Raw genomic sequence first — 125,711 nt, 5'->3', positions numbered from 1 at the left:
CCCGTGATCGCGGCTTCGTATTCAGAATTTGTACTTTTTTTATTTCTCGTTTATACATTTATTTATATTTATTCTCAGTTTTGTTCCTTTCTGTTGGGATTCCGTACGAGACAACACCGCGGTTTATCGAAAAAAAGGTTATACTATAGCAGATTCATCGCGAATTGATTTGAGAATAAATAAAATAAAATATGTATCAATAACTGCATTCAACCCATATATTTTCTTCAAATCTCGTAGTTTTTCTTCAATTCGTTGTTCTGATAATACCTTCAAAATTGTCGAATACGCTTCCAAAGTTGCACGGTACGGTGCAGATGTTTTATAAATTTTTGTGAAAATCTCTTACGTTTAAAAAATAATACAACCGTATAAGTTACAAGGTATATTTTATAATTCAGACGTCTAAACGAGAATCGTCGAGATCTGCCGATCGTCAAAGGTATAATTTTTATCACTTTTTATGTCGACGATGCTCAGGTACATATTCACGTAAATGATATATTGTACAATCTACAGCAAAGAAATCACACCGCCTGCCCAAATCTTCGATTGAAATTACGAGAACAAGTCAAGCGATCCACCGTGATTCGCGCCGCACCCCTCAGCTACACGCTCCCGAATTATTACACGTCGTGCCCATCTTTAGATTTTTCTTTCATCCTTCTCCAAAATGAGCGCCGGCTTGGGTACCCATCGCGAAAGTACACCCCACACTACACGGCGAGGCGAGATTTTCCCTATTTTATTTCAACAATTAATTTTTTTCCTTTTGCGATAGAAATGATTTGGGGGCGACTGCGAGTGAGCCCCGTGTTCCACGGCTGATGTTACAAGGTTTCAAATTCACACGGTGCACAACATCAGCGTCAGCATCCCCCGTTTTTCTCTCCTTTGGTTCGAAACTATAACCTTATGTAACAAGGTTACTACGGAGGGTTATTTCGTTGAATAAATGTCAGTCACGTGTGACATGGCGGTTCTGTGCTACGATCGGTAGGTATACAGCTATACACGTATATGTATAATAAGGTGAGAATTTAAGGGCGGTCCGGTAACGTCCGTGCGCATGGGGTGGATACCGAACGAATTATGTACAATGTTAGAAATTCAACTCGCAAAATACCCCATGCACTAACGTACACGCGACGAACCAACGCCCATGTTATGCGGACCCCCGTTCTTCCAGTGACGCAAAAACTGGGCCAATATTTGGCGCAAATCAAAATGGCGCTTGCACAACTCGAGCCGAAGATAATATTTCTAATATCCCCGAGCCGTTTATACGCTGAAATTTTGTCACAAGATTACAACGCCCGTTAAGATTACAGCCAAATAGATTTCAACACGTAAAAATCAGCTCCCATAATTACGATATATATCAAATCTAGCCGTGCGGGGCGGTGGTACGGATATCATAAGGAAAATTTCATTTCGCATCGATAGACGTACGCGATCATCTTTCGCATATTATACCGCGGTATTATATACGCTGCGCGGATTAATTATAAAAATATTTATAGGTATACGTATGTAATACATAGGGGCGAACGAGAAAATAAATAATCTAGAGCTATGACGATTGAAGAATATCACGCCCCTCATACATAAGAAAATCAAGCGAAGATGAAAGAATGCGTGGTATGAATGAGAAAAAATTTGGAGCAAAATTGTAATTTTCGTTTGAGAAGTGCAGCGTCGCGGCGGAAGAAATTTTCGTGTATATTTTACGATAGCGTCTATAAATATGAAGTAAAATATACGGGTAGGTGTATCTGTATATCGAGTCGCGTATAACAATCATTCTTCGCGTTACAATCTATAGGGAAGATTATAAGTTGACGGGCGTGAACAAGGAAAGTTATATATATATGTAATAATAATAGGGGTGTAAATATATGCATATATATATATCCGCATGCCTTTGGTGGTTGTCCGCCATTTTTAATAAAGTCTCGCCCACAATAACTACCCCGCTACCAGTAGCGTGCAGTAGCACCCCTCTTGTTATATAGAACTCATTTTTAGCCGAGTCATTATTGAGAAACAGGGAATTTTGGTTCAAACCGCGACGGCGTCGCGGAAAAGCATCTGCAGTGTCCTCAAATACATATATATATACATAATATACGTATATACACCCACCTATGTACATTACGCAACAAAATGGCATGAAATATACTCGAAGAGCATTGGTAAAAGTGAGGAGTAAGAAAAAAGGAAGTTTTTTTTTTTTTATTTTTTTACTTTTCATGAAATAAAATAAAATGTAATCTCAAGTGTCACCGAGTGCGCGCGGACACCAGGCCTAAAACCGCGCAGATCAAGGGGAGGAATGAGAATAAAAAAAAAAAAAAAAAAAAAAGGTGAGAAAAAAAAATAAAACGAGAAAAGTTGTAAAATAATAAGAAAAAGGAAAAATGAAAAAATAATACCTAAAATGAAGTAAAGAAATTTTCCAAGAGCGCCATTGCGACGGCAAGACGTCCCGACGTCCAACAACGACGACGACGACGATTTGTACTCCCCTCCTCGTTCGGTTGTACTATTATACACGCGCATAAAGTTAACTACATATTTTTTAACTTTGGATTATAATTTCGAGTATCGCAAGAGGTCAGACTTCCATGTGTGTTCAAACGGACCCGACATACTCCATAAAATTCTATATCCGCAGAGTCCAATACGCCTGTGAGAATTGCAGCTAAGAAAAATCATAGGGTTGAACGCGACAGAAGCTACTTTTCTGATAATATTCTTCGACGTTCCATTCCTCGTGTAATTTCAGTGCCTAATTATTGTATTATCCGCGAATCATGCAGGCGAATCGTATGGCGAGAAAGAAAAATACGAAATCCGTTTCAGCGGTGAACGATTGAAAAATTTTGATTAGATGCAAAAAGCTTACAAAAAATTAATTCTACCTACATAAAAAGTGGGGAAGAAGATGTCGTATCGGTCGAACCCTTTCACGACCTTTCGCGTTTTCCGATCTACCGTATATCACACCTTATCAAAGTCACGATAATTAAACGAAAAAATAATTGAATGAACGACAGAAAATTTTTGCAACCAATGGATACATTTTTGGATAACGCCGTACGAATTTTCAAAGAATGTTCATCGGATCTAGGCTTCTTGAGTCGTCTGATCCGTTTCGCAATTTTCGATGCTGACTTATTTCCTCGTTTATTCTTCTCATCCGAAACTAATTTTCGGATTTCTTGAAACGATCTTGTTCAGAACAAGATGGAGTAAAATAATCCGAACAACTAGACACGACAAAGTTTGTTTTTTCCAAATTTTTGCACGATCATTTTTCAGGCCCAGCCACGGCTGTAATAAAACGGCGGCAAAGAACACATACTAGGAATTTTTTTATCATAAAATTCACAATGAAAAAGAATTAAATATTCGAGAAATGAATGGGTACGCGTTTTTACAACGCGAGTTCTTTTCGAAAACAAAATGATCGTCGTATACTCGAAAAAGTGTGCAAGAAAAACGATTTTCCTTTTTTCGATTAGATCTACATCAAAGATCGAAAATGACACTTGATATACACCGACATCCTCTCTATGAATTATGTACAAAACGTTTTTTTTTTTTTTCGGTTTCCACCGCGGCCATCACGCGTCGTATAGGACGTTAGAAAGATCGGAATCTAAAACGAGGTATAACAGTTCCATTCACATGTAATAATCACACTTCCATCGTATAGTTATAACAGCTTTTAGCAGATGTTTGTTCCCACAAGCCGCCAACAACTTCAACGATTTAGATTTTTATCTAAATCCCTTGTTAGGCGGTTTTTACAGCATCCTCTACAGCGTTATTCCCGCAGCTCCGAGTGGTGAAAACGTAAGGGTTGTTCGAAATTCAAGTGTGCGATATATTTTCTTTTCGTTAGACTTCCTCAACTTTTCATTATTCCAGGGGTGGGGAGTCGTTATGCGCCTGCTATAATTTTAATTCCTCAAAAGAAGAGAATTTTTCTCAAATATCAAGATTGAGCTTTCACGCGGATCGTCGAGTTCAACGTCGCAAGTCGATTTCCGCATCTGCGCTCGATCCATCCGCTTGTATCCGGGATAACTTTTCGAAAATTTTCGCCATCGAAACTTCATAACTATTTAGGAGCTTCGCCAGGGTGGTTGGAATTTCGTTCACCGATATTACTTAGAAATTTGTAGACAAAAATTTTTTTTTTACAGCTACTTTAGCAACGGTTTTCTGTCGTACTCGTGAGCATAAAGAACGGAATCTCCGACTTCTCGCACAGAATTGTATAAAATTATGAAAATTTCTAACCCACAAACGGTGTCGTCGACTCGAGGTTTTCGTTTGCTTTTACAAGTGTGTACGCGCCAACGTGCAATTTTATCATCACATATCGCAACACGTGGTGTATAATGCACATTCCAGTTGAGAAAAAAAATGTAGTAACACGCCCGGTGAAATTACGTGAAACTATACATAAGGAGAAGAAAAAAGAAAAAGTTATAAAAAATGTATATTTTCCGAGCAACAATCTACAAGGCATATACCTGCATAGGTACCGGTGTACGTATATACGCATATATATATGTATATATAATATGTGCACGAGGAAAATAATTGCAAGTTCTGTTGGCGAATGCTTGAACAGTTGTTTTTTATTCTTTTTTATTTTTCATTTCTCTTATTTTATCATTATTATTATTATGATTTTTTTCGCTGTTTTGCCGCGCGAGACAAGGAGGGCCCATACCGCGAGGCGTTTTATATATATACCTTACACGCTATATAGGTACACACGCGTGTATACGTTTACGTATGTATATATATATATATATATGTGTGTGTACATATAAGTTCGTTTCTCGAATGCGACTGAGTTCCGCCATATAAGCGAGAGTGAGACAAACGCATCCAATTAAAAAATATTACACATTACCTACCTACCGACGTTAAAATGTATTTACTGTTTAAAAGCAGAGAGCGAGGGGCTCCAGGGGTGGGTTTGGTTTCCCGTTCTCGCGAGCGCGTATAGTATACCGAGTATTGTGAGGGGTCCTGGGCGAACCCATTCAGACGCTATGGAACGAACATTAATTATTAAATTCGTAATTAATCGCGAAAAAAAAATTATAGATACGCGCAGTCCACGCATTCTTACGACGTGGCTATACGTCGTACTTTGATTGTCATCGCGATATTTCCATACCTCTTTACAATTGTTTGATTCGTTTCGATAATTTTTAGAGAGGAGTAAATAAATTTCATTTTCCGATGAGCGGAGGAGAAAAATAAAATAGAATGATACAATTTTCGGTGCGTAACGCGCTTTATATAAATCACAATTCGACGCGTATTGAGATTTTTTTTTCTTTTCAATACCTCTTATTTTATTTCGTTTCGTTTTTGTTCCCCGTATTTTTTATTTTCGATACATCTTTAGCTTTTTATTTTCACGTAGGTACGTATATAGAATAATGTACGGTATCTCTGAAATTTCTGTTAATAAAATTTTAAAAGCTTTTTCTATATAGAGTATAGATAAAAGTGATGCTTTGTTGCCGGCGCAGTGCAGAGTTGAGTAAAACAGCATTTTATACAGTTGAACGATTCTCAGTCAGTGAGCTCGTGTATATTATAGAAGCTGTAATATGTAAGAGTACGGTGTACGTGCAGCGATATGAATCTACTTTTTCAAGCGTGAGGAGAAAAAAATCAAATCAAATAAAATAATTGCGAAAGATACGGTATTATACGTATATTAAAATTTATATCATAATTAAAAGTCACATATTTCCACATTCGTCACGTTCTTACATCGCTCCACATATATACGGAATCACCCGCGCCATAATTTATATACTATCAACGTATTACGCGATACGTACAATAAATTTTTGAAATCATCTCCTACATCTTACCGAAAATATTTCAGTCTGGTGAAAATTTTTTTTCGCAGTTTCCTTTCTTTCTTCCCTACGTACCTACCCTTTTATGCGATAAACGTGTAGGATTCTTTGGAAAAATCGCACCGCGAGAAATGGGATATTTTTTGGCGAGACATCGGGCGGAGAGAGAGAGAAGAAAAAAATCGGAAGACCCGCTGCAGATTCGGTAGGTATAAAAAATCACCAAACACGCGACGCGTCCGTTTCCCCGGATGAGATGAAAAGAAGAAGTTTCTTCCTCGCATAATCGTACGCGCGCTGCACCGGAAGTGGAGATTTTTCGGTCTCGTACTCCGAAAGGGTGGGAGAGAGGGACGACGAAAAAAAGCGAAATAGCGGAGGTGAAAAACTTGTAAGTTATACGCGCACGTGAAATGGTTCGCGAAGTGTATTATGGTTGTAATTTTAAACGGCGCGGGAGATCGATTGCTGAAGAGACCGATATTGGAAGTGACATGTTTTGAGCGACGAATCCATTTGAGCTTCTTTTTGGGCTACCCCTTTTATATTCCCACTTTTTGATTTCTATGCGTTTATTTACCGCCGTGGTTTATTCCCACGTGCTGTTTAGGGTCCATCTCGTATTACCACCCCCGCTTCGTGCGTACCTATACATCGCCCGTAAAACATCAACATCGCCTATACATATATGTACAATATACATAACCTTTTTTAACATGGGTAGGTTTTAGGTACCACACATATTATCGCCATTCTGTTCTCTACACTCTGCATCTCGACGTTCATCCACCGGAAGATATTTTGACCGCTAACTCGACAAATAAAATATGTACGTACGTACATATATGTATATACACTCATACAGGTGAGTACCTATGTACCTGATCATGTACCTAAAAGTAATCCACATACGTACAGATTTTTCGATTTTTTTTCCCTCTCTACGGAAAAATTTAATTTCAGATCCACACCGCGACGCGCAGGTATTTCGATATCCGATCATAGGTACCTGCAAAATATTTTCTCCTTCTATCCGTCCCTAATTTTCTTTTCTCTCCATTTTTTTTATCGTCTTCTTTCACTCCACTTTATCTATCTCGCAGCGAAAGCATCCCAATTTTTTATTTCGATTTTCTAACGGTGGAAGGAAAAAAAAACAAAAAAAAAAGTAACACGCACGAGAGGATGAGCTCGTTCTTTACAATGGGGTAGAGAAAATTGTTCGGTCACTTTCTACGGTTTCGATCGAATACAAATGGGTATTATTTACCGCAAATTCGTATAATACTCGAATCCGAATATCATCGTCGCAAATATCGTGTTAAATTTCTCCTGCCTGCTGCAGCTGATTTAATTATATTCTCACGATCTTTCGTTTTTGGTTTTTCTCGTCTCTTCAGCTGCATCTGCAGGATCGAGAGTGCGTTCGTGGAAAATTCAGAACGGAAATCGACGACCGGAAGATGAGAGAGAAGCGTAAGAAGAAGAAGAGAGCGTTCTCACCCCGAATCGCAGGGAGAAGATCGCGACGATAAGAGGAGTGAAAACCGCGATTAATTTTCGGGATTACCTGAAGTTGGTTGAAACGAAAATTTCCCTGTCGAAGGATTGAGCGCACATTTCTGTGTATATATGCGAGAGACGACATTAGATCCCCAGCCTTTCCTTGAGGGTATGAATGAGTTAATTAGAACAGGTAGAGAGGGTTTGCTTTCTGTTTGTCCAAAACAAAGACTGACTACCTTGTCAAAACGGAACCAAAATAAAAACCATTCAAACATATCGCGCTCTCTTACACTGCATATATATATATATACACCATATACTGTATAAACGTACGTATGTACCAGATATAATATAAAATACGTATACCGTGCGATGAAACCAATATTTTATTTGTCCTCATCCTCATTTTTTTTTTTCGAAGAAAATAACAAGAAAAAAACGAATAGAAGAAAAAACAGAACAGAAAATGAAAAGAACCCGAATGAGAAGATGAAAAATCAACGGAAAAAAATCCGTACATACCTAGACGAGGTATAACTTTCGACGGCCATGAGATAAAATTGACATCTGCACTCCGTGTTTTCCGAAAACTGGAAACCGATACCCGTTTACACCGAAGGTGAAATGGTGCATGGGAATAGGTGTGCAAGAAAAACGATTCTCTAGGTATACCTAGATAATAGAGAAGACGAGAAACCAGAAATAAAAAATGGCTCCGATTGATCATCCCTGCACGCTGTATAGATCCTTGGAAATGTTCGCGAAGGATATTCGATACACCGGAGATTTTTTTTAGCGGCTCGTCGGCCATTTTGACTGTGCAAGGTACGAGGTGAACGTAATCTAGTAATTTTCGAATTTGTTAATCTTTTTATTGGTACATTTATAAGACTGGCATATTGTAATATGGCCGGTAACGCGTGCCACTAGAGTTTCTGTAGTCTAGATTGTGCTCTTTCATTTGCAGAATACAGCTCCTAGTGACGTTTCCGTTTTTCTTTTTCGTTGTTTTTCTGATTCTTTTTATTTTTATTTTTATTTTTTGTTACCTCCCTTCTCTACGTACTCCTTCTAGGTTCTGTGAAGTTTTCCCGCTCGTTTTCCTCTTTCTCTTTCGTTTTTTCTTTTTTTTTTTTTATTCTTATTTCTTTCGTTTTTCCCTTTCTCTCCGTACCGCAATGAAGTATTCTTTTCCTCTTTCTCCTTTAGCTCCCCGTCTTCTTCTACGTTAATTGAAAAAGACGATATGACGACAACGACGACGACGACGACGACGACGACGAGAACGACGACGAAGTCGTACAATAGTCAGACATCAAAGGGAGCTATACTTGTATATATTTCACACGCAAATAGTCCTATCGTCGCGAAAACTAGATAATAACGTACATAGGTACGTACGTACACGGAAAACCAGATGGCAGAAAAAAAGAATATCCGAAACTCGCCTTAATTTATGCACGGAATAATTTCTTAATTGCAAACTAGAGCAGGTACCTCCGATGGAAATATCCTAAAAAAATCTCCGATCAAAATTTCAATCCATCTGCGCCGTGACGATTTTTAAAATTCAATAAAACTAATCCTTGAAAATTAACTAAATTACTCAACAACGAATAATCCCAAACTTGGCGTGATCGATGACAAAAAAAACGTGTTTGATTTTCGGAGAAAATATTTCAGATATTGGCCTGGAACTTCACCTGTACACGGACCACATCGCGTACGCGTTAAAATTGTAAAATTTCTGCTATGAATATGTTTAAATAAAAGTGAATAAATGCTGTCACATATACAATTCCCTCGGTGTATGTGCATGCCCGTATGTATATGGATGCGGTAAATATGTATACGTATAAAGGTAGGTGGTGGATGTATATTTGGACGTGTCGTTGCATACATTATCTCCCTGCGGGCACCCATGCACAGTTAAACCCAGGCGGCGAGAACCGGCGGTATATACAGAGAGGAAAACGAAGAAATGATAAAAACAAAAAAAAAAACGAAAAGAAAAAATCGGCGTAACAGAAACGAAAAAATGCAAAAAAAAAAAAAGGGGAGGGGGGGAGGGAAAAGTAAAAATAAAAAATGGAAAAAACGGAGGAAAAAAAAAAGGCGCGAAATAAAAGGAAAAATTTTTTCTTTGCCCTCTGATTGGCGGTTGCCTTGGCAACACCCAGCCTCGTCTTTAATTATTTCCAGACACTGAGAATCGAACGAGGTGCTGCTGGAATAGCCACAGCTTGCACACACACACACGCACACATATATTTCCATTTTCACGCCGAAGGGGGATTTTATATATTGTGATAGCTGCTGCCGCGCTGCGCTGATACAGCTGATGTGCAGGTAGACGACGGAAAAAGCAAACAAAAGAAAAAGAGAAAAAGGAGAAAACGGAGAAGAGAAACAACGGGAGAAAATTAAAAACCAAAATTCAAATCAACGTGAATCAAACGATTAGAATTTACGGCGCACCACTCTCAACGTTGATTTTCGCAAATGAAAAGCTCAAAAGCACAGCGATAAGTATTTTACGTTGATCCTAATGATCGACGGAACACCGATAGCACCAGAAATAATGAGAAAAAAGATTTTGATCCGAAGACGATTGGTTCAAATGCGCCCCGTCCGGATTGCCCCGAATAAAGAAATGGCAGTTACGAACAGAGTGACATTTTTACTTTTGTTCTCAATGTACCGTTGACATAAGTCAGAGTCACGCTCGCATCGCGGGTAGATAAATGGCGTGTGTGTACGCACGCGAGAATCTTTGTGTGGAAGACGAACTGAAAAAAAAAAGAATCTAAAGACAATCGAGAAGACATTTTGTTCGCTCTCATCGTGAGAAAATGAGAAAATTTTCATCCACTGAACGAACACGCGACAACGAAACAACCTCGATCCTTGGATATAATGACCATTTTCAATGGCCATACAAAATAGTTGAAAGTGCCATAAGTTGCGCGTATCCTTCGCTTGGCGAACGGTAAAGCGAGGCGAATTGCTTGAAAATTTTTTCTACACACGTATCACATCGCAGGTTCATTGTCATTTTTGTCAGTCTTTCTTCCTATTATTTTTTTTCTCTTTTCAAATACCTACCGCGAGTTTTCATTACGATGATACACGTCACGCTTGTACTTGTTTCGTTATCCCTTTCACGAAAACCATCCCGCGGTGCAACATTTTACAAACTTGCTTTTTTTTTCTATTCTCTTTTTTTCTTTTTCTTTTTTTGTTTTTTTTTTTTGTTTGTAACGAGAGACAGTACGGCGATTCTCGAAGAAATCAAAAACTGCACTTCAAGGGACTTAGCGCGAAAAAAGGTTTCGATGCAGAATGGTTCGTCGAAAAAAATAAAAACGAGAAAAAAGAGCGGTCAGATTTCTAAATATCTGGTAAACATTTGATTCGGATGAATATAAGGGAGACGGAGGGAAAAAGAATAAAGAAATTTTCCATCGCGCGACCCGATGTTAGATGCAATTGACGTGAAAAGGTAGACAAGTACATAATGCGCGTGACCGTACGTGCGGTTTGACCCTTGTGTTCCGATCTTTTTGCCGCAAGAATTTTTTTCTCCTCTAACTACTCTTCTTACAGGATTTTCGCTCAAATTTCAATACCCGATTCACGGAAAATAATTAACCAACAAACAGACGTGTGAAAAGGTGGGAAAATAGAATTACAAAACGTTATTCTTATATGTGTCTATAGTAGAAATTTTTGGAATTTTTTTTTCCTCTCTTCTCCATCGTTCGATTTTGCTAAAAATAATTTTTTCTTTTTTCAACAATCGTGACGAAAAAATGTCGACGAGATGAATCCGCGCACGTCGGATAATTTGGACGGAAAAATTGAAAAAAAATTCATGTAGTGAGATATGAAATTGACGAAATGAAATTTGCGTTACTTAATTCTAGTATATATTTTGATATTGAATTTCAGAGAAGCTGAAGAAAAGCTCGAGTTATATTCTGGCACGCGGGTGATGAAAATCTAAACCGGCGCTTGACGTCGCCTGACGTCGTCGTCTGGCGTGTTGAGACGAGAAAATTGAAAAATTGGTTTTCAACGACTGACACCGTTAGAAGGATACTGCCAATTTGACTTTTATATAAGAAAATCTTATTTCTCAAGCCAGAAAAACTTCGTGCCTTCGATTCAATTTCCCACCTTCAAATCTCATACATTTCTACGTACGTCTGTTACAAAATAAAATAAAAATATATTCGAATAATCGACAATTTCAGCACAATAAATCACCTCGTGTCATGCAGACTGAGGAGATCGATTCACACAATTAACCGTATAGCGTGAACAAATTTTTTTTTTTTTTTTTCCCGTGTAATCGAAGCGTATTTTAATTCAACTTTGGAAGAGCCCCTATGCTCGGATTATATGTCTATGGTAAAACAACACCGTGATCTATTATACAATAATTGATGCTATCGAAATATGATTCCAAACACTTGCCTAAATCACATATGATGAGAGAGACGCGTCGATAATTAGACGGTATTAAATATCATCGCTCTGTTAGTCAAAAAACCAATTTTCGCGTCACGTATCCTTCTTAAACCCTGAAGTAAAGACGATCCTACGTACGATGATCGCGATCACATATTTACTCTTATAATCTTCTTGTATAAAATTTGGAATCTCGGCTCTCGAAAACTACGTTAATAAATTTTTCATCCCAATCAAAATTATTGGAAAGATTTTGTCTCGTTCACGGGGCGGTTTTTGAACTCTGATTTATACAAGAACGGTTAGGCCTACGATCCGGCGGCCGGCGAGTTTGTCGCCCGCGCGTTACCGTCGCCTGGAAATCTTTACCTGAACGAAATCTCTGCATTACAAACCCTTGGGTAGATTTTTACAACCACGAACCTTTGGGACGTCTATTATGAGCAAAAAACTACGAAATCCCGATCATCTCGAACGTACGTCGTTACGAAATTTATGCGTAAATTATTTATATACTCGAATCCAGACGATTTTTCGAACAGGACGAGATCTGACTGCACCAAGGATATGACATTCGTGTGAACGAATATAAAATTCTCCTTTTTTTTTTCTTTTCGAACTTTCGAGGGGTATTTAGAGATCTGTATTGAATTTTTTGTTCCGTTGTAATACGAGTACTGCAGAATACACGTACGTGAAAAACCCAGAAAACAAAATACTTTATATTTTCGAAGGACCTTAAATTTACACGTGGCGCGTTGCAGTTTGCTGTGGAAAAAAAAAAAATATGTCACCTATTCAGTTTCATGTTATTTCAAGTTTTATACGGTGTAAGATTTTTCAATATTTTCACATTCATCCCCCATACACGTGTTCACGTTCCTGTAACACGTCCATTATTATGTCCGGAGTAAGGTCCTGCCAGGGGTTGGTATACGTGCGTTGTACATTTGGCATTTAAATTTTACCGGACAAAAGTTATGTCGCTCTTCGTGTCCAAACATTGTCAAGCGCAGATGCCTCTCTTGTGGTATAGGGTCTTCTCGCGACGAGTCGAGAAAAAGTTCTCCTTTCAAAATCATATTTGAAAAAAGGAAAAAAAAGAGAGGAGGGACAAAAAAAAAGTTGTTGAGAGAAAAATAAGAAACATCTCCCGCAGGTAAATCAGAATATTTTCTAGCATCGAAAATCCATATGTACGTAAATATTTAGGTGTACGTGGAATATGAATAAATATATACATGTATATCGACGCGAGCAATATATTTACAAAATAAAAGAAACGAATAAATGAACGAAGAAAATAAAATACTTGTAGTGTGTGTAAAAATAGATTTATTAGATTTTGACGGTACCGAGGCGAGGAGAAAAAAGACAATTTCGAAGGAAAGGAAAAAATAAAGGAGGAGAAAAAAAAAGCTCTATGATTTGCGAACTCTCAAATAAAACACGTGCGGGCATACCGCGGAGCAGCGTTGTACGTATTCAAAGTTCTTTGAATCTGATTGAATTTTATAACGACGAAGAAATTGAAATTGCGTTTATAAAAAAAAAAAAAAACTTGTTACATAAAAATCTTGATGTATAATATATTCTCGACTTTTATGTATACGTGTATTATATTTTTTTTGGTGCTGGATATAAATTCAAGTGGGCACTGGTTAATTACCGGAAAAATCTGTGAAATTGAACACACGAAGAATTTTTGTGTCGACCGGTTTTTTTCTTTTTCTTTTTATTTTCAAATTAAGAAGTTTTTTTTCCCCTAATCAACCACGTCGTTTTCACCCCAAATTATTACATGACACATAATAAATATATATACGAATAAACTCTGATTTTCGAGAGATGTCGTTGATGGAAAAAAATGATTATAATTCCTTAAAAAATTTGCCAACCGCACAATTTCACGTGTCATGTTCCAAATAATTTGGTGCGATAAGGACAATAACGGAAAGAACAAAAGCATGGTAAAAAAAAGAAGTGTTCAAAAAGTCAATTAACGGTGTGATATCGGTTGTTGTGGAAATTCCTTTCGGTTATGCAAATTCATCTGTACGAAGGATTTTATGTATGTACATACAAATCAGATCTCCTGCAATTATTCTATGATCGATCATAACGTGACGAAGTCTGTGAAATTCTTCTAGCAACGAGAGAAAAAGAAAAAAGAAAAAACTAAAACGAGAAATAACAAAGCGACTCAATTACGTGAAACGTCGGTTATTATCAAGCTTGCGTTCTGTACATATGTACATCAATTAACGGATTCGTGTACTCGCCAAAAAGAAAAAAAAAGATTTCCAATACGTAAAAAAGAAAAAAGATGATTGGACGCAAGCGTGAAATCAAATCGTACGTATCAGACATTATGTACGCTTACATTACAATATAAATATATGTATACCGGTGTACGATAATTATTTCACATAAATATACACAACGCGCAATCATTTTCATCGGTACATCGTAATCTGGTACATACATTTATACAACTTAATATGATAACAACTTGATTAAAAACCAAAATGGAACAAAATAATTAAAAAAAACGTACCAATAAAGCGATCTGCATCGATACCTATGTATAACGTGTACCTCGAGTCCTGCAGCTGCAACTTTTCAAAAGAGATAAAATATACGGAGATAATGGTTATTATACGGTAAAAAAAAAAAAAAAAAAATGAAGGAAAATAGAAAAAGAAACAATCGAGATGAAAATGAAAAAGATGATACGGAGTATATAGGAAGTAAAGAGAATAGGAACGAAGGTATATGTGATAAAGAAAATGGGAAGGAAAAAGGCAGCGCGGAGCAGTAGCAACAGCAACGGCAGCAGGAGCAGCAGCAGCAGCAGCAGCAGCAACGACTAGATTAACGTAACCTGACGCTCTGGGCAAAAAGTAAAAACTAAAGGCGTCTTGCACGTCCTTTCGTCCCAACTATAAAATCTAAAAACTACTACGAGAGTAGGTACGTCGTGGCCCTATGGGCGAGGAATGGCCCCGGCCAGTAGTAGGTATCGGTATATTATTCCCTAGGATAATATAGCCATGAATAAATGAATGTGTATGGCGAGTCGAGAGAGACGTGTGTTTGGGTTGGGTATGAAGGAGAAATCATTAAAAAATCCAAAAACAAAAGAGGGAGGCGTTCCCGCATTCAAGATGGCCGCGAGGCTGGAAGCCGGAGGCTGGCGCTTTTAATTAATGCAAAAAGAAAAAAATAAAAAATAAAAGGAAAAAGAAGAAAAGAAGAGAGAAAAAAAAAACGTACAAAAAGGAAACCTCTCTCCGACAGAAACGCCCGGCACGCACGCGCTCGCATCTGCGGTAATATATTTTGATTTGATTTTCCCTTTCGTTTTTTCTCGCTCCTTTTTTTTTCCAATTCTCTTGCGATATAAAAAGTAAATAAATAAGTGAGGAACACGTATAATTTTTTTTTTTTTTTCTTCCTCTAAATTAACCCCGGTTAACCCGAACGCTCCGATTTCCGATGAGGTGATATTTTTCTTATCACTCTCGAAATAGAAAAGACGAAAAAAAATGAGGGAGGGTAAAAAAGGCGGAAGTGAAAATAAAAAGAGAAGTAACCCCGACGTTTCGACTAGCTTTTGAAAGAGGTGGTACCGTAATGGGGTAGATGTGTGCTTTGTGTGTTCCAGCCCTTCAGGGGTGTTTTATAGGGTGGGGATATCAAAACTGGTGGTGGGGACATTCGTAATAACTCAAGCTATACCCCGAACGTACGAACAACGCCTGAGACTCGGGTGAAAAATTGGAGAAAGAAGCTCGATTTTCTAGACAAGAAAAAACAGGAGATGGAAACAAAAATGGCGTCCAGCGTTCGAAAAACAAAACCCGATAAAGTAACAGGTTTTCGAATATTTGTAGAGTAAAAAAATGGAAAATTTCTTTTCCGCGTTCACCCGTTATTTGTTCGGACTATACCGCAAGCACCGGGGCGCGTTTGAGCAAAAATCAACATGGCAGAGTCGCGCAGAGATGGCGGCCACACCGTTGGCGTTCAACGAAAATACGATTATATTGGAATTTAAATATGAAATCCGCGGGGCGTTGCAAATTCTTAAGCACGAATAAGGCAAAACTATAAGCCGAGCGCGGTAGCTCCGTGAATTGGAACTAAATATAACAAACTAACGAATCAAATTACGCAAATTTTCTCTCACAATTTACATAAATAGAGATGATATAATATATTTGCATCCTGCAATATGTATAATAATAAGGCGCGGGGTGGAGTTTTCGGTGGCGCAATATGCGGCTGGCTCCCCCAGGGCGTAATTCTAGTACATTTCTCCACTATGTTAAAACGGTTCAAGATCAAACCAAGCGGTGTTTCATTATTTATTCATAATTTAGAGCTTTTTGCCAATCGTTTCGAGTATTTAAGACCCCTATTAACTTCGTTACCATCGGCGGCAGGGATTCCTATATACAAACGTTCATCATTTTCCTTCGGTCACGAACCAATTTCATTATACGTGTACATTCGCACACAAATACACGTTCCCACAAACGTCTAGATATTAAAATAAATTTCAATTCATCACAACGAATTTTCCAATCATATAAAACTGCGATTTTTCATAATTAGCGTCTGAAAATTATTCACCAATATTTTCCCGCAACGATTACCGTGTAAAAAAAAATAAAAAAATAAAATAAAACGAAAACAGAAAGCGGTGAAAATTTTTTTTTTGCTTCAGCAACGCGTTAAACTCTTGAGAAACGCGTATACGCATCGGCGTGTGTGTGTATAAGTACAGAGAGAACCCCATCGGTAGAAAAATGTTTTCTGAAGGGTTCTCTTTCGAGTGGTACCAGCACCGCAACCCTTTAGGGTACAAAATGACGATACGGGGTGCAGCTCCGATTTATTTACCCAATACACGATTCTGGTAGCACGTTATGTATAAGTACTCCGTGCACGCGATAAAGATTCGAAGCAATTAATGACTTTTGGTTCCTAATCGTTCGATCGCGAAATCCCCTGAGAGGTGGAACGTAACGACGAATGACGTGTGCGACTGAAAAAATTTAGCGTCTTCGGAATCGACGATATAGAACTGTGGTGATCCGGAGAAAGAGAGAAAAGAAAAGATTTCCTGCACATACGTATAATTATACGGAACGTAAAATGGCCGACGATCCCCGATCCCCGAACAGAAGAGAACGCGACGTGATATAAATATGTAAAAATGTTCGAATGAAGTTTATGCGCGATGTTTTTGTATAATATTTATTTTTTAGCGTATGGAAAAGTGTACGGGGTGAAAATGGAGAAAAAAGAAAGGGAAAAATCGTTCGGTGCATGCCTCATTATTGTCATCCGCACTGAAATAATAATAACGACGACAATAATCATACGTCAACTATATGCTAAACATATGTGCATAAATCCATTATGAAAATATAGCCTTTGTGCGGTGCGATCCGCCGTGTATATTCGTTATACCATGCAATGTCCACATCACAGACGGCGACATTTTTAATTCTGCAGCATCCCCTATATAGCACGAGTCGGCGTACATATGGAGGACTGGAGAACGCCGGGATCAACTGGCGTTGGAAATAAAATGTGCGATAAAAGAAAAAAAAAGTACCATTCGTATCCCGCGTACATATATTATTCACATGTGTCGCTGATACGTAAAGTTTTATGTTGATTTCGCTGTGGATAAATGACAATCAGAATACCCGACATTATTTATAATTTGATTGTTTTACCACACGCCGAATAAATTGCAAGGAAATTCCGAAAACCCCCGCTGCAAAATTCACGAAATATACAGTGATCGATTTTTCGAACGGTAACTGATATCGAGATGGTTCTGCAATTCTCGATTGTGGTGAAGAAAGAAGTAAATAAAAAGTAAGGAAAAATAACAATGATGGTAAATGAAATACGTATATAAATATATGTATATATACATAGTGAATGGTACATGGGCGTGACGTAGTACATATTTATATCAATGATAAGTAAAAAGTGAGGAGAGATAAGTATCCTCTTTTCCAAAAAGTAAGCAAAGCGTGAAGAAGATATTCTTGCGGGGGGCGGTACGCAACTTGTTTCAACAAGGGAGGTTTCGTCGTCAATCTCGCTATTATTATAAAGTACATGTACACAATGACTTCGGAATTGAACAACAAAAAGGAAGAAATTCATCTATAGATAAAATACAAAGGAAATGAATAATGATAAAATAAATTGAAAAAAAAATATCTCGTGTACGAAATGATCGCGAAACCATAAATAATTATATCTATAGTATACGTGACATTACGGTGGAGAGAAAGAAATCAGGATTATCCTCGAGAAATAATAATTATAAAACGGACAAAAAATAAATGACAAAAAGTAAATGAATGAAAATTTCGAGGATCGTAGCCTGAATAGGTTACCATTCGATACCCTCCTATTAATGAAATTTTACGTGTAAAAATAATTGTCACTCTTCTCCTTTCGCATTTCATTCAATGGTTATTCTGCGATTATTGTTCTTTGTTTTATTTTATCCCATCGAACGCCTCCGCGAAAGTTTCCTCGTCGTAGCTGGGAAAATTTGCGAATATTCTTCAAGATCTGAACGTTTCGCAAAATTCGATCATTCCCGATTTTTGACGTGGACCAAAAATCGTGGGCCAAGAAGTAGGTAGAAAAATTTATGATACAACCTGTCTTTCTATCAGCGAGAAAAATCGAGTGGCGAACTGCAACACGCCTTAGGTATCCGAATACGCCGCTCGCGCCGCGTCGCGGGGGGGAAAAGACACCAAAAGTGCAGCCCGGTTGCAATATGACCATAATTAACAAGTTTTCTACCGAATCTGATGATCGAATGTTCGCAATTAAACGGCCATCATTTGGTGGTCTGCTTGGCGTAGTCGGTGTACAGCGAAGAAAGAATAATTTTGGGCTAGAAAATTTCAGGATAACGAAGAAAAGACGACTTTGAAAACCAAGAAAAAATTCTCACCATTTTTTTTCAATCTACAGCTACATTTCGACGCTCGTTTAATTTGGTTTTTATTTCTTTCCGTTCCCCCCCGAGATGATCCGATGTACAGTAATTGGGGGTGAATAAATTGATGAACAAATGAATCGTATAATATTAATATACATGTATACAAAAACGTGGGAGGAATTTTCACGTCAAGTATGTACGTTATGATATAAGGGTGGGAGTTATCTCTCGTGTACAATACTTACGAATACGATCGCCGGAATTTTATACATAAAAAGAGAGGGTCGCTGAAATCAAAATGGCGATTTACATACCCGTGCACGGATATACAGGTAAGTGTACAAATGGTGCACGGTAGGATCGTTTCTCGCACGCAGAATGAAATACATATGTATGTGTATATTCATATAATTATGTGTAAAATACATAAAGAGACACTTTCTTCTCTTCCATTGTCAAATATGATGGACTTTCCTTTAGGTGGTCGTATGTATTAAATAAATACATATATATAACACAAACGCATCGATAAAGTGTGCAACACAATTTCGCTTCGACGACCACCGTATACCGCAGCAAAGGTTACAATAGATATATCTTCTGTTACTGACAGGCATTCACGGTATAGAAGCCCCTCGAATGAGAGAGGAACGAGAGAGGGATATGGGGAAGGGTAGCGGAGAGAAGAAAAAAAAAAAAGAAAAAGACGAAGAAAAGACGAAGAAAAATAAATACATCAACCTATACACTCCGTATAGCTATGTGAGAGGAGGAGATAAAGAGAAATTTCTCATTGGCAAGTAAAAAAAAAAGAAAAAAAAAAACTAAATAAATAAATAAAAAGAAGATTCGACCGTCGAACGTCGAACACGGTAGTTGAGTTCGGGAGATTCCAAATCCACCGTAACAATGGTTGAAATGATTTCCTGCACCGGACCTTTGCCTTCATCTATATAAAGAAGAAAAAGGGTAAAACGAAACAAGATAAGAATCAAAGAAAAAAAAAAAAATAAAATAAGAGAAGAAGTCTCCGATTTTCCACGGACTGATAGAAATAGAATTGGTGATAGGGATTTTAGTAATTTTCCAAATGGATTTCTTCTCGAGGAAATACTGTGACGAGTCAATTTGAATGGATCTTTTATATCCGCATAGGACACAGAATGGTAGTGGGTCGGTTGATTTTCATTTTACTTTTTCAGGGGCAGCAGGAAACCACTAGGGTCGCCGGTGATCCACAAAAATCAGCGGATACCTCCGCATAAGGGCGTATCGCAAAAAAATAAGCAAAAATAAAAAATAGAATAACCGTCAACTTCACTACAGGCATCTTCGAATAGAATACGCGATTGAGAAACAGACAATATTTTCCATGCTTTTGTGTATACACCGTGAACGGGATCGGCGAAAAATTTATCGAAAGTCGAACAAGGATATTATACGTCTTCAGATGAACCCCGAATCATCCGAACGGATCTAAGAATTTATTAAAATTCTATCGATGGGAAGCCACGAGACGGTGAAGTTTTTCGACGAACCCGTGTACGACATATGCGCGATTATACGCGTGTGTAATGATATTTTTCCCCGATTTATCCCTTACGCCCGCGGCCTTAAATTTTTTTTCATTTTATAATTTCGTTTCTGCAGCACTACCATTATACGTGGGTAGGTATACGGTGGCTGATATCCTCCTTCTTACTCCCGTGGCGGAAGCAAATTCAAAAAAAAAAAAAAAAAAACAAAAAAGGAAAAACCATAATGGCTCCGCCGTTTGCAGTCGACGAAGCATACAGCCATTTTCCATTGAGAGTTTAGCTCGTTAGCGTTAAATATAATTGCATTACGTCTAACTGCTATGGCCCCAAGGGGCGAACTGCCTTACAGAATCGTGTGAGTCACTTTGATTGGATCTAGAAATTAAGGGTGACAAAATGGCGACGGTTATAAATGCGTTCGTGAAATGCAACGGCCGGCCCTCCTGTACGTATAAAAGCTGTTCTACACATGCACAGGTATATAGGTATATTATAATAATTCCGTATCGTATACATCATGTACATATAAATCGTACACACGTATACACGATGCATTAAAAAGAGAAAAATGACTGAAAAATTTGTAACCAGGTGTTGTACACGGCGTTCAAACTTTATTCAGCGGAGAATCAAGTCGCCGGTATAGGTACTATGTAAAAATTATTCTCGCCAATTATTATATTATGTACAACTCCCATTATATTTTATTGTATAAAACGAATCAATTATAATCGAGTCGCAGCTTATGTATTGAGAAAAAAGGGGAATTCAATTATAGAGTCAAATAAATTAATCAAATTCAGCGGTCTAGGTCAAAAAATAAATTCATGAAGGATGCTTGATTGGGAACGAAAAATTTTTGGTAATTTTTTTTTCGCCGAGCGAAAATAAGGGAGGAAAATAATGTGAGCTCGTTGAGTTCACGAACTCTCCGTTTCGTCAAAATTCGTGGCATTTATTTTTTCTCTCCGCCATAGTTTTTTAGCCGACACCCCTTTTTTCGAAGAGGTAATTTCACGATTTAACATAAAAAAAATACGGCCAGTTCTCGAGAACCTCTCAACGAAGCTCGAAACATCATATTGCCCTAGGCTAAAAGTTTTCTAAGAATTTTTTCCTGTGAATAAATTTTTTTCGGATCGTACGTAAATGGTATTGAAAAATCTGTCGATGGGTGATGAGATGTATATGCTTACACGCGTAAGTATATACGTCCCATGCGAACGGTATACATTTTTATATATATACGTATATAAAATTGCGGTACTTTGTCAGATGAAATTACGAGGACTGGCGCCATTATCGAATTTATTATCAATTTTGGGTGAACGGCAATTTTCCTTCACCCTCGCCCCGAAGTCAGAGACTCCATTTCTATCTCCAGCCGACCGGAAGTCTCGCGCGAATGGCTGCTCAGCCATTTCCGCCCCCGAGAAGAAATCAAATGAACGAGTGATAGAAAAGAAGGGGGCGGAAGGGGTCTTCTGCGTCGATGTGTTCGGAGAGCTCGCACCGCGGGGAGCTCGGAACTCCCAACTTTGTACAGATTTATATGTCTGTACACGTGGGGGGATGAAAAATCCTGAGTGCACTCGCGGAGAAATAAAACGACTCGGATAACTCGAAAAATATCTAACTCTAACGTTCTTTTTTTTTTTTTTATACCGCAATTTTTTAACGCGCGGTTACGACGAACGTTGTCGCGATCGTAGGGGGGAAAAAAAATTAGAAAAAAAAATTAGTCGCTTCGATAACCGTGTAAAGCGGAATCGCGAAAATCGATTTGACAAAAGACACGGTCGTAATCCCGATTTATCGTAGTTCAATAAGCTCGATCAAACTTCTCCCCATAGGCTTGTTGTATGGCGGCGATCAAAATTTCATCGAATTAGATTTTTCAAATCTTCCACGCAGCGGGCGGTTATTACGTGATAATTATTGTTCCCGATAGCGAAAAGCTCTGCATTCTTTGAAACAAAGATGGGAGGATATCAAATCAAGTCGCTCGCATGAAAAGGACTATTTTTTGATCGAAGAAAAATTTCGGTAAACCAAAACGAAATTGACTGAATAATGCTACTGAAATTTTCTGTGTGCAAATCGTGAAATAATTTTCTCATTTTGCATTCTACTTTTCTAACTTCTTGATCGTTCCTTTCGAAATGTAGTTTCAACGACTGGAAAATTAAAGATTGAATAAATACCACGTGAAAACGAACCCCAAAACGAGCCTACAAATTTTCATTGCGTCAAATCTAAAATCCACGAGCCACGAAAATTCGCACTTGGAAAAATGCGGTGATTCGCGACTGTGATCTGGTTAAAAAATCTCTACTCATAAAATTCATTCGCGTCTTAAAAAATATCTCTACAGATTTCCGACGATATTAGCATGATAATTCTGCAGACAAAGCGCACAAAAAAAACGATCATGTCACTTGCATTACGTGAAAAAAATCAGCCTCGCGAATTTTAGAAAATTCGACCGGTACACATCACAGAGAAAAATCGAAATCCTTGCAGTACGAAAAATTGTTTGAAAAAGAACCCAACCTTCTACCATTTTTTTTCTTCATTTGCGCTCGAAAGTACCACAACGTTTCGTGCAATTCATACGTACGATACAGGTAGATGAACGCGAATAAATAATAATTTGTAACAAGTAAATAGATTCGACGATAGTCGAATTCTGGTTACTTTATACGCGACATCATCAGCAGCGCGGTAGCTCGAAATTATAAATCCGCAGCATTCGTTTCCGGTTGGGGAAGGGGGTGAGGATGGGGGGCGGGGGGCGGGGGGGGGGGAGAAGGGATAGAAAGGGGATAGAGGAGCTATAAGCGAGAGCTCGGGGAAGTCTCGGTACCCGCCCGTACGTAATAAAAAAAGAAGAAGGAAAAAAAAAAAAAGGGAAAAGAAGAAAAAGAAAAATTAAAAAAAAAAAAGTGACAATGCACCAAGGGTTGCGATCTGAATGCACTTCGTTGGGATTGGTCGAGGGTTGGGGCGAGAAGGCGTGGTTTTGAGCTTTATGATTTTATATGTAGCCTCTTGAGGGGCTCACAGCCCCACGGCGCCCATTCGAATGCATAAAATATATACCTGAAAGTGCGAGGGATGGCCCTCTTTATCTCCACATTCATCTCGAAAAGCCAAATATACATATATCTGCGCACCTCTCATCTCCACATTTATCTCCATCTCAAAACTCCGCGGATTTCTATCCTCTGTACTACGTTCGCTCTGCCTATGAGGCGCGGCGCGTTACAAAAACGCGACTATATCTGTACATAATTCAAACGGTATTATATACCATGTAACGCGCGTACATAAATACACACGTATGTATACACGCACACAGCGCAACGTTCGAGTAATACAGCCTCGTTCATAGACGTAAGAGATACATATATGTATACGTACAAGCGCATGTAACGTATAAGGCCGCAACTGCTGCATGGCTCTATACTTTTTCACGTCAAGAAAAATGATGGGATTTTTCACGGTACGTATATTCCTCGTAACAATTATTTCCGTCTACTGTTTCCTCGTACACACCGTACACGTATTAATGTATATACACATATGTATACAATATATATTTTTTTAACGGGCAGACGCTGCACGATCTTTTGTCTATCGGATTCACGTAGGCGTACGTTACCTATCCATCAATACCCGCGAGAAACACGCGCGAGGAAATCCGATGGAAATCACATCACCGTTACATTTTTCATTTTTTGTATTTTACATTCATAGAATATCGCACATACCACGTGCGATACGTGTGTTTCTGTTTTTTTCTAATTCGTTCGTCCGTCGCGACGTGGGATGAAATTATTTTTTTTTTTTTTTTTTTCACCTGTGCGTGCACAAATACGATCTGTATCGATTGAGGGAAAAAAGAAAGAAATTTCTATGCGGTAAAACGAGCATGTAATTTTTTTTCCGATGCCGATACACGTCTACGTGTACGTACTTATGCCACCCCTTTTTCTCTGGGTTATAATTCGCCCGTCCGCTCTTTTAGTTTTCGTTTTAAAGATAATAATGTTTTAAGATAAAACCACGGGGATACTTAGCTGTTTTATGCAGATTCGATCGTATTACATCGTACACAGGAAGAGGAACTTTTCTACACCGCGAACAAGAGGAGCTTCGCTCCTCCCTGAAAACTCTCGATATTGTATGTATGTATAATGCAACTCCACGAGCTCGCGTCTTGCGTTTAGCAGCCTCAGCACATTAATATTCATTTAGTATTCATTCCACACAGCTATATTATACCTACGTTGTACTATAGCGCGTAAAGCGGTTCGATCTGTAGGACGTTGTCGCCTCGTCGCGGGACGACCCCCGAACTTCAACTTTATGTATTTACGATATAAACCATCGCGACGTGCGGTACGCTGATGCATCTCGAATCCTCCGGCCAACCAATATTCGTCGGAATATTACGCGCGTTTTAAAAAACTTCTTTTTTTTTTTTACCCCCCATTTCACCGCCAGCCACATCGACGTACTCAAAATTTCATATTCCGCCTCCCCCGCGTGCATCTGTGGCTCGCAAGATTATTGCATCAACGTCAGCATGCGCGTATAGCTTCTCTTTTTTTTTGTTCATCCTTATTCTTCTTCGCTTTTTTTTTTCTTTTTTTTCTTTTCTTTCGAATCTGCACTTTGCATTTCGTGATACCTGTACCATGGTACCGTACGTCGACTTTTTTAATTTATACAAAAAGCAATTTACCGTATATTCGATTTCGTTTGAACCCCCGTCGCGATATCACGTCGTAAATGACGATAAAACGGGAAATCATTTTCTTCTATTTGATAAAATTCTGAATTCCGTTCGCGTGCGGAGCGATTTTGTGTAATATTACATATCCAGACGACGTCTGATAAACGATTTCGAACGAGGACATGCAGCGGTACGTGTGAAGTATTAATTTTCACCGCACACCCCAACGCGTAAGTTTTTATCTTTTTCCATAAAAAGAACAATGCAGAAAAAAAAAAAAAGGCAGAGGAGAGAAAAGAGAAAAAAAAATTTGCTCGAGGCAGTTTCTCGCGGGAGATTTTATACAAGTTTCCACAATGTGCGAGCCGTAGGGTTCCAAAAGCTCTGAAGTTCCCAGTGGCTTACACGCGTTCACCTATAGTACGTACACGTATACATTCGCGTACGTATATAAGTTCGCGTTACAATGTATAGAAGAACCGTTATAACTAGCATTCTTTTTCTTGTATGACACTAGAAGCCGGCGTACCTCCGCAACGCGATGTGTCGAGGCCACTAGAGACCAAGTACCGGAATGTCGGAACCTCCCGCGCTCCGTTCGTGCGGGCGATTCGAAGAAGAAGTGGCTTGTTGCTTCTCTCCACTAGCCTCGAGGCTACCGACACACCGTCCGAGTAAAGTAGGTATTACCACCGCGTGCGCACACCTAGAGAATACCACGAGTACGTCGTTCTTTTTCCCCCACGTTTCCTTCGACCCCGGTGAAAAAAATCGCCACCGCATCCGACGTACGACGCGCGATCGAATCTCTTCGTCCGTTTTCCTCCTCGTCAACGTCCGCTCCCGATGACGCGGATCCGGAGATCGACGCCTGAATATCGACACGGGTTTCGAAGGCCTAATTTCGGGGGTTTGTGTCATCGCGGGATGACGTCACGTCTCGCTCGCAGTTCGGATGATTGCCCTTATTTATCGGTCACGTCAAAATTCTGGTGTAGAATCACGTCTTCGCATTGGCCGTGAGTGATATGATCATTTCTGTCACGCGTACGTCCGTTCGCGTTCGTTCCAATTACGGGAGGGGGACGGGGGGGGGGGGGGGGAGGGGGGTTGGAATCGCTACGGGTACTGTTGCAGGGGTTCGCTGCTATAACTGTGTATACACGTTATACATGTAATACGGCCAACAGTCGCGAATCGTAGCGTCTCCGTAAGAAAATTGGCTCTATTCGTAGACAACGCGTACCTTGCCCCGGGGCATCGCGGGACTCCCATGGCGTTGGATATATATATATATATATAATAATAATGACGATGATAACAACGGCGTAAGGTCGTCAAGCACGAGAATAGCTTCCGTGTGTATTATTTATAGCTGAATTTCTCTTTCGGACAAATAATTCGCTCGAAGGAATCCGCACGTGCGAATTTACGATGTCCCCTTCGATCTACCGGTGTGTATACGTGTGTAAGTATATATGTACGTATACACAGGCGGTGGTGTGAAACGCGGTCGTTTCGTAGGCGTAGACGACGACGAATTGCGAGAGCTCGAGCACCGATAATTTTCCATTTCCGACTAGGATGAGGATATAATTGGCGATCGGTATCGCGAGTTTCCGTTTTACGCTTCGAATCTACAACGAAATTATAGAGCCGGTTACGAACACGGTGCAGGCCAGAGGTGGTGGGTTCGGGGAAAAAGGTAGGGTATGGCACGTTGCCTTTTCACCTGGTGGCCCCAGCCATCGCACGCAAATTAGTGGGAATTAACGATCCCCGCCTATACTCGACACGCCGATATTCCGCAACCGTCCAGGTATATAGGTGTGTATAGGTGTGTACGTAACGAATCGCGGTTAAACCAATCGCAGAATTACAAAATCAGATTATTGTACGTGAACTTTGTAGCCACCACCATTTTGAAACACTCGTGTATTACATGTATACGCACTTACATTATTTATAAGCAGAATATATATGATATACAATGTACGTGTACACAACTCAGTTCACCCCTCCCTGTACATACAATTATATGTACATAATAACCACGCCTATTACGTGTATCCGAACTCTGTAAACGCAGGGGGCTAAAGAGCGAATTATTATGGCGGCTTGTGTACATACCTATATGTTTGACCAGGTGCAAAAATTACTGTAAATTTTCCTCGGCGATCTGAATAGCGAAACATGGCGTAAAAAAATTTCGAGTTTTCAAAAGTCGGAAGTAAAAAAAAGCGAAAATAAAAATCACAGGATATCAGATCCCAAGAATCATAGATTACTGTTTGTAATTATTGCTGACATATGGAAGCGAATTGTTCGATGATTACTGTTCACGAAATTTTTTGAAAAGTAGAACGCCGTTGAACCCCATCAGCAGCGGGTAAGGAATGTAAGAAAAAATTAAAAAATCAAAGAGACAAAAGACAAATTGATAAAATAGAAAAGAGAAGAGAAAAAAAAACAACGAAAATGGCGGAGCTATGTGGGGTGCGAGATATCAAAGTATAATAATAAATCAGGCGGCATTGTAACTTGTACAGCGGTATATATATCTGGGTATTATTGGCGTAATCTCGGCGATGTCTCGTTTTCCAAGATCACACCCCCATCCCCGGGGGTCGGGGGAGGTGGGTCGTTACGAGGAGTAAAGAATAAAGAATATCCATCTCGTCGTTGAAGACGCAACGCGACTGGGCCGCTGGTGTTTAAAGTTTGATATTTAACGAGAGCCACCGGAAAACCATCCCCTATTCCCCTCGCAACTCCCGCCCCCCCCGCACCCCCGTCAAAGATACGGCCAAAGTTAAGTATAATGTAATCTCTTTTGAAGTCGTATAGCTTACGCCATTATAAAACATTGTCGTTTCACGTACATATATACGCATTATGTATGTATGTGGGGTACGATGCGCCGATAGAGGCTCCCTCGATCCTTGGATAAATTTCAAATTAATTTTTTTCACCGTTTGGTAAGGAAATTTTTTACTTTTTCACTTCGATTCCTTTTTTCCCTTCTCACTTATTTCGCTCCTCATCTTTTCACTCTCTTTTTTTCTCCCAAGATCGCGTTACATCTACATAATACGCATATAAGAGAAAGAAAAAAAAAAACGAAATCCTTTGCCGATCACCTTGGACTTCGATATTTTTTTTTTTCTCCACTTCTCTCCATCCCCCTCTCTCGCTTTACGTTCGCGACGATCTTATATGAAAACCTGTTGGATAGGTGGAGATGAAAATTTTGAATTTGAATTGGAAAAAAAAGGAAAGACATCAAGTGAAAAACCAAAAAATGGTTTTTACTCGATCATGGAATTCGAGGGTACATAGTTCTATACCTAGAGATTTCGTCTGGGAACGGAATTCAGTTGAGAAGATTCGCACGGTGTTGCGAATACGAAAATTTCGCTGGATGACAAAATATTGACAAATAAGGGGTAGTTCAGTTCGGTTACAGGGCGCGGACGGCAGCACTTCTAGAATTACCGACCGGTTCGCGTGGCTCCATCTCTCCCCAACTCCGTGAACTCGGCCGGGGGTGAATCATTACAACCCTTATAATCCCATTCATTATAGCCCGGATAATTATATGTACACAGAGAGATACGGATGTACATCGTTGGCACTAGAAAAAGCTAGACGATGGGAGATGAAAAAAAAAAGAAAAAACCATTTCATCGATAGACACAATAGAAGACAAATGTCTGCGACGCGCGCGTACATATTTGCAAGCTTTTTTATGCGTCGGTTTGATTAATTAGGAAAAAATTGATTGACCGTTTTTTTTTTTTTTTCTACTTTTTTTCTCGGTCGTTTCGAACCCTCGAGTAATCGCGTAATTATATCAATCGTTTATAGTTTCCTCGAATCAACCGTTCGGCTGGTAGTCCAGTGAGGTAGGCTATTGTACGCGCATCGATCGAGAAAGGGTTGATACATTATACGAAGGATAAATCAAATAAAAGAAAAATGAAATGAGAATGAAAACGAAGAAATTCTTTGGCGCGGAACACGCGTGTGTATCGTATAAAGGATCTCGAGTAGTTATACACAGTTCGGTCAAAGACGTACATTTAAGAGCTTATGCGGAGTATTAAAAGAAAGACTACCAGTTAGAACCGATGACTAAGTTGATTTTTCAAGAGAGAGAAAGAGAGAAAGAAAACACGAAAAATTATCTTGTCAAGTCTTTGACGTGCTCTGGGTGGTCCAACAGGTCAATGGAGGATGCATAGAATACATAAAAAGGAGACGGAAAAGAATAATGAACATAAAGAATACGAATCGAGATGCATTTAACACGTGAAAGATTTTATGAACCGATTACCATCGATAAAAAAAAAAAATTAGTGCGCTATTGGGTCTCCGTTTCGATGGTTAGAGTTGTCGTCTATTTTTTGATTTTTATACATATAATAGTTTCTCCGGAAAAATAAATGATGAACTGGTACACATAATAATCGTGATTGATTTGATGTTTCCGGTCGTACCGGAAATCGTCGATCTCCAAAATTTTTAATGCAATTAAATTTCGTGGCCTTTTTTTACTCCTATTTTTTTTTTTTTTTTTTGTATCCAATCTGACTCTTGACGATGACGGAGTCAGAGAGAAGAAAAATGAAAATGAAAAAAAGTAAGAAGCGCGTAGGTAGGTACGTGGGGAGTATGAAAATCAGTTCGGGTACGTTGAAGGATGAGCCAAAATCAACGATACTTTGAAATTGCTTGAAAGTCGGTGCGGGCGGCTGAAAATAAGGGGGGGGGGGGGGGGGGGAAGTAAAAAAAGAGAGAAGGAAAAACGAAAGAGATAAAGAGAGAGAGCGATCCAAAGATACTTAGGATTAATCAACGATGGTGTAATTGAATTTAACATCTGAATTGAGTATTTTCGCTTACAAAGAGCCTTGATAATTGGAAAAGCTTTGGATTAACAATTTTGCAAGCCTCGGCTAAAATCCTAGCCGATCACTCGGCTCCCGGTATTCGTCTCCGTTACCCGTATAACCGCGGATGGCAGTTCAGCAATCGTTTAGACGTACAAATTTCAAGGGACCTTCAATCACTCGCTCCGACTAAAAAGTATAATAATATGCCGTCCGCGACGCGCTTATCAATATTCGAATCATTTTGCTTGGTTAAATTCGACTCAAGATATTAATTTCACTAAATATAGAGACGACCATCTTCCACGGTGCAGCCGTGTAAAGCGACCCACACAAACGTTGCGGCTGAGATATAGCGCGACGCGCTACCGCTCGAAAATTGAGAAGCCTTGTACACGGCGAAGAAAAGCTAAATTAATTTTCATCGTACCCTCGAAGAACATCCTATCCGTCTATACGAGTACATATAGGGTGTAGTGAATTCTTAATTTCATCCGTACGAGCGATTCTTTATGAATTTCGAAAAAAATTATGGCACTGCATAATTTTCGGAGATCAGAAAACCGGCTCTATAACACGATACTCGGACGGTCGGACGTTTCTTCGTTTCTACTATAGTAAGAGAGAAGAAGACCGAAAAACATGGAGAAGAGCTATTCCTGCGATGGTATATGGTACATAATTTTTTGGAACTGGTGAAGAAATTAACAATAATTTTTGGGCCAGTCGTTGGATTTTCGTTGAACCGATTACTGCTACGAATGTCTATATGGGTTATTTTCATCTTTCCGAAAACAATATCAACTAATTTTCCACGGTTTACTTTCAGCGTGATGTGAGTTGAAGTTTCTCTAGTTTACGTGTAGGTAAGTAACCACCGGATGTCTTATGTATTATCAGGTTCCATTTTCAAATTTAAACACCTATGAACCGCGTATGCGTATCCAGTTCTCATAAATTGAAAAATCACATCCGATCATACCTACTACAATTTTTTTTTTACAACGACTACAAATTTTCATTCCATGAAATGAACTTCACGATTCCTCCATAAAATTTCAGATCGAAATTGAGTACACATTGAACACATTCCAGGGTCGAACTTTCCCTTGTTCATTCAGCCAACTCGTATAGGTGCTTTGATAATTTTTCATTGCACTTCATTCCATTCGTCCATCAAAAATAAGGCGATTTTCGATATCGTTCGTGAAGCAGAAACTTCTTAAGTTTATAAACCGTATTTTTTAAATTCTCTTTTCAACTTCACACCACAGTTTGATGCGCATCAAAAATGACGAGAGAGAGAATCGTAATTCAAACTCTGGTCGTAAATCGCATGATCCATTTTTTACAATTTATAGATGACCGTCGATGGTTTTGTGCGAAACGAGGGCAGACGGAGAGGACCAAAAACTGACGAGGAGATCGCGCAAGCTGAGAGTCTCTAATTTCTCTTATCACGAACGACACGTTACGGTATTAATCTTATCTTCGATCTTATTTCATTTCATTATCACCCACGTATCATACGTGTGTGCCTACATTATGTTCCCCGCGGTGTTATAGCTGTACCAAAGAAGATGATGGGCATGGTGTGAAGTTAAATAACAGATGAGATATTTCTGAATGATCTCTATCCCTGAGCGACTTTAGTTCGTCTAGCTGCAGTAGACGATGGTTAAAATACTACGTAATGTCACCCGTACTTTCCGGGGATATAATGATACTTGTCATGGATTACAAATATACTGCATACGTATATGTATACTTCTAGTGCAATCCGCTGCAATCTCTTCATTTTTCCTTCGTTTTTTGTTCTTTCTTTCGCAGCATACTTTCGACAATAACTCGTAGCTTGCGTGGTGAATTTTTTTATCTTCATTTTTTCAAAAACATGTTCCGAAAACTTAAGAAAAAATACTTCCTCGATCTTTTTTCCTCAATTCTCGTCGCGGGTGATTGTTTTTTTTTCTATTGCACAAATTATATGACGTTTTTTATAATTTTTTTGGTTTTCCAAACGGCAGAGTTATGGATTACTTGATGAAAAATTGAACATGCAACTGTGGGAAAAATTCTTCCGATTTTTCCACAGGTATTCCGTCGTACAAATTAACTTCTCAGGTATGATTTCGATACAGTTATTCGAATGGATGATTGCGTTATAATATTTGACGTATCAGTTAATGGGGAATTAATTTTTTTTCTCAGTTTACCGCGAATGTAACAAAAACGCGGTTATACGCGAGAGAGTGCAGAATTTCACCCCACCACTGAGAATTGGCGCTATAGAATACCTTAACTTTGGGAAGATGATCCTTAAGTCCGAACGTTGCAAGGGTGATATTCGCAGGGGATGATCCGTGGGGTAGGTTATAAATCGATTTACGCTACGGCCAATCAGGGTTGAAAGTGGTGGATCCTGATTGGCCGACGTCTAAGCCACTCCCACATCGTTAATAAAAGCTCAGAGCGAAAGCCCGACTTACACCGCTCCAATATCGAAATACCGAGCCCCTAAAATTCCATCCAATACTTCGACCATTTTCAAAATCGGATCAAAAATTTCACGAATTCCATACCGACCGAGTTCGATGGTATCGTTTCACGCAAATATTCCGCGCCCAAATTTGGAATTTTCTTTTGATCCAACCAGTAACGTTTTCTGATTTGAAGTAACTTTTTGTTTTTTGTTATTTCGGACAGGGTGGACGGAGCGAAAATTTTTTGAAAAATAAATAGCTGGGGTAAAGGGGTGGGACGGATCGTTCGATTTCACGAAACCCTACCGTGTGAGTCGATCTCGGTTGGGTTTCCGACGAAGGGACTAAACGAAGAAGCAAAAAGAATCGAGGAAGAAAAAAGGCGAGAATGAGAGAAAAAAGTATCGTCGTGTGATTCGGGCCTTAGAGGCGTTCTCCGCTAGGCGTGTCCCGTTTAAAATCCCTCCTTCCGGTTTAACTAGGGCTATGTCTGCCCGGATGCCCGGCTCAAAAAACCGACCAATCCGCGATGCGAGACGGCCACTGTTGTGCGTAAAATACGGGGGCTTTATCCCCTCAAATGTAGGAGTAAGAGTGTACGAGAGCGGCAGCGAATCTGCCCGGAAAGAACCTTATGGAGTGAGAGAAGCGGGGTTTGTTCCTACAACGGGCACCCCCGTCTGGAGCTCAGTTGCTCACCGCCGCGACGCCAATTCGGTCAGGGTTCAAACTCCGTCGCAACCCTCGCCGGGTTATCTCGATTTCTCGCTCACGTAGAATCTCAACGGTTACGTAAGACGTTTCGTATTTACACCGGTCCACCGATGTAATATGTAACGATTGTCATCGACGGAAAACGGGGAAAAAAAGATCATTTTTTTCTCAATAAAATTCGCTGTCGAGACCACCACCGACCATCAATCGCGACACCCCTAAGCGATAAACGTGTTCGTCGCAGCGGTGCGATAAATTAATGAATATAAATTATTGAAAAAGTTACGTTACGAAGGGAGGAGATATAAGCGGAAACCGACCGAAGATCACGTTCAGCGTCGACGAGGACGTGACGAAAATATGCAATTCGAGTTCGACGGCTGAATAATCCGAAGATACGTAAGCGTGAAGATCAGTGCTATAGTTTTTTGAGGATAAAGAAAATATTGTCCATCGATTTTTCCCATGAAGATTAACGCCCGTCCGTGATCATTCTGGTCGGCGAAATCTGCGACGATAACGTACGGGGTTGAAAATAACATCGTAATGGATTTGGTATAGGAAAAAAAAGAAACTTGAGAGAAAAGAGAAAACGCCCGCAGATGAACAATTTGAATGAAATATTTTAACTAGCCAGTGAGTGTGTGCTGCGGGTAAAATTCCGTATGGTTTGTTGAATTGATTATTTTTGTTTTTTCATCCCTTCGTTTTCATCGAAAGTGATAATATCCGTATTACAGTGGTTCCCGATTGATTTGGAGTTGAACTGCTGCGAGGGTAAAGTAGCCGCATAGTTGCTCTATGTACTTAAGTGTATAGTTTTCAATTTTCGATTACAATAGAATTCGATTAAAATATAGAAGAAAAGGTAGTAGGAGAAAGGAAAAAAAAAAATAAAATTAGTACCGTCGCTCTAGAACAACGAGGGATAATACAAAAACATTATACATACTTGTACCTGAACACAACGATTCTGAAAGCAACGACTTGTATAGAATTGTTGGCTCCGACTAAAAGAATATAAGTAGAATAAAGACGTGCGCGGAGAACAAAAAAAAAAAAAAAACCCCCATTAATTAAGATGAAACTGGAACCGCTTGACTCGAATTGATAAATCTCGTTATACGAGAAACTTGAGATCGCCACCGAATTTGTCTTCGGTTATTGTCCAATCAACCCCTCGCGTTGTACCGTCGCTCCGCGTCGTGGTGAGAACTCGACTCCGTACAACTTCGCTTCCAGTTGCGGGCCAAACTATCGAAGAACATTATCGAAGAGAATTTTCGAAAACCCCGATAAACTCAATACTCGAAAAACCGAGCCACAAAAATAATAGTGTGCGCGAATCGAGGATACCGAGATGTGCGAATACACGTAAGGACCCGAAATGGTCCACCAAACTCGACGAGCGAGATGAGGAATGCAAATTTCTGACGATCGAAATTGACGTAGAGAAAAATTTCCGAATATCGAGAAAGCTGTAAAACGCGGCTGAAAGTCATTGGCGAGCTAACGAACGAACCGCGAATCGAGTATCGCGTTGGCGCCAGGCAGGAGATTATCGTACAAAAGGCCAGAAAGTCAAACGGTCTTTCCGTCCGACGGCTAGGAAAATATTTCACGGACCTCGCGAGCCCGACGGACCCTGTCGCCGCGATATTCGCGGTCCGAATCGTAACGCCGTCAAAAAAAATCGTCGCAGACGAAAATAGGCGGTGCTTTCCCCCCGTGCGCTCGGGGGATATTTCGAGCAGCGACAGAGGGGAAGGACATCGGTTTCCTTAGACAGTGATGACAATTTGATTCACCACGATTCAACCAAAGGACCTTAAAATGCCGCAGCGGTCGCCCTTCGCGATCCAGGAGCTTCTGGGCCTGAACGGTACCGGGAATGCCAACGGATCGGATCGGGGATCGCCCCACGGTTCGCCACCGGCGGGTGTATCGGCGGTCTCCTACGCGCCAACGGCACCCCATCACAAGTTATGGGACTACATGCCGTCCCTCACGAACCACCTCGGTAACCTGGGAAATTTGGGTAACCTCGGCAATCTCACCGCATCAAGAATGGCCTATTTGAACGCACAGGCAGCGGTGGCGGCGGCATTCTTACCGCCGCCGCATCCTCACCCCGCGCATCACGTAGCGCATCACCAGGTCCACCAACCCGGACAACTTCCTTCGTCACCCGGTGGCAACCTACATCCGGCGGCTCATGCGCAGCATGTGCTACCCGGTACGGCGGTGGGTGCCAATCACCACCAACACAGTCCGAACCAACATACACCCCCTCACGGTAAGTCGGAAAACACTCGCCGATATATGATACATTTTTCCCCAATTTTTTTTTGTTTCTTTCTCGACTCTGTACTCTTATCGGCGATAGCTGACCGTTCGGAGAAGCGCCGATTGTACGTTCCACGCGTTTCAATTTTACAAGGACACCAGATTCGACTTGGATGGTACGAATCGGAAGGGTGAAAAATTTTTTAGCACTGGATTTCACCGGAGTACGAGAACTGACGTCGGATTTTCGTAAATTATAGCATGTTTCTACGCCGCCTATACAGATGATTACTTCGGCATCTTTTGCGTTTAGTTTTTTCTCTCTACGATACGCGAGGATATTTTATCGGAGCGTGAAGAAGATCCCCCGACGACGTACGTCGAACGGTGGTACAATCAATCCCGTGTATCTAGGATCGTCCAAGTGTGAAACAGGCACTTAACAACATACTTGCTTAGCTATCACTTAACTCCGACGCCACTTAAGATCGTATTACCGAAATTCGATACACTTTTGTTGCACTCCGCAGCACCTACATAAGTATCCATTGTGGTGGCGAAGATTCAATAGACTTTTGTCATGAGAAGCTAGCAGCCGATGAAGAAATTGCAGCTGCAGCTCCGCAACCGTCGTTGCTCTTTCCATACAAACTTTATAAAATAAACCGCCCCGTTCCAATATTATGTACCTACTACACGGATTCCTACTAACCATATACTCGGATGCTTCGAACTTTACGGATATATATATCGATATTCAAATTTGGTAGCACAAATTCTTCATCTTTATCGCGGTGAATTTGATCCTCCTATAACGCACAACCGTAGAATACGCACATCGTTCGCGTACGCGCGGTGAATAATTCTTAGCGTTATAAATAATTAGTGGTATAATGAGTTGAGTGTTGAGCAGACCTGCAATGTCTCACCAGGGTACAATGAGCCTGTACAAAACGTAAAAATGGCTGTTGACAGAAACGTTGTTCTCAACCGGGTATACCGTTCCGAATAAGTATAATTTGCCCTCTGCAACCTTCGCGACGATATTTTCTCAACGAATGAAAATATGTTTATTTCAAAATTGGGACCACTCTGGGTAATAATTTCGAGGGTGGAGATAGAGAGAGAGAGGAGAGAGCGCAAACGAAAGTAAAAAACCACCAAAGAAAAATGAAAGAAAATTGAAAGAAGAATAAAGAATACCGATCTTCAGCTTCGTAATTTTACAAATCAATCTCCCGATCCTCCGTATAAAAGACATCAATTAGGGTCTCGCGGAATAATTAGATTCTCATTGTAGACCCTCGACAAGAATACACGAATAATTTCGAGTCTGATCAAGGCGGAGCTTGAGGGCGGGGTGTATAAAAAAATTTTCAAGTGATCTTGTCTTATTCGAACGAAAGAATCCACTCTACATACCAACGGGAAATATTTTTTCGACTAAAATAAGACTGAATAACATACTAATGCCCCGGAAAGAGAAATTCGGGAGATATCCCTTCGCGGTGGACGAGCGTCTGCGGCGTTTTTTTTTTTTTTTTTTAATTTCGAAAATTCTTCTCTCATAGCACGTAATTAGGCGGTTACTTAACGAGTCCGGTTCGTGTATGTACGTAAAGATTCGCTTTCATCGGAGTAATTAACGTGGACCGAGTGAAAAATTTTTCATTCCGTCGATCCCGTACACTGTGTATATGCACGGCGTACACCGTGTCGTACTCTTATACCGAGTGAGGCATACCTACCTACCTACCTACCTACGTACGTATAAGTTTGGCTTGCTCCGTAAAATTTTGAGAACGATTTTCGGGTGTCAGGTTTCTCTCTCTGGACAGAACAAAAGATTCTGCCCTTCCATTGAAACGTCGCTCTAGCACCTCGTCTCATATATATATATATGTATATATACATATATTAACGTGTACCTACATTACTGCAGTTCGGTATACATGTACATAGAAACGCGTTCGTTTCACGTATATTTCGTTCGTTCGCCTTCCCTTTTTCTTTTATTTTATTTTATTTTATTTTATTTTTAATTTTTTTTTTTATTTTACTTGCTTGTTTGTCTCAAATCTAAGCAGACTTAAAGACGAAGGCACGATCCGCGTTAAAAATATATCGTGCGAGCGTTCGAAAAAATTTCATGAATTTTTGGCTCCGATTGATTTCACTTTTACGAGAACAGAAACGAAAAAAAAAAGGAAAGAAAAGAAGGAATAAAGTTGCGACTCTTAGTGACTGATTGTGAAACGTATGTATTATTTTCCATTCGTTTCTAAATATTACCCGCGGAGTTTCAGCACTGGAAAAAGTATACAATACAACCATGTTAAAATACGAATCGATTGATTTCAAGTAGCGACGAACGAATCGACCGAAATCGAGTGAAATGTTCGGAATACAGTGAAGAAAACGGGAAAATATGAAGAGAAAAAAAAAAGCGCCGTTACGAGCCGTAACGCGGACCCAGAACGAGAGAGAAAAATCATACGAAAGAAAGAGGATTGGTAGAAAAGAAGTTGAGAAATGAAGGAAAAAATATGAACTCTAAGAAATAAAAAGAAGAAGTGTATAGTAAAAAATCTGCGCAAGGATCAGGGAGAGTAAGAGTAGAAAAAAAAAATGGAAAAAAAAATGGAAAAAAAAATGGAAAAAGCAGCGCGTGGCGCGCGAAAGCTGCAGATGACGCGGTGCCCACTGGTGTTGGTGCAGATATGCTGCAAACATCGAGAGGGGGTGTGGGGGGGGGGGGGGGGGGAGGCGGTGGGGTTGGGGGTTGGGGGTTGAAGCGATTGTGCTCCGCTTTGCGAGAAGCGTTTTCTGGAAGGAAAGTGCTTCTTGGGCGTTCTACTACGTCGCTGATAGGCAATCTAGTTGATTGCCAACTTCAAACGAAGCGGGACTACCCGGAGCACCACGCGATCGCCTGGAGAACGCTCCAAGGTCTGAAACAATGCCGACCTCCTCCTCGCCGGTCTCCTACGAACTCTCCCTCCCTCTCTCTCTCTCTCTCTTAACGTTAGCCATCCCCATTTCCTCTTACGCCGTAAGCAACAACCGACGGACAAAAAAAAAAAGGGAAAAACTTCGAGCTTATACTTTCTTCTCTATTCTTTCCGTAAAACCCATAACTAGGCGATACAGATCGACGCCGTACGTCCGGATACACGATCGTCGCGTTCGCGGTCGAAATATTTACCCCTCTTTGAGTTGAAATGCGTTCGCGAAAGGTCTCCCCGAAATTGATTGCAGGGTGCGAACCTATTTTGGTACATTGAAATGGGAATTACGAAACTTGTCGAATGTATAATTTACGGTAGAGAATGAAATTGGTAATGAAATGAAAAAAAAGTCCGACGTCAAATGTTAATTGTATCGCAATGAGTATCGCACAAATCGCAAAAAATTATATACACGCGGTACATATACGTACAGTTCCTTTTTTACCGCGTACACGACGGGCGTAGCGGGTGTACGAGCACATAATCTACACGTATAGGTGGGTATAGTTATGTGGTAGGTACACAGTGCAGGTCGATACTGATTAGTACTTCAAAGCGACTTCTACCAGTCCCCGTTGCCGTGGATTCACGACAAAGAACACTACTCGAGTAAAAAATCTTGAACAAATTAGCGAATTAATAATTCGCTTTGCTTTGTTCCCCGGTATACCGAGGAAGTACTTAGCTGGTTGCGCGTTACCCTGTGTTGGTTTTTTTTCGTATAGATGTGAAGTATATACGTATAAAAAAAAGGAAAGGAGAAAGAAAGAAAGAAAAAAAAAAAGAAAGGAAAAGAAAAGAGAAAACATCAGTACGCGCCGGTACGGAAATTAGCTCGTTCTTTGATCAGAAACCCCGTTGGTATTATAGACCCATATCGCGATATGGTTGTTGTGTACGCGGACCGGTGGTATACTATCGAGTGGCGCGAAAACCCTTCTCGAAAGTGTTGATATCGTAATTTTTTTTCTCTTCTCCCATCTCCTTTTCTCTCCGAGAATCAGTTGAGGCAGGTTAGAAGGTCGGCTTATCATTTTTTACCTCCTCCTTGCCGCAGACATTTTTTTTGGGGGGGGGAGGGGGGGATGGGGTTCCTCCGAGTCGTTCCAACTTATATTCACCCCTCCCTCCTCCTCTTTGCATCCCGCGCTCCTGCCGGGGGCAGTTCGTATAATTGTGAATGCAAATTAAACGAAATTAAACAGTTAATTAAACCCTGGTATCCGCGTGAGTTAATTGAGATTCTTGGGAGATTTGTCGCTTGGAATGTCTTAATTTAGTCCTTTAAGCGTCCTAACTCGCCTTAACAACTTTGAATAATTGGGCAATGCCGTGCACACGTATAGGTGTAACGTGTACACGCGTATTATAAACAATTTTATACGAGAGGTAAAATTTCACCTGTGAGCGAAGACCCGAAAGTCCGGATTCTGCGGACAACTGCGGTGACTGGACGTGGTCCTGAGGTAGATTACGCGGGTGCGAAAAGTGAAACCGTGACATAATTTTCGATGCGTCGCACATCGTCGCGGTGACGGAGTAATTGGTTTGTCCGGTTTATTAGAAATTATTATGTCGACGCGTCGACGGTTTCTAATATTCGCGTTTCGGATTATTGTATCAGATTATCTTTTATTGGATTCACTGCGGAGCTTTGTCGATCACTTGACCCTCGACACGCGCGGTAGTTCGGGGACTCGGTCTACCCGACCAGAACCTAATCGTTTAATCTTTTCTGACAAATCAACGATCATCCCCAACCGAAAATACAATGCATTTCCACCCGCCGTAAGAATTAATACCCCGAGCGGACAAAAGGTCGCGTTATAATTTCTCACGTCCTCATAAATTTCCGAGGTTCATTTTCGGTCCCACCGCGCGATTGAAATAATTTTTTTGGTTTCGTCGTCTTTCGATGGAAAAATGACGAGAACTGAATTTTCAGATTTGGATCGAATCCGTCGCGTATTCGGCGTATACAAATATCTATATTATTTCGTTGATCAATTTTTTCACCCTTTGACAAACACCTAATACTTGCCCCGTAGCTAGTTTCACCCCTCGTCGCATCTCCCTCTCTTCCAGCGTCATTCGGAACCCTCGAGAACCGCGTTAATGAAATAACGCGGAGATTAGTCTTGGACATTACCGGCAAACTATGTCCATTACGCTACCCCCCTCCGTACGGTACAGTGACGTGCAAAAGTTCACGGTATATTCTCTCGTATCGCGTGGCTTTTGAAAATGCCGAGGAAACGAGAAGCATTCCTCCTTTGACGAAACGACCAATTAAATCTGCTGTAAATCCGAATCGACGCGATCTCCCATTATAGCTGCTCGCAAAATCCTAAGATCGAGGGATGAAAAACATGGTGTCTTTACGTCCAGGTGAAAATAGAAAACTACAACCGATAGTTTTGATCACCTGAAGCCGCGCAGGTTACGCGGTAATTTTCTCACAGTAGATTTGAAAATCCCTTGGGTTTATATCCTATTGCGAGATCCCTTCCGTCGTCGCTACTCGCGATTCGCTAGGGTGCACCGGGGTGCGTCGGGGGTGCGTAAAAACCCTGTGCGTTGTGTGCGAAAGCAAGTATATATATAAACGGGGGTGGTTTGACACGAATCCGCCAAGTAAATGGACCGACGTCGAAGTACCGTGAAAAACTGCACGTTCATAATTTGCGAGTATACGTTCGAGCCGCGACGCACCTACGCCGTTCTCTTTGGTGAAAAAAAAAAGAAAAAAAAACGCGGAAGGTTTAGATCAACGAATTTCATTCGTGTACACCCAAAATCTCCTCGAACACGATCGTTTAACATACGTCATACGGAGATCGTATCGGTTTAATTCCTCCTCCGAAGAAAATGATTCTAACAATTTTTCTTTCTTTTTTTTTTGCCACGTTTCTCGAGTATACGGATATACGTATGAGCGTATATAAGTGTACCATAACCGCGGGAACGAAATGATGAAAGAATTGACATAATAATGGGGAAAAATAAAAGAAAAAAAAAGTTGTGAAAAACGTCGAGGGTCGTAAAACGAGGCGTAAGTTTCGTGTGCTTCACACTCTTCGTGTATAGGTAGGTGGTTGGTTATACATGTGTATATGTATATGTATATTCGCGACTTATTCCGTTTTGCGAGTACATATAAAACCGCGTTGCAGTAAATAAATGTGTAGGTAGCGTACATGGAAGTGCAGTCGTATGTATATATATATATGTATATATAAGCAGTCGTAACACCCGGGACTCCGGAGGGCTCATCTACGCGCTTTCATGACGCGACGAGTTGTACAAGTCGGTGAAATTGGTATAGATTTCCAGTCCAACACCTCAATTGTCCCACGTTGAGAGTCCTTGGCGTTTCATACGTGCAATTCACACCTCGAACACACCGACATCGCGACACCGTGCCAATGCCAATGCCAATCCTCCTCTTCGCGAATAAATATATATCTATACATATATAGATATATACATATATACATACGCGTTGTATATGGTACATGGAAAATTAATGTATATACATACACGCTTGATATACAAGCAGTGTTACACATATGTGCTACGTAAACGCGTGGTACATATTTGGATTATAACGTTTCTCCACTCAATTGCAAGATTTTATAGACTCCCCGTCAATTTTCAACGTTTCGCGAAATCTGCGAAATTTCGGACAAACTTGTCATTCGAATCGATCGGCGTTCATTGAAATGGTCATGCGGATGACGTTGCGATTCCACGTACATAGATACGAAGAGGCTTTTACACACTTTCGTCGCGTGTGTAGGTAGACGGAGCGGTGGTAGCGTGAAAAAGTATATATAATAAATACGTATATCGGGACCCGTGACCAGGAGCACGCCTCTTTTCCTCGAGTAGAAACCTTTTCAAGAAATAACCGCAAATCCTGGTATAATACTAATAGGGTCATAATAGGTTCAATAGGGCTAAGCCCCCCTCGACAATAAGATCTTGTCAAAATACTCCTGCAGCAGCAGCAGCAACAGCATTAACGTAGTAACCCGAGAACTAGGAAGTGGTAAATTTCTCAATGGAATATATACGTGTCTTTCACCTACTTCTTTTTTTTTTTCCCTTCAACTAAATTTTTTCAAATACCTCGTATACACATACATATATACCCATCCCGCTCTGATTCAGGTTTAAATTTCATAGTTCGCAGATCGTATGACCCCCCAGCGTACCCCGCACACCCGTGACAGAGGGTAGAAAATTTTCACCCCGGAGTAGATAAATCCAAAAAAAGAAGGAAACACCCCGAACGAAATGAACAATTCCATTTTATGTGTAATAATATATATATTTACCGGATATCAGATCCAAGGTATAGGTATGTACGTGAGTACAATATACTTCCTTCCTCGAAATTTCTATGTATCCGATATTGAACCAGAAATTTTCCAAGTTTTGGGAACCCGCCTATTCAATTTCTGTTCCATCGGAATAAGAAGATATCGATTCGATAATTATAATAAATCGGTATGATATACCACACAATACGGTGCGGTGTACGTCGGGTGTATAGAATCTTACATTTTGTATTTGATTTTATTTTATTTCATTTGATTTTATATTATTTTATTTTACTCTATTTTCAAATAACTCCCCAAGTTCGAGGGAGCCCTTTTATATCCAGTCTTTCTTTAAATTGAATGGTGAAACCAGTGCCTGAGTATTAAGACGTTTTAGCTCGGCCATTTTCTAATAAAGTCGTAGCGTTCCGCGAGCCGGAGAAGTAGGAAGGAAGGGAAGAGGGTGAAAGAAGAAGAAGAGGAGGAAAAAGCGTAGAAGGGGGATGGAAAAGCCAGAGAAAAACAGGGGTTGGAAAAGATTCCTTGGCTTCTAAGAAAGTTTGACTATATACATATATATACATATACATATATACACACCTATAACGCGCGCGGAGTTAAAGAGAGAAGGGGGGGGGGGGGGCGGGGGGTAAGAAAAAGGACGGACGTAGGTAGCGGGTAGTGAGATAAATGGAGAAAGAGAGGGTTGCCTGAAGGACGAGGGAGAGAGAGTAACTCCGAGGGGAAGTACGGGGTGAAGGACGCCCACCCCAAAACGACTTTAACGAGCCCGTATCTTAAAATGGGGCTGCAGCTTGCCGCCGCTACCGCGTACCTACTGTACGAGCTCGTGTTTCCACCAAACTCCCGGCAGCAGCGCCAGGCTCTCGCTCGGTCCTACGGACTTCTGCATTGTTTCTCTTCGTCGCGAAATTAACCGCTGCGGAATCGAAAAATCAAAAGTAATTCTGGAAAAAAAAAACAAAAAAAAAATCTCATCTATTTCACAGCGTTTGAAAAATTTTGCCAACGATCCAGGAGAGAGGATAAAATATATAAAATTGGGAGGGGTGTTGAAATGTGAAGAGATAAAATAGTCGGCTTATAATTTTCGAACTCTGAACGATTTCTGTATGCAATATTATAAGGATGAAATGGTAACTCAGTTTTCTAATTTTTCACTATTATCATATTTCTGTTTCCAGGATTCTCGCAATTGAAGAACACATTCTCTAACACGAGTCCTGGTGAGCCAATTTTACACTATACATATTTGTTGAGTATGTCTCCGATATATGCATATTTTTTGATAAAAAATGAATCTATTTTGTCCTTCTATATAAATAAAAAAATCTTGTACCAAAAACGAATGCAAGGGAGGAGATTTTTAATATTCGAAGTTCGCCGCGATGACGAAAAGCGATCTGTTATAGTAGCTTGATTAATTATTTATATTCAAAAAACGAGTGGGCTACCTCAAAATATCGAGTAAAAAATGTTTTCTACCCAATGATTACTCGATCGATTGCATGAGTAGATGATTTTAGCTTTCAGATTTGGATTCCTGAGCTGATTTTACGTGAGATTACTCTTGGAGAAGCGAAAAAAAATTCGATTTTTAAGCGAAAAATAAATCACTGTGTTGATTGAGTTTTACATAAATTTCTTATGTATTTTGACCCCAGGAATCCAATTCTGGAAGAAAAATTGACCTATCTCTAAAATTGACCGAGTTATCGCCAATTTTCAGCTTTTTGGGGCCAAAAATGGAAAATTGATTTTTTAGTCTATCTTGATGTAATTTGAGCTCAGAAATCCGAATCTGGAAGAAAATTTGATCTATCTGCAAAAATGACCGAGTTATCGCCGAATTATCGCATTTTTTGGCATAAATTTAAGGATATCTCGAAAGGAAAAAATCGTAGCTCAATTTGGACAACGGATTCGTGTTCCTGGGGTCAAAATACATAAGAAAAGTGCCATACGATCAATTTTTAAAAATAAAAATTTTTGGTCAAAATTTGAAAAAATCGTAAGGGGTACCCCTTGGAAAAATCTCAAATTTTGGGCAAAAATTTTTATTTTTTAAAATTGATCGTATGGCACTTTTCCTATGTATTTTGACCTCAGGAACACGAATCCGTTGTCCAAATTGAGCTACGATTTTTTCCCTTCGAGATATCTTCAAATTTGTACCGAAAAATGCGAAAAAATGAGGATAACTCGGTCATTTTTGTAGATAGATCAAATTTTCTTCCAGATTCGGATTTCTGAGCTCAAATTACATCAAGATAGACTAAAAAATAAATTTCGTATATTTGACCCCAAAAAGCTGAAAATTGGCGATATAATTCGGTCTATTTTAGAGAGAGATCAATTGTTCTTTGAAAAAAAGGACGTGCACCAAACAATATATGCACACGAATTTTGGAAGGATCACCCATGCAATTATATTCAGGGAGGGGTGGGGGTTAGGGCGCAGGGGAGGGATAGACAATAATGACGTCATAGTAGCTGACGGTACCGCGGACTCATTTGATATTCATATAGGAAGGAGAGAAAAGCGAGCAGCGAGTGGCAATGACTTCGATGTTTCCAAACCATTAAGTTCTTTTTCGCCACCCCGCAAGTTACGTTGTTTCAAATATCAGCTGACAGGTTCGAAATTATTACTATGATGATCGGGCGAGCGAGTTACCCCCCTACACTCCATACACGACCAGGTTACAAATTCACGAATTTTTCCGTAGGGTGATAATCACGGGGGCTTAAATTATAGGACAGTTCGTGCAGATCGATGAGGTCTGTTCGCTTTTTCGTCATTTACAAATCGCATCTGCCCCAATTGATGTGATTTTTTTTTCTCCCCCCCCCCCCCCCAATCTCTTTCCCCGGTCCTACGTTCGTTCGTACGATTTACTTTCGACTGGCGAATAGAAAATTTTTCGATCGCTAGGCGCGAACAATAAATTGTTCGATTGATTGTTTTTCCCTCCGGTGCCTGTATAGCTGATATTCGAAAATGCTGAATTTCTTGTCAAAACATTTCTCGTAGTAAAAATCTACGAGCCACCACCGCATCTCCCGATCCACAGCTACCTCATTGAAACGCTAATCGGTAACTGGAGATTCCTAGGGAAACCTGAGCCTATTTTTCGTTTGAAAAAGCACGCTTAGAAACGGCCTATTAAGCTCTAATCGGTCGTAGCCACCTCCAACGTCCATTCGAATAGCTCGCGCGACGTTCACGTTCTTTGAGAAAAGAAAAAACGGAAAAGAAAAGAGAGAAAGAGAATAGAAAGAAAAAAAAAAAAGAAAAAAAAAAAGGAAAACCTCCCGTACGCTACGAGGTAGGTATAACCATCGCCGAATCCTCTTGCTGCGTGGAAGAGAAAACAAAAAAAATTAGAACAAACGAAATGAACTACATCAGGTGAAAATGGATCCATCGTCTGGATCATTAATTACCTGCGCTCTCGATTCAGCTGTTCGTCTCGCGATCAAAAATCTCCAAAAATCGTACGATTTTGTCATACCTTCCGGTTCGATCGGGATCCATTTATGACTCGAGGCTCGCGGATTGAAGATTAAAAAAAAAAAAAAAAAACGAAAGGAGGCGGGATGAAACGGGTAACGGAAGACGGTAGATTGTCCTTGATCCTTTCGCCGTCTTAGCCGTTTCTCTTCAACAGCGCGAATTTGATCGGCAGTGAAATCGATAGGCGCTGCAGGGAAACGAGATGATTGGATTTAAGGTATAAGACGGGTAGATAGTAAGGTGGGGTGGGTAGGTGGGAAGTTGTGTCTAACAAGAAGAACGTCTACCGGTGTTAGGAAACCGAGCGAAGCTATCGGTCCTTCGATTTTCGCGAGTTTCGGAGTCAGGCGTCCGAAGACAGAGGTATGAAATTACGGCGTCGTCGACTGCGGGGCTCCAAAAGTTCGTCGTACAGAATTTCACCACAAGGTGTTACCGTCCGAACTAAGCGCGCTTGTTAAGCAACGTAATTTTTCAAAATATTATAATTGGTAAACGTGTTGTATACAGGTACCGCCTGCAATTTACCTCGTCGAACGTAATCTAATTCGTCGCGTCACATCCACGTTTCGAGTGACTCTCGTACGTAAATAAAACGGAGAAGAGGTCCTGCCTCGAAGTAATCGTCTTCGTGTACATGCGTATATATATATAAGTACGCGTATATTTTACGTATCACTTTCTAACATTTTTATATAAAGCACCCTTAACAAGATATGTATTTCCAAGAGAATTGGTTGTTTTAACAACTTCAGATACATATACGGATGTAGGTATAGGTGTACACCTGTATATACACACTCGAAGCGAGGATACAACTCGATAGAAGATATCCGTTATAGCTCGATATAATATAACCGCTCTTTCAATTTTTTTTAGACAGTCCACCGCCCCGTCTAACGATCCAATTTTCAATGTTGAAAGAAAAATTCACCCTCACCCTCGCCCTTGAGAGAAAGAAAAAAATCAGTAAAAAACAAAAACGGAAAATATATGAGAATGAAAACGAAGAGAGTACATATAATTTGTACGTCGTATCGACGGGAGATCGTCGCGTTCCGAGTTTATAGTTGTTCCGAGTAAAGCGGCTAAAATTGCTCGTTTCCTCGGTAACAACGGCATCGGCATCGGTTGAATTTTATACACGTTACTCTGGACCCTCCCCATCGCGTGGGGTAGGTAGGTACGAAGTTCTTCGACGATGCGGAAGCGCGTTCTTGGAATAATTACGAAGGGCGATTAGTTGGGGTGGTCCAGGTGGGAGGTTGCCGCATAACGGAGAGGCTAGAAGGCGGCTTTTAGAGTTTCGGCACCGGGAAATAAGGAAGGCGAGGAAGGCATGCTCTGCACGAGGCATGAGGAGGCAGCCAGCCAGCCAGCCAACCATCCAGCCATCCAGTCGTCGTCTGCGTAGACGGAGTGGCTCAATACGGACTAATTAGAGCATGGCACGGAATAAAAAAAAAAAAAGGAAATCCACAAAGCTCGCAAAAATAATAATAATAATAATGATAATAATCACCGGAAAAAAAAGGAAGAAAGGAAAAACAATCATTTCGCGTACGCGGACCTGTACTGATTTCGCATTACGTATCATTTTACTTAATTGAGTTGTTTAATCGTCGAGGTAGATGGCGAGGGGGGAGGTCGTGAGGAGGGTAGGGTGGGTCGGAGGAGGAGGAGGAAACGGGTCCGGTTTAGAAGTACGCGAATACGAGAGAAGAAGAAGAAAAAATTTCACAAAAATATAACAATAATTATATTACCACTGGAGTTTTGGAGCCGGAAACGTTTTTGCCCGGAGAAGAACACTCCACGAATTTCAATTTAACATCTTTGTTATAAACCGCTACATTATGTATGTATACATGATATATAATATGCAGGAATGAAACCTGTAGAAGATTCTTCTCTTTTTTCGTAATTTCATCCATCCCGCGTATATATTTTATATTTTTCATTATTTTTTTTTTTTTTTTTTTTTTTTCTTACGAAAAATATAAAAATCTTTTCATATTCACCGGATTTTCGTTTTTTTTTTTAAAAAAAAAGATAAAAGAAACCTCGCGCAGGTTGAAATTCTTTCAACGAATAATAGAAAATCAACTGATTCTAAATGACTTTCGTCATGACCTGCGAATAAGCTGGTGGCTGGCATATACGCGTTTACGTATATTAGAAAATCAATGCACATGACCGTTGAAATTGGAAAAAAAAATTAAATAGATGGGAAAAATCACAAAAAAAAAACAAAAAAAACGGAAATCGTACCGCACGTGTTTTTTGAAATGATGATTAATTATCACTTATACACGGATCGAGTGACATTATATTTGTGTAGCATATAAAACGTGTATATATATACGGCCGGCAGTATAAGTCAACCTGCGCAGATTTAATTTGACACCTATTTATTTATTTTTTTTATCATTTTTTTTTTTTTCCACTTTTTCCCTTTTACTACGTATCCGTAATTCGAGTGGTTATAGATGCGGAGGAGGGTGAAGAAGAAGCGAGGTGGGGATGTGACGAGATGTGACGGAATACGTTCATACAAACATGCGTGCACACGCGTACCTGTGCGTACATGTGTGTATAAATTCGTTTTTTTTTTCTCTCTTTTTGTTTTTGTTTTTTCATTTACACGTACATTAAAAAAGCGCGGCGGGAGGAGAGGATGCAGGTTGCGAAAGGTGGAGGGCGGAGGGTGGAGGGTAGGTAGTTACCGGAGGAGGTGACAAAGATATTAATTAAGAATTAACACGCGTACTGAAGCCACCCTTAATTAGTAACAGTGAGTGCCCGGAGCAGCGGTTTGAGAGCGACACGAACCAACCAACACGACGCTTTAGTGGCGTCTGCTTCAACACCCGGAATGCTGGCTGGCGTGGTGCCTGCCCGCTCGCGGGGGCGACTAAAAAACAGAAGAAAATAAATAAATAGAAAAAAAATCAAAAAAAAAATAATTGATAAAAGAACCAATTAAAAAAAAATAAAATAAACCCGCGCGCCGATGATACATCGAATCTATTTTTCCACGTGGATATATATTTATGTAGACGCGTGTTTATCGCAATGTAATACAAGTATATGGTGGTGTACGTACAATTCCAACCGTAACTGATGAGGAAATTAGTACCGTAGGTTCTATTGTGGAAGGTAAATTGAGTGAAAAATATATTTCGTTGGGATACCGCGGAGTGGAGGGAGCGCGATTTTGGAGAATGAATAAAATCAGAGAAACCGCCAGCGAAAAGGTGGCGAAGAATCGAGAAGCCCATGACCTCGTTTTATCGTCTGCATCCAGGTGCGATTATACAAGTTTTGATAATTGAACTCCGACATTTGAAGCACGTATTTTACGCGGTAGACGTACACCGCGGATGGTATGTAAAGCCAAAAGTTAGACGTATAAGTAATTAACATTCCGCGATAAAGTCGTTTTTTATACGTGCGGCACACGTGAAGTATATGCGCCGGAATTATAATATATATATATATACGTCGCCGTACCGTATAATTCGCCGCGTTGTACAAAGGATAAATTTTCAGAGTACAGCTTTACCAGACCGTCCGATGGGAGGATTTTTTCCGAATCAAAAAAAAAATCAAAAAGACAAAAAAGAATATACGCGTCATAATTTTTTTCGCGTCACGTGTCGCTATAGTCGACGCGAGGCGATTCGTAGTGATTAATTAATATAGCATCGCGATTATGGGGCAAAGGAATTTCAAATAAACGATTCAATTAACGTCGATCCGCGGTAGATCACATCAAAATTATTTAGATAAATCTGCGTATGAATAATTTAGGTAAATACCCCGAACTTGCATATGTATCAGTAAAGTTGAAACGAATTACCGATGAAATAATCAAATTAATGAATGGAAAAAAAACAAAAAAAAAAAAAAAAAACCACCCAAACGAATGAATAATGATATAAAAATCTAGCTAACATTAACGAGCTCCACGCGTTATTAGGTGGCGTCAATTGGCAATTTTATATGAATGCATAATTTAATTCAAGTGTCACTTGTCTAGGTGCTCGTACCGCTCGCGGCGCGTCGCGACGCTGCTGCTGCTGCTGCTGCTGCTGCTATGTACATTGATATACATACACACAAGGTACACCATGTGCACCCGCCACACCTACGTTCGCTATATGCACGTACGCGCATCGAATACGTGTGTAAAGTATGTTAAAAAAATCCATTTATACAAAGGTGTAAATTGAACGTGTGCAAACTTTCATAAAGGCTCGAAACCCGCGATAGAAACAACAACAAAAAAAAAAAAAAACGAGGAGAAGAAACAATTTTACAATTTTCGCACACTACTTGCAGCGTACGCGGTACATACAGACCCTGGAATCGATGTGTCTGTACGTGTCGAACGACGTATCGAAACAAAAAACTTTTTTTAAAACGTTATTACGTAGAGGGCATTGCGCACGATTTTCTGCGGATAATTTATAGAAGAATTAAACGAACGAGAAAAGTAAAAAAAAACTGACGTTATACAAATGACGATGAAAATCGTGATTGACGTTTCAATCAAGGTGGCGGAGGGAAGGGAGGGAGGGAGGATATTTTTTGAAACAATTCCGCGACCGATAACGGAGCAACACGGCTACGGGGGCGCGTGTTCGGAAATGCAGTTTGACGGAAATTTTTTCACGTACTAAACTTTCGCGTTGAAAAAATCCACTCCGCATTCGACTCCCGGAATCAACTGTTGAAAATGTATATTTACAGGCGTGTGCGTTGTACGGTACATACGCTTTACATACACAACCCTTGCAAGGGTGTCCCATGCTTTTCGTGACGTCAGAGGTCGGCCATTTTGACTCAGCTGGTCACAACAATAGCCCTGAAAGGCGCGTTCGCCATATCGAGTCCTGAGTGTACAATACATCGAACAATGAAAAATCTCATGTATAGTATAGTACAGCTATTCTATATAGATCTATTATAACTACATGAGCGCAAAAAGAGAGAAAAGAGAGTTTTTTTTTTCTCTCTCTCTCTCTCTCTTTTCTCCAACCCTTTTCTTCGAACTCTCGGGCACAACCCTTTTACGAAATATTTTGACATCGTGGGCGTGGCTCACCCCGTGAAAATTTAGGTATGGTAGGTACCTCGCGTGGATTGAGGTGTGACCTACACCCCGGGCTCAATAAGCCGGGAGGTAAATTTTTCGGTTTTGAATTTCGGGGTCGCCGGGTTAAAGCGATATTCTGTCGCTTTTAGCGAGCGGTTGAGTGACGTGAGAGTCTCGACGTTGGAATCGGTCGCGCGAGATCAGTAAAAAGGGTACAACGCCGTGTTGTGTGTATAGATTTAAAAACCTCCGGGACGGGCGCCTGGATTCGCGACGTTTATCCTTATATTGTGCGGGTTTAGAGGCATTGTCGCGCATTGTGGGTATTGTCACCTTTTGAGGGTCGGGAGGATTCACACCTTTTTCAAAGGGATTTTTCCGCGCCTCTTCCATTCAACGGAGGTGAGGGCATCTCGAAACCCGCGCGGTGCGCGAGGAAAATGAAATGAAATGAAATAAAATGAAATGAAACGCGAACAAACCGTGAAAAAAGGATTAACCTGCGTGTGTGCGATATGTGAGGGAAAAAAAAAGTAAAACAAAAAGAGACGTGAAGAGAAAAAAAAAAAAAAATTGTTGTATAATGATAAATAAAATGGATGAAAAAAGTATGGAAAAAATAAAAGGAATAGAAACGTGAAAATATTCCGGTGCGCGCACTTTTGCACAGGTACAATTTTGCGTAGCATATATCATCGACGTGTGTATATTATAACGTTGAGTTTCCGCCGTTTTCCAATGTGTATTATCGCCCGGGTACATCCCAACTTGCATCGGTATTATAACCTATCCCTGTGTGTACGCATACCTTACTTTATATATATATATATATCGTCGGTGTGCACAGTAGTCTGCAGCGGCTACGGTGCGGTGTTTTTTAACTGAAAACTGTCACTCGTCACTTATACACGACGACGCGGCTCTTCCGCTCTAAAAGGTTGTTACCGCGATTTCTCTCTCTCTCTCTCTCTCTCTCTCTCTGTATTTTTCTCTTTTTTCTCTCTTTCGTTTCTTCCGTTTCTTTCCCTTTTTTATTTTCCACCAAAAGAATTCTTTGCAAGTTTAATTTCATACACATTTGTTACGGAAAATAGAAGCGAAAAAAAAAAACGAAAAAAAAAAAACGTCGCGCTACAAACCGACGATTCCGCATACCTGTATAGGTACCTACGTTTTTACATCACAAACGTACATCATTAAATGAGGATTCGCGAAATACCATGTAAATGACTAACTGGCTGTTACAACCGCGTTTATCAAACGATAATTTGTTCGCATGAGTGTGCAGCGACCCTGTTTCTTTTTTCCCTCCCCCCCCCCCATTCTTCGTTGAATTTTTCTTTATTTTTTCATTCATTTTGTTATCAAGCGTTCAGCTCCTCGTCTCCGCAACCCCGTGGTATACCGCGTAGCGAGTTGCGAATCGTTAGGTATGGATATCTTATGGAGATTTAATCTAATTTATTCAAAAAAGCAAACCGCCCTCGTCGAGACCCGTCGTCGGTGACGAGCCTGTAGCCGATTTATTAATTCATTTCATTTGTTTATTATATTTTCGTCAATCCGTTTTTTGGTTTCTTCATTAATTGCTCTCATCTCCGACCGAAATATCGTATCCGTCCGGGGTACTTTGACGGCGATAACCGCGATGAGAAAAGAGAAAATCGAAAAAAAACGAAAGGAGAGGGAGATAGAGAGAGAGAGTGGAAAATTGGGTGGTGAAAATAATCTTTGCGATGTAATACGAATTAAGCGAACCGTAATTTCGTGTGTATTTAAAAGCGGCGGTCGGTGCCGCAAGGTTGAGAAAATATTTATTCTGTTCCCTGCCTCCGCGGAGATAGTTTGAAAAGCACGTGGTTCCATTCAGGAAGGTGTTGACGCGTAGGGTGTTTACTAAGTAACTTAATATTTCTGTACCAGCACTTCGCGACTAGCTTAGTTGGCGCCAGATAGAATTACCCTCGACACATGCAACCTTGCGCTACGCTTCGAGCTCCTAACGCGCCGACGACTAAGTATAGATCATTAACGAGTCATTACAAATTAGTAGAGAAAATCTACGACGAATTTTACGAATTTCCCGTACACGCGAACCTCGGAATTGTCCGACGTCTGAAATCACCCGGCGTACATTCATTTACCAGACGTACGTACGCACGTATATAGCTTGTACACCGGGAGTCGAATAAGCAACAACCCCGAAAGGGTTGCTCGAGGAATCGGCGGCTTTTTGAGGCACGCAAATGTTGTAGGTACGTACCGTACGTACGACGTACAATAAGTCGCTTGGGTTGGGAAAACGCACTAGATGAGAGACCCCGAGAGACGGACACAAATTTCCGCACAGATGCGGTACGTACAGGGAGGGGGAGGAGGGGAAGGAGGGGGAGGGTGGGTGCGCACGACGTAACTAACCCTTACGGTTGGGCAGCGGAGGTGCGAGTGAGGAATTTCTGGTATGTCGAATATTGTGCGGAGCGCGTCGGTTATAAGCTATAGTCGGTGGTGTTGGCTACCCTGACTATATGGGGGCATGGTATGGCATGCACAGCCATTTACTTCATTATGTCATTAAGCTTAATGGCCCTGGCCCTAACACGCCCATGGGCTATAGCGCCATGCTCTGGCCCTATTAACTTCTCTCCGGAGGCATTAAGGGCACGTATTATATATATATAGGAGAGCTTCCGCGGGCGACAAGACTCGAACGGAATCGGGAGCAATCGTACCGTGTGATCGTACGTGTCACCTATGGAAATGACGTGTACGAGCCGACGTTCGGTCGAATTAGTAGTTTTCAAGGCATAAAAAAAAAAGAAAAATAATGAAATCAAATTATTTTTCCCTCCGCTACAGGAACACGAACTTTTCATCGCGACGGGACACGCGTGTTCCTCGCGTCGAGTAAACTAGATCTGTAAAATTGTAGAAAGAAAAGAAAAAAAACCTTTAATTCCTGACGCTTTGTAATTTTGGAATTTCGTCAAGTTTGACCGCGCTTTATACGCTGGCCCGCTCGCGCGAACGTATGCATACCTATAATGTAAATAGGAGAAGGTCCGATGCACCTGAATGAACGGGCAAGGACATCCGAAGACAAAGTACGAATTGAGGTGCGGATCGTTGAAAAAGAAAGAGAAAAAAAGAAAAAAAAAAAGGAAAAAGGGAAGAAAAAAGAGAAAACTTGTTTTCGGGCAATCAACACTTCCCTCATTGTACTCGGATGACATTTGAATACGTGGCCATCATAATATTCACACCATTTCTACCGGGATTCGGGTTTCAACATGGCTCCTCCGTGGAGTGAGAAAACCAGCGGGTCTTAAGAAAGACCCGATATTTTCTCCTTTTATTTCAAGAGGTGTGAAATCGGGAACAAAAACGCGAGCAAATAGAGAAGAGAAAAAACATTTTTGAAGAAACGAAAAAAAAACCACAAACAAACAAATTAAACACCACAGCCGCCGGGAGCAGCTATGATTTTTCTACGCGATCCGTTCTCTCTTTTTTTTTCTTTTTTTTTTTTCACTTCACACCTAGTGTGTCGGCGGTGCATTATACTTGGATTAAATAGCAAAGAACGGAAAACGTAATGAAGAGGAAAAAAAAAAAAGAAAAAAAGTGAGAAATTAGATTGAACAAAGTAGATATACAGAATGGAGAAGAAGATCTAGCGGTAAATCGAGAAACACCCGAGTACTTCCGGTTTAAAAATCTGTGAAATGGAAGAGTGTGAAATAAGGGAAGAAAAATCATTATCGTCGTCGTCGTCGTCGTTATCATCTTCCTCGCCCCTAATTTCCGTAGAGTTTGAACAAGGGATGGGAGTGAATCAAGTAAATTAATTTCACCCTAAAAACATGAGCGAAACATTAGCAGTTTACCCTATAAGCTCGGCGCTGGTCTGTTACAAGTGTTTTACACGATGTTGCCGGTTGGGTTGTGGAGTTAGAGATGCCGGAGGGAAATGGTTTGGGGGGGTCCCTAATCTAGCGAAACATCCCCAGGGACAAAGTCGCGGGGGCTAACGTCTACAGGCAATTCGCGCTAATACCATGAAGTGGCGATACCCGTAAGCTGACTTTCTATCCACTCTACCGTGAATCCATTATCGAATCTGACTGTACGACGCTCGACCGTTCGTTCTTTCCTCAGAAACTCAAAATATTTTCAAAAAAAGTAAGGATCCTTCAATTTTGAAAATTCTTCTCGTTCTCGTATAGCACGCACAGTGCGCGATGACGCAACGTAGCAATTAAAAATTAGCCACGTGTTCACGGCGTGTCGAATCGGCAGAATTTCAACGCCTGTTAACGGAGAGCGCAACCCTTTACCCGTTGAAAATTTAGGTATCAGTTTTTTTCTTTCTTCTTTTTTTATCATACGTATGTACATACATTTAAGGGGTTTGAAAAAATGTGACGATTTGAGGTATCCGCGCGAGCAATTAACGACGTCTACGTGGCGCGCGGTTTATCCGTTGTGGTTTATTGTGTCGTTGGAGAGTATATTGATGAGTTAAATTTTCAATTACCCTCAACAAAGACTCAATTTCCAAGTTTAAAACATCTCGAGCGTTTCCCGTTGGAAGGGTACACCGACGGGGAGGGGTGGGGGGAAGGGGGTGGTTAGGTTTATGCCCGGGTATACGTATAGGTAGATCGGCGGCTGCCATCGGGGTTTCGAATCCCGCGATGAAAAGATTTCCAAATTAAATTTCTGGATTAGTACCCGTTTAATGTGGACAAGTGGTGCCAAGACGTCCCGAGGGAGTACTCACCGTGCGCCGGTGTATATCCTCGGAGGTTCCCTTTTTTTTTTTCTTTTTTTTTCTCTCTCCTCTTCTTTCATTACCCCTCAAGTTCGTCCCGCGGGACGAGCTATATTCGAATAGTCTTTGGAACCCCCTCGTGAACAGATCGCGGTATCGTCATCGTCTACTGCCGTATCGCCGTATATAACCCGGGCGTCATCGCCACCCCGTGTACAGACCAAACGTAACCCAAATTATATTATACTTCGCACGTTTCGGACTGTGTTTGCCGAAAGCAAATTTCACACGGATTTATTATTTATTCACAACACCCGCGACGCGCACGCCACGTTTACCCTTCTGCAACCCCCACCCCCTCCCGTTAGACGTGAAAACTGTAACGTACGTGAAAAATACGGGTAACGAATCGCAAGTTGAAAAGCAATCGCGTCCCCTTATGTTTCTCGACTTGCGTTGAAAAAATAAAGAAAACTCGAACGTGTAGTTTTATCCAAACTCGTTATGCTGGCAGAACGACGTAATTACGAGTCGAGGTAAATTTCTATCAATTATTAAGAGACTCGATGAGGCGAGAGAAAGCCGAGGGACAAAGGGGGGGACGGGGGTGGGGGTGGGGGTGGGATTTAATGAAGAAAGTGAGTAAAAAAGGAAGGAAGGAAGGAAGGAAGGAAGGAAGGAAGAGATCACGAAACTCGAATCGAGACGTATTAGGGGTACAAAGAAAAACCCTGATATCCGAGGGGGAGTGCAGTCGATCCGAAGATTCGGTGTTTTTCGGTGCGTGTCTTAATTCGCATATTTTTAAGACGATGCGCGGTGCGCGGTCGGCGCGCGTAGAGGTATAATACGAGCCTTGCGTGCGGCGCGTCTGTATTCTTCAAAAATGAGGGATGATCAAAAGAAAGAATCTTCGATTGAAATCGATACTAGCCGTACTTGCTCGCTTCTCCTCCTCCTCCTCCTCCTCCTCCCTTCCCTCTTTCTCTCTCTCTCTTTAACTTTCTTTACTTTTTCAACGGCGTCATTGACTCGCGTCGCGCGTAACCTATAGGGGTCTCCGCTCTTCGTCGGGTTCGCATATAAAAGGGAGCGCGCGGGGGGAGGGGATGCTCCGATCCTCCTGCACACCCCCGCGTTGTTCCACTTCCAGGATTGCTGCACCGATACATATCTGTAGAAAAAAAAAAAAAAAAAAAAGGAGACGTAAATACGAAAAAAAGAGGAAAAATATGTACTGCGCGCACACGCACACAATTCCGCTTACGCGCGTACATCAATGTACGTGAAATATATACTTCACTTCTTGGGTACATACGCGCGTTTATATGTATGTATATATATTTATATATATATATCGGCGAGCTTTTATAAGCCCCGAGAGAGGAGCCTATAGTTGATTATTATACTCGGAACTCGGAGTCTCCCAAGTTCGAAGAGCTACAGAACCGCCAACGTGGGTAGTAGTAGTAGTAGTAGTAGCGGCAGCGGCAGCAAATCAGACGACAGCTATCACGCCTCGGCGTTTTCAATCAGTAGGAGACGAGAGAAACGCGCGTAGGTATATAAGACACGAGAGGAAGAGATGAAACGAGACTCGCGACGCCCGCGGTCTGGTTATATATCCATATTACTTGTACGTGTGTACACGCGTTGCGCGACATATATATATCCGAAAAGTACATAGGAACCACACATTTATATTATACACGTATAACGTACACCGGAACACACGTGTTCCGCACCCTCTCGTCTCAGCTGCTAAGATTTCCCCGATCCTTTTTTTCTTGCTCCTCTGATTTTATTTTCATCTTCTTTCTTACTCTCATCGCCGCAAACTACCCCTTTTCTATATATATATATATATGTACATATTTAACGCATATCATCGCTGTATCGCGTATTGTACGAGACGTCTACACCTAAGCGTTCTGCACGTTTTATATAAATTCAAACTTGAGAGTGCTCCTTCCCTCTGTGTGTAAATTGTATACACGTGTGAAGGGGTGTGTATAACGGACCTCGCGAACAGAATTTTCGCCCGCTGGATGCTCGCGGCAAAATGAGAGTAAAAAAGCTCGAGAAAAAAAAAAAAAAAAAAAAAAAAATAGTTAAAGAAAAAGAGTAACATTTAAAATATTTAGTTTTTCCTAGCCCCGTGTACGAGTTCGTAACACCGGCTCAAGATGCACGTATACACATACGTTACTCTTAAGAAAATAAAAAGCGAAGAGAGGAAGAAAGAGAGAAAGAAAACAAAACCGCCGCGGGTGCAGCTTCTGCAAAGTTTATCCGGAGTATAGCGGTACACATGTGTATATATATATATAGCACGAGGGTGTTCTAAGATAGAGAAAAGTGTTCGTTCTTGGGTGGTACGTACGAATAGTATAGTGAGGGTTTTGGCACGCTACTAGAGGAACATAACACACCCTCGTCGCTCGAAAACAGGGGTAGTTTGAAGGCAGCTAACGTACCCCCGCGGTACACACGGGGTGTGTACGTGTGTGTGAGCGGAGGGATGGAGAGAGAGAGAGAGAGAGAGAGGGAGAGAGAGAGAGAGGGAGATGCACGTAGATGGATGTACGGGTGGGTATGTGTCGGTGGTGTAGGTTGCCTGGCAACGGACGATAAAGGAGCCCTGGATAGCCAATGGCGGCCCTCAACACCCCCTTCGCCTAACGCGGCTTGTTTTCCGTGCTTAAGAGCGAGACAGAATTTTCCCGAGGTATACGAGGCGCCCGCTGGCTTTGCTTTAGTAGCTGTTAAGGTTTTAAACCCACTGCATCTCGCGGAAAGCACACTAGTCCCTCAAGCGCGGGATAATTAATATTCTAATCCACGAAAACTTGAGTGTTTGAGTTAACGAGCTACCACCTCAGACGAGTCTGTTCGTTGACCCGCACGTATTATACATTGTACCACGTCGCGCGCACACGTTGTATGCCCCTGCTTACACCTACGTGTCACGAACCGATTCCATCGGGCATTGACGTAAAACGGGGAATTTTCCCGAACTAGGATTCAATGAACAAAAATTATCGCAATCGGATGAGATAAAGAGAATGAAAAAAAAAAAAAAAAAAAAAAACCTCCACATTCCGCCGACCCCTCGACTCGCGGATGAGCGTCCGTCCCATCTGTACCCCGGATACTTGAGACGTGATCGATCGATGCTTATTTCGATTAAATTATTCCGTTCGAACAATTATAATTTATAGAGATGAATTATTAATCCTCCGATCCGTTATTTTATACCACTGTACTAGACAGGGGTATGTCATTGGCGAGATACGCGGCGTGAACCAAGCGTTGAAAATTGCAGGAGAGGGATGAAAGAATGAAAGAATGAAAAAATAAAGTCGCCATCTTGGCCGTCTCATTTTCTTAGTTTTTCTCTTTTTTCAATTAGCTTTATATACCCACCTATCCCTGTTATATATAAATATAAGAAATGAACGAATCTCTCTTCGATAATCTTATTTTCGATAAGGCATCGGTCTTTAGAATACACGTTATAAATCAGGCATCGATTTACCCCCGGGGAAGGGTCTAATTAGATACCAAATACTCCAACCGGAAGTTGCAAGGGGACCGGAATACACACCTATATATATATATCTCTGTACGTTCGCGGCTACACGGATACTGCATAGATATGTACATACTTATTTATTTATTTATTTATTTTTTTTGCTTTTTCACTTTACTTTTATGTACGGTACATTATATACCTAACCAAGTATATCGAAGGACAAGAATACAGACGTAAAAATTTTCTCCGAGAAAATATTTACTCGGATGTTACGGCACCACCTCCCTCTTACCTTTACAACTCCCTTCGACTTCCTCAGATATTTTATACTCGCTACATGCGCGATTTACATACCCAATATACATATATGTATCCACATCAAATCTATACAACCCGTCCATGTTATAAACCACTTCGCAGGTTGAGTAATTTGTTTATTCTGTTCGATTTTTAATTATCTACTTTATATCTCCGCTTCCTTTTTCTTCCAATATCGAAATATATTTCGGTCGATTTCGTTTTTTTTCAGAAATATAATTTCAATACCACGTACGTTCGTGCGTACATGGGGATGAATTTTATCCAACGCATACTCGAAAACAGAATTCTTCTATTTTCCAAAATCAAATTCATTCCCTGCGGTACGAATAAAGTTCGTCACTCCGTATACGACGTATGCAAAAACATATCAGGCCTGCTTTTACTCTCCCGTGCGCTCCGCTACCTATCGAATTAGTCGATTGACGTATATATCAAGTTTTGGGGTGCTAAGTGCTTCTAATCGTTAAACCGAGATTAGATTAGATTAATGATCGACCGAAGCAGCCGCGGCAGCAGCAGCGCGCGCAAAATAGACAATCTGCATCCGAGTGTAAAACTATACTTATCCGAAACAAAAACTGTACAATATCATATCTGCCGTACAAGCGCGGAGTGTTCTCATACAATTCGGGGATGATTATTAATTCGACATCAGCTGATTCAGAGGCAGCTCAATTTTGTGAAAAAAAAGAATGTCATCCTTCCAAACCGTTTCGAATTAACGACATACGTATTATATTTTCGCCTCTAACAAGAGGGGTAGGAACCGTGGCTAGACAAACTTTTACCGAGGGGGTTGGAAGACGAGAAAAAGAAAGAAGCATGAGTCGGCTACTCGACCTGTTCGATTCGAAAACTAACAATATTCACGAGCGGAGAGGCAGAGAGAGAGAGAGCGAGAGAGAGAGCGATGGTTGTGTGAAACGTAGAAGTGCGGAGCAGCCACATTATAGGCTTGTTATTTTAAGCCATATGGCAAGCGTTCCATTGAAGGATTTGTCGGCCGAGCACGCAGGATCCGCGGAGAAAGTTTCTCCGTAAAAATAAAACAAAAGTATAAGAAAAATGAAAAAATAAAAAAATAAGAAATAGAATATTGAAAAATAAAGGAATGGGAATAAAGAGAGAAAAAGGAAACGCCAACACCCACTTTGTGTTCGACACACGCGCATGTATACACGTATGTACCGTACAAACTTTAACGCGAGCGAAAACGCGTGATTCGTCGTGTACGTGTATTTTAAACTGTCTCCCTTTTACGCGCCTTTCATCCGTGTGACTACCCGGGAAACTAATTCTATAGTGACGTCAGCAATGTTTCATAGTCCAATTAGTTGGGGGATATATAATTAGAATTAAGCTCTTAATTAATAGTTAGTTAGCTACCACCACGGCGCAACGTCAGGGCGGGCTTCCTGGTGCCTGGTGCCTACAGAGGCTGCATCGGTGCCTCATTCCTGAAGCTGCTGCCGCTTCTGACTCTATAACGCCTGCAGTTCCGCACACACCACGCTCATAAGGGTTGGGGATTTCATTGTGCGGAGTTGTACCGCGAGCTTTTCTCTCATTAATTTCAAATTAATTTATAATTGATAATTATTTTCGGGGACACAGTTATTATACGTACGATCCGTGTAAGGTCACACCGTGCACGGAAGGTACACGTGTATGCTACCTGCTACCTGCTGGAATCATATTCAATAATTTCATCTACGTTATTGTTCTACGAACGAACATTTTTTTTCTCACTTTCTTTTCTCTCCAACGGAGATGAGCGAAATTCGTCCGCCGATTTTTCTTTCTCTCTTTCTTTATTTATTCCTTTTTTTTTCACGCGGTTCTTCCAACGCACGTTACACATGGGTGAAAAAAATTTAGATAGCATTTAGCAGGAGAATCGTTGTAGCTGTACCAACAACGTATGGCGAATGTAATATAATGGGTAATCCGATACGTGCTACGCTACATGCATAAATACTTTACATACACGTTTATGTACACCGGCGTATATATGAGAGTGAGGTATATGTATATATACGCGTGTATCGGTTTGTCGGTATGATAATATTATTTTACGTATATATATATATATATGTATATAGATATATAATATACATAGATTCGGGTTTTACGTTCGTTGATGGATAATTATGCCAAGAGCGAAGCAAACTATAAAATACCTAATGAGGTGGGGGATTCAATTAAGCATTACCTCCGACTCGCCGAGAGTAAGGGGGTAGGGGTGTACAGGATGATGTTAATTTAATTAAATTTTCAATAGCTTAGTTCGAACCTGATCTACAAACGGAACGAAATATACGTATAGACAACTCGATCGCTCGCGAATACATACGTACGTCTACACGAACACCTACAGTCGCTTGACGTGTGTGTAAATTTTATTAAATAAAAATATGTTTCAGCTGTATAACGATTAATTATGAGAAGAGTGGATGAAAAATAGAGGAGAAATAAACGGAGATATGAAAATTTGTCGAATTTGTATCGATCGGAGATGCGATCAGATAAAAATAAACTTGCGAATGGTCGTTACTTTTTCGAATGATTGATCGTTAATCGTGTTCATCGATTGTTTCAGGTATCGGCCACAGTATCGAAACGGGAAAAGATTTCACAGTCGATGGTCTGTCAGGTTTCAGCAAAAAAAAGAAAAAGAAACGTCGTCATAGGTGAGTCTCTGCTCTGATCGAAGCGATTACCAAATTCAATTATAATTGAAAATAGATTGTTCAATTATAGGAATTACATATATATACGTAGCTACCTATGCGGACATTGTGGACCGACGCCATTTTTACCGAATTTGAATTAAAAAAAAAAGTAAAAAAAAAAACTGGAACAAGTTTTCTCGTACAAAAAATAACTGGGCCCAATTCGTATAGGTATATACCTATATATACCACCAACTTATATACCTTAACGAGATAATAATGGGTTTTTTTTTTTTTTTCGAATGACTCGGAATTTCAAAGAATTAATTCTGAGGCATGAAAGTTGTTGCCTCGCCCTCACGACGGTATTCAACCCTCCGACCGATATTTTCGACCTTCGCTCGCATCATCCCCGTGTACATGCATACCTACCCAGGGTATCTGTTATTCACTCGTTTATACATATGTAGAAGTTGGGCTAGTCCATCCATCCGTCCATTCGCCTCCGTCAAAAATTATCTCTAATTGGACATCTTGCTGACAAATTGGATCGCGTTGCACCGTTATAATGCAATTATCGGTTCGGTCTGGGGATGATTATCGCGATGAAATTAGCCACTAGTATTATCTTCCAATATTATAATATTCCAAATATGATGTATCTATATACAGGCGCGAGTATGCACCTCGATTATTAGAAGAATTTTTTTGTAATTTTCTAGTTTAGACTTTATTTCAAATTTGGCAAAACTCGTTTTCACCATTTTTCATTATACATTCAATTGATTATAAAATAGATCTACTTTTCCGCGGCCAAAAAATTTTTTTTTCTACAGCGGGAGCAGTGCAAACTCCATTACGTCCGCCATTTTTTTAATTTTTCCATTTCTCGATTTCGATATCACGCCACAACGATACGACGACTCCGTTGAAATGAATCGCCAAGTTCTGCGCACACGATTCCGAATTCAGGATCACGTGAATAAAAAATCTTTCGGGTTTTTCGCGTGCTAAAATAACGGGATTTCCAAATTTCGAGATAACCGGAAGGGAAGCGGACGTTGCGATCTCGTTACTCGCGCGAAGTATAATTAAGTGACAAGTTGTAATGGCATATAACTAGGTTCATATGGTTGTTGCTCCAGGACGATCTTCACGTCGCAGCAGCTGGAGGAGCTGGAAGCTGCGTTCAAGGAGGCGCATTACCCGGACGTTTACGCTCGCGAAATGTTAAGTCTACGAACAGATCTCCCCGAAGACCGAATACAGGTGAGTAACGTACGGTAACTGCAGAAGTGCAGCGTCAATTCGACCGAATGGTGATTCGATTGGAACATTTTAGGATACTGGGAACCTACGTTTTGTACTCAATTAAGTCACGCGGTGCGGCAAAGCAGAAAAAATAAATAAATAGCACCGCAAATCCGTTACGCTTAAATATATACCTGCACTCTTTATACGTCGGTAACGGTACATACCTAATAGTTGAAAAGGTACTTTTGTCGAGCAATAAACTTTCGCGGCACTTCATTGTACGCGCGTACGTTTGAAAAACAGAAAAAAAAAGAAAAAAAATTAAAACAAACAGAACTTAGGTGTGCAACGCTCGTATATATACATATGAACCTCTACCTCAGGAATTAAAAGACGCGACGATTGTGTCGAGCGCCCGACTTGCGGCAGCTCAAAACTGCGCAAGAACGAGAACACAGGAATACAAACGCGAGCACAAGGAGCACACATTCCGTCTACTCGCATGTACGCGTATCATAAAACGGGGGTGAAACCGAACAACAATAATACAAACTCCAGCGAGAGGCGGAGGACGAGGAGGAGAAGAAGAAGAAAATACAAAAACCAAAAAAAAAAGAGTGAAACGGGGAAAAACAACGTCATTTTCTCCTCTTATGTACACGACCTACGTATTATATATAATACAAGTATAATAATTTATGTACACGTGTATAATATACTCACATACCGCGAGTCGGGTTGGTTATTACGGTGCACAGTTCACGATTTCCGCATGGCGAGTTGCGAACAAGGTGCACAGTTGACTCCATTATTCTTCAGCGTGTGCCATTGCCATTGCCGTCGTCGTGTCGTGGCGAAAATCGTCGGATCCGAAGTTCGATTCTGCTCCCATTTTTAAGGGCGCAAAAAAATTCGGGGAAACCCCCCCCCCCCCACCCTCCCCCAAAACCTAGATAAAAATTGGGACCAAAAAAACTCACCCTCTACGAGAGTGCGTGTGGGTCTCGGTTACGCGACGCTCACGCGAAGATAGAGGGACGAGGTTGATTCAAAAATTACGAGGATCGGGTGTCTAATTATAAATGGAAGAAAATTAATGATCTCGTATAATAAAATAAGAGGAGGCAGACGTAACTCACTCCCACGTAGATTCACCGGTATATATCGTTCACCGTTCCCCCCCGTAGACCACCACCGGGTTTCCGCACAGTATAGTCCTGAAAAACGACGGAATCTGCAACGTACGATCGATAGAGACAATGGTCATTAATTCGACGTTAGATAACGACGTATCAGGGAATGATCGGCGAGTTATAGCCTCTAATTTCGTCCTTGCGTAAAGGACGACGTGTTACGGACGGCGGGGCGAGCCTCCTACGTCCCTCACATGGCGATTCGATGGCGAAATTTTTTTCGCACCCCTATTTAGAGAGAACGAAGGACAAGAAAATATCGATCATATTATTTCCGCAATTTATGGCGACGAAGAAGGGATGAAAAAGCAGAAGAACTTCCTCGCAGCGTCGCGGCGCCATCGTAACGTACACTCGTATAATTCAATATTGGAACCTGCTGCAATGGGGAAACACTGTGCGGCAAAGCTCGGTGCAGCGCTGCGCTATGAATGACCCTGTACCGAGCTACCTAGCGAAGTAGTGACCACCCGCGGTTTATAGCCCAGTAAATACGTACGCGAACGTACATACCTCCCGTACATATGTACAATGCATATATGTATATAAGTGTACGTATACTTACCAACACACGGTGGCAGGCTCGAAGAACAGTCGTAGAGAGTCCGTGGTATACCAACAAAGCGGCCATTGCAGGGTGGGTGCGGTCGCGCGGGCCAATCAGCGCCTGGGGCCGTGGAACGTGGGCCAATCAGGGCTCAGCTTCATCGTCTTTTGTTTCTAAGTTACGCGCGGGACACAATAACGAGCCTGCAGAGAGGGGTTGATAATCGTTAACGGGATATTTTCCTACGGAGTAACGCTTTCTCTCCCTCTCTGAAAATTCTTCCCTCTCTCTTGCCTCGACATTCTCTCGTTCCACTCCCCTTTTAATCTCTATACCTCCTCCTCCTCCCTGTGCGACTCTCCCTCTTTTTCTCTTTTTCCTTTTTTTTTCTTCTTACTCTTTTCTCTCATACCCACTAAATCCTCCACCTATACTACACACGCTTTCGCTCACACAACCGCGAATCCAATCGCGGTCATCTTTTTTTCTCTCTCTCCTTTTTCTTATTCTTATTCTTCTTTTCGTTTTAATAAGATGGTCACCCAGCGAATACTATATTCGTAAAATCAAAATTCTCAGCTTTACTCTCGACGCGGAGATAGAGATTCTCTTCGACACGGAGATTTCATCCAAGTAAAATAAATTCACGTATCACGCCTTGTAGTGTCTGATGAAACCAGCCGAATGATCGGCGCTAACAAGCTACCTATATGTACACGATGTACTCACGGTACATATACACGTATGTACATATACTTATGTACGAAATGAATAATTTAATCGCATCGCATAATGGTGTAGGTATGTAACTACCTAATAATTTAATAATTTAATCAGGTATAATAACACGTTAGACCGTCCTCATGGCTAACAAGGTAGGATAGCTGTCAGATTGAACATTTCGTACGGATAATCGGTAAGTTTAACAGCCGAATATCAGAAGAATCATCTTTCACATTATCAACGTGTTAAAATACCTTTTCGGTTTCTATGAGAGTAAATTAAAGTTTTCAAAGACAGTTTAACGATTTCCTGTAATTTTGACATTTGAACTTTACAGCGGTACATTATATAGGATGTACACCAACTGCACGGTTCCTCGAACACCGTCACTCGACGATCAAAAACCGTACGCATCTCTTTCCTTTTTTTTTTTCTCTTAATTTGCGGTATATATTTTCACCGTTGCCCGCATGGCATTATTATTTTCTTTTTTTTTTTCTCTTTTCTTCTCTTTCTTTCCTCTTCACATGATTCTGTCTTGTAACATTTCACGCGCCGTACCGTCCCGCCTGATGGATTCAAGTTCCGATTGTCAGAGCAACTGGAAGACCGAGTTCCCATTGTCTACGGTGGTCAAGACGGAGTGCGTCCAGTTTGACTCGAGCTACACTATACAGTCCAGTCATCGGACGGACGGACAAATTACGCCGTCCCGACCGCCTGCCCACGTTATACCCTCGAAGATGAAGACTTGTCAGCTATTTATATACCTAGCGTGTACATATGTAGGTGTATCGTACACATGAGTTGTACATAACACGGTTTCTTCACACCTTTCAGATGTACATAGAATCGCGTTCTAATCGTGTCTTACCCATACGAAGGCGACTACGTGAATTAAAAATTTGATCAAAGATTTTTTTTCCCCATCGTTAGGATTTCGAAAAGTTTTTGCGATTCGTTGTACCGGGTATACTATCTATGTTGTACATCGGATTTCGACGATCGTCGAATTCGTCTGATTCTCTTTCTGTTTGTAGCGCGGTGTAACGGCGACGCTGCACTTCGTTCACACATGATGATATTGTGAGGCGAAGTTACGCGTATAAAAGACTTATTTCGACCCCCCGCGGGTCGCTTAATCGAAATGTCCTCGGCAGATTTCCGCGGGCGACGTAATATGGCACACACCTACAGTACCTTATACGTTGTATTCGCAGCGTCGCGAAAGTGTAGGTGGTTATAGCAATCTTGCGAAACTCTTCGAAAGGTAAAAGTTCGAAAAATATAATACGACGTACGTCCGATACGAGTATTTCGAGTCGATCTCCGATAAAGCGTACAGAGATGATATCGGTATACCCGCGTTGCAGTTCAAACGGAATGAGTGAAAAACGAAAAAACTATCATCCGCGTGGGACGGATATTATAACAAGGGTTACTTGCGGTCGAGGAATTTAACGACTACCGGTTACACGCGGCTGACGAACGGTAGGAATCGTCCAATTTCCGAATTAAATATACACGAAATGCGATGTATAACGAATATGGGGTGAGAAATAAGTTGTTCGCGCGCCACAAACGCGTGGTATATAATCGCTTTTGATCGCAGATTTCCGAACAAAGTATAAGTAATTTCGTACAGATCTCTTCTTGTGGGGTGCCAAAATTATAGGGTACTCACGTGCGTTGTATACAACGTATATGTATACGTGTGGTATAAACGCGGCGCGTTGCGGCGGGCGCGAAACGTGCGGTTAGGATTAATCAGGGGTTGCCCCGAACACCCACCATTCCAATGTTATCTATATACGAATGAGTACAATCAGCAATTTTCTACAACGGTGTTGATAAATTATCGCCACATTATACGCGTACCGCACGTATACGTATACCGTATTGTACAACGGTCGACGGTGTGTCGAGCACGTCGTTATGTCGTTGTGGGATGAAACACCGGTTCCCTGAAAAAAAGGTGGATAGGTATATTTTCGGGACGTCAGCGTAACGTTAAGTCGATCTTCGCGATGTCGTTTTGATCCTACTTGTTGGAAGTAGAACGTGTATAGGTACGAGAGAGAGAGGCGGCTACGGTGGTTCGAAATATATCGGAGGGTAGATGTAATACGGTAAACCATGTTTCGCGACACGTTTAATCCTATAGGATTAAAGAATCAGAAGTACCAGCCCTCCGGTACGCTCATAGTTGTCGGAATATGTTCCGCCGCCCGCCTACGGTATACCCTCCTTACATTTTTTGCAACCAATCGCGAATCGGATTTTTTCACAAATTCTTTATAGGGTTTACCGATCCAACTCGACAAATTATGGAGGCTCTCCGTGTATCCGGGGAAAAAAATAAATCTTCGCTCTTTCAAAAAAATTATGTTACCCCTACTTCGCGTCGAGTCAACGATCGTGCGATCGCGCAATAAACAAAAAAGGAATCGATGTGGAAATTCGTTGGGAGTTGGAAAAAAAAAAAAAGAAGAAAATTATGGAAAACTTGTGTATAGGGATAATTTTTCGAGTAACAGAACGTCGACGGGACTGCACTGCCAGCTATATATACCGAGAGCCTCCGTGCGATGACTAGTAATATTAAAAAGCCTATACGTACACATATGTAATATATAATAGCTGCATCTACTCGATGCGGATTATATACATATGAAATTTTTTCTCATTTTTTTATTTCTTTTTTTTTCACCTGCACCGCGTCATCCCTCAGACTCTGGAAGCGGATATGCGTTTGTTCGTGAAGTGCCCTCTGCGCTCTTTCTCTTTCAACCGAGCCGCGATCATGTAATACAAAATGGCGGTCGACTCACCGGTTTTAATAACGTGAATCGACGTTAACGTAAAAGAAAAATACAAATAACACCTCCTCATAGCTCCGTTAACGCGAATATTTCATCCCAGTAATATACCTATGCGATCGATGCGTTAAACTCGTGCCGTATCGACCGTAGATTACGGATAATCTCAAAATTATGCGATCAATTTTTATGCAAAATTGAATCTGGTATCTTCGATTCGAAAATTGAGTCCAGAATCTCTTATCGTAAGTCTGGCTCTCATAGCGTACGGGAGAACGAACGTTATTCGGTCGCGTATCGTTCGCCTTCCGGAGAAATAGGGTTTTTTTTCTCTTTTCCGGAAAACAAAAGTCGGAAGTCCCGTCGCCAAGGAGGAGACGCCGAGAGCTTACTTAGCTTCTATTGGCGAAGACGACGACGCGACTATATACCGCGATTCGCTTGTATATATCGTACAAACTAGTAACCGGTATATGTATATACGATCTGCAAGTTAATGGTTTGGAACGGCTCAAATGACCCGCGAATTCAGCTCAAGATTCTCTGTTTATGTTTGGTGTGCCCGCCGCTAGGCATTCCGAGCGTCATATAAGTCGGAGAAAATTATACGACAATATTACCATTTTCACGGCAAATTTATGGTAATTTTCAATAACGTTATATAAATATCATCCTCTCTATACTCCTCGCGTATCTCGCATCATATTCTTCGGGTATCATACCTCGTCGCATATTTGCATCCCCCGCAAAAAATTGAAAAAACGAATCACAAAAATTCAACTTTCGGAGACAATTACGAATTTTCAACGAAAGTTTCAACTTGTCGAATTTAACGTTTTTTTCTTTGTTCTTTTTTTGTATTTTTTTTTTTTTTTACGCGCATGCATCCTTCTTGTTGTTAGCCCTAGACGTCGAGGGCTCTTCATTCTCTCAGTGTGAATATAATTATGTGGAGGGTTCATCGGGGAAAAAATAAGATAAATATAAAAAATAGAATATATATATATATATGTATAGTTGCAACGTAACCGCGTTGGGGGATGGCGGGTTTTTTTTTCATCTTCTACGAATAGCCAACACTGTGTAAACGACTCGAACCGGAGACAAATTGGCCATCCCATGGAACGCCTATGTACCTCGGGGGTATTAGGAGAGGTAAAATAAATATTTTCGTATTTGACCATCGTTAACAGATTATGAAATTTCCCTCTTTTTTTTTTTTTTTTTTTTTTTTGTTACACGGGATCGTACCATTGGCTTTGTTAACCCCGATGAGTTGCAGCTTGTATTCTATATATTTCTCGAAGAACGAATCTCTGGAAAGCGAACTCGCTTACCCCGCAGCCCGATATTCTGAAAGGAACGCAACTTCTTTCTCTCTTTCTTTTTTCTTATTCCTCCGTTTCACTCGCAACGGGTACATAAAAAATCGTCATGCAATACCCGAGGTATGGGTATATACGCGTACCATTCAGCTAGTGAAATTCGATCGCGTTAGATCATCAATTGTTCGAAGCCTATAACAAACCGGTGTGCCAGTTGTCGAGAAAATTATATGTGAAAATGAAAAAAAAAAAAAAAAAAAATATCCGCAACCACGACGTTCTACGAGTTCGAATGAAAAGCTGTTCTGAAAAGTTGTCGAGGACCGGGGGGAAAAATAAATTTAAGACGAACAAAAAAGGACCATACGTATCGCTTGACTTCTGCAAGGATCCCCGACGAAGACTGCACGCGCAACACGAGAACGCCATATTATTTTGTACGAAAGCCATCGTCAAATTTCTGCTCAACGATTAGATCCAGTAACATATTCCGAAATTTGTAAAAATATCGTTCATCCGTGTATTCTGTATCAAGATTTTTTGGTTCCCTCAAAATTTGACAATTAAAAACTCCTTTCGAACTCCGTCAAATTAAATATGATCATAAAAAGCAATAAAATTTTCAAAGAATTTGCCCACCCCCGCCACACACGATCGTGTATAGAATTCTTTTTCATCCAGCGACACGTCCGATCTCAATACCGATAATGATTAACCGGTAAGTTTTGTTGTGTAGTTCGTGGCTAGGAATAATTATTCCGAATGGTAACCGGGTATTAGTCACTGCGAATTTATCGATTTTGTCTTTACGGTTAGCACGAATATGCGCGGTATGTGCAGCATAGGGTTTCATCGTTTATAAACGAGCCGCGTATATGTATGTACGCCCACCTCTTGAAAGAGATAAAATTAAAAGAGAGAAAAAAGTTTGAAAAACCAGAAAAAAAAAAAAAAAAACTTTCACGTCCAACATTCGGATAGTCGAACTCGCGATTCGTATACCAATAAAATCCATACGCCGTATACCTACGCGAGCGATAGGGTAGAAAATTTTTTTACTAAAGTGAAACGGGGTTGAATTTCGTTATTATAACGATTGGAAACATATCGTATGTGTGATATTTTTTCCTGTCCTGTCGAAATGGCGTTTTTTTTTTCGTTAATTTTAGAGAAAATTATGATCACGAGGGGGTGAGGTCGATCTACCGCGTCGGGAGATGAGAAAAAAAAAAAGAGGAAAAAGAAACTAGATTCCAGAGATGACTAGACGCCATTTGACGTTGAAGATTCAAATTAAAATCGAATTAAAATATATGTCTTATACATAATGGAAGTGATTCAGCGATTTGCCCGGGACTTTTTCATCCCCATTGAAATAATGTACGGTAGGAGACACCCTTGCTAGCGTCGCGGCAGGTTCGTAAAAGTTAGCGGCGGGACTGGTGCACATCCCAAAATATATATATATATATATAGTATATCGCATACAAGCGTATGAGTTACGATTAGTATACGCGTACATGTGGATAGAATATGGGCGAGTAAAGGCGAGTGGACAAAATGCATGGATATATATATATATATACATACACGCGCGAAGGGGGACCTGCAGCAGCAGTCGAAATAACGGCCTATATAAGGGATGCTTCTGTTCTCATGAATTTTATATATCACTTGTCGAAATGATTAAATGATTTGACGCCAAGGGTGGTTTGACACGGGATGGGCTTTTGACTCGCGGTACATAGCGCCAAATATATACCCCACCCGTTGTACGGGTGAAGTTTTCCGCAGCCGATTCCCACCCGCTGCAACGAACGTGAGACACCGTATTCAATTATTCATACTAATGGGACCCCGTGTATATAATTCGGGGAGTTCGGGGCTCGCCTACGTTCCGTAAGTTGTTTTCGTTTGTTCATTTTTCAGTGTTTTTTTTTTAGCGAATTTCCGCGATCCCGCAGTCCCCGAAATCATACATTTATTAATTCGGATGCGCTCGTAGATTTTGTCGTCGGGTAAAATTATCGCTACCCTCGTTCACGTGATCATCGCCGCCCGAAATTGCGGACAAACAAAGTGATCGTATATTCCGGATGGACGATTTTCACCCCCCGAAAAATTGACCAATAATGCACATCGAATTTCTTATGTACTGTACACGCGTCGCGCTGTGTATACGCGGGGTTGTAATTTATATATATTCCACCGAACGGTCGAATAACGCGCGGTTTGGCTTTCTGGCGCGTCCGTTTCTAGGGGGTGGAAAATAAATAAGGGTAAAATCTGTGGAAAAAATAACAGCGAAGAATTTTTCCGGGGACTTATGGACGGTTGCGTACGCGCGCGGAGTTTCCGCGCGTATGCGGGAAGCATGGCATTCGGCTCCGTTAGCCAAACTACACGAGGATTATCGACCAATTTGGGCGTTACGAAACTGTCAGCGAAACTGCTTATAAATTCTAATAAAGCTCTTATTCGCGGTCGGCTACCGGTCGCTGAGGTAAGCTAAACCAAGTTAACGACCGCGAGCGAGCAGATAAATTTCACCTAACCAAATTACGTTACAAGTATATGTACGAGCTCAAATCTCCAGCCACGCCCTTGAAAGCTCGCGGAGGGCGATCTAATGACGAACAACTCGCAACGTGCAATTTATTACACACGCGTAACCACGCGACCTGCACCCCATCAGCAGCTATTATTTTGAGCGAAAACTACCCGCGGAAATCGAAATTAAAATTACATTCATAAGTGATAAGTAAGAAATGAAATTTAGCCTTACAGCGGAGCTTCGTTTTTCCATGATTTTCATTTTTCTAAACGTTTTTTCTTCTCACCTACTTGTCGAACCGAAAATCGGTAGTTGATCAGAAGGAAGAAGTAAAAAAAGTTATCGTACGAGTTCGATTTCCAATTTCGTGCGAATAATTAGTACAAACTTTACAGTAATTTCGCAATAATCAGATACAGCAGTTTCAAAAAAGACAAGAGACAAAATTGAACTTTGAGAAATCTGGTTCGAAAGAGCGGAGAAAAACCTGACCCATCTGACGGGATCGTCCGACATGTATTTGCGTGGAGCAAGTGTCTGTCCCTCGGATATAATGAGGCGTCGGGGCGCGTGCCGCACGCGGACACGCTACGGGGCGTCGGGGGTACGCGTCCGGCTAACTATTTACCATAGTAACAACTACTAACTGCCCCAGATGCCCCGTACGCTACTATGCGTACGAGAATTCTCGAGTACATACAGTATGTGCGCTGCACACAGCGCGCGTATGTATATAATTTAGGGGGATGAACGTAAGAAACGTGCTTCGGAGCGAGTTAAAAACCAACCGAACCCGATTTCGGGTTTGACGTTGGGACACGCATTCGTCTGTGCGCGTGTTTTTGTACTCGTATATATACATTCGCACCGCTCGAGTATAATTATGGACTTATTATACGTCCTAGGAGGATTCATTAATTGGCTTAGTGGGATAGTTCTGTGGGAATCTGCTCAACTAGTTCCCTAATAGATGTGTATAAACCACCCTATGGTACCGACGCGGGAAGGGGGTGCCCAAATTATACGTACGGATCGAAAACTTGACGTGCAGACCGCGGCACCCGGATATATTTTATTTCATTACATAGCGTGGAAAATTAACCGAAGAGATATGAAAACGGTCGATTGGGATCCAGCGCATTTTCGGCGGTGCGGTAGTCATGGAAGTGAGGGGATTTTTCTTTCTCTGTAAATTTTGTTCGTAAGTTTTTTTTTTTTTTGTTTTCTTCTTGTTCTTTTTTCGGCGATGTGAAAAAATGCGCGACTATACGGTCGATTATTTCGCTATCTACTCGCGCAGTTTATATATCATCGTCGCTTCTTCATTCGATCTTTACACGCGTACACGTATATGTACGTAAAGTACATATATACTTGGCCAACCTCGCTCTGTTGTTCTCGCCCAATAGTCTGTCCCCGCACTGATCAATGATACGCCAACAGTGTACTGCGCATGACGGACTTATCATATATAGGTATATATGCACGCTACTTGTGAACATGTACATACATTTCTATGTACACAACCTCCCTTAAAACAAATTGACAAATAAAAACTGGCCGTTCCCGCCATGGCTACCGTTAAAATTTCCAAATTGAGCCGGTAGCGACGAGAGTTGAAAGAAAATTGTTCTTTTTTAGCTTTTTCGAAATCCGTTCCATTTCGTTGCCCGAATTTTCTTTTTCCGGTACTACGATCTGGTCCTTTTTTTTTTTTTGGCTCGACGATGATGAATTGTATTCAATTTTTTTCCCACTCCGTCGAAACGAAAATTGAGCTTTTCGAATCAGGACACGAGGATCAATTTGGAAATGTATGTGGGTACCGCGAACTTTACGGGAAACTGATGAAAATTTTTCGTTTAAAAAATAAATTGATACAAGGCGGGGTAAACTATATCGTATGCGAGGACGTTGACTTATGGAAATAGATAATTTTAGGGTGTTGCGAGTTACAAATTGACACGGGGAACGGCGGCGGGCGCCATTTCAATTCATTCAAATTACGTTCCAATTCTGCTTGTGACTTTGGTATTGTTGGCACGAATTGGTAACCGCCCATAACAGTGTACTACCCCATGTACACCGCCGGCCGGAGTATACGAGAACCCGACGGTTCTATCGGGACCGAGGGTGTACAAATGTTTTCGGATTATATACGCCGCGATAACTTGGCGCTCTGAATTCCTAGCGAAAATAAACCGATAAAAACTCAAAACGCCGAAAATCGTCCCTCGAATCCCCATACCAAACGATCCGCTAAGTTTCATTCGAATTTCCAATTACCGAACACAGCTAATTACACCTCGAATTCGATCGATCGTCTCCATTTTTTTTTCCATCGATCCCAACGTTCGTCGTTATCTCGAAGATGATGAAAAAAAAAATAAAAATCAAGTCAATCGACGATCCATTTTCTCACAGACGTTTAAAATTTTGGTTAGTTTTGTACGTGGTGCGCGGAGGGGTTGAGAGAGAAAAAAAAAGAACGATTTGGACACGCGTCGGCACTGCTGGTGGTCCACTGATCAGTGGCGACTAACTATGTCCTTACGCGCTACAGTATCAATTATCCACCCCCTCGCACGATGGAACAAAAAAGGATCCAGATCCGAATTGGGAGAAAAAAAAGATTCGTACGGCAAAACTGTGTGGGTACGACGGTCTTCTTGGAAGACACGCAACAAAAAGGATTGATCAGTGATCTGTTCTTCGGAAGATTGATGAAAAAAAAAAGTATGGCTGAAGTATCGTTATCGGCATAAACATATGCGACAGAGAGTTGTGGATTACGGTTCTAAAACAGAACGATTCTCGTTGTACTCGTTCGGGATTTGGCAGCTGCATTTCGGCAGCCTCGTGTGCAGCGGTGCGGGTTTCGTGCATCATTATCCCGACCCACGTATGAATTGGGATTGGAAATCGGGAACGCGTGTATATATATACACGAAAGCACCATATTTCCGGGTTGTAGGTATATCCGGTGGAATTATAGCCACCGTACACCGATGTAACGGAATATAGCTGTACCGCTTGTAAAATGGCGCCGACGGTATCTCTTACGGAATATCCATAACCGCGGACTGCCGCATTCGAGCGGCGAATTATAACGCGTGGCGAAATAAAGTATACGTGAATATTGGATGAAACTTTTTGGCAAAAAAAAAAAAAACTCACCGGATATATATGTGGCCTTTGCGATATTTTTTCGCTTCGAAAAACTCACGTTCTCGTCGGTTTGTTTCAGGTCTGGTTCCAGAACAGAAGGGCCAAGTGGCGCAAGACTGAAAAATGTTGGGGACGCAGTACCATAATGGCGGAATACGGTCTCTACGGTGCGATGGTTCGCCATTCGTTACCTCTTCCAGAAACTATTTTGAAAAGTGCCAAAGAGAACGAAGCCGTAGCGCCGTGGTTACTCGGTATGGCGTGTGCATTGATGAACATATTATTGATATTGATCTGCAAAACTTACGATTCATTCGGGCCTTAAGACTGAAGATATTGATTTCATATTTCCCTGTTCATTTCCATTTTTCTGTCGGTGGAGGGTACAGTTCGAGAGTTTAAACGGGCTGACTGAAAAAACAAAAAGGAAGAAATTTTCTGAAAAATTTTTGCTGATAGAAATAATATCCCTGAAAGGCTGAAAGGATTAAAATTCACATTCAAAAAAATTTTTCTGTCCGTTTCCATCAGCGCAATCGTCTAAGTCGAGCAGCTTTAATCAAGATTTCGAAAATAATCAAGATCTGATTGACTGTGGGTCTGTAGGGATGCACCGGAAGTCGATCGAGGCAGCGGAGCATCTCAAGGCTGGCGGTGACGACAGCGGAAACGACCATACCGGAAGTGGAAGTAGCCCACACCACAATCACCACCAAGGTGGACCGGCGAGCTCGGAGAGTGGACAGGAAAGCCAGGACGGTATGGGGCCATCTTCTTCCTCCGGTGGAGACTTCAAAGGTACGTGAACTTATGCAAATCCTAGAAATATCTCGAATTTAAACCACAAGATTGTTATTCTTATGATTTTTTTTTCCCCCCTTCCACATTCTCATTTTCCAGGTGTCCAAGATACCGAGCAACTTCGAAACGAGAGCATCGCTTGTTTAAGAGCCAAGGCTCAACAACATCAGTTGCAGCTAAGTCTTCAGCCTTCCACGGCCCCCGGAACGACGCCATATCCGGCCGCGCCACAAACGAGTACTTTACACGCCTGAGAGAATTAGGAATGGACGCGGTATTGAATTCCTGCAATAGAAAAAGAAAGAAACAAAAAAAAAAAAATAATGAAAAAAATAATGAAAATACGGTACGGAAGCGAATCGAAATATTTTATCTCTCTTCGCACCAACATATATATATATAGAGATATATATATATAAAAAACATAGAAAATCGTGATTGCGGATATCAATTGTAATAATAGCTATATGATAATGATAATTAATTATAATATCCTCGCCAACCAACCAACAAATTTAACATTAATTATATTTATATTACCATTAGACCCGGCCTGTAACTGGGATTTGAATCGTATGTACATCGAGTTTCTTATCTGCATCAGTATACATAAAAACATACATAAAAATTATCATTTTTCATCATAAGGTACCTTGAAAAATAAATGAATTGAAAAATAATTTTAAAAACTTCAAAGAAAAAAAATTAAGAAAAGGAATATATTAATGTCAAATTTAACGTAAAGGGAATTACAGCAATATAAATATATATATATATATCTATAAATATTTTCAAGGATTCAGAGAACAAAAGGAGAGAAAATCACATATTAAAACTTTCAACAACGATTACCTAATTTAAAAAAAAAACATTTCAAGATGCAGCATAGTTAACGAACAAAACAGAAAAATTATACCTTCAATAAATCACAACTCATATATAAATGAGGCCTACTCAAAAGACATGGGCCTATTACAGCTGATATAAATTTACCTGATATTTGGAATAAAAGAATTTGATAAAAAAAAAAAAAAAAAACTACATACGTTCAACAAAGACACAGAACTTCGTGCAAAATGGGAGATCGATAAACAGGTTGGAAAATCTGCATCAAAGACTTACGTGTAAACGCCTGACTTGATACCTACAATGAACAAAAGTACTTAACATAACGAAACACAATGAGCGATTTTTGAAAAATTGAAAAAGTTAAACAAAAAAATAGAAAACAACAGCATTTCAATTATCTACGATAATATCAACTAATTAGAACAAAATGGGAGGAGATGTATTAATATAAATGAAAGTATCTGCAAACAAAAAATCGAATGTAAATACTTGGCTTTGATATATATATATATAGAAGAACGAACAGAATGAGAAGCAATAAAGAGATGAGAAAAAAACCAACTAATTACGAAAGAAAGTCGATAAAAATAAAAAACAATAAATTTAAAAAAAAAAAACGAATATTTCGCCTTTTCACTGATGTAATAACGCTATATACCTAATTATATATGTATGTCACATTATTAAACCGCAACGAAAGTTAATTGAATAAATGATATTACATCGAACGTTAATTTTTCCATATAAATGAAAAATGACAGAACAAAAAAAAAAAACCAAAACAAAAATCATTGTGACCTTTGAATAATAAATATTGGTCGTGAAAATTACGAGCAAATTAAAAACTCATAAATATACACACACACATATACATATATATACAATTATGTAATAATATTATACATATATATACGTGAACATATGCATATATGTGTATCTATATAAATATATATATATATGTAAATATGAATGGAAAAAAGAAATCATCAGATGCAGGAGCAAAAAAAAAGTTAAAAATACTTTGAGGGGCGTACGAGCGAAAAGAAAAGTTGGCAAACATTTCCTAATATACCTACCTGAATATATATATATATTTATATACATATACTTATATATATATAAATAAATGAATGAAGAAAAAAAATAATTATGTACTTAAGGTCTTAAAAACGTAATTGTTGTCAAATGTGCAATATATATTATGTAAGTTTTAGTTCACGTAAGACATACGATATACTTTAATGATGATAATATTGATAAAATTAATAACAATAATGATAATAACGATGATTATTATAACGGTAATATTAATAATAATTTTAATGATAATAACAATAATAATGATAACGAGAACATACTCCGGTCGTCATGCGTTAAGTAGGGCGAATTTGTGTAAATTATTTAATCGAATTGATTAATTATACCATTGGTATGTAAATGCGTATATAACAATTATATATAAATTATTGTAATATTTGGAATTCGTATAATATTATAGTGAAACGTGCGATGAAAAAAATATATTATATATTATCGTACACGATTTTGAAAGAGCAAAAAAAGAAAGCAAAAAAAGTTTTTGAAATTATGATACACATATAGGAAGTATACATAATATACATATATGTACTATATACCTGTAGTCGCACGAGCATATAGTAAAAGTTCTTTTTTTCTTTTATCTTTTTCCATATTTGTTTCATCTCAATCGAAATTATAAGTGTTGAGAAAGTATAAGGGAGCGAGTGGTGAAAATTGACGAGAGTAAAAAATTTTTATTGTTAGAATATTATATTGTAATATTATAAAAAGATAAAAAAAAAAAAAGAAAAATCTAATCGAAAATTCGGCCGTCTTAACGCGAAACAGACTATTCTATATAGAATATAATATGTACACTTAATATACGCAGTATTTTAAAAATAAAACCACAAAAGATATAAATTACGAAAAAAATAATCTCATATGTTCTCCGGATGCAAAAAGAAAGAAAGAAAAACTCAAAAAAAAAAATAAAATAAAATAAAATAAAAGGCAGAAGAATAAATGAAATGAAAGGGAATGAAATATTTAAAAAAAAAAACACAGCTATCATTGTATAAAATAAAATAAAAACAAAAAAGACAAATACAAAACGAATCGGGCAGTTCGGATTAAATATGAAGAGAGAATGAAAAAAAAGTTATATTTATCCCTCTGCCCGAAATATGCCCTGCAAACGCATGCAAAAGTAGTCGGCTAGTGTACGTGAAAAATAAAAATTTCTGAACAAAATAATTTCAGTGCGTTTTCTATTCCACCCTCACGTATTTCAAATACCACCCTCGAAATACTAATAAATCGATCATAACTCCATCGATTTCATAGATGATTCGTAGGTTCAAATATTTCAGAATACCTTCACAGGTAGGTATACGAACGATTTCAATTTTCGATCGCAAAATCAGGGCAGAGGATTAGCTCGTGGCTTATAGTGTGGCAAACAATAAGGTATGGGTATCGGGGTAACAAACAATCTTGTGACGCATTTATGCAAAGATAATATTTAATATCAATGAAGACAGTAATTTACCTCGTACCGTAGATGCAGTCATGGAAAACAGCGTCAGTTTGAAATGAGCGAACGGTACGCGTCCGCCCTCAGGTAGTAAGTAGAACACGGAGGATAGGCAGAGGTCATAGTTTGTTTTGTTCGCTTTGTCTCGCAATTTTCAGCGTATGTTTACCTTCGAGTCTTACCTATATACTCCGGCAACGTTGCAACACGTCGTAGTTCGTCATTTACGGCGATATAATTCGACGTTTGTTAACTTCCCAAAGATTAATTACGTACGCATCGTGTGAAGGGGTGGCATCTTTCCTTTCCCCCGGTTGTACTGGGCTGTCCATTCGTCCCGTTGGTTTGTGGGCGGTTATCGTTGTCCGTCAGTCACAATAAAAATTGTTTAACGTCGGTTGAACAAAAAATTTTAATGGATATCAGATCGAGGTATCGAAAGATAATTAATTAATTATTAGGAACGCGTCCCACCGAGCGACCCATCCGGTACCAAGGCGCTCGGCGTAATGGCAGCGCTCGAGAACCGCGTGGCGAACGCCGTTCGGCTGAAGACATAACGTAAGGCGTAGTTGTCGCTTGGATTTCGAATTTGCGGAGAACAGAACAATTAATGATCGTACGAAATGGATCGAGGAAGAAGGCCTCTTTGTATTTGATATATATTTATTTTTTGTTTCGTATATGTATATATATATATTTATGTATATATATTAATAAAGTTATGTTGATGATAGTTATATAATTATATGCATGGATTCTGTTTTTTTTTTTTCCTTCTAATTTATTTATATACTATATTATATATTTATATTAATCGGACAACTTTATAAGACTTTCGTAATGCAATGAGACATCGATGATATACATAATTATATATTATAATAAATATTTACAAAAGTACAAAAGCTTATAAAACATCGACCCTAAACATCGATCGTTCGATATTTTACTAAACTACAAATTCGGAGACGACTCCGATATCGAGAATATTGAATACTTTTTTCAAAGGCTGTTAATTTTTGTATGATCCTTTTTGAATTGTTTTTTTTTTTTTACTCATCTTCCTCCCTCCGGATTATTTCTATTCCCTGAAAAAATTTGATCCGGTATTGTTTGAAAAATTTAGAGCTGATTTTCGGAGCTTGCTGAAAAATGTGGTTACGATTTTGAAGTCGGTAAATCAAAGAAAAATAATAAATAAATAAATAAATAAAACTCTATTTACTTATGATGTACGTATACGATACCTGATTACCTTGGTACATTTTTATATATTTTTAGCTATGGAATTTAGATATAACTATATAGGTACGTTTGTATTCAGTATTCAAGAGACATATTTCTGTTTCTTTTTGTTTTTAATAATAGGAGCAGTTCCATTGAATGAAGATCTGGCCCGAGTGAAATTGGTCCGATTAGTACGTACATTAATTTTTAATCAAATTTTATGTTTAACTACGTATTTATTTTACGGTCTTGAATATTCTCCTCGATATTCATCATTCAACCTTCGTTAACCTTCGAACAAAAGGACGTACTATATTCATTATGTGTATTATCCCTACATGTGTAAACGGATGAAGAAAAAATGAATAATAATGAACGGATGAACGTAATGACTATATATTATGCTTAAAACTTAAAATATCACGCTTACTGTCTTTCTGACTATAATTCAATCGATTATATTCGATCCGAAATATATAATTTATAAATATACGGTGATCGATTTGGAGCGATATATTTCACTAATGGAAAGAAATGACCGATTGAAGTTATCTTGGCACTCTGAAATATGTTTTTTCCAGTCTTCGATGAAACCCAACTCGATGTACGAGGAGCACGTCACGCAAACTTGATTCTTTCTCTCTCGAAGGAAGAGAGAAAATTTAAAAAGAAACGAAATAAAGAACAACGAGGTTGAGTATTTATAAAGCGTGACAAGACCTCGAAAGAAATATACCGAAGTCAACGACCTTACAAACTACAGCTAATGCCTTTCTCTGGAATCTTCTCTGTGAGCACTGTGTCTTCTCGTTTCTTGACCACTCGGTGTGACAGGTCGGCGTTTCGACCTTTTGAATTTCGCAATGTCTTCACCGAAGACGTCGCCGGTGCGAAGAGCGGAAATCAGGTCGTCGAATTCACCCTTGTTGTCGCTCGGTCCGTTTGCGTTATTCTGGGTCTTGTTGCCCAGAGATATACTGTTCAGAATACCTTCGCGGGAATTCTTACGTTCCATCGTTCGTTTGCGTAACTGAAAATATCATTCGTTAGTATCATCGCGTCACTTTTGTTCGATGAAATTTACAGAACAAGAGAGAAACGAAAAATTGAACACGATCGACGTACCTCCTGTTCTTGCTTCACTCTACGTTCTTCTTCTTCAACTTTCCTCCTCATATTTTCAACGTCCTGTCTCGCCTCGGCCAAAGCTTGCAGAAAATTTTCGAATATCCCAAAAAATTCGTCAGGTTGAACGCCCGCGGAATCTTCACCGAACAATCTGACCGCTCTGTCGAACTGAAACGCATAAAATAAAAACATTGAAGATAGAGAGAATAAAAATAGAAAAAATGGTGAACGAAGCACGACGACAATTACCCTGGTCTTCATGTCTTGGAACAGGTCTTCCGCTTCCGCGAGTCGGCACGTCGCTTGAGCTTGAAATTCTCGCATGGCTGGTAAAAACATGTCGCCCTGAAGCACCTGAGACTGACCTCTGTGGAATTCTGGATGACGTTTGAAAAAAACAAAAAAATGATTAGAAAAATTATTGCTAAAATTAATTGGTATTGATTAAAATAATTTTCATCTCACCGATCTCGCGTTGTACGTCGGACAGGCCGTTCTTCAAATTGGCAACTTCTTTCTGCAGATCCGCCATGCTGACTCTGGCGGCTGTTCTGACATGGGGCATGTCCTCTTCGATGTCGAGCACCTCTCGAAATCTTGACTCGAGCATTTGTACCAAATAGTGTAAAAGCGTGGTGCCCTTGGCGCAAGAGGATTTTGTGTCGACCAATCGATTCAAAGAGGCAAGTCTGAAACCTGCTGCATTTCCTCTGGCGTTTCCTCTGTTCACGTAATTACCGAGCGCCAGGACGAGTTCTAGGAGTTTTCGCAACCTTCGGGATCGGGCGACCTGACGACTAGCTTCCAAAACGGATCTCATTCTCGGTGTCAACTCGGCGATGCTGGCGGCAAACTTTTTTTTGTAGTGCAACGATCTCAGCCTCTGCTCGTAATGAGGAACTCTGGAATAGATGTTTGAAAAATAGGTGAACGAAGTTTCGGGGGCTGGGCGTTTCGTAGGAGGGATAATATGAGAAAAGAAACGTACTTTGATATTTGATACAAAAAACAGTCAGCTCGACTTTGGAGGTCCTTTTGATGGAGATCGAGAAGCGCGGATTCTTCGGACGAGGGTATGTACTTCAGCAATTGTTCGACCATGTCTATGTGGAGTATATTTTGTTGATCCATCGATAAAATGGCCCTGGTGATGTCGTTGTCCGACATTTTCAGTTTCGACAATAGTATCGTACAATTTTGAGCTCTTCTCGAATCAATTACCGACATGGTCTTCTTGTTCTTTCCCAGGTTGCGGAGATCCTCTATCGAGCCTTCGGTCGACACTCCGTTTTTCTGATAAGCGCAAAATATTTTATCTATAGACTCGAGGTCCATGACGTTGTACAATTTCGTGTCGTCAAGTTCCGACCATATCGTCCCCTGCAACTTTTGTTCGGGTATTTTCGACCAGTTGAACGATTTCAAGGGGTTTCCTGGCTGGGGTACGTTCTTTATTATCTCGACTTTCATCGGAGGTGGTGCGGCCGGCATCAGGCAAGGTGGTGGCGGAGGAGCAAGGGGTGGAGGTGGGGGTGGTGGTGGGGTTGGCTTGGCCTCGACCTCCGCGATTTCGTCGTCCACCATTTTTATGGTAGCCTTGGCGTCGTCCGGTAGACTTCCGGAAGCCACGAGCTGCTCCAAACGTTTCCTTTCGGATTTTTCGTTGTTCACTTGACGAGAAAGTGTCTCGACGTTGTCCTGGAGCTCGGAAATTCGCTGCTTGGTCTCTATGTGCAACGAAGTTTCTTTTTCCAAGCGTTCTTTTATCCTCGACAAACTGGCCTCCATGTCTTCCTGAAATTTCGAATAACGTCAATTGCTTTACCTCATCGAGATCGATTCTAAATGAAAATGTTCAGATTCGAAAGGGTGAACGCACTTTTTCCTGCGTTCTCAAGTCCAGCTCTTGTTCCTTTTTGGCCAGCCTCGACGACATGTCCGAGTTCTCTTTCTCCAGTTCCTCCGCTTTTTTCTTGGCTGCGACGAGCTCCTCTTCCTTCGCCAGGAGATGAACGATCTCTTTGACATTGATTTCGATCGGCGCAACGTCCGGGTTTCTAGCCGGGCTAGTTTCCGTACCTTCGGACTGCAGGACTATCTGTTGAACGATCCGGTCGAAGAGCAACCAGTGTTGAGGATGCGATCCGTAATCGACTGAAAACATAACGGTTCAATTATTTCGGTACCTCCGAAGGTCGAAAGCGAAAGGAGAGAAAGAAAAAAAAAATACATCAGATAACAATTCGTCCCGCACTTACGAGGAAGTAAAAGACAGTGTTCGAGGAGGCTGAGCAGGTGGGGATACGCGGCGGTGTGGCTGAGCTTTCTTCTGAGCAATTCGAACATGGCGGTAGCACTTTTGGTGTCTACGTGCTCCTTTTCAAACTTTCTCGCCAATTCTTTTTCGTCCTCATTTCTGACCATTTCAAAAAAATCCAAATGCCTGTCGAGCGTCTCGTTTTCATATTTTCTAAGCTTTTCGATTATCGGTTGAATTCCGAGCATCAGCAGCTCGTACCTCAGATGCAGTCTGAACTCCAGTGTCACCTGACCGGGTCCGTAATTCAACACCGCGTTTATGAACGACATTATCGCGGTTTTCAATGACAAGTTGTCCTTGTATATTCCGAAGTTCTTGTCCAGATCATTTATTATGCTCTGAAATCTCGTCCGTTCCGAATGATATTGCTGAAAATGCAGCATCGCTTCCAGGACCTTCCGATGACCACCTGGCACCAGACACACCGCACCGAGAATTTCCAGCACCGATATTTTCGTTTTTATATTTTCCGTTGCCAGGGATTGCGATATCGTATTTATGGCCGTTGGATGCGCCAGGACGTGAGCTCTTCCGTTCTAAAAACGATAAAAAAAAACAATATGAAAATGAAGATGCGAACGGCCGCGGTTCGAATCCCATCGCCGAATGCTTACCGAATTGTTCATCATGGCTTTCAAACATCCGATAACGCTGGTGTGCAGATTACTGTTCGCCGCGTCCGTATCCATGGTTCCAAGTACTTGAAGAAGCGCGTTCAATCCATTGAGTTCTATGAATCTCAAAACAAAACTGTGCGGTTGCGTTCGAAGGGCGGTTTTCAAGGCCTCGACTTGTCGCTCCTGATTGGAAACTTCTTCTCCCTCTTCGGGAAACGGGGTCTGAGAAAAACAGGGAAAACTTGGAACGAAATTCGGTGTGAATTCCGGGCTAGCGAAATCTCCAAAATTCTCATGCTCACACTAGCGATAGTCTTGATCCTGTTTATGTAGTCCTCGGGGTCGCCGCTCAGGTCGGTAGTTCTCAATCCGCCGTTTTCCAATGTCCCATTTCCCTTTCGGGAGCAATATATCTGCCATTTTTTGTTCGCCGGCAACGCGAGAACCGCCTGTCTGTTCGTCTGGGTCAAATCGAGCTCTTCGACCAATTCGAGGAACATTTTGTTGAGCTCCTCTTCCGCCGGCATCGGCAACGTCGGCGTCATCGCTTGCAACGTTAGCGTTCCCGTGTGCTCGACGACGCAGTAGGTGATCTCAGGTGGCTCGTCATCCTGAGAGATATACGTACAGAAAAATTGGATAAATAAACGAATATAAGGTAGTAATATATGTTCCGATTTCGAAAGGGTATTAGAATGATAATTAGGCACTTTGGGTAGCTTAAGTAAGAGTTAAATCCGACGCGACGCGTACGTTAACGTCGTTCGTACAGAGGTATTCGTGTAGCCGGTTCAAAGTAAATTCCAGAATCGGTAAACGAGATTATTTCTAAAGGATGCCGCCCAGAGGCATCGTCGTACACGTACGCCGATTATATTCGATATATAATATCCATACTTATGCCTCGTCCGCGTACGATATGGGCAAATACGGCGATAAGGCAATAACCACCACAAAGGTCATGCGACTCGGTGGATTCCTGAGGTTCTTTAACGCGTTTCGTATACCTATATACTTCGAATCGTAAAATAACGTCGAGACGCAAGGTTGGGAGTATCAACGCCACGTCGGAAATTTATTCCTCCCGTTATCCCGACATTTTTTTCATTGTCTTATCGTCGTAATAGAAATTCGTTAATAATCGCGACTACGTACGTAACGAGTGAATTATTGTCTCGAGAACGTTATTTCGAAAAAAAAATATATACGCGAGCCATTGTATCGCATTTCGCACCGTGTCCTAATTAATTCACGGTATTCCGAACGCGGAGGCGTCCGGAGTTATAACATTAACATATTATCGTCATTTTTTTATCAACGTTATCGTCATTGTAACATGCGACACGTGCGAATAGCGATCCGCTTACCTGCAGACAACCGCAGAATGACTTCTTCACCCTCGACGGCATTGTCTGGCAACGACCCACGAACTCCTTTAAAGGTGCGGGTGGTTTTTTTATCGGGCAAGTCGGAATTCTCTGCGAAAACAAAATTAGATATTAAAAATCAAGGACCTGGAATAAAACAACTAAACACACATACGAAGCGATCGATTACAGGCACGTACGTCATTTGATTGATAAAAGTGTAATAAAATTTTTTTTTTTTGAATAATAAAAAACGAAACTACTCGCCGACGAATCGCGAGATTCACGCACATTGCGTAATCTCTGTAATTTTGAGCCATGGTAAATTTCTAGCCGCAATTTATTTTTTATTTTTCTCATCGTACAAAGCGCAAAACACTTTATTACCATAGCGTACACCTCTACGTGTGTACGGAGTTCGAAGCAGCACGCTTCGAATATTGTATCCTATACTGGTATATTTTTAAATGTTTTTTTTTTCAAAAGACGTATATTTAACAATTGAGAATTAATCCTCGGTAATTACATAGGTAATTAGGTAAGTCCGTTTAATTATCCCTAATTTGCAGGTAAAAAGTAACATCGTACACCACGCGAACAGTCGAGACACGTGATGTCGTAGGTAGTTGTAGAAAAATTTTTGCGGTACACGCGAACGAGATGTTTCGTTCATTTTTTCTTCTTTTTTTTTTTTTTTTTTTTTTACAAACATACCACGGACCAACGAGCGTTGAAATTTCATCGGAATAATTTATATTTTCACGTTCACCGAGCTGAATTCTTATCTCTGTTTCACAATGCGTAGCACGGGGCAACCCACGCGAAATGATTCGTAGCGCGTATTATTCGCTATACGTACGTACGTACGTACGTATCGATAATTTATAATCAATAAATTGAAATTCCTCGAAGTGATAGGGAGAGGAAAAAAAGTGACGACGAAATAAAAGTAAAACGTATCGTTGATAAATTTTTTTCGATCGGCGTACGCCGCCGATACAGTTGCACAATAATTTGAAAATCTCATTTTACTGCGGATGAAAAATGCTGGGTCATATATGTATACGCGCGTATATACGTCGAAAGTGCAGCCAGTCCGATATTATAAATTTTATAAAGGACATACTTATTGCTTTTGTATAGTTTAAAGAGGCCTTTACCGTACCCGCAGGCATATGTGAACTTTCGACTCAACGTACCCGTCTACCAAACATAGCTGGTGTACGTGTACGCCGCAGCGTATTAACAGGGATACCGCATGCGTTGCCGCATTTTATGTATTCCGTAACAATTTTTTTTTTCTACTCTCTTTTCGATCGATTTTTTCCGTACCGTAATTTCTAGAACGTGATAGTCGCCAGCTGGGCTTCGTTTCATTTCTGTTGCGGATGAAAAGAGAAAAAAAATAAAAATAAAATCGAGAACGTTCGTTAAGTTCATTAATTATCAATCGTTCCCGCGTCAACGGGGTAACAATATCTATACGTTGTAACGTAGGTATGAAATCGAGCTCGTATAATTCATACCCACGGTTGTAATGTAATTGCTTAATTAGTTATCGCTTGTTACTGCACCGCGGCAACGTATACCGCAGACACAATGGGGGAGAAATTGCAAGATGTAAAGCCGGAGAAAAGAGTTGGGAGAAGAGGGGAAAAAAGAGAGAAAGAATAATTTTTTTTTATAAGTACGGTATAACAAAATGAATAATGAGAGTAAAAAAATAATCAAACGTTGCCTAAACATGACAATAGACTTGCGAACGTCTACATGAGAGTTTCACTTTTTAAATATCTTCGGTGAGAGCGCGTTCAAACTATATTCGCAACGCGAAGCAAAAGATTGCAAAAAAATTGCGAAAAAAAAAAAACAAAACTTGGAGTAAGAATAAATAAATAAAAATCAGACGAAATGAATGAATCGAATAAACAAATAATCGAAAATGAGCGCGCCCACGTGTTCGCTAAATTCCGTGAATATTTTTTCTTCGGTATCTTTTTTTTTCCTATGCATAATTTCCATACGTGTATAATTACGGACGAGTTTTTACCTTCGGCTCTTTTTTTTTTTTTCTTTTTCATTTTTGAATTTTAAAACGATTCCAAATAGGTGTACGCGTATAAGGTGAACCGCAAATTACGACTTTGGAATGCGCCTTGCCATATAGGTGCGTAAGATTTGATTATTATATACCTACTTATATCGATATAATAATATTGTGATCGTTGTATCGTTACGCGATGCGGATCGATTTGAATAACTGAAATTCAATTACAGATAATTCAATCGTCGCGTCGTCCGCGCTAACTTCGGAGGATCGTACGTACGCGATAATTACATGGATATGGTATAAGTTTTGAAAGTTTTCGAAGCGTGCGATTGTTCGGCACACACTCGAAAACCCATTAATATTACAATCCATTACATTCGTATGATCCGAAAGGACCGTGGTGGCATGAAGATTGCAATGAAAGAATGAGAAATTCTCATTCTTATTTTATCTATTAAAAAAACGAAGGAAAAAAAAATCATATTCCTTAATTACCAGATTCAATTTCCCCATCTTTTCTATCACGGTGTCCATGACGACGAAGTTATTAATGTTATTGGTATTTTTTAATGTTCTTGATCACCAATGTACAATCTTTGACTTTAGTTTCTTTTTTTTTTTTTTAATATTTCGACGACTCACGAAATGAAAAATCTGCACGTCATAACGTACAGCGAGTGTATTGTATTCGATAAGAATGACACTGGATAATTAGACCCGCGAAATGTACCTACGGCGTATAATATTTTCAAAGATACGTTATTATTTCTTACGTGCGTTGAACGTATGTAATTTTTGTGTTTTTTATTTTTTATTTTTTTTCCTTTTAATTTGATTTTTAATTTTATCGTTCGTTTCAAACGACGAGGGAGCGCGAAGTGGGAGGGAACGGAGTACGAGAGAGAGAAAAAGAATTGGAGAAGGACGAACAGGAACGAAGTGGCTTTTAAATATGAGTGAAACGGTAGGAAGCGAGGTGGATGCAGAAGGTGACGTTTAAAATTGACGATGACATCAAAGAATCGCTATAATCGCGTCAACGAATGACAATTTTTCAACAGCAATGAAACGTTTCGAAGGGTTCTTATCCGCGGGTGCCTCGGATCTTTTTAATTTCATCGTCTCTCGTAAATCCGTCGCTTTTGTCGCGAGTAATTTTTATTCTCTTCTCCACCCCCGTGCGACTCGTCTGCATCGGAATATTCGCACAGTTGTAACAACGCGTCAAACAGGGGTGCGACTCGAACGATATTCGGTGAAAACGGATGTCCCCTTCAAAAAAAAATGATTTACAAAAAACTAGCTCGTAGCGTTCGTAAAATCGTCACTGCAGTTCTCACAAAAATTGCCGCACTCGCGAAGGATGCGTAAAATCGTTCGATCGACGTCCTAATGTCCTTTGTACTTAAAATTAATGAAATAGATCTTCTTCATAACTGCTATTATCGTCGATCGCGCACAACATCACAGGTCTCGAAATCTCTGGATATATCAACTTTCCCGGTCGTCCGCAGTGTACGCGACGAACGCGACGAACGTCGGATAAACCGAGAGACCCCGACGAAAGAAAGATCGGAAAAACGAAACGAAAAAAAACCAGCGAGAGGTGGTACGAAATTCTCGTGATATCGGCAGGAGCGAGGAGTTGTTGCCGGAGCGGTCCGCTTAGCCAGCTGTAAGGGACCCACTTCTTCGTTTAATGTTCAGCATTCGACTGGCAGGTGAAAACACGACGGGGCAACCTGCGGCTCACCGTAGCCACATCGGAGGAGAGTTGGTAAGGCCCCGTTTCGACAGGAGAAATGGGAACTGGGGGACTCTTCGACTTTACGCGCTACCTGCGAGGGGGCAAAGAATGAGAGAGGAGCGGTGGAGCGAGGAGCAAGAAAAATTACTACGAGGCAGCAGCAGCTGCCGCCGCTGCCGCTGATCCTGCTGCCGCTGCCGATTCTATCTGCCGATTGCCGTTCCTCGAACCGCTGCAAATCTTCATCTGGCTGATCGCTCGTGATACCGGAAGAATCGAGTCGAAACGAAGCGTACGCTAATATGTAATCGTTATGATGTCCCCGACGACGGTCGAACGAATCGTCATCCTACAGACGTGCAATCTCTACCCAGATGGGACGTAATAGCGGAACTCGCCTATAACGCACCGCGTCGTGCGGTGTCCGCATTTTTCGATGTATGTTTTTTTTTTTTTTTGTCTCTTGAAAACGATCTTTTTTCCTGCAATTACGAAGTGAACCGAACGGAAAGAAGACGTGATTCTTACGGGTAGTTGGGTAAGAAAATTCCGCGTCGAATCGGGAGAATAAAATAGAAAAAATTATCAACACCGATTGAACGTGTGAACCGACTCGACGCGCGTTGACGATCCCATTATCCGCGTGTAAAATCGTTTAGCGTAAATGTTTACTGCAAATGTTTCAAAGGTTTCGGTTCGAAGATGACTTATGTCGGCTGTAGCGTTTCTTTTATGCTAATTAAAGCGCGTGTAAACCGCTAGTAAAAATCGAATTGACCGGCTGTGCGCCTCGGTATACGATGCGGAGGGCTTATCTTAATTGACGTGAAGAGAAACCGCGTTGAGTGCAATTCGTGGTTGACCGTTTTTATTTATTTATTTATTTTTTTTTTTTTCTCATCGATTACTACACCTTCCGAATACACCCTACGATTATATAATCATCCGGACACGCTGTTCAAAACCTAGAACGAGGCAAGATACTAATCTAAACCCTAATCGCAAAAATCCTCCAACTCCTTTTACCGATTTTTCTTCTTCTTCTTTTTTCTTCATCCTCGTAAGTAATTCCTAACGCGACATTGGCTCGGTAGCTTAGAAAGAGACGACCTCAACGACAGTAGGTCACCGCGAAAGGTGGGACGAATTTTTGCCAGACAGCCAGCCACGCCTGTCCGTCTCCTTGACGATGACGCGAGTCGACGAAAACCGTACGCGAGAAACCCACCCATCTGTCCCGATGAAAATCGTGGGCGGAATGTATTTTCCTTTCTTCTATTACCATTCCATCGTCGAACGTGTCCTCGCGCGCTCGTGCTCCGTTCCGGGATTTGCGACAAACGAGGGAAATACCGCGGAGTTCGCATGAATTGGAAACGCGGCTCCGACGAGTCCGGGATAGCGAACGGGAGACATGCCTGCGGAGGACAATGAAAGATCGTAATTAGGATCAGTGGCACGACGTGCCTAGGAAAATACCTTCCATCGACGGGGACGAACGCAGACCACCCGTAAAGGTATTCAAAGGTTAATTCATGCGTTTTTCTCCACGTACCCAATCGGTGTCAACTGCTGGACGCATCGACCTACTCGCTACGGATCCCCGTTATGTTCTATCTCTAGCTCCCAGCATTTCAGACCAACACATAGCGCGACACCGTCTCACACCGGTGTCTCCGATCGAATACGTAGTTAAACGGTTTATTCAACATCACGTAGGACTACAATATAACCGAAGACTCCGGCCGCACGCTCACCTATTTTTACGTGGGAGGGTTTACTACACATTTAGTAACACGTCGCGTGGGCTCATTCATGAATTATTTTCAACTACCTGCTGCTGCTGCTGCTGCTGCGGTTGCCGCTGCCGCCGCCGGTGCCAGTGCTGTGTATCGCCGATACATGCATGTACTCTGTTCATTTTTTATCGAGGCCAGGCCGCGATACTCGTACACCTATTTATATTCGAGAACCTTCTGCCTTCCATCATACGTGACCTTACGATAATAACGAGGATACACGCCATTATTTCAAATTGTATAAGCACTCGCAACGACCGCCGTTTACGCGACGAATAACACATACCGTATTCTAAGGTAAGGCCCGTCGTGTATCGATCGCATGTCAAGTGGAAGTTCGAAACGTCGAAATTAAAAATATCGGTACAGGTATTCAAAAAACAATCAAAGATTCTCACACCAGTTCTGATCCGAAGGGGTTTTATCGAAGACGTTCTTCGCTCGTGCGTTTGATTTTTAACGAAATTTTCTCCCTGTTCAGAGTGAATTAAGAAATTGATCGATACACGGGATTTCGAGAGACAGGATTAAACTTCGAATCAATTAAATCTCGATACTTTCCGATCGCACGTATCAAAGAACCATAAATGTTCCAATTAACACCTGATTCGGAGTATTCTCGTAGCGGATAGTTTTTTTTTTCTTTCTCTTTTTTTGTCGCGAGCGTTAATTTCCGATTTCTCACAGAGGCGACCAAGAAGTTGATACAGTTAAATTACGATTGCCGATAGCTGATCGGGTGGTCAGTGTTATACATATATAATATACCAACGTACGGAGTGTGTAAAGTATAAGATACTCGTCGTTAACGCGCCCACTCGCGCATAAAACCGCCGTTGGCGAAGCGTAACGCTTCGGTATCTGCAGAGCGAGAGACCCGGTCATTTGAGAATGTAATAAAAGTACCAAAAAAAATTTATTCCTAGACACTGAGCGCCGATAAAACTTCTCGCATGGCACACTGACCCAGTCACTATTCGGAATAACTCTGAGCCGAATTAAAAATGGAACCGACCCGCTATCGGACTTGCATTTCAATACAAGCGTCGACCGTCTACGCGTAACGATACACCGATGGAGAATCTAGACGACGACGACGATGATGAAAAAAAAATAAAATAAAGATAAAATGAAAAAAAAAAAAAAATAAGTCGAAGAATAAAAATCACGCGCACCTCGTAAATACAGGTGGCCCCTTCAACCACCCGCTCTAAAAAAACAACGAATTCCGTTAACAACTCACGTCCGCGAGTCCTGTTGTCGTACAGTTGTCGTACATTGATATTCGTCGAGTGCGACGCCTACGCGCTTTCGACGGTCTTCGATTCCCCGTTGAACCCCGCAGACTGCCCTTTATCGTTCGTAATTACCCCCCCCGGAGTCGAAGTCGAGTTCGTTCGAATTCTCCCAGAATTTTTGCCGCTTTGTTTCTCTACGCGCTATCGTATCGACTCGCGGCCGTACAACACGCCTCGGACACACAAACACGCCGGCTTCGGGGTTAAAAGCGGCCGACGTGGATTTTATGCGTCAGACTTCTACGGTCGTAATTTTTCCAACGGACGAACGTTTCTCCTATGAATCACGCGCGGTAAATATGAACGATGAAAAAGTTTTCGGTCGTTGTCCTTACGGTCCGACGGGGGGGGTGTAATCAAGACATTCTATGGGGTTCAACGTCTAGGGCAAACACCGTGTCCAGACGAAATCAATAGTTGTTATTCTCCTACCTTCTCTACAGCTGACGTTCGCCTCGCTTTCGTCAAAGCGAATGGCTTCTTCGGGAGAAACGAAAAAAAAACGCTAAGGAAGAACAGCTGATGACCGCGCTTATTGACGTCCGAAGTTTACCACCTTTGGACAATTTTTTTGGGGCGTAACGAGAGTCCGAAAGTTTTTAACGCGCTTTCGTTTTTGGTCTTCGTACGAAGGAGAAACAAAAAAACATGAAAAATGGGAACGAGATAAGAGACGAGGATTGCGATTTCTCGCAATCTATTCGAAGGTCGTCGACGTTTAGAAATTTGTCGAAAAATTTCGCGACCTCACGAGTGACTCGGATTCCGGATAATCCGTATCATCGCGAAGAGTTTTGGTTTTTAAGTTCGCGGAGTCGATAAACTCGTCCGATTCTTGGCAATGCCTCAAATATTCGTTATTCAGTCCGTGCGACTCGTACAATGCGAATAAACCGAACGTGACGGTCGAAGCCAAAATTGAAGGATAACGTTCCTCGCCGCAACTCTCACGAGAACCGAATTAAACGCGCGTGTGAAATAAATATACATCCTCGATACACGTCCCAATGAAAATCGCACGCCGCGCAATTTCGCGCTGTACCTCCTGGAAAAAAATTAAAAAAATAAAAAACCAAAACGATTTACAAGTATAATAAACTTGTAACTGTTTTTCGCGCGCTGTATCGACGGAATTTTTCAAATTCGCAACGCGACGAAGACGAGGGGAGAAAAAAGAAGAAGAAGAAGAGGAGGAAAAGATTTTTTTGTCGGATAGTTCGCGGCGTGCGGAGGTTGTACGTTATAAATCACTCTATAGGAAACGAGTTTCTAACTTCCGATATAACAGCTAATATTGTAACCTACCTATATAATCGAATGCTGGCGGTTTTCAATTTACCGTCTACGGTCCGAACGGAGTCAACGACTTTCATTTTCACTCACGTATAGCTATAGAGAAATATATATAAACACCGCATACCGTTGCGCGCGGTATAATTATCATCAAATTTCTAACTCCGTTCGATGACGGCGATGCTCGGCTCGGTTGTATGTACGTATACGTAGTGAAAATTTATTCGACGACCGCGTATCTTCTTCCGCTTCGAATTTCCCGTGATATAACGAACGTTGGATAAAAAATTTGAAAAACTTATAGAAAAAATGTTACGTCTCCGAACTGTTACCGATCGCGAATGCCGCAACGACGTCTGGGAAATGAATATTCAATCATTCGTTGGCCACGAGCGTTACGTCCTCGTTGGATCGGCTGACGATGCGTTGGAAAATACAGGTAAAAATAACGAGCGTCGAGAAAACCACATGGGGAAGAAAAACGAGAAATAACTGGTTATCATACCTAATGGCGAGCAAAATTATTCCGACAGATATTCAGATATCCACCAACACCCACTTTTCCAATATCGATCGATGACCCGCAGTTTCGCGTAATGACTCGTCGCGTCGATTGTATATATATACACATAATACGGAAACTAGGGGGGGGGGGGGGGGGGGGGAAATCTTGATTAATTTTTATCGCACACTTTTAACGCGTTTCGGTAACAAAAAAATACCGAGGGAAGCGAGCGAGGTGCACGACCTACGATACGTTGATCGTCTCGCGATATTACTCGGATGGAAAATGATCGGACGTACAGCGGTGATCGTTGTACATCGCTAATTGTCGAATAATTTTTCGGCGCGAAGGCCGCCAAAAAAAAAATCACCTCACCGCAACGGCAGCTCTCGACGGTGGAATAAAGCTGAATGAACGCCATGGGGTAGTTTCGTAGTTGGTGGGACGGCACCCCATGAAGAACTGCAGCCGAGCTAAGCCCTAGCGCGTGGACCAAACATCTGTCCGTGTCCCCCCGCCGTACAAACACAACGAAACATTTTCAATACGTATAAGAACACGGGCGAACGCATACGCCGCACACCACCCCGTACACTCGCGCACGAGTTCGTCGTAACCCTCCTCGCCGTACGCGTTACTCACGCCGCTCCGCTCCGCTTCTCGGGCATGTGTGCAGATGCGTGGCACAGCGCGTGTCCCCGTACACCGTATAATATCACATGGCGTACGCGGGGTGTAGCATACCTCTGGTACGGGGCGTATTCGAGTCCCGGGTTTTATTTGTTTATTTGAAATTTTTGTCGATTTTTAAACAAATTTTTTTTCCCCCGCCGCGTATCCGAGGGGCGCTCGAAAGTTATCCGAATCGGTGTAGACGCCCGCGCACGCTGAGGGTCTTCCGTTTCGTTCGTTCGTTCGTTCGTTCGTTTTTTCGCTTTTCTCCGGTTCGAGATCGTCGCAGGCTCGCTCGGTGCAGAGGGGCCCGCGGCGGGGGGAGAGAAATGGATTCTCGTGGTCCGTTGTTTTTTTTTTTTCTGTTTTTTCTTCATTTTTTTGTTCATCTCTTATTTTTAGCGAAAATAAATTCGGCGAGATCGCGCTACTCGGGTTCCGTACTCGCGAAGTATACGCGGGTATACGCGGTTATGACTATTTTCGTACCCGCACGCAACCGCGAAACCGTTCCGAATTATTCCAAGGTTACGGGGAGCCCGCGGACATGAGTTTCGCCGGTATATAAGCGAACACGCGAGAGATGCGGGGGAATCTTTGGCTCTCTCGAACCGTTCCTATCGCCTGTAACGAGCGCGCGTACGTCGAAAATCCGCGAGGACATTCCGCGGATGATCAACGGCGAAAGTCCCGAGAAATTTTTTTCTCCCACTCTTGCGCGTCAAACGGTCAGCAGGGATGACGGGACTCTCCTCTCCCAAAATTTTATCGATTCTTTTCCTCGGTTGTACAGTTGTATACATCCGCATGGCGCTTGTCAAAAACGATGGGCGCCGGATTGCCGATTGATAAAAATCCGACGCACGGAGTTTCCCGTACTTCCTCAGTTCCACGTCGGGATGACGAATGAGATCAACGTTTCCCCGCGTCTAATGTACGTAATTATATTCCCCGCATCCGTGAGACATCCAGCGTCCGTACGGAGTGTGTTGCGGTGGGACATTTTCAACTGACATTTCCAAATGCCGCTGAGGCCGTACGGCTATGGTAGTTTCGCAATATGCGCTTTGTACATCGTTTAAACTTACGATATCTAGTATATAGAGAATAGACCTTTTAGAAATTGAGACTATAAGAATCTGACTGATTCCAGGTGTCGGATTATTCTTATACCACCCGCGAGTACAAAGGTCAATTCTGCCGGTGTCTCAGAGTGCAGCGGATGAATCTTTTATCTCTTCGCACACACAACGACACCGTCGACGTCCGTATCCGTAACGTGATGATTTTTTGTACCATTTTTTCCCTTCTTATCGACTGGATTCTCGCACCGGTTGTAACAAAAAAAAAAAAATAAAAAAAAAAAAAAAACAGCAAATTCGCGTTAAAGTCGGTCAGGATATGCCGCTTTATCTGAACGAAGCGAATGAAGAGAGAACGTATTTCAACTGTAAATGATTTTCGAGATTATTCGCCGCTCTAACGCGGAAAATAAAAATCATGCACGATACGAGATAAGAGTTAATTACTTCCTAGCGATAAGCGACGTAGGATAGCGGGATGGCGAGGAAAAGAAATGAAAAAAAAAAAGTTTTTAATTCAAAAAAAAAAACTAACGAACGTAACGATAACGAACACAGTAGCTGAAAAAAGGGGGGGGGGGGGGGGGAAAAAGTAAAAAAATGACATTTCTTCGAACCATAAAGATTGAAAGAAAATAATTCTCTACTTGATTACGGTTGGGATAGGTCGTTTAGATTTATTAACGACTCACTGTGTATCGAATGAAACGTGAAATTCCCTTGCAGTTTTAACAGTCTGCAGATCAATACATCAGCGGGCGGCCCAGAGAATAGAGTTTCCACACGAGTCGCCCATTGAACCGCACAAGAACCATGGATAACATGGAGCGTTGCTTTTTCGATTTAAAATTTTGAATCGGGTGTGCGGAGAGCGAGGATCGAAAAATTGGCGAAATAAAAATCAAAAGTAAGAGTAACCCACGGTTATCGTGGTACGCAGAGTCTGGCGAGAAACGTGATGCGAATATGAGGGGAAAAAAACGCGTGCAAATGCTCGGAAACGTCGTTTAACTGACGACCGAGAACGTCAGGACGTTTGACGGTTCTCCGTGCGCCGGTCCGCCACCGGTGTAACCATGGAAACGTCTGACCCGTGCTCTCATCGATCGCTCGAATTATACCGCTGAACGAGATATCGAAACCGCAACAATGAACTCTCGAGATCGATCGATCGTAACAATGAAAAAGAAAATTCCCGCCGCGAACGCCGCGAGACGTTTTTCAACACCACCGCCGCACCGCGCGACCACCTTCGATCTCGAGCCTCCGCTACAGACCTTCGAGTGGTCCACCCTTTGCCGAGATTTTTCAATGACCCCGCTCGTCGCGACGTCCCCTCGCCTTCGAAAACTCGTTCGACGATCAAAAGAACCGGAGCTCGAGGGCACCTGACTCCCTACGCCTTCCCTTGTTTCGTCGCGCGGCCTGCACCTGATTCTTTTTTTGAACGGAGATCGGAAGAGTTGGCGTACTTTTTTGGATTCGTTGGATCAATGAAATTCGAAAAGTTATGGAAACCTTCGACCTTTTCGATAAAAGGTTTTTCGGAATTTCGTATGGAAGAAATTCCCGTCGGAATTTTTCCAGGAGTTTTTTTTTCGCGCCCAGAGCTGCGCCTGATGGTACGTGACTCGAGTTGCAGGCTCGATTGCGGCGAAGAGACGTTAAAAAGTTGACCGATTTTTCCATCGCGATCGAATCCGTTTCTGGATTCCTGATAACCTTTTTGGAAAATTCATAATTCTCGAAAAATGAGTCGAGAAAAGTAAAGAGAAGGGAAAGAGTCCTTTTGAAAATCGAGGACCAGCTGCGCGAAAATGAAAAACTTTCGTACGAAAGAGGGTGCAATGGCGTGAAAAAAGCAGACGACAATTGAAGGACAAAATTGAAAAATTCCGTTGAAACTTTACACGTACGTACAGCGTATATTTTTTTTTCGTCCACACGTAAAATCTGGGTAAATTTCAAGCAGGATGGTCAAAAACGATATAAAAGTATTCGCGCGGCTGAAGCCGGAAGCGAGGGAAAAAAATATTGTGGTAGGTTTTCAAACGTGAGAATGATGAGGAAAGGCGATGAATTGGGAGGGATAATTCAACGTCAGGGAGGGTTCGTTTATAACCTAAGTACATGTTGATTACTTTCGTCAGAACTACCAGATACATCGTCGACCAAAAAAAAACGTCGAGGAAGATTATCTGGTTTTGACCGGTCATCAGAAATCCACTAACGAGTACATCAATAATCGACCGGAATCTTGGAACTTTGCGTGAGTCGATAAGTTAACCGAAATGACGTGAAAAATTAATCGATGCAACGGATCCCACAGAGAAGTGGTTGATTCCTCTTTTTCGTCCAGGTTTCACAAAATTTTCGACGTCGACGTCAAGCAGGATGATATTTTCGAAAAAGTTGCACGACCGATCGTACAGAGGTGTGGAATTGAAAAGAGATATTGAACGATCCCAATATCCAACCCCCAATTAATTCGTTCGTATGATTTAAAAAAATTTTCAGCGTTCTCAACGGATACAACGCGACGATATTCGCATACGGTCAGGTGCGAATTTGGTTAGAGGACAAAAAAAAAAAAAATAAATAAATAAAAAGAAAGAAAAAAATTATCACTTTAACGACGGACTCTCGATGCCCGAACTTTAATACCGCATCGATTTTTTTTTTTTTTTCTCCAACTTCTAGACCGGTAGTGGTAAAACATTCTCGATAACGGGTGATACGGAACTTTACGACGAGCGAGGCGTTTTGCCGAGAACGATTCAGTACCTTTTCCAGACCATTAAAAAGGTTATCATACAATTAGAAATTTAATGATATGTGGCGCGCAAGGATCCGACTTTCTAAGCAAAAATCTTCTTCTTCTTCTTTTTTTTTTTTTTTTTCAACTCCAATTTATAGAATCCAGAGAACTTGTACTCCGTAGAAATTGCCTATCTTGAGATATACAACGAAAACGGCTACGATCTATTAGATCCGAAACACGAGGTCGTCACGAAACTGGAAGACCTACCGTGAGTATCACCCGCGTTTACTTTATCCAATTATAATCGGCCGCTTAGCTTGAGGCGAACGCGCTGTATTCGCACCTGTCGCAAAATTTAGGCCAATATAGAAACAAAAATTCAGCACCGATGGAAATCGGATCGATCGAAAAACATCTGCATTTCTTATCGCGAAATCGAGCGATTCTATTTCCGTTCAATTTGCACGCCGATTCCACCGCTTTTAGTCGTATATTTGTTAATCAGGCTCGACCAATTTTTACCGAATGGCCTGTCCCCTATTTTTTTTCTCTTCTCCTTCGTTGAAAAACTTTGAAGTAAAAAATCAAAAGTGCGTCCACGGCGAGGTTTCTCGTGCAGCTGTACATCGGTCGTCGTAGAGAGAATGGAGCAAAAAAAAAAAAAACAACGAAAGAAAAGTGAAAAATAAGAAATAATGAAACTTTAAAACAGGAATCGCATTCCTAGTCTCGTTACGGTTTGGTCTCTGGAGACTATAAAATGCCCGGAGTTGCAGCGGCAACTGTAAAGACGCAACTGGTTGAGATTGCTTATATAAGGAAAAGCAAACCGTCTGTTCGCCACAGTGGCAGCAGTCTCTGACTTCTTGTTTCGCGATTATTTTGATTTTTTTTCTTTTTTTCTTTTCTCTTTCTTTTTTCATTTATCTCATACTCATTTAGCAAGTTTTTTTGCCGCCGATCAATGAAAACACGTATGTCCGTGCTGTTTCAGTCGCGTAACCATTCAGGAGGACGAAACCGGTAGACTTCATTTGAAAAATCTTTGCTTTCGGTGTGTCGAGAACGAAAAGGAAGCGCTGGATTTGCTGTTTCTGGGTGACACCAACAGGTTGTTATAATTGTACCGATTTTTTGAACAATAATTTCTGAAAATTTCAATCCAACCAGCCTCACGGAGTAACCGATTGTTTTCACATCGATCGAGCGACGAAATTCTCCGAGGCAACATTTTCCAGATTGACCCGTTAATTTTCAAATACGACGAATTGTTATCTTTATCCCCAGAGCGATATCCGAGACGCCGATGAACCCGCAATCGTCCCGATCACATTGTATATTTACGATCGCCGTATCCGTCAAACAATCCGGAGCTCAGCACCTCAGCAAAGCGAAAATGCATCTGGTCGATCTCGCCGGGTAATTGAATTGATTTTTTCCTTTAAAAGAATTGCGCCCGATCGACGGCAGTATTTCGAGGTGTTAGATCGTTGAAATTCTTATCGCAGATCAGAACGAGTCTACAAATGCTGTATTTCCGGCAGCATTTTGACCGAGGCGAAGCATATAAACTTGAGCTTACACTACCTGGAACAGGTGATCGTCTGTCTTGGTCAGCAGAATGTGAACCACATACCTTACAGGTAATGGAAATCGTCGGGGAATAAGTTATGTAACGATCATCGCGAGGCGTAGAAGGCGCGCGATTCAATCTGACGCGATAACTACACCTTCGTAGTAAATGTACCTAAATCCCTAAATGCTTTCAGAAATTCCCTACTAACGGCTATCCTGAGGGATAGTCTTGGCGGCAACTGCCTCACCACTATGCTAGCCACGTTGAGCCTGAATACGTCGAATTTAGAGGTGATATATTACGCTCGCCGGTTATACGTATGTGTACTTTCAAAACGTTATTTATATGTACTTGAGTTGGCTTTTTACGCTAATTGTGAACTTGTACGGTACGGTACGACTTTATTTTCCTCTATTTTTTATTTTTTTTATTTTTTTATTTTTTTTTTTTTCTCTTCCACTTTTTACGCTTTTTATGTCCACAGGAAACTATCTCAACGTGTAGATTCTCCCAGAGAGTCGCGCTTATTAAAAACGACGTAAATCTTGTACTCGAAAGGAACCCGGAAGACGAGAATAAATTTTTAAAAATTGAAGTTCAAAGACTCAAGAACCAGATTGCCCAGCTGACAAAACGGCCGGTAAAAAATCTGGCGAACGAATATTTTGAGTCTAATCTGTGTGACGGTTTGTTTGTTGTTTTTTTTGTTTACTTTTTTTCTCAACCAGATAAGCGAGGAACTCACGCAGGTGGAAAAGCAGGATTTGGATCTACAGGTCCTGAATTTTGTGAAATCGGGAGAACCGATTGAATTGGTTAGCGGTGATGATAGAAAAATGAAATATTGTCTGGAAATCTTACAAGATAAATTCAAAACTCGAAACGGTGAAGAGCATAACTTTTCCCGAGATATTAAGGACTTGAATTATTATCGAAATCTGATCGTTCAACGAGACAAAGAAATTTGTATCCTTTATCGTTGTTTTTTCAAATACGACACCGCAGCGTGTTCGTTAAATTTACGAACGGGTCCTTAATTATAATTGAAATATACCAAAGCCGTTCTTATCGACATGCTGAAAGTAGCCAGAAAAAATTCCTCCGAGAAGTCAAAAAACGTACAAGAAAACGGGGAGTCTCTTTCGTCCGAAAACTCCGGCGATCGGGATAAGGATAAAATCAGCCCAAGGATATTGGTGATAGCGAAACGGATGCGTCTCAGAGAAATAATAACGAAGGCTAGGTCGATCGCGGATTTGATAAGGAAGGGCAAGGCCTCGATCGGTGAGAACAAAGCCAATAAACTCGCGAGGGATAACGAGGGTGGCAAAAATCTTTCAAAGATTTATTTCAGAAGAAAAGATTTTCTATTCTCTGTTCCACCAGCTCTCGATCTTGTCGCGACATTTTGAAGCAAGAGACACGCTACCCGCGGTTCGCGTTTGGTTGCAGGCGATCTGAGAACGCGGATCGGCGAGGGAGCGCCCCTACCGACCGGAGCCGCCGATATTCGATTGCTGCGCGAAAATTTACGCGACGAACAATCGAGATTAGCCAATAATCTAGCTCTGCTCAAGATTCTTAAATCAGAAGCTACCGAGTTGAAAAGCGAACTGTCGAGGGAGGGATCGAGCGATCTTCCGGACGACGGTACCGAGGGCCTCGAAACTGCTCGGAATCTAGCGGCGAACGTACCACCAAATGCCGAAGTTGGATTCGCGAATACGGCGGACAAAAATTGTAATCCGCAGTTGTCGGAATGGAATCAACCGGCTCTTGGGAAGGATATCGATCCCGAAACTCGTCGCATAAATTCCGGCGATTCGCGAACGGTGGATAATTTCACGGGCGAGATCATCGCCGTATCCGAAACTCCTCTCGGTGGAGAAAGTAGCGAATCTAGCTCGGGGGCCTCGACGCTCGACGCGAAAAACGCGCGCCCGACGAACGGCGGCGAAATAAATGTCGAAAAAGAATCGGACGATCTTACAGGCGATCGGCCGAGAGAGTCGACACCGGTCGTTCCCGGTGATAATGAACGATCGAAGAAAATCGGGGGGAGCCAAACTGCGCTTGACGAGGACGATGAGTTCATGAAATCCTTACCGCTCACGGGCGATCCGGAAATAGACGAAGAAATCATCGCCTTTTACCGGGCAAAGAGGTCCGGCGGAACTTATTGAACATTGCTCCTTTTTATTCATTTATTCATTTGATTTATTCTTATTTTTTGTTTTTTTTTTTGTTCAAGTTTTTACAATCAATGATTTTACGTCCGACTTACGAGTGATACGACGTTATTGTTACAATGTGACTATGATAAATCTGTTGTAACGAGTTTATGATTATTCGCTTTCATATTTCAAACACTTTGCACGGGTATAACGATATCGATAACAATAATAACATTTACACAGATATGTAAACCGGTGTAACAGAGATACACGGTTTTGATTAGAATTACAAAATATATTAGATTATATTATAAATAAATAGTTAACGGATACATTACAAGATGGCCGAAGGCGTTCGTGTTCGGCTTCAATTTTCACAAATTAAATGATCTACGTCCAATTTTTCACCGTACATTTTCGCCTCCAAGATATTCAGTGTGTTCCGATGGATCGCGCCGACGAAATTTGTCTTCATCAATCCATAGCGTTTCTTTATTTTGAAACCGAAGGTCTTATCGATTGGCATTTTTATGCTTTCTCTGTAGACGAAACCCTCGATACCTGCGTGCCAGAGGTACATTTAATGAAAGTTATCCGGATTACCTATTTTGAAAATAATCAGCTTCGGTTGCTCACCCTTGTATTCGAAAATTTCCAAACTTCGGCCATTCTTAACAAACGTTACGAACGTTTCGATAAAACCGTAGAAATTTAGAACGTAAAACGAGTTAGGATTGTGAGTCGGTATAGACTGGCGGATCTTCCTGTCCCTCAATCCATCGAGTATCTGAAGTCAATGGGAACGAAACGGATAAGGTGATACAAAAAATTCCATCACTGAACGACTTGTACTCACGAACGCGTTATCCTCGCTGACTTCTCGGTCGTAATACAAAAACATTTCCTTCCTAAATATTCCAGCGCGAAAACCGAAAATCACGCCGTTTCCAAACCTATTGATCGAAGTGGTGTGATTCAGATATCGAGGATCGATTTCGTGGACGTAATTGCCGTCGTGGATCAATATACTCTCGGTGTCGGGAATGAAGCGCATAAGTTTGTTCGTCTTGAAATACGTGTTCAAGCTTTCGCGAGCTCCGATCGACCACTTTTCCAATTTATCCTCCGCAGAAATAACGAGGAACGTGTGATCGTCGATTTTTTTCGCGTCGACGACGTTACCGAGATCCAGAATAGGCTGAAAAAATGAATCGATTCGGGACTACGATCGGCATGAGGACGATCGTTGCGGTGTTGGCCTTCCGTTCTACTTACGGTCAGCGTCGTTCCCTCGAATTTCCACAAATTTCCGATACTCCTGCCGCAATTTCCGCTTCCCATGGTAAGAAGGTAAACCCGTTCCATGTACTTCAACGTGATCCATTTTTCAACCTCGTCAAAATTTTGTACACTCGAAAGTAGGATCATCCCAGATCCGTTGTAATTGAAGATGTTCAAATAGCACTGATCCAAATTGATCAGCAAAAATTCATCGTTTTCCGTTTCCACGTGACGAGCACTTTTGATGGGTAAGTCGAATTCGAGCCCTTGGAAGTACTCGAAAAATTTAAATCTGTACACCTGATTCTTAGCAAAAGCTTGCAAGGGTCTCAAATCCTGGCAAGTGCTTTCCAGATCCATCTGTCGTAGAAAGAAGATGAACATTGTGCATGAATATTTTTCAAACTCGCGTCGAGCTCGAATAGAAAATACCTTGAGATTGGTCACAATGGAATTCATCATGAAATTCCTCTTTTCCAATTCGTCTGCCAATCTTTGAACGTTGATATCGTTGAGAAACGCACCACCGCCGACGTCTTTTTCGAAAGTAACGTTTCCCTGAATTATCCAGTCACCCGATACCGATTGTTTCTGCGGAAATTCTCTGTAAACTGCCTCGCTTTCCCAGGTGACGAGATCGACGCCGTTAACGGTTCCGAACAGCCGAAGATTTTCCGACAATTTCAAAGTTCTCGTAAATCGGAGATTACCTTAAACGTCGGATTGATTGAAAACTTGAAATAAAAATGGAGACGAGTAATAAGATTGAAGAAAAAAAAACAAAAAAACGAAGCGTCGAGTTTTACCCGTCAAAACTTCGCTGTCCAACGGAATCATCCGCGAACTGTCGACGTCATTCAATGACCTTGGATTGAAATCACTCTCAATTCTGACCGTCCCGTGAAATATCAAATTGCCGGTAATCGTTTGGTTGGTAGAGAGCTGGCCAAAATTGAATAAAAAATAATCAATCCTGCCGATCCGGTGTGAATGAGAAAAAAAAAAAAGAAACTATCTACCCGTCTCCAAAAGGAAGTTGACTTACCGTGAAAGTGTTGTCAAATATTTGGTCTAGTCTGTGTCCATTTACGGTCCCCGTTAGATTCAGGACATGGATTGCCACGTTGACGAATGTCAGCGGCTTGGAAATTGTACCATCTTCTTTCAACGATATCACGTCCCTCAAATCGACGTCGTTCAAGTAATCAACCCTGATATCGGACTCGAATATCGCGTTCGCGAATGTCAAGGTTCCTGAAAAAATTTCGCTGATCGTAGAGTACCGCGGAAGAGGCGACCTGCAGTGAAATCGTGGCTAACTTACCTTCGACGTAGGAACTCCGGTTCAAAAATATCGCAGTGGATTTCAACTCCTCGATATTAACTTGCGCCACACTTCTAGCGTACAATTTGTCGAGGACCGTCAAATCTCCTGCTAGCGTTAAATCGTCCTTAAAGACAACCATGCAATCGATGAAGATGTCGTTATCGACGCGGACGGCTTTTTGATTGAAGTCGGTCAGATCGACGGAGTTGTACTCGTTGACGATGGTCAGGTTTTCCTTGAAGGTGACGGAATTTCGGAAGACCTTCGATCCGGAAATGTATATATCGTCGTTGCGGAAGACGACGTCGGCCAAGAAACCGGAGAAATCGACGCCTTGGACGGAGCCGGTGATCGTCAAATTTTTTATCCTTACTTTTTCGGGAATCTCGAAGTCTCCTCGCAGCTCGATAAGTTCACCGTCCGTTATCCAAAATCGTTCCCTCAGCTCCGAGTAAACGACGTCGTTTATTTTCCCATCGGCAACGAAAGAATTCGTCACGGTAACGTCTCCTCTTACGATCACCGGCCCACTCAAAGTCTGATGATAACCCGAATGAAGGATATTCGCTACCGGATTCCCGTTCACGAATCCCACTCTCAGAACCCGGCAGTTTAAATTGTTGAAATATTTTTCTCCGGCCACAACGATGCGGTCCTCCGTTCTGAGTACGGAGTCCGAAACGTAGCGGGTGAAATTCAACCCGTTCACCGAGCCGTGGACTATCAAATTTTTCACGTAAAGTCCGTCGTCTACGACGATGTTTCTCAGATCGCTGCGCGCGAACAGTATGTCGGACAGCGATATCCCGTTGATTTTATTCGTCAGGACTTTGCCAGTGACGACGAAAGTGTCGATCGTCATTCTTCCGTTCCATATACGATCGAATAAGTCCTCGAAATCGGCTCTGAATTTTTCGAGGTCGTTCAACGAGATGCCGTTGATGTACTCCGTTTTCAATACTCGAGATTTCAGTTTTTTCACCGTGTAATTGCCCCACAGAACTTGAGGACGTGATATCGAAACTCGGCGATCATCGAAGTCGGAAAAGAGCACGCCGTTGACGTGGTCCGGGTTCACCGTTCCCGCGTACACGACCTTAGCTTCCAAATTTTCATAACTCACGAATTTCAGAACATTCGAATACCTCGCGTTGAATTCCGAGAGCGTCAAGTAGTCGTTCAACGTGTCGAATCTGATGCTCTCCAACAGGGGCGGCACCCCGAAGACCAATTTTTTCATCGAACACTCGGCGTACTCGCCATCGGTGAGCATTTGGCCGAAGTAATTTTCCAAATCTCTGTACTGTTTGTAGCTTATTTCGCCGAAGGTGACCGGCGTCGATATTTTCTCGAGATCTGAAATATTTATTTTTTTTCGGCCAATCAAAGTTGTCACCGTTCGATTTTCGCGCCTCTTATTTTCACGGGTTGGAAAGATCGAAGGAGGGATATACTTACGAGGAAATATTTGTTCGCCGTCCAAGGTGGCGATTTCGTCGATCGGATGTCCGTTGAATTTTTTTGACATAACGATTACATGCCTGTCGATCGCGACGTTACCCAGAAAAGTTTTATGCCCGGTAATCACGGCCGTTTTATCGCTTTTCAGAACTATGGCGTCGAAATCGGCCTTCGTTTTACCGTTCAATGAATTTTCGACGAATAATTTGCCATTCACGTACAAATTGTCGAACATCGTATCCTCTGTAATTGTATTGGTATCGCTTAGCGTCAATCGTTTTTTTTCAGGTTCTTCTTTTATTCCGATTATACGTCCGTCGATCTGAAGAAAAAAAAGGTATTTTAAAAAATTTCGTTACGGTTGGTAAAGAAAAACAAAAATCATCGAAAAACTCCCAACGTTTATACCCGCAAATTTTCCTCCACTCTGAGATTTTCGAAAGTTATTTTGTTCGTCAAATTTTGTTCGCTGTTCAAAGTTACGAAATCTTCGAAAGGTATCCCATTTATTCTCCTGATCCCCTTCAAGTTCGTAACTTTGAGATCGGCGAAGGTTTTCATTCCAGTGATTTCCGCCCGACTTTTACCGTTTTGTTGCACGTAATCATCCGGATATTTGAGCCCGTTCAACATCGGGGTGTAAATCGAATCGGCGATGATTTCCTGCCGAAAAAGTTATCCGCATAGAATGATAAATTTTTTTTTCTCCAAAAACTACAGTCACCCGATTTTACGTACTCCGCGAACTACCGTAGTGCCAGGAATTTCTTTCGGGCTATTTTTCCAAACGATCACCTCCGTCAAATCCTTCCAGTCGAATCCGTTGATGCTCGTAAAGTGCAAGCTTCCGTTTACCACCAAATGATTCAAGTTCTCAAAGTCCGGGTATTCGTAATTCACGTTTTCGGTATTGAACACTATTTCCTCCTTAGGAACCCCGTTAATTTTAACGACGTTAACGCGATCCGCTTCGACCGAAGGGAATGACTTGAGGCCCTTTACGAGGGCCGTTTCGTCGCGTTTGACAAAATCATTTGATATATCCGCCACGGAGAAACCATTCAACGAATCCAACGTCAAGTTATTCACGTAGAGGGTTCCGAGCACTTCTATACCACCGTCCAATAGGATACCATTTTTCAAATGAACCTCTTCCGAATCGACGCGCAAGGCGTTCCTCAAAATCAGTCTTATCGTTGCGATTTTATCGTCAAATTTTTCCAACTCTTCCTCAAGTACGGTCAAGTTTGCCAACTGATCAGCGGTGGTGAATAATTTAGAACCCACCGTGACCGAATTCACCGAAACTTCGGGTCGTATTTTTGCACTTTTTGCTACAACATCGGAGATGTTCCAGGTCCCGGTAATAGCCGGATTTTTCAGATAACTGTTTTCAATTTTTCTTTCCGTTTCTCTCAAGACAATTTTCTGCTTGAGAAAGGTCTCCTGAGGACAAATGAGTTACACGATGGTTCATCGAAATACGGAGTAAGTCGCGGTGTTTTGAAGAAAAAAAAATTAAGAAAAATTGCGAATTCGTTTCCTACCTCCAATAAATTCTTAAGTTCTGTAATTTTTTTGAATTCGAGGTATTCGGGATGCTCCAGATCTCGCAGTTCAGTTCGGAGTCGGACGATTTTGTTATCGCAGAGAAATCCATATTTCGGTAGAGGAGTTATATTCGATAATCGAAAATCACCGATATTCGTCGGGGGAAAATTTACAACTTTGAATATTTCCCCCTGCCAGGCTAATCCAACGATCGTCAGATTCTTCAACTGGATTACCAGGAGGCATTCTTCTCTGTACGTATCAACCGGCAAACATTCTGCCCAAATAGTTTGACCGAATTGTAAATCTGCTCGAAGTTGATAAATTTTTTTATTAAAACCGTACGGCGAATCGAATAAAATGAAGCACGATATTCACCGTTGAATAATTTTGCGGTTCTCGCGTCGTAGAGAAATTCATTATCGTCGAAATAATATAACGCCGGTTGTTGACCCGAGATTATCAAGTACTCCGAATATCCGTTTTCGAAGCACGTTGAACTCTTTGAACCATTTGATGGAATGGTTTGGGATAATTTGAACAATCCTTGGTTAGCTTCTTTCTCTACGAATTCGTAGAACAATATTTTGTCCTCCGTTCGAACGTTGAGAAAAGTGCTTTCACGTATCGAGCAAATTTGCAAACTAGATACCACGGGCAACCACATCCTTTGGCAAAGCCTATGCGGTCGAAGTCAACGTACATCGAATGAATAACTTAACTTGTCATCCTGATTGAAAATTTTCATCGAAAAAAAATATTAACCACTTACCAAATATCGAAGGTGTCGTCCAGGAATTCAAATTCGTAGACTTCTACGGCTGAATAACTTTCGCGATTGTATTTGAACGGTTCGTTTAGTATCAATAATTTATTTTGATAATTACGTTGAAACAGTTCCAACTTCTCAACGTTTCTTATGACCTGGGTAGTCCACTTCAATTCCAGCTTATTTTCAGAATTGAAATACCAGAGTAATTTGGTCTCCGGTCCGACTTCGACGCACAGAATCGCGACGATAACTTCCCGGAGGTCCGGCATCGTCAGACTTGCTATTTTAAAGTCTACAATTGTGCCGACGACCGTCAGAAAAAAATCATTTATCACGATACCGTCCCGATTACGATGCAGACGAACAACGATGGTAGATTCGTCGATCAGACCAGCCATAATTCCGTATTGAGATCCGGGTGAAAATTTCCATTTTATTACTCGACTTTTTTCGGCAATCGATTCATCTTCGAAAATTGTTATGTCCGTGACGATCAATTCTGAAATCGGGATAGCGAGAATTGTGTAGTCGGTTTCAATCAATGAATGAGAACCGATTCTCGCCATTAGACCATTAAAAATCAGGGAAACAAAATTTCCGTCTAAATTCCGAATGTCGGTCGATATTCGACGAATAAAAAATGAAAAGATGGTTTGGGCTGTTCTAAACTGATAACTGATTTCTGGTTACCTTCGCGATTACCGACTCCAGTTCCAAATTTGTACTCCTGCCATTTTTGCGACTCGTCAATGGCCTTCCTGAGGTACGTATCGGCGTTAAAATTTTTCGCTAACATTTCGTCCAATCTGGCGATCGCCTCTTCGTTCACGCCGATGCGATTACATCGTGCCCGCAATGATATAATTAACAATATTAACGCTCGACAAAACGAGTAAGACGGCGATGCGAACATTTTCGATCGACTTCTGACCGTATTACTAACGCCTGGCTCATTCGATGGGCTGATGATTGACTCGTACTAATCCGGATTTGGTCATCGGTTGCCGTACACAACGTTGGAATTAGCTGCTCAATATTTGCTTTTTCCATAGAATTTAGTTCGCCGGTTAGCAGGACGCGACACTAAATATTTTTCAATCCTTCGGCTATTCCATAATTCCCGCAAGAATGGCACCTGTAGTTTTGCCGAGCGTACGGTAAAGCCATCTGTACTGGAAATTCGAGAGAAATCCCAGATGATCGGAGGAAAGAAATTTTTTCGTAAATTCCAACCAACTCCGTTGCATCTTCGGTCAATGCCGCAGAGTCGGGCTTTCCTCAAGGGCAACCAGCCGACCGACGATATTCCCTTCGGATCGATAGCCGGTTCCTTATCGGACGTGGTTTTCCGAAAATTCTAACTGAACTTCGGTAAGTCAGGGAATGAAAATTTTCCCTGCGGAGTGTAAAGTGATGTGGGGAGCTGGGCCATGTCTCAAATCGTTACACGGTAAATCAGCCCGAAACTTCGAGTGGTATGAATGTTTTTCATTGATTTTTTTTTCATCGGTGTTGAAATAATATCACGCGATCGCTTTTCAGTTTTCCGCGGATTGGTTTGACGAAAAGATGAAAGAAAATTGCTAGGAATGTCCGATCCCGACGATCGCACGTCGCGATCAGCGTCGCACGTGTAGCGAGGATAAATTTTTCTCTTCCCAGAAAGCGACGAGCCTCGACGAAGAACGGGAGCAGGTACGCGTAATCCCGGAGATTTTGTGTCTGGATTATTAGCGGATACGACTCCGTTCGAATTATCTACCTGCAGTATTACGAGGGATTAGAAAAATGGTCGGTACGGTCGTAGCGGGACAATAAATACAATGTACTAGTTAATCGGGAACAGATGTAGCGAATGCACAAACTCGAAGATTAAAAAATAATTAACTCTCACCACTGCGTAGATTACGCGACATTCACAAATCTAAGTTTGAGCTTTATTTAATCGTTGAACGTTCGATATATCTATGGTTCTACAGAGTTTACAAAACAAAATCAATTTTACTCCACGGTCGGACCAGCCAATCTATAAATTATTTTATACAAAAAAACATAATCTTCTAATTCAATATCGTCGAGATAAATTTAGTCGAAAGTTGAGCTCCTTTCTTTGTGGCTTTTTTCCGTTGTGCATGTCGTCACGTGAGGACCGACTTTTTTCTTTTATTTAATTTCTTTTTTGCGCAGTCGAGAAAATGATGTAGAATAAATAATACGATCAAAGTTCTTTGGCATTCTTTTTCCCCTGTTTTCAGGAATTTTCAAACGATTTAGTACGACCAAAACCCAATTATAACGATCACATATCATTGTAGCGAATCATATTCTCACTCAATGGTCTCCTAGCTCTCTCCTATTTTCTTTTTCTCTTGCCTCCATTTTTGCAGGCACTCCAATAACAATCATTTCACTACCAAATTTCTCTTGCTTCGTTTCGCTCGTTTGGGACTAGGGGTGGTTTGAGTTTTGAAGGGCCGTCCAACGCCTATTCTGGAATTGTAACCAGATTCCAGTCTCACGTGACAACAGCAACTGGAAGGCAATCTAAACATATCGCGAATTACCGTTCCATTCGGACTGATCGCGGTCAGCTGTCGGAGGATATATTTCTGTTTGCACTTAGATTTGTACCCGAAAGCCCACTCGCTTATCATCGCGCATTCTCCCTCGTTCGATCTGAAATTTGTGAAAAGAATCATGACCAATGTGACGCCGATAACCAGAAAAACGATTATCTACTCTTCCTCCGTACTCACTGGCAAGTTTCCACTCGAACACCTTGCCTGAATCCTTCCTGGTTCACAACGAACAACCATTTATTGGCTCTGTTTTGAGCAGCCGTCGGATACACGAGCTGCTCCTGAAAAATCAAACGGCGAACGATCAAAAATCGATGAAACAGTTTTTCCCTCTCGGTTTCTCCGCACTTTTTTACTCTACTCATAAGTGAAAATACTCACTTCCGCCGTACAGAGGGGCGTGCTGTCGTCTGCGTCGATTCTTTGGGCAATGTCGTCGACCTGCGAACAAAAAATGTGCAACGAATGAAAGGAATTCTTTGCACGAAAAAGAAAAAAAAAAAAAATAAGTCCAATTAAGCTCGACGAGGCGATCCTTACCGCGTCGATGACGGCGAGCATTTTGAGATCGTCGTGCTGTTTTATCACGGTGCTCACGTAGTTTTCGGGATAAAAAGCAACTTTTTCGCAGTAGGTTTTTGTCCGGCATTCCGGGGCTGGCCCTGGAGTGAAAAATTTCGGAATCTGAAGATCCCCTTCGTCGTTTGGGAAGACGATGTCACCCGTTGAATCCGCATCCTTTCCTAGAGATTGCGAATTACCTTTACCGAACTTAGTGTCCTCTACTTTTCTTTACTTCCAAGCCTTAGATTAGAGAAGTGAATAAATTTGAGTTCGTCGCTCACCGGATTCGTGATCCAAAGTTTTTTCGTCACTCTTAGCGATCCTCCAAGGATTTTTGTACCCGGAAAACAGGAAATCATCCCCCTTCGCAACGGATCTTCTCCCGAGTCTTGAGGGCATTGAATCGGTCTCCCGAGCTATCTGAAATTTTCAAGATCGTCAAGCGTCTCTCGATTTTATCCACGTCACTTAGAAATTGCAACCGCAAACGAGCTTCGGGACGAGCGAATGGACACTGAAAATCTATCGAAGCAGAAACCGGATGAAATGAAATTAATCGACTCACCATTACGGTGAAAAATAATCCAATGACGAAGAAGTTCTTGAGCGTCATGATACCGGACGATGTGTCACTGAACAATTCACTTTTCACGCGCACCAGGAACCGACGATAAATAATTCGAATAGATGAATAATTGGGCAACAGTTGGCAATCACGTCATATCGTTCGCGAACGATAATCGCACTTCATTACCGAGGCCCGATCACCTCGGAATACCGATAGGAAAAAACAATTTTTATAATCAACTAATGATGATTTCCCGAAGAAGGACGCTCAGCGATGACCGGCAGCTGATGTCGTTCGTTTAGCAGGTTGCACCTGATTGACCTGCACTGACCCTTTTTCGTCTTATTTATGTGAGACCCTGTTACTCGCCATTGTAATTTGGAAGGGGTAAGGGGTCAGGTCGTTGGGGCTGGAGCAAAACTGGCATCAGATGGCCCCCAGAGCTCACCCCGCACGTACGACGCCAGGGTCAAAGAAAGCGCGACACTTTCTCACCGTTGAAATATTCGCGGACTCTGCAACGACCGGGTCCTCGTTACTTCGTACCTTGAACACGATTCGTGCACCAACGAGTCAATGTTTATAACCGAATCGTTTCGCATGTCGCTCAAATTGCACGAATTTTTTCCTACTCGAATTCAAATAATACAAAGTCAAAAGTTGCCGGCTGAAAATCAAGATATATTTCAAAGAACCTCCCTGATAAAGAAGAGCGAAAATAAACTCGAGGAATTCCTTGGGAGGTAAAGAATTTCTTCAGTGAATTACCATTATGTCGAACATCGCGTCTTTCGCACGGTGTTAGAAACTTAATAACTGTGCGTATCGGGGTCGGTTCTTCCCTCACGAAGCAGAGGATTAACCAATTATGTCTCCGGTTAATCCGTCGGAGACACTGCCAATGCCAGGTGCTAGCAGGACACCCTCTTTCAAAGAATTTTATCGATCGTCTGGCGAAAAAAAAAAAAAAAATGTACCTGCCGAGATTTCCGGGAAGGTGTTCGCCACCCGCCTTCGCCAAGGACTCTACAAAAATAGATATAGATCTAATGGGGATAATAATTCAAAAAAGCCCAAAGTTTATTATTGAAAGTTTTCCATAGCTTTTGATTTCGATTTACCGATTCAATGTTCAAGATTTCATAAATTTCATGCGTATTTTTCACAGAATTTGTATCGTCACATCTGATTTTGCTGGCTCGAAATACGTGGCGAGTTTCGGATAGCCTTCGAAAGAAAATTTTGCTATGAGAGATTGTAATACATGATACTGATGAATTACCACAAGCGCTCGTGATATCTACTGACCAAAAGAGGAAGCCGCGTTAAGGCGTAAACCGATGGCATGCTTCCGCGAGATGCACAACGTTCGTGCGAAAGAGTAGCCTTCTGATACCAACGAGTTTAAAGCAGGCGAATCGTGACGATGGAGTGAAACACCAAGTGTACCGTCAGGAATGAAGTGTTCGTTGTATTAAATTATCGTAGTCAATGAAGAGGGAGTGCAACGCGTAATCAATAATAAAGGTGGATCCATCTCGTAGTAAAGATGGAACGAATTATCAGTGACTTGGAAGAAGGAATACACATCCATAAGTTTGATTTGAAAAAAAACGCTGAGGAAACAAAGCTAATCGTTTCCAGAGACACAAAGCAAATCATCTGGTTGAAATCTTCTCCTTCCATTTGTCGCTATGAAAGCGCTAGTGAGAATCGTTCTTGACATACCTATACATCTTAGGATCTAGTTTATAATTAGATGAAATTAATTTCTTCATAATGTTCCTACTTCAGTTGACCTATGTGATATTAAAGAAATTAGGATCGGCATAGATCCGAAGGATTTGGAACGATTGCCGAAGACTAAAAAAAAGTTGAAGGCGAACAGGTGCTTTGTCATCTATTATGGTGCCGAATTTTGCTTGAAAACTGTAATTCTGTTCGGTAAGTATCATTGGCAATCATTCGTTACTCTTCGTCTTTTTTCATCCAGTTTCTGTTTTGGGAAGCGGTTTTTTTTCAACGACGATGAACTATAAAAAAAACATCGACTCTCTCGCGTGATGATTATAGTTGTACAGAATATTGTCGGATTCTGTATTTCCCCGCATTTCTGGAATATTGAAAATAAAACAAACCGTATTCGACTCATGAAAAAAAAAAAATGTAGAGATCAAATCGGCCGACAATCGAAGCTTAATTCAAATTGTGTGGATTTAGCGTCAACCGAAAGGGATTGTGAACGCTGGGTAGAAGGTTTAAATTATTTGGTCCAAGACGCCGTCAACGCACCGTATCCCGTCCAAGTCAAAAGTTGGCTGAAAAAACACTTTTATTCGACGTCGGATGCGCAAGGGATGTGAGTAAAAAAAAAATAAACAGCATACATCACCGTCGGTACGTTATTTTCCCAGTCACGCCACTGGACGAAATTGTTAGATTAACCAGAAAAAAAAACTTTGAGGAAAGAATTGAAGGACCTCGTCGTTTTCTGATAGATTTTTTCATGTATTTGTTTGCCTCGACACGTCCAAAAATCAATTAGGCGGTGCGTTCCTTGAGCCGGTAATCGAAAACCTAAAGAACTGATTGGACTCCAGCTGAGACGGAAACAATGAATAAAAATATAATAAATTGAAACGTCCATCGTTTCATTTCTTCCAAAGCTTATTGCCTATATAGTTTCGTTTCCCGTTTGACAGGGTAACTTCGAAAACTGTGAAGGATTTTCTGTCGAAAACAAATTACAAGATCCCAACCGACAAACTGTCGATGGTTTTCAATTTTTTTGACGTTAAAAAAAAGCATGAGTTAACCTTCCGTAGATTTGTAAATCTGTACGAGAACGTGATGTTCGATGGAAAAGTGAGTAGCGTTCAGTTTTCGATAAATCGATGTAAAAACTTAAAAAAATGAAACCTCTCAAAACTCTCAAGGACATCACACCCTGGAAACACCTACTCAGATATTCGAACGACGGCCGGATAATCACCCGGCAAGAGTTCCAGAATTTTCTAGTTTCGGAACAGGAAGAGTTTTTGAATTCCGACGTCGGAGAGGTGTCTCAATACATGAGAAACTACTTGCAAGATTCGCAAAGGGAATTGTCCTACCCTTACTTCACTTTGTCGGAGTTCATCAGTTACCTACATTCGAAACACAACGAAATTTGGGACCGCAGCAACGACCAGGTCACGCAAGACATGACGAAACCCTTGTCCCATTATTGGATCGCGTCATCTCATAATACGTAAATCAATATATATCCTGATATTTTTTAAAAACTTTTCACGCGAAATACCATTCATCTCGCAAGACTGATAAGGCTACGCGTTCTCCAATTTTGCCTACAGCTACCTCAACGGTCATCAGTGGTACGGGCAAAGCAGTTGCCGGGCGTACGCCAGAGTATTAAAATCTGGCTGCAGGTGTATCGAACTGGACTGTTGGGATGGACCGGATCACAAGCCGATCATTTATCACGGGAATTCGATCACGAAAAAAGTCGAATTCTCGGACGTGATAAAAACTATCAAAGAATACGCATTCGTGACTACCGAGTGAGTGTGACAATTCGACGGATTGACGAAGTTGATTTTTTTCTACTCCAGGTCACAATGTCCCCTTGCTTTACAGTTACCCGCTAATTCTTTCGATAGAGGATCACTGCACGGTGGCTCAGCAACGCGTCATGGCCACGATTATGAAGGACGTTTTCGGCGACAGCCTTCTGACCAAGTGCGTTGACGAAAATGAAACATCTCTACCATCTCCCGAGGCATTGCGCCGTAAAATTCTACTGAAACACGCCAAGCTCCCGGAAAATTCCGACGGAGTTATTTCGCCCCCGCAAAACGACGAACGTAACGAAGAAATGGATTGCAGAAGGGTGATAAAAAACGGACTCCTACACCTCGAGGATCCTGTTTCGAAAGTTTGGAAACCTCACTTCTTCAATTTGACGGATAAAAAGCTCTACTACACCGACATGTACTTGCATACGATGGCGATAAACCAGGATAAAGAAGAAGAGTCCACGTTCGACGATGTACCGGAAGTGAGTAACGTTTCCGTCGGAAAAATTCCTTCGGAACTGCTCGTGAATTACAATCAAGTTTTTCCCGTTAACTAGAATATGCCGCAGGAGGAGTTGCACTACGAGGAAAAATGGTTTCACGGTACACTCGAAAATGAAAGAAAAGAAGCAGCTGAACTCCTTCAACGTTACTCGCATCTCGGAAACGGCACATTTTTAGTCAGACAAAGTCGGAGCCACCCCGGTGATTTCGGGCTCTCGTTATGGTGCAACGGAAAACCGTATCACTGCCACATTCAATCGAAAACAGAAGATGGTAGAACAAAGTTTTTTCTTCACGAATTACACATTTTCGATAGTATATACGATTTGATTATATTTTATCGTAGCCATCCGATCAAAACTCAGGTACTTTTTTCCTCCTTCGGCTGAATTCAAATATATTTCTCCGAGATTAATTTCATCAATTGTAAGTACGGTTTTTTTTTTTTCTTTGGTGGGGGGGGGGGTAGGCATTCACCATCACATTACAAGATCCGGTTCCTCAGCCGAGCACGCACGTGGGAAAAAATTGGTGGCACGCGAACTGTAACCGTAGAAAAGCCGAAAAGTTGCTGAGCAGAACTCATCCTAACGGTGCTTTTTTGGTGAGGCCTAGTGAGATGGAAATTGGAGCGTACGCAATTTCATTGAAGTAAATATTTGTCAATCGTTTCCCGGAAAATCATCGTCACTCTTTTTAATGAACGTCCGCAATATTTTTTGTTCGATTACACAGGGCAGATGGCGAAATTAAGCATTGTAGGATAACGTTGGAGGGTCGACTTTGTACGGTTGGATCATATCGGTTTGAAAATTTGGTCGACCTTATCAGTTACTTCGAACGTAATCCCCTCTACAAAAAAGTGAGGCTGACTCATCCCGTCATATGTAATCAATACGAGGTAAGTCCGCGGGTTTTCGTGGACTTGAAGAGTTTCGAAAAAATTGCAAAAAGAATCATCAAATGATTTGATTTTAGATCGTGGAGCCGGAAGACGAATCGAATAGAAATGTGAATCTCAGAAAAGAAAAAACGAGATCATGGCAGGGAGATTATATGGAGAAAAGTCAGAATGAAGTTGTCGGAGCAACTGACTCAAAAAAGGATGACAGCGAAGTATAACTAGCTATACGCTCACCGACGATGAGGATAATCGAATTTCGATACGAACATTCTTGTATCGCAAATTTTAATTTTATTGCATTGCAGACTGATGATTTGCAGAAGTCGTTTGAGATACGAGGGGCTGAGGTAAACCTAATCATAAGCTCGCGACCCGGAATACAATTCGTATTGACGGTACGAAATCCGAATGTGCAATCTGAGTGTCTCCAAATATCCGCACCTTCGATGGAATGTGCCGCGGAATGGGAGAAAAGTATATCGAAAGTTGCGCGAAATATCAGCACGGAGGTACGACGGGTTTTGAAAAAACAAGAGTTTACATTTCTACCGCGTCTTTATAATACGCGTTATTGATTGATCGTAACTTACGTACAACAGCAAAGGCGGAAAAAAAAAATGGAAGCAACGTGGCGAATAGCGAAGGAATTATCCGATTTTATAGTATACTGTCGTACGGTTAACTTCGATATTGACAGAATTCGAAAAAGAGGTTTCGACTTTCGCGAGATGAGCAGTTTCGACGACACCAGAGCCAAGAAGCTCATGTCCCATCAAGAGACTAAATTCTTTCTAGAGTATCATCAGGTGAATATTTTGTCCCTGTCGGCATTGCGAAAAATACATGACAAATCTGTGCGGTTTTTTCAATGCCGCCAAAATTCAATTTTCAATTTCTCATCGTACCAGTTCCAGTTCAGTCGAGTATATCCATCGCCGATACTCCACATGGATTCGTCAAATTTTAATCCCGTGCCATTGTGGAATTCCGGCAGTCAAATGATAGCCTTGAATTATCAGACCGGTGACAAACCGATGCAGCTGAACCGGGCGAAGTTCAGAGAAAACGGCGGCTGCGGGTACGTGCTGAAACCGGAATTCATGTTCGCCGAAGATTTCAATCCACACGACAGAAGTGCCCTGTGGAAAATGGATATGATGTACGTCGATTTGAAGATCATCAGCGCCAGGCACCTCGTCAAGTTGGGCAAAAGCATCGCCAGTCCTTCGGTCGATGTTGAAATAATTGGCGCAGACTTTGATTCCGGAATAAAGTTAACCACCAAAACAATCAGTGAGTAGCGTGAATAATTTTTTCCTCGGGGTGATGAAAACCTTTTTTTTTTTTTTTTTATTCATTTCGACAACGAAATTATTAACTCGATCGCTTCTGTTCTATAGGAGACAATGGATTGAATCCGGTGTGGAACGAGAGTTGCAAATTTCAAATACTCAATCCACATTTCGCTATGTTGCGATTTCTGGTACAAGACGAAGATGCATTTGGCGATAAGAATTTTATTGGCCAAGCCACATTCCCGGTAAATAAATTACCTCACAATTCGAAAAACGGACGAGAAATAATCTTTCAATTGATCGCGAAGCTTGAGCTCGCTCGGGAGTCAATCTTTTTTATTTTGTTTTTTTCTTTGAACCTAATTTAATAAATCGATACAACTTTTCTTGCCGAGAATCGAACACGAACGTCGTTCGAAATTTCAGACCATATATTAGAGTAATTTTGTATTTAAACCTGTTTTTTTTTTTTTTTTCTTTCTTCTTCCATTTTTCAGATCCGAACCATAAGGACAGGCTACAGAAGCGTGCCTTTACAGAATAATTTCAGCGAAGATATACATCTCGCCTCCCTGTTAGTTCACGTGAAGATAAAATATTCACCGGTAAGACTGCAGTAAAAGAAAATTATACACAAACGCGACACGATAATAATAATTACCATCAATTAATGACGATAGAAAATCATGCATCTGAGAACAGCCTCTTTCACGAATCTCGTGTCCCAAAGTAGCATGAATATGGATAACGACAAAGAGAAACAAGCGGCGCGGCCAAAAAGCTTCAATTTTTTGGGTGAGCCAAAAATATTTTTCATCAAAGAAAAGGGAAAAGGCAAAGGTACTGGGCGGCCATTTTGTCTGAACCCGATAAAATAATTTTCATTCGCGTGTAATCCGCACGATAACAGTGACCATGACACGGAAAATAATTTTTTATTTCTCATCGACTTTCCCCAGAATTCTAACGTATCCATAATTTTATTTGCACAGGACTTTGGTAACTGGCCAGACGACCGCCCGAATCAACTTACGAAGCGTAGTGACGGTCAGAAAACGATCATTCATCGCCGTCATTTCACCCTCGATAATATTCCGATACCTGCTACTGCAAAAAGGGTGAAAAAGAATTAAATAAACACATTTCTCTCTCGTTAGAAAACCTATGATACCGGGGCGATACTTTGCACAAATGTTTCCTCCCGCTACAAGTGCACACGTTCGTTGCAGCCGCGACAAAGCCGCAATTTGCGCAAAATTACTCCGACTGGGTAAATTATCGAGCAGTATACCGGATAGCTAACTACTAGAAAATTGGATCGTAAACTGAGGCCGTAAAAAAAATTGATGTAAAAAAGCAAACGGGATATTGTTCCCGGTGACGTTAGACGGGTAACCGAAGGGACGAGGAAGTTCGAAGGGTGAGAACTTATAGTCGTAGTGAAGTGTAACCGGCGTACGAAGCTCTGATAAAATAAAGTGATTAAGTAAACTTGTTAGCTATGCGCGTTTTGATTCCCATCGCGATTCTATCATCGGCGATGCTTATTCGGCACAAGTGTGCGGCGATCTCCGACGCTTCGGCTCTGATGAGAAAAGTTGTTCCTAAAAATGAGAACATAATGGAAATTCTGTATACCGAATTCAAACGAACGATGTTCAATTACGTTAATCAAGCTGTTATCGTGGGAGGTTCGAGCGACCAACTGATCATGGCGAAACCGTTGATGATGGGGAATTCTTTCTTTGTCGGTACAAATTTGCAAAGTATCATGGCCACGAAGTTTCAGTTCACTCCGAACGCTCTTATATTAGTTTTTCCGAAAAGCGTGGACGAGAAGCACGTGAAGAGTCTGGGTGAGGATATTTGGAACTCTACGTCACTCAACTGTTATTTCATATACGAAGGAGAGGCCACGATGAAAGAAATCAACGCGATTCTCAGCATTCCAGCCGGATTCGGTGAACATATTCCGAGAGCGAGCTACCGCTTCTTCGTACATCACGACGGGGAAACGGTGAAATTTTACAAAAGAGAATTCACGGTCAACTGTTCGATGGAACCCGTAATGATCCTGAATTATTCAAAAAAACGCAGCATCAGAACGCTGAAAAAGTTCTATATTAATTTTTCGGACAACAAGGGCTGTCCCGGTACGGTAGTCACTCGTCATATTCCTCCAAGAATGATACTGGACAAGCAGCCGAACGGTGAATTGAAAATTATCGGCGGTTACGAAGGAAATATGGTGATGGAATTAGCCGCGGTGTTGAACTTTTCGCCCGAAATCGAGCTAGTCGACGTCTACAACGAAGAAGAGAAAACCAATGGAACGCATTTGGGGAAGCGTAGATCGTCGTCGTCAATCGTAATAATCGTTAACGGTATCCGAACTTCTCTAAGTATGAACGAAAATTACGAGTTCTCCGTTCCGTACGGTCGACAGTGCGCCATTTGGTGCGTTCCAAGAATCAGGAAGTCGAGGTACGCCATCGTCGTTGATGAATTTTCGAATGGCACTTGGGCCTTGAACGCGATAATCTTCGTACTCCTCACCGCAGTTTTCGGCGTCATCAGAATCAAAAATTCCACCGAAAGAGGTAAATTCGTTCGCTCCGAGTCGTCAAAGGGTGATGATAATTTTTCCCATCGAACTCCGATAATTTTTCTCTAATTTTCAGGTGCGATCGGCAATACGGCCCACTTTTGCTCGGCGTTTTTTTACATCTATTCCCTGAGTCTCGGTAATTCTTTGCCCCGTCAATCGATATCCGTTGATTTCAAGAAATTTTTATTAATGTGCCTTCTCTACTCGTTGATAATGAACACGGCGTACAAGAGTTCGTTGGCTTCGATATTGTTCTCGGACATCGAGAGGTCGACGATCATAGACGCGGAGGAAATTTTGAAGGCGAATTTATCCGTGGGTGGCGATTTCGCGGGACTTCACCTACTCCGCGAACAAGCCGAGGACGACGCTACTATACGGGAATTGATAAAGAGATACGTCGTCTACAACGACACTCTGGCCGCCCTCAGGAGAGTAATCTTTGACAAGGACTTCGCCTTGCTCATCATGAATCGTGATCTGAGCTATTACGCCGTTAGGTTTATCGAAATTTATAACGCCCCTTTGACATTCGACGTGATCAGAGGCTGCGTACTGTCCTTCAATACCGCTATTGCCCTGCCGAAGGGATCTGGATCGACTGCGGCGTTCAGTAAATCTATAAGCTATTTCGCACGATCCGGGCTTTTGGATTATTGGTGGAATGAACCGTACGTCAGGCATGATTTCAAGCCAGGAAGCAATCCGAGGACCACGCAGAAGGGACGTGATTATTACTACCAAACTTTCGTAGTCTGCGCCCTACCTCTGAGCGCTTCTATTTTGGTGTTCTTCGGTGAACTTATTTATCACAAATTTCAGATGCGGGGGAAATCGGTCAAAAGTTTGACTAAATAACTGAAAATTTTGTCGCACGTTTGGTGGTAGTTTTTAGTGTGTTTCGTGATTGGACAGCACCTGCGCGTGACCTTTGCTCCATTTTTCTGCCGTTGCTTATCTGATTGTTATCCCTTTTCGAATATTACGGGTAGGCTGTTTTTCGAACAAGAGCTTTTCTGTGAACGATAATAAATAAATGTCAATTGAGAGCTACTTTTTGATTTTCTAACAGTTCCTTTTTTTCTCCACTCTTTGAATTGAAATAAAAAACAATTCACTCTTAACGTGTCTTCCATTGATTGATTGATTCGGCTTTTGATCCTCGAGCTGTTGCTGCTATAAATTTTGATAATAATACCCACTTCGATGTTCGGTGTTAGAAAAAAAAAGCTCTCATCTTTTTCGAATAGGCGTCGGATTCCGCCAGCCGTCGTTAAATTCACCCTGCGCCCGGTTGGACGTGAACGTCGGTAAGTAATTCGCGTAGGGAAACACGACGACTGGCAATAATCTTGAGAGGGATGTTCCGCATCCGGTAAATAATCGTGCGACGCGAGTGACCGTTGGTCGTATCAAAATTCGGTGCGATTCGATTGTCAATTACAGTTAATCGGACGATCGATCGGCGGTAGTGAAAACAAGCCTTCTTTATCGTCGCGTAATTTGATCGAGTTTTGGTACTCCGTTCTCCTCCGTTACACCGTACTCGATAATTACATGCCCGCTGATTCTACGTACTCGGGGTGAATTGAAAACTTGGAAAATCAGTGGAGTTCGACGTGGAAATGATCGAGTATACGTGGCCTCGTATACCTATAAACCATCGAATACGATTTCAGTCGGCGTGTCTAGACGGAATTGACGCTTTCTCATTTACATATTGCATCCTCCTCCTCCTCCTCCTCCTCATCCTCATCCTCATCCTCATCCTCCGAGTACGAATACTGGTATAAGATATGGTCACGGTGTGTCGATGATTTGTTTTGTTCCATGGGGAAATTACCTGTCTTTATGATACGTGCTGGAATGTACACACCGCATGATCCACAAATACTTACCCGTCCCGCCACGCGTACCGACTACCAGACAGTCACCCACGTTTGTCAATTGCTAAAATATTTCCACCGCATACATACAGAAATCCCTGATTGCAACCGCGATCCGATGTGGTCATCTATATCGAGTCGAAATAGAGCAGATGCAACGGCTATTCGAATGGTTTCTCTATAATATTCAAAATAATTGCATCGCCAGCTTAACCTACGGAATTTAAAATTACAACACAACGAAGTCGAAGCGAATGAATTTCGTTCGAAACCAGCGATTTTTGTGTATTTGGTAAAAATAGTTTTCCAACGTTGAAAAAGAAAATGGAGGAAAAAAATTATGGGGGCCGGCGACACGTCGAGGGTGGTAAAAAAAAAAAAAGGTCGTCTTGCACGTCCCCCAGACTCGTTTACCGAAAGTAAGTTCAAGGATACGGCCTCTTCAAAATTCGAGTAAACGTCGGGCTGTTGAATGAATTTTGTTGGTGTGATTTTTTAAATTTTCTTCTTTTTTTTCTATCTCACGACGTTACCATGATCAACGTTTGTTCCCTACTACGTGAGAACACGAGCAGCGAGAAATTACCGTCTATCCGACTCGGAGTTATCGAGACTACGAG

At 41.3% G+C, this 125,711-nt stretch overlaps 7 protein-coding genes across 20 annotated transcripts; 4 read left to right on the top strand and 3 right to left on the bottom strand.

Annotated features, from left to right (window-relative positions):
• The first annotated feature begins 33,200 nt into the window (after nucleotides 1-33,200).
• LOC105687298 (dorsal root ganglia homeobox protein-like) lies at nucleotides 33,201-80,044 on the top strand. 4 transcript variants are annotated; one of them, XM_048653352.1, is made up of 7 exons: nucleotides 33,201-35,543; nucleotides 44,072-44,113; nucleotides 62,735-62,825; nucleotides 63,953-64,076; nucleotides 76,470-76,644; nucleotides 76,997-77,188; nucleotides 77,291-80,044. In XM_048653352.1, exons 1-7 carry the CDS (start codon nucleotides 35,081-35,083, stop codon nucleotides 77,443-77,445), a joined length of 1,242 nt encoding a protein of 413 aa, XP_048509309.1. In that variant the 5' UTR covers nucleotides 33,201-35,080; the 3' UTR covers nucleotides 77,446-80,044. The 4 variants fall into 4 exon arrangements, with proteins under 4 accessions (XP_048509309.1, XP_048509307.1, XP_048509308.1 ...); XM_048653350.1 differs by having other exon boundaries at nucleotides 76,922-77,188; XM_048653351.1 differs by having other exon boundaries at nucleotides 63,947-64,076.
• A 1,412-nt stretch (nucleotides 80,045-81,456) lies between these two features.
• LOC105687310 (disheveled-associated activator of morphogenesis 1) lies at nucleotides 81,457-98,688 on the bottom strand. 3 transcript variants are annotated; one of them, XM_012402867.3, is made up of 11 exons: nucleotides 98,398-98,688; nucleotides 87,260-87,370; nucleotides 86,195-86,503; nucleotides 85,890-86,114; nucleotides 85,214-85,811; nucleotides 84,835-85,109; nucleotides 83,944-84,749; nucleotides 83,421-83,857; nucleotides 83,205-83,332; nucleotides 82,953-83,123; nucleotides 81,457-82,857 (listed from the first exon to the last, which is right to left on the bottom strand). In XM_012402867.3, the coding sequence occupies exons 2-11, from the start codon at nucleotides 87,299-87,301 to the stop codon at nucleotides 82,591-82,593; spliced, it is 3,258 nt and encodes a 1,085-aa protein (XP_012258290.1). In that variant the 5' UTR covers nucleotides 87,302-87,370; nucleotides 98,398-98,688; the 3' UTR covers nucleotides 81,457-82,590. The 3 variants fall into 3 exon arrangements, with proteins under 3 accessions (XP_012258290.1, XP_020708809.2, XP_012258282.1); XM_020853150.2 differs by lacking the exon at nucleotides 98,398-98,688 and adding an exon at nucleotides 96,327-96,823; XM_012402859.3 differs by lacking the exon at nucleotides 98,398-98,688 and adding an exon at nucleotides 89,805-91,065.
• A 563-nt stretch (nucleotides 98,689-99,251) lies between these two features.
• Nucleotides 99,252-104,252, top strand: LOC105687157 (kinesin-like protein KIF6). Its single transcript, XM_048652139.1, has 14 exons — nucleotides 99,252-99,744; nucleotides 99,856-99,974; nucleotides 100,065-100,139; nucleotides 100,223-100,265; nucleotides 100,406-100,510; nucleotides 100,622-100,734; nucleotides 101,461-101,577; nucleotides 101,754-101,885; nucleotides 101,975-102,109; nucleotides 102,236-102,332; nucleotides 102,527-102,682; nucleotides 102,771-103,008; nucleotides 103,102-103,439; nucleotides 103,473-104,252. The coding sequence occupies exons 1-14, from the start codon at nucleotides 99,679-99,681 to the stop codon at nucleotides 104,223-104,225; spliced, it is 2,487 nt and encodes an 828-aa protein (XP_048508096.1). The 5' UTR covers nucleotides 99,252-99,678; the 3' UTR covers nucleotides 104,226-104,252.
• A 247-nt stretch (nucleotides 104,253-104,499) lies between these two features.
• On the bottom strand, nucleotides 104,500-111,557 carry LOC105687306. The gene is made up of 15 exons (XM_012402846.3): nucleotides 111,299-111,557; nucleotides 110,609-111,107; nucleotides 110,215-110,516; nucleotides 109,833-110,143; nucleotides 109,024-109,731; nucleotides 108,694-108,948; nucleotides 108,283-108,607; nucleotides 106,822-108,180; nucleotides 106,543-106,751; nucleotides 106,304-106,439; nucleotides 105,930-106,207; nucleotides 105,492-105,857; nucleotides 105,073-105,414; nucleotides 104,853-105,003; nucleotides 104,500-104,777 (listed from the first exon to the last, which is right to left on the bottom strand). Exons 1-15 carry the CDS (start codon nucleotides 111,519-111,521, stop codon nucleotides 104,584-104,586), a joined length of 5,658 nt encoding a protein of 1,885 aa, XP_012258269.2. The 5' UTR covers nucleotides 111,522-111,557; the 3' UTR covers nucleotides 104,500-104,583.
• Nucleotides 111,558-112,503: 946 nt separating this feature from the next.
• Nucleotides 112,504-114,504, bottom strand: LOC105687152 (protein spaetzle-like). 7 transcript variants are annotated; one of them, XR_007277773.1, is made up of 8 exons: nucleotides 114,317-114,504; nucleotides 114,033-114,171; nucleotides 113,728-113,948; nucleotides 113,569-113,628; nucleotides 113,365-113,468; nucleotides 113,173-113,284; nucleotides 112,940-113,098; nucleotides 112,504-112,853 (listed from the first exon to the last, which is right to left on the bottom strand). XR_007277773.1 is itself a non-coding variant. In XM_048653310.1 (7 exons), the coding sequence occupies exons 1-7, from the start codon at nucleotides 114,362-114,364 to the stop codon at nucleotides 113,057-113,059; spliced, it is 726 nt and encodes a 241-aa protein (XP_048509267.1). In that variant the 5' UTR covers nucleotides 114,365-114,504; the 3' UTR covers nucleotides 112,504-113,056. The 7 variants fall into 7 exon arrangements, 4 of the variants coding, with proteins under 4 accessions (XP_048509267.1, XP_048509266.1, XP_048509265.1 ...); XR_007277772.1 differs by having other exon boundaries at nucleotides 112,940-113,093; XR_007277771.1 differs by having other exon boundaries at nucleotides 112,940-113,284.
• A 1,188-nt stretch (nucleotides 114,505-115,692) lies between these two features.
• LOC105687144 (1-phosphatidylinositol 4,5-bisphosphate phosphodiesterase gamma-1-like) lies at nucleotides 115,693-121,732 on the top strand. Of its 3 annotated transcripts, none has more exons than XM_048651951.1 (18): nucleotides 115,693-116,025; nucleotides 116,114-116,263; nucleotides 116,540-116,678; nucleotides 117,022-117,184; nucleotides 117,256-117,569; nucleotides 117,673-117,879; nucleotides 117,956-118,376; nucleotides 118,452-118,763; nucleotides 118,868-119,049; nucleotides 119,134-119,299; nucleotides 119,377-119,514; nucleotides 119,623-119,811; nucleotides 119,902-120,108; nucleotides 120,211-120,595; nucleotides 120,703-120,842; nucleotides 121,095-121,202; nucleotides 121,278-121,437; nucleotides 121,590-121,732. In XM_048651951.1, the coding sequence occupies exons 1-18, from the start codon at nucleotides 115,869-115,871 to the stop codon at nucleotides 121,598-121,600; spliced, it is 3,549 nt and encodes a 1,182-aa protein (XP_048507908.1). In that variant the 5' UTR covers nucleotides 115,693-115,868; the 3' UTR covers nucleotides 121,601-121,732. The 3 variants fall into 3 exon arrangements, with proteins under 3 accessions (XP_048507908.1, XP_048507907.1, XP_012257969.2); XM_048651950.1 differs by having other exon boundaries at nucleotides 115,694-116,025; nucleotides 119,608-119,811; XM_012402546.3 differs by having other exon boundaries at nucleotides 115,695-116,025; nucleotides 119,608-119,811; nucleotides 121,278-121,392.
• A 366-nt stretch (nucleotides 121,733-122,098) lies between these two features.
• Nucleotides 122,099-124,255, top strand: LOC105687329. Its single transcript, XM_012402893.3, has 2 exons — nucleotides 122,099-123,197; nucleotides 123,279-124,255. The coding sequence occupies exons 1-2, from the start codon at nucleotides 122,099-122,101 to the stop codon at nucleotides 124,061-124,063; spliced, it is 1,884 nt and encodes a 627-aa protein (XP_012258316.2). The 3' UTR covers nucleotides 124,064-124,255.
• The last annotated feature ends 1,456 nt before the right edge of the window (nucleotides 124,256-125,711 follow it).

This window comes from Athalia rosae, chromosome 3 (genome assembly GCF_917208135.1).
Source record: "Athalia rosae chromosome 3, iyAthRosa1.1, whole genome shotgun sequence".
Classification (NCBI taxonomy): domain Eukaryota; kingdom Metazoa; phylum Arthropoda; class Insecta; order Hymenoptera; family Athaliidae; genus Athalia; species Athalia rosae.
The sequence above is the reverse complement of the archived record's forward strand: the minus strand, read 5'-3'. Positions and strand labels throughout refer to the sequence as shown.

Excerpts from the sequence above, each read along its gene's own strand:
- LOC105687306 (XM_012402846.3), bottom strand. The coding sequence starts at position 111,521 with ATGTTCGCATCGCCGTCTTACTCGTTTTGTCGAGCGTTAATATTGTTA. Across the intron at positions 108,608-108,693 it reads GAGTGGAGGAAAATTTGCGG|ATCGACGGACGTATAATCGG; the intron begins GTATAAACGTTG and ends TTTTTTCTTCAG. Across the intron at positions 104,778-104,852 it reads GGAAATTTTCGAATACAAGG|GTATCGAGGGTTTCGTCTAC; the intron begins GTGAGCAACCGA and ends TCTGGCACGCAG.
- LOC105687152 (XM_048653308.1), bottom strand. The coding sequence starts at position 114,364 with ATGACGCTCAAGAACTTCTTCGTCATTGGATTATTTTTCACCGTAATG. Across the intron at positions 113,949-114,032 it reads AACTTTGGATCACGAATCCG|GTAATTCGCAATCTCTAGGA; the intron begins GTGAGCGACGAA and ends AGTTCGGTAAAG. Across the intron at positions 113,469-113,568 it reads CGCCCCTCTGTACGGCGGAA|GAGCAGCTCGTGTATCCGAC; the intron begins GTGAGTATTTTC and ends TTGATTTTTCAG.
- LOC105687329 (XM_012402893.3), top strand. The coding sequence starts at position 122,099 with ATGCGCGTTTTGATTCCCATCGCGATTCTATCATCGGCGATGCTTATT. Across the intron at positions 123,198-123,278 it reads CAAAAATTCCACCGAAAGAG|GTGCGATCGGCAATACGGCC; the intron begins GTAAATTCGTTC and ends TCTAATTTTCAG.
- LOC105687157 (XM_048652139.1), top strand. The coding sequence starts at position 99,679 with ATGGTCAAAAACGATATAAAAGTATTCGCGCGGCTGAAGCCGGAAGCG. Across the intron at positions 100,266-100,405 it reads CGATATTCGCATACGGTCAG|ACCGGTAGTGGTAAAACATT; the intron begins GTGCGAATTTGG and ends TCCAACTTCTAG. Across the intron at positions 103,440-103,472 it reads TTCCACCAGCTCTCGATCTT|CGCGGTTCGCGTTTGGTTGC; the intron begins GTCGCGACATTT and ends AGACACGCTACC.
- LOC105687310 (XM_020853150.2), bottom strand. The coding sequence starts at position 96,407 with ATGGGGTGCCGTCCCACCAACTACGAAACTACCCCATGGCGTTCATTC. Across the intron at positions 87,371-96,326 it reads CGTCGAGAGCTGCCGTTGCG|AGAATTCCGACTTGCCCGAT; the intron begins GTGAGGTGATTT and ends TTGTTTTCGCAG. Across the intron at positions 83,333-83,420 it reads CGACGTACAACGCGAGATCG|AATTCCACAGAGGTCAGTCT; the intron begins GTGAGATGAAAA and ends AACGTCATCCAG.
- LOC105687298 (XM_048653349.1), top strand. The coding sequence starts at position 35,081 with ATGCCGCAGCGGTCGCCCTTCGCGATCCAGGAGCTTCTGGGCCTGAAC. Across the intron at positions 35,544-44,071 it reads CCAACATACACCCCCTCACG|GATTCTCGCAATTGAAGAAC; the intron begins GTAAGTCGGAAA and ends TTCTGTTTCCAG. Across the intron at positions 64,077-76,469 it reads TCCCCGAAGACCGAATACAG|GTCTGGTTCCAGAACAGAAG; the intron begins GTGAGTAACGTA and ends GGTTTGTTTCAG.
- LOC105687144 (XM_048651950.1), top strand. The coding sequence starts at position 115,869 with ATGGAACGAATTATCAGTGACTTGGAAGAAGGAATACACATCCATAAG. Across the intron at positions 116,026-116,113 it reads TTGTCGCTATGAAAGCGCTA|TTGACCTATGTGATATTAAA; the intron begins GTGAGAATCGTT and ends TTCCTACTTCAG. Across the intron at positions 118,377-118,451 it reads CGTTCGACGATGTACCGGAA|AATATGCCGCAGGAGGAGTT; the intron begins GTGAGTAACGTT and ends CCCGTTAACTAG.